The sequence below is a fragment of the Anser anser genome (assembly GCF_964211835.1).
Source record: "Anser anser genome assembly, chromosome: 5".
NCBI classification, from domain to species: Eukaryota; Metazoa; Chordata; class Aves; order Anseriformes; family Anatidae; genus Anser; species Anser anser.
Window position 1 is genome coordinate 58,420,726 of NC_139725.1, and position 141,735 is coordinate 58,562,460.

Genomic DNA, 141,735 nt, shown 5'->3' on the forward strand with positions numbered 1-141,735 from the left:
TGCTGCCAAACAACTGGCAACCCCACTGCCCCAGGGAGACTAAAGGTGGGCACGGATTAAGAAGAAAAGCATCCAGACTGGAGTCAGGCAATATAAAGAGATGAAAATAAAATCCAGGTCTAAATGCACAGTCCCTCTGGCATACTTGATCAAACTGCCTGTTCTCTTACGTTTGTAAGTGCTATAAGCCTGCCTGCCAGAAGGATCTTTATCTACCTCTTCTTCTCTTTGAAACTGATATAAAACCAAATACCAATGGACCCCTGCAAAGGATCTTGTGCCATCTCTGATGGCTTGGTAGCTTCTTCTGACATACCAACAAAAGCATCTCATGACTGATCTGCTTTGGTGCTAGCACTCGGTGTTGCCATGACTCTTCATTTTGCAAACCCTTTTCTTCTTTTCCCAGAGTCAAATATGGAAAAGCTGTGACAGCAGCATGAGCAAAAGGATATTGGAAATAATCCTCTTCATTCAGCCTGCATGCAAGATTTAGTGGTGCAGTAGCATTGCAAGGATGATTTCCATGCATCTGATAACACTGTGACACCCTATAATAAAACGTATACCTTCTGTTTCATTTTATCCATTTAAGCCCTTTGAGCAACCAGCAGTTGTTGAGTTCCCCGCTCCTACTATTAATAGTCGGGGCAGACCACGTCTGCCTACTTAGATTTATTACATTTTAACTAATCTTGATTGAAGTCTTCGTATGTATAGGCTCCAGAGCAGTCAGTCACCAGGGTTACACACAACACACACACAGAGACACACGCACACGTACACACAGAGATTTCCCTGAAATTAACTCAGTAGATCTGAAGTGAAAGTCATTTAACGTGGGAAAAAATATATATAAAAAAAATCCCCTTTTTCCTTATGAAACATGCATGGAGAACTAAATACAAGTTTCACCTCTTTCACCACGATGGATGAATCCTGTACTTTTACCCATGTGAAAGTCCCACTGACGTCTATGGGGAGGTTCCCTTGAATAGGGAAACTTGTGCAAACCCACGTCTTGCCTTTGCTGAGCAGCCATGATAGTGAAGAGTTCACATGCAGGAAGGCGGAGAATTTTTCCCTGATACAGGTATATTTTAGCTGAACATTTTCAATAATAGGCTTTGTGTTGAGGGACTTGTCAGCGATGTAAAAATCCACTCAGGGGAAAATTCATGACAGAGTTTCTTACGAGTCCCATGTATGCATCACACAGGGACAGACGATGTAAGGGGCACTGCTGTCCCCATGGCTGAGAGAAGCGGGTTTGGAGTTTGCCATGTCCCTGTGCCCCTGCTTCCTCTCACAGGACAACACTGAAGAAGGGGGCCCCGCTGAAAAAGGCACAGAGCACTTTGCTTTGAATGCAACACTGAAATGCCTGTAAGCCAAAATATTTCATTTAATTTTAGTTAGTTAGGATTGTTTAATTTAGGAAATGCTCCTAGTCTGGAGAAGAGGAGGCTCAGGGGAGACCCTATTGCTCTCTGCAGCTACCTGAAAGGAAAGTGTGGGGAGCTGGGGGTCGGCCTCTCCTCACAGGTAACTAGTGATAGGACTAGAGGGAATGGCCTCAAGTTGTGCCAGGGGAGGTTCAGGATGGAAATTAGGAAACATTTCTTCTCAGAAAGAGCAGTCAGGTGTTGGGATGGGTTGTCCAGGGAGGTGGTGGAGTCACCATCCCTGGGGGTTTTCAAGGAGAGGTTGGACGTGGTGCTCAGGGACATGGTTTAGTGGGTGACATTGGTGGTAGGGTGGTGGTTGCACCAGGTGATCTTGGAGGGCTTTTCCAACCTTAATGATCCTATGATTCCATTGCAAGAACAGGATAAATCTCCTGGGATTTTAAAGGTTCACTTCAGAGGTCCTTTTGCTGGGGCTACTCAAAGCCTGCAGCTCCAGCGGGGCAGTGGGTTTGCCCCGGCTGAGGACACGTGGCAGTGGGCATGACACGGTGTGTACCGCAGGCAGGGTACGGCCATGGTGTTGGCTGCCCCAGGAGCCAGCACCGTGCAGGAGCTCTGAGGCCTCCAGCACACACTGGGCTTCCTGATCAGGTGTAGATATCCTGCACCGTGTGTGCATGGCAGCTCCCAGGCGTCCACGGTGCACTGAACACATTCAGCACACATTGCATATGCAGCTTGATGGTGGCTGAAGCCAGCCTGTGGGATCTGGGGATGCTGTCAGCATGCTGCGTGTCCCTGTGTGAGAGTGCACGTGAGCTGCAGAGCCCTTATTTCTGGAGACCTTGGGAAGAAAGCTGGCTATCTCCATAACCCTGCATTCGAGGAGGGGCGGAGAGAGACTGATAAGAAACTGCTTTCTTGATAATCCAGCCAATATCCCAGGGGGAACGATAGCTATGGAGGGGCAGTCTGAGGCTAATGGGATATGGCTCAGCAGGGACATTTCCACCTATTAAAACCCCTCCAACTCTCTGTGCCCAGGACAGAGGTGAGAATTGTTTCCTTCTTTCCTCTTAAGAATGGAATAAAAGGGAGGTGATGAAGTCAGTGCTAGGTGTGGAAAGATGATGTGGGTACTGCTCAGACCCTTGCATGGATGTTTTCGAGAGTGACCGGGTGATTCAGCAGTTTTGGTCAGGAGCAGGCATGGTGTGATTGGCTTGTGACAATAGCATACACCACACGTGGCTAAAGGGACATCGCGAGCCCAACTGAATCATAAACACATCAGCTGTGGGGGATTTGCATCTAATGTCTTTCTTGGCACAAACAGGACCCCTCGTCCCCAGCAACTGAACCGGCGGTTCCCTGTCTGCTTTCGCCATGAGATGTAAACTAGGATGATGAACAAATCTCCATCAAAGAAATCTAAAAACTTCTGTAAGCAATTTAATGAGAAGATGCTCTCTGAGCCCACACGTGGCAGAAACTGAAACAGGAGATACAACACAGGAGCGTGATGAACCCATCCATCACCAGCAATATAACTGGGAAATTTCAGGTCTTTTTCTGCCTCACACACCAATTGCAAAACTTCCTATCTTATCAGTTCTTCTAAACAGTATCCAGATTTTCTCCGTAAATCATTTTTAATTTGCAGCCATCACTCTGTAACTGTTAACGAAGTTATTCACAAGGTACTGTTATAGTTACCGGCAGTTTGATATAGATGTATATAAACCAGTGAAAAAATAATTGTGAGGCAGACCAAAGCGCAGAGATTAAATGCAGTTTTAAGAATACTGAGGCACAGTGTGGTCAGAAAGGAGAAAGCCTTGCTGGGAGAAAGAGAGAAAACCTCAGCGGTTGCTTTGGAGCGTGCCGCGGCTGTATTCCCTGCTGGAGATGCCGGGCTGGGAAGGGGCTGTGCTGATTTTGGCCACCCAGAAAACCTCCCCCATTTCCCCAGGTGTGGATTTTCCTGAAACAAGCTTTCATGCCTACAATGTGTCCCCAGAGCATCCCCCAGGAGGCTGCAGGGAAGATGCAAGTCCAGGAGCGATTTTGGCCAGGTCACCATGGGCTGCCTGGGCTTGGCACCCCCAGTCCCAGCCTGCTGGGACTCGCCGTCAGCTCCGAGCCCTCTGGTGAGGGCAAAAATCCTCCCTGGAGGCACATTCCCGGGCTGACCTTGGTGCGGAGGCAGGGCCAGATTCTGCAAACGCGGGAGGCTGTTGCAATCCGGGAGAAAGCCAGTCAACACCTAGCGGGAGGGTTTGCTCAAGCCATGCTTCTTTTATGCTGTGACAGCCAAAAAAGTCTAATTGAAAATAAATCTAATCCCATTTCAAAGAAAATAGGGGGTTTAGCAGAGCATATCAATTTGGTAATAACAGCGCTCGTAAAGCTCGCCGCTCTCTGCTGGCCTCCAAAGCCTCGTGTAGCTACGGGCGATTATTTAGTGCATTTTGCTTTCCCCTGCAGGAAGCCAACTGGGAGCTGCTCCTCGGAAGAAGCTGATCTGAATCAAAGAGCAGCCCTCTTGCTAAAACCTCACTGTGAGCCATCCCAGGAGGAAGGGGAGTGCCTCAATCATCCGCCCCGCTTCTCCTCCCGGGAACCATTTTGGAGGAAGCCTCCATCACGAAGCCACAGAGCTCAGCCAGCCTGGGCCCTCTCCTTTTAAACGTCACTCTTTTCCCCAGGCTCTGCAGAGGGACCGGGTGGGCTCAGCTGAGCCTGGCATGACAGGAATTTCTTTAAAAAATGATCTGCATGCCTGCCTTGAGCCTCCTTGTGCTCGTGCTCCCCCCGCCCCGGGGAGGCAAGAGGGCTTTGCGAGGCTGCCGTGGTCCAGGCGGACAAGAAGCAGCTCCACAGGCGTGATTGATGGGTGCTCTGGTGGTGGGAGCGCCGAAAATAATCCCAACAAATGTTTCCCAGTAGCACCTGGCAGCCAACCAGAAGAGAGCACTAGCATTTCCTAAATACTGAAAAAATGACTGTCACCGCAGATGCCTCGCTAAATATAACCCCGGTGAGGTGGCAGCCTGTGAGAGGCTGAAAAGGGGCAGCTAGCCACGACGTATGCACCATGCTGGTCCCATCTGAGCCCTGGGCTGTCATCCCGGGGCTGCAAGATCCCCAAGACTTTACTGCACAGGCTTCGAAGCCTCAGACCTGATGGAGAAGTCTCTCGAGGAGTAGGTGCCAATAAAATACTGCAAATTGAAAACACGGAGCTATCTGAGCAGAGCGGATTCTTTCTGTCTATAGGCAGGAAGCACGATTTTGGGTGTCCTTTCATCTCTTGGGCTCCCTGGGAGGGACCTTATCCAGACAGCTGGGGCTATGGGGTGCATGGTCCTCTGGGGTGCCTTCTCAGCGCCTCTGCAGAGGGACCCAGGCAAGCAGCTTTGAGTGCTACCCACCTAAGAGCTGGGGCAACTTGGAATCACAGAAGGGTTTGGGTTGGAAGGGACTTAAAGATCATCTAATCCCACCCCCCTGCCATGGGCAGGGACACCTCCCACCAGACCAGGTAGCTCAAAGCCCCATCCAGCCTGGCCCTGGACACTTCCAGGGATGGGGCATCCACAACTTGCACACCTAAAATATCACAGCTTTCACGGGTGGTTCACACAGCAAAGTGCAGCCCAGCGGCAGGGCAGTGCAACACAGCATTACATTTTTAATGGAGATGGGGGTTGTTCCTTGTAGCCCTCTGCCCTTTGGCCCCTGGGTAATTCCCTCCAGAATTAATTTGCAAGCAGACCCCAGTGGTTCCTTGGGTGATGGCACTGCAAAGTATCAGTCCTAAGAGCATTTGCTTTAGCAGCTTGCTGGGCCAGCATTTGCATCCAGACGTGATTTTGATTCTTACACGTGAGTATCATTTCCCTGAGGTGGCTTTTATAGGGCAGTAGGGCTGAAGGGAAGTCTTGTGTCACTCTTGAATCTGGCTGGTCTCCATGGTGCAGTCCATGGGCGTCTGTCTGCTGGCCAAAGATGTTACACCAGCATTAGATCCCACTGTTGGAGCAAGTGCTGCTGCAGCAATCTTTCATTGCCTTTATAATGTCTGCCAAAATTTGAACTTCATATAGGACACCAACTTAATTTCAGCATTGCAGAAGGAGAAGCATCTGAGTGGGAGATTTATTTTCCTGCATTTGGCCTTGCCCTTCGATTCTGAGTTGCAAGAAGCTGCAAGCAACCTTTCCCCAGCTCTTATCCATGAACAGCCAACAAAATATAAAATAAAAAGCCCAGCCTGTGATGTTACTGTAAATTCTGGGCTGTCTCCTGTCTGTATGTTTGCATAGTGCCTGCTACAGCAAGCCCAGGGGTCCCAGAGACGTATCATCAGACAGGTAGCTAACAAAGGAAAGCAACTGTATGCTTCCATTTCAAATCCATCATACAACGTGCTGGCAGGCAGGGGAATTTTGTAAATCGTTATCCAAAGCTGCCATCTTCTTCAGGCAGCCCCCCATATGCTCTCTGGAAGCACTTGCTTGTGCCTTTTTTAAAACAATTCAGGCTTTAGCCCATCAAGATGAATGATTAACTTCCGAACCAAGGAGCGCGGGGTTTCAGCCTTGCAGGTCCTCTCTCTAGCAGGAGCTGTCGTAGGAACGGTTCCTACAGCAGAGTAGGTAAACAAACGGATATAGAACAGAGTCCTCCATAGGACAGCTGGTGAGAAAAGCTGTAAGGGCAGTAGTGTCATTTAAACAAAAATATCTAATTTGGGATCTCCTGTACAGGACGCAGGCCCTTACGCATGGCCAGTGTTTGTCCACACCAGAATCTGTGGTTATAGGTGATCCATTTTTTGCCTCCAGCCTTATCTATAGAAAACATGGAGCATGTGAACTTTTTCATGCAATGCTTCAAAAGAAATGGGCAAAACCAATCCCAGCAAAAGGGTTGGGCAGTTCCATCTGCACTGCATGCATTTCTTGGTTTCCTTTTTTGCCATGTGCTTCCCTCCAGCCTGGCCGTCTGTGTCCACCTGTTGCCCCTGCTCTTATGTTTCGATTGCAAGCGCCGTGGGATAGGAAGTGTTATCTTCACTTGTGCAGGGCCTGAGCTGCTGGCCTTAATGCTCTGACGTGATACCAATGGTGTCCTACAGCACTGGTTATCTGGCAGCCAGAGCAGAATTCTGCAAGCGGGTCTGCCTCCTTGTACCATCTGAGTGTGTGACTCTTTGAGACTTCGTTGCAACAAATCTCACAACCCTCAGGTTTACCCGGGAGCCCCCTCACACCACACACTTGAGGATGCTCTCAGGTGGTTTTGGAAGAGGAACCCACCAGCAGGATGATGGCTTCTGAGAGGCATTTGAGAGCGTGAAGGGAAGTCAGCTTATCAGAGGCTCGCTAATTCCTCCTACTCATCTCCTCTAGGGAGGCCCATTGCGTATCTTCCATTCCGTTCAGGTATCAGCAGAACAGGCACCTTAGGAGCCATTAGGATTTTAATATTCATACCATTTCCTAATTGTTCACTTCCCAGAGCCTTCTCTTCTTGCCAGGAGATGAAAATGTTCCTTGCCCAGAGCCAGATTCCTCCAGCTCCCTGACTAATTTTCCTACAAATTTTGCAGCAAAAGCAGTTGGCTGGTAAACTTGTTCCACACTTAAATGGCACCTAGGGTTTCATCTCCCTAGCTCCAGACACCTCCCCCTAGCTGGTTACCATTTAGTCTGCTGTTGTCTCTTTAGAATCAATGGCTTCAAACAGGATTCATCTCATCCTGAAATTAATGCCTAAAATCAATTAGATGCATCCTTCTCTAAAATGGATTACATGACTGTGAGGGAGCAATGTTAAGACAGCAGCCATATGAAGGTCTAAAGCATGGTGAGATGAATCCTACTCTTGTGCCTAGAACATAGTTTTCCAGTATTTAAAACTGGTTAAAAGGAAGTACGGAATTATGAAAAATCTGCACTGAAAAAAGTCATCAAAACACCCGATTGCTTCCTAACTGCTCCAAATGAACAATTCCTATTACCTCTTAATCCCAACCATCCACTTGTAGCACCAAATCCTAATGACAGATCCCAATAAATGTATTTGAAGCTTCTGTATCACCTTCCTGGGTGTATGTGCACAGCTTGTTATCTTATCTGCAGTGAAGTGTCCCTTTCTGCAACCGAATGGCAGGTGCAGGTGCTGGAAACATCGTCTTTCCTGTCTTGTAGCTGTGACATCCCTTTTCATGTCCTCTGCACACCGAGACAAACACAGCCAAAGCGAGCCCTAAGTTCTCCTGAGCCTCCAGCTGGGGAGGGCAGAAAGGCCTTGGTCTTGAATTTTGCATTTTCACTGTTCTCCCTGTCTGTAAAAGCTTCACTTCTATGCTCGGTCGTTCATTTAGCTGGACTTTGGCACATGCCAAGAGGCAGCCACCTAGTGAACTTCCTGGCTGAACAAGGGGATGCTAAACACCACTTATTTCTGCAAGGAGCATTGCCACTCATTTTAGGTCTCCAAGCAGAAGTTACACCCCTGCCGTGTGGTTGTTCAATGAACTGAAGGCTGTGAGCCTGCAGATACACACACACAGAGGCATGCAGCTGGTTTGCAAACTATCAATTACTGCAGGAAAAAAAAACAAAAAAAAAAAAGATATCTCTGAGACACCCAGCTGAAGAGGAAAAAAAGAGTAATAACAGCACAGAACTGGCAAGACAACTGTCCAGAGGTAATAAGTGAAGTTTTTAAGCTCGGTTTGAAGACTAGCTGCAACTTGCCGCACAGGAAAAAACAGAAGACAAAAGCACTATTATGCTTTCTTAAAAATGTAAGAGCACAGCACACACATTCCCTGACAAGGTCATTAAACACCGGTTCAGAGACCCATGGCAGCAGATGCCCGGGCTCTGGTACAATGGGTGTTTACTCTTTGATTCAGTCAGGTGCTGGTATGCACAGGGGTTGCTGTCGCCTGCAGAGCACCACTTTTGGCCCGGCGCGGATCGTAACCGCTTGGTATTGTTGGTGCACAGAAATGCGGCTAAACCCACCTCTTCAGATATCTAATTTGTTTGGAATGACAGGCATGTCCTGACCTAAAATTAATTCTGCCAGGTGATATAACTTGTTTGAATTTGCAGGAATTTGCCATTTGGAAAAAGGAAAAAAGAGAAACTTTTAATTAGAGAAGGAGCTAAAGCAGCTAATTTGATCTTTCATTGGGAAAAAAAAATTTACAGGTTAAAAATGAAGGTTATACACTCTGGGTGAAGAATGCTCCCTCCTTTCAGGTATGCTTTGATGAGGCTTCTTCCCCTGCAAAGAAATGCAGTGCACGTTTCTCTCAAACCCCCTGTTCGTTGTCCTTTGGGACCTGCCCACGGTGACCCAGTCACGGTGGGGATGTGTCAGGGGAGCTCTGCTCCTCCGGTTGCCTCTCTGTTGTCCATCGGGTGGGGAATCCAAAGCTGGCCGCTGTGGCCAAGGTGCAGAGAGCAACCCCACCTCTCCAGGGCTTTGCGCCCCATGCCTCTCCCCTCTCCTTGCCAGGAAGGAGAGCACAGACCCCCTGTCCTCTTCCCTGGGGCTGAGCAATCCCTTTCACCCTTGGTGTGCTGTCCCACCAGGACAGCATGGCACAACCCGGACAGCAGCAATGGTGCGGCAGGGAACTGGGTGGGCACGGTGCCACCATGCTCCGGGCTGTCCTCAGCGTGGCCATGAGCACTGCCCACGGCTCTGCTGTGCCCCAGGGCAGCCCTGGAGGAACATCAAGCTTTGCCATGTCCCCAGAGCCCCCTTGACCCCTGCAGAAACCCAGGAACAATTCCCACCACCTCCAGCACTGCAGGATCTTCAGCAGCACCGGGGCTGTGTCCTGGCAGTGAAGGCTTCCAGGCTTCCTCCTCCTGGGGGAGGCTGGGGGCTCCATCCTTCCCCAAACCTCCCTGGGGACATGCAGGATGCCGTTCGGGAGAGGTGCAGCGCTGACATCGGAGTAGTTCAAATGCAGACGGGTTCAGACCTCCCCTTCCCAAAGCTACGAGCAGATGGTCTCAACCACCAAAACCGCGCTTTCTGGAAGCAGGCTCCTCAGACGGAGTCACTTCCTGATGGAGCTCTTTGTCTTTTATCAGCAGGAGCATAATCTGAAAAAGGCTAATTATTTACTGGAGGGTTATTATTTTTTTTTTAATCTTTTTTCTTGTTAGTGTCCTTCCAGTTTATTACTCATCTGTGGCTTTTTTTTTCTCCCAGTTGTCTTTCAAGTGAGGCGCAGTGAAGTGGTGTTACATTCCATGCATGTAGGGGCTTAGCTGCAGTTTCATTGTGTATTCAACCCTATAATTAAGACTCAGATGGAAGACTTTATGCCTTTAAAGCAAAGAAATTCTAGGTTTCTTGGCAAAACATTTGGCTGAGTACATAGAGAACACCTTAAGTACTTAAATGGTCTCTACGTGAGGAAACCTGATGCCAGAAATGATGTACCTTAAAGGCAGGCTGTTGGGAAAAAGCAAACAAACCAAAGCTAAAACGCTTGATGTCTCAAGGTGCATTCTTCCTGCGCATTATTTTTTTTCTTGGAAGATGCTCTGTGAGAGGGATTGTATTCTCAAAAACGTCTCGTTGCTGGCACTCGATTGCTGTTAATGTGAGCTGCATAAGGAGTGGGAGTCAGCAAAAACCACCCTGCTGGTTTTCAATAAATGATGAGGGACTGAGCCGTTGCCTTTAAGCAAATCAATACAGCGCTGCTGCAGCCAGGGGAGTGCGATGGAAGAAAGCCAGCGTCTTTCTGAGGGAAAACCTCTGCGGGGAGGAGGAGCAGAGCGATGGCTGTGCCCCTACCCAGGAAGGGTCAGGGCAGCCCAGGGAGGGTTGGGGCAGGAGGAGATGCTCTGCCCTTGCCAGTGGTGCTTTCCCATCCAGCCGTGTGCATGAAAGGCATCGCCCTTCATCCTCTCCTCTCCTCTCCTCTCCTCTCCTCTCCTCTCCTCTCCTCTCCTCTCCTCTCCTCTCCTCTCCTCTCCTCTCCTCTCCTCTCCTCTCCTCTCCTCTCCTCTCCTCTCCTCTCCTCTCCTCTCCTCTCCTCTCCTCTCCTCTCCTCTCCTCTCCTCTCCTCTCCTCTCCTCTCCTCTCCTCTCCTCTCCTCTCCTCTCCTCTCCTCTCCTCTCCTCTCCTCTCCTCTCGCCACTGCTGGAAGAACATCAGGGAGCAGGTCAGCAGAGCATCCCCATGACCCACAAGGAGCACAGACCTGCCAGTCTCTTACTTCCCATCTCACACTGAAGCTGGAAATGGTAGGGAAGGAGGACAGACACAGTTGCTGAGCTCAGGACAAGCAACACAGGTCCCAGCTCCCCACTTTTGCAGCAGGGTACATTTGTGTTCAAATATCAGCATGGCACAACATGGGCCAGCAATGTCAATGACCACCATGTCAATCATATAAGGCAAAAAGAGTATTAATGCTCACAATAATGATATATAGTTCAGGCAGCAATCTTTCCACCGGTCAATCTCAAAATACTCCAAAGAGGGATCAATAACGTTTTTTATAGATGAAGAAACCACGTCACAGAGCCGTGACCTTGTCACCATCATCCAGCTGGCTGGCGGCGGAGCCAGCAGCAGAATTAAATTCACAACCTGTGTTTTAATCAGCCTAAAACAAACTCAGCTTTGGCATTTTGGCTCTTCATAATGCCATTCTAAAATCTGGCAGAGAAAGGCGCATGTATCCTCTACTCACCTCCCCTGGGTTTGGGGCCTATCGAATGTAAATGCAACGGCAGAGCGAGAGCAATAAAGATTTCTATCAATGGGGGACCTCCCACTGCACAAGGAATGTATTTAGTTTGACCTTCAAAAGTAAGCAATTTGCCAAATGTCAGCCCGAGCCTTTTAGGGGTATCTGTGTTTCTTTCAAGGAGATGGTCTGCATATGAGAGCCAGAATCTTTTGGGATGTGAAAATTACAACAGTCTCTTGTTCTTTTTTTTTTTTTTTTTTTTTTTTTTGTTATTAGGCATCAGAGTAAATAAGCATAAGCCCTACATGGAGCATCTTGTTGGGGCATACATTGTATATGCTCCAGGGCGCAAATATTTTACACACCCTCCCCTTTGATTTTTTTTTAATGGAATATGCAAATCGTGCATGTTTCAGCTGGGATCGTCTGCCTTTGATCTGACTGCTTTCCATCCTGGAATTTCTCGCAGCGGGGAGACCGAACCCAGGCATGCAGTGAAAGGGAATTTCACCCCGCACTTTCCCTAAACCCGTCAGGGGCCCGGCAACCTCCCTGCGAGGACTTTGGCTGATGGCAGCAGTTCTGGAATAAAGTCCCTAGAAAGGAAGAGCTGGAGAGCGCCTGCCTGGGGCATGTGAAGGATAGGCAGAACAGGTTGGGTGCCTCCCTGCGAGGATTCGCCTCTGAAGGGGATGGTTAGGTGAAAGAAAGTCAAAATCTCCTTTGAAGCACGGTGCCCATCCTCAGCGTGAGAGGGTGGAGGCACCGATAGCCGTGATGGATGTATCCTGTGCAGCAGCATGCCTGGGAGCATCTCCTACATCACCCAGCACGCCTTGGCCACGCAGGGACTCAAAAATAACCCTGAGTGCAAACTGGGAGGACCTTTGTGGGCACCTCAGATGTCCTGGTAAGGCCAGGAGATGCTCCATCCCCAAGGAAGTCACAGGAAAATGGCTTTCAATAAATGCGGCAGGGGGGAAGTGGCAACAAGAGCCACCTGCAGCCAGCGAGGCTGGGGCAGGCATGGAGGAAGAGGTCAGCTGAAACAACAAGCGGTGCCTAGGCTACGCTGCCAAAACAGCTCACGCCGGGGCTTGAATTACCTCTGCCTTTGTGCAAACAGCCCGCATGGCTGCCGTGATCCACTCCCTGTCTGCGATGAAGCAGATAGGGACGGGAGGAAAGCCGGACGGGGAGAGAAGGCAGCATATGGTGACACGCTTGGGCTTGTGGCATGAAATGGGCTCCTGCTCCCGCTGGAGCCTCTGGCTCCAGGGACAGCAAAAGCCGAGTTTGGGGGACCTGGGGAGGGTTTTTTTGGCACACGGGGAAATGAGCTGTCTATCACGCATGTATTGATGGGCAGGAACACAGCCTGTGTGCCAGGCTGTGCTGCAGCAAACCAAGCACGAGCGGGAGTTTGCATATTCAGAGAGAAAAATTTGAGCTGCCTGGAGAAAATCGTACTAATGCTAGGGAAACGAGGCAGGCAGGGAGGGTGTCCTGGCGGAATCTGGAAAGTATTCCTGTTTATTTCTGCTTGCCTCTGGGGGAGAGGGAGGCACAATGAATCATTCCAGCCACACAAAGAGCAGAACTCAGACTTTACCTGAGCGAGAAGAAAGCTTCTCCGAGGCTCATAAACGCCTATTGATTTGTCCTCTTCCATTTGTGTGCCTCTGCATTTCCAGGAGCACAAGCAGAAAGAAAGCAACCCTGAAAGAAGACCTTCTGCAGGGCCTTTGTTTTCTACCTGCGTTCTACTCTGTTTTTTCCTACCAGCCCCTTGCCCAGTGATGAAGCCGCTTGCCTCCAGCCGTGGACTTGGTCCATCCACCGCCGATGGAAGCCGGTGTACGTGGAGCCCCAGCAGAGCCCGTTGTGCTCCCGGGTGCCTCTCCCCTGCACGTTGCCCTTTGGGGCGAGCTCAGGACACTGCCAGGGGTCAGCTGGGGGGGAGCCAAGAGTTTGGCCGGCAGTGTTGTGGGGCTTATCAATGGGCTCTTGTTCGGCTCAGGATTCCTGAGCTCCTGAGTCACGTCTTTGCAGGTAACTATAAATCACCCTGCAAAGCCTTCTGCACAGCCTGGGGTTTTGCAATACTTGGCCCTTCGCAATTTTGCCTCCTCTGCAAATAACAGGAGTGGCCATTTTTGCTCTGCCCAAGCCAGGATGTCTGGTTACGGGCCCTGGGTTCACAAGGGATTTGTTGGTCCCACTGGGCTGGTTCTGCTAAAATTATTATATTTTATTAAATAGAAACATAGAAATACATTAAATGCTAGAAATGCTAGAAATACATTAAGATCCTCTGTGCTCCTGTTTCTCCATATAAGGAATTGTTGCTCCTGGGCTGGAAAGTTGGCCAAAACATCCATAAAAGCGTCTGCAAACAGGCTCAGGAAAAGCATAGGGGTTGCGTGCCCGGTCAGGTTGGCAGCTCCAGGCCAGGACCCCACTGCTGGGTGGCATTTCCCCACAGGTGAGCTCAGGGTCATTTCCCAGTGTTGCTGTGACAGTCAGCAGCTGGGCAGAGGCAGGAGACCTCGAATCATAGAATGGCTTGGGTTGGAAGGGACATTAAAGATCACCTAATTCCACACCCCCCCACCATGGACACATCTGGTGACCACCTTCCTTCCCCACCCCAAATCCCATACACCTCCACGGGTGACGGAGCCCCAGAGGACAGACCATGCACCCATTTCAGCCACCTCTGAAGCATTTCACCCCTTGCAGTTTCACAGTGCAGCAGTTTGGCTGGGTGCAGGATGCACCTGCGTGGCCAGATGTGGGGCACAGGGTGGCCTTAGCTGATGGCTTAGGCTCTCTGTTCCCATGGTGGCTCATTCCACAGGCTCTTCGCCTTTCTAGGAAATTGCTAAAATCTTGGGGTGAAAAAAAAAAAATAGAAAAAAGCACATTATTGCACCAAGCCATCAGCATGGCTATCACATCTTCGTCTCATGTCCAGTCAGCTCTGCCCACGAAAGCAGCTGCTGAGGCTGTTCAGGGTTGGATTTTTGACTTTTCCACTTTTCGGGCTCACTCGCCCTCTCGCTGGTGCCTTTCCCTCTCTCGGAGCTCACTTAATAATGCATGACCAGGAGCACGGTAGGGCAGCGCGTCTCCCTGGCCGGGCTCGGGTTACTGCCGCCCGGGAATTCGACAGATGGGAGCGCTGGGATTCTTTCCATGGCCCCCGGCCTCCCCGGGCTCTCAGGATAGCAGAAGATTATCGGGGGCACATCCCAGCACAGTCGCCAGCCTGGGAGAGGAGGACCTGCGGTGAGGGCTGGGGGGTGGTAGGAGTCATTATTTTAATGAAACTATTGACGATGAGATGATGGGAAGGCAGGACATTCATAACCGTGTGGCTAAGAGGATTGGTTTGGCTTCTTTAAACTGATTTCACTTTCATCATCATGGCCCGACTAATTACAGAGAAACAGAGTGGCTTCTCGTGAAGTATACTCTGTTTTCTGTAGTGCTATTGAGGGAAATGCAGCAAGAACTGCTAGGAACGTGGTCCCCTTGCCCCCGTGTGATGCTCGTGTGTCCTCTCCCTCATTTCTTTCTGCTCCAAGGGAGTCAGAATAAGATGCCAAAACAGATGCTTCCTCTGACCCACCGCTGGGTCCAGCCAATGTGCAAATACACTGGATCGTTTTGCACAGCCTGAATGATGCTCACACAGGGGGGCTGGGGCAGATTATGGTGCTCAGTGTCCTGTCCCATCCTACCAAGATTTCTGTCCTCCTTTCTGGAAGGGACCAGGCGACCTGGTCCTTCCCTGCTCATCAGGGGGACTTTGCTTGCAGATCGCCCCATTTGTGTCAGGTGCCCTGTGGATGCTCACCATGGGGCAGCAGACAAGGAAACGGAGTTCTGGAAGCTGGTCTGGTAAACGGAAAGCAAGCCAGTTGTGTTAGGTATGTATCTGATTTCCCTTCTCTCTGTTATTTGTGGGGGCTGAGATCTTCAGGTGATAGAAGATGTGATGGAAAAGCTGGATTAGGAAGAACAAAAAAAGCAGGTAAAGTCTCTGGAAAGAGGAGCTGAGACAACTGAGAGGGTGTCGCATCCAAAGCTATAAAACATCTAAAAAAAGACATCTCTTTTGAACAGGTCTGTGTTCAGAAAACAAAGTGCCCATGGCCGCTTTCTCCTTCTTTGGGCTCTTTATCTTCTCTACGTTGAGAAGTGTGGATGAGAGCAACAGGGTCAGGGGTTTCGGGGATTTCAGGCTCAGGTGTCGGCCCTTGCTGGTGTGCACGCAGGTGAGGCAGTCCTGAACAGCGGGCTGAGAGCCACGCTCACAGCTGCTTGTTTCAGCAAGAGCTGTCTGTGCTGTAGCAAAAACGTTCGCTCATTTTAGAGCGTGAAATCTTGCCAAAGTCGAAGCTGGCTATACATAACAGGTACGGCAGAGCAAGTTGGAGGAGTCTCACAAAAAAAAATGGCATTGTTGTCAGAAATGATTGCCTAGAATATGAAAACATAGGTCTGGCCAATACTGTGGAGTTTGGGGGACCACTCTCATGCCTCTACAGCTGCTTAGCATGGAGAATACATCGAATAGGAACCTAATAGCGAATACCAGCAAACATCAGCGTGCACACAGAAACCCATAGCAGTGCCCCACACGTCTGCACCCAGAGTTGAGGTGGCTCAGAAAGGGATGTGGATACATCGTGGAGCATCAGGCAGGTGACTTTATCCCTCAGTGAGGTCACTCTGCAGGCTCTGTCAATCCCAGGTGACAAGATGCATAGATGGAAGCCAGCATTTGCTCCCTGTCTCAGTTTGCCCGCTCCAGCCAGGCATGGAGGCTTAAAGCACCATGAGACAGCTCCCGCTCCAAAGTATGTCCCCACTTGGCTGACGCAATCCAGACCAGAGACAAGGGGACTTAAGACAGCTCATGAAAAAAATGCCATTAGGCTCACTTTTAAACCTTGCCTTCAGGCTTTCAGGCTTAAAAATAACACCCACCGTTGGCCATGTATGTTTAGCTCACTGGGGGCTTTCTTTCCTGCAGGAATGCAAGGATTAGATGGTCTTCTCCGTTTGTGCGGTGACTCCACCAGCGCCCTGCAAAGTGATCATGTTCTCCTCTCCTAAAGCCCGGGCTGGATTGGCAGCAGCGGTGCAACAGCAGATGCATGAATGAGATTCCAGTGTGCCGCGTCTTGTCCGGGCGGGAAGGAGGGGACAGCTCTGCAGGACGGGCTGTGTATGAGCAGGAACAGGACCTTCGAGCTAAGTGGGGACTCCAAGAAAAACGTGGGTGGCATCCTGCTTGGCATCGCGGGCAACCAAACCCTCTGACCACAGTGCCATGATTTCTGAGGGTCAGATCCAGCTGCCAGGCTGAAAGCAGTGACAAGCTGCCCGCGGGTTTCAGTGGAGAAAAGTGGCAGTGAGTGGCAGCAGGGAGCGGCTGCAGAGGGATGCTAATCAAGCCAGCAAGTTGCACAAGTGGCAGAACGAGGTCTTAGACCCCCCCGCCAAGTTCCTTGGCTGCTGTTAGCACCTTCTGGTCTCTCTGGTGTGCACCTTGGGGTCTGGAGAGCTGTTGTTACCCAGGACTTTTAAAAGAAAGGGCAGTGTTTCCTGATCTCACTGTTTTTTTTTTTTTTTTTGGTGTTTTTTTTTTTTTTTTTTTTAGTTAAGCAGCTTTTTGGCCAAGCAACAATTCAGGGGCAGTGGGTACAGTAGGAACGAAAAAGAAGGTTTACTAAATAAAACCTAGAATTAGCATCTGCAGTCAATAAACCTGGGAGAAGGCTTACTCCTGAGAATAAACCTGAGATGTAGGCTCTGCATCACTGCAGAAGACAAATATGGCACAGGCAGAAAGCCTCATGGTTTCATCCTTCAGGGGAAGGATGAGGGATGGAGCAGTGCCCCAGAGCAAGTCTGCTACACACAGAGACTCTCTTGCAGATACAGGGAGACAAATCTTGTTCAGAAGAAATTTCCTTAGCAGGATTAGTGATGTTGGACGGGGTATTTCTGAGTGTTGGCTTGGCATTACAAGCCCTCTGCCCTGCTGCAGGAGCAGCCTGGCTGGCCAGACGGAGGGATGCGGCAGCAGACAGCGCTGGGCTCCGGTCTGTGTGCCTCAGGATATGATTCACAGAGGCACTGGGCTTCCCCAGAGCTGGGGAAGTGGTTTCAGCCCAGATAATGCAACACCTCCTCATCCGTCACAGCACCTCGGGATGTCTGAGAGCTGTGGTGCCTGCCAGAGGCTGCAGGGATTGCCATGACTTTCCCCTTCAGACAGCCTCCAGCTTTCCAGATGCCTCCTTCTCAGGCTATTTCACCTGTTTGGGGGTGCATTGAGATAGGTGGTCTACCTCCAAAGCTGCTGCAGCCTTCTATGATCTTTACAGAGCGATTTGTTAAGTGTAGGACGTAGTACAGGACATCAGAGGTAGTGGTCCTTAAAATATTACTGTTAGAGAAGGAACATTTGCGAAGGTGAACTTAAAGTAGGATGAACATTTAGCTCAGATGCCAAATGTCAGACTGAAAAAGTGCTTGGTGGTGAAATAAAAGTGGGCAAACATTTTTGTGATGGCGGGTTTAAGAGAGTGAATATTGCCTTTGGTCTAGCTGTAAAAATGTGGAGCAGCCAGAGATACATTGTGCTGCTGGGAGAGAAAAGTGGTGGGTGATCATTCACATCAATCTAGTAATGCTGGAAATACTTTGAACCAAGGTAGCAGAGGAAAACAGAGTCCAAAAAATAAAGGTAGGGATGAACCTGTAGATATCACTGATATTTATTGTCCTGTATGAGCAGAAATATTTCCTTGTGAAAATTAGGCCCTCCAGCCAAGTGAGAATGTGTAAAAGTTGGGGAAGAAACTGTTGTCTGTCATCATTAGAGATAATAATTAGCACAGGATGTCCTGATGAGGGCCCTCTGTGGTCAAGTAAGCATGCCTGCAAGGCTTAGCTACAGACCCTTCCTTTCAGAGAGCACCTAATTACACCTAGAGACCCACTGCACCTTCAGTCGTGGCATGGCCTCCTTGCTGCTCTTCTGGCACCGGAGCTGCCTGCCTGAGCAGCGGTGGGGATCAGGAGACGAGGGAGCAGATTCCTTAGGGAAATAGAAATCGGTACCAGTGCCTGAGTGTATCGTTAATGGGTTTTATTTCCACGCACCTCTCATCTCCTGGGTCTGAGATGGCCAAATGACACATCATTTTCTTTCCTGCTGAGCTGCAGCACTGATGTCCAACCGTTGCAGCTCAGGTGCAAATGCCCGAGGTGCTCACCAGAGCAGTTTCTCTCCAGGTGAGGCACTCTCTCCGCCTTGTGGGTTTGAAACTAGCCTGAAGAAGTTACAGCAAAGCCTCCCGGTGATCCCCTTTATTTTAAGCAAATTAACTCTTAATTGAAAAAAAAAAAAAGTGCTATTTTTTTCAGATGAACTCTCTGATTTGCACTAGAGTTCTAGCCAGTGGTACGTATTGAAATGTCTCTGGGGAGATGCTGGGGTGGCACTGAGAAGCTGTTGGAGAAGCAAACTGGCTCTCTCAATGCAAATGAACCCTCAGAGATAGCTGGGAAGTCCTTTCTTGTGGCCATTGCTACATACCATAGTCGAACAGGCCGTTATTTGCCCCTTTGTGCTGGCTGTACAAGCTGCATCCACGCCCCAGGGTGATGTTATGCCCTTTGTCCAGGCTGCAGGTTAGTCACTAAAAATTAAATGAGCACAGAAGCACTGAGCTTGCAAAAACAAGAGGGTCAGCTGCTGGCCAGGGACGTCAGGTGAGGGGGCTGCAGGAACCCCTCCTGCTGTGGTGGTCCTGGGCATCCATGGTGGAATGGGGACGAGCTGGTGGAGCAGAGGACGTCCCCCTTGCCAGAAGCATCCACTCCCCTGTAGCATCCAACTGCAAATTGCAGCTGGGCAAAGAGACGCTCTTCCTCCGTGCCCTTTTTGTCATATTTCCAGCACTGGTTCACATCCTGCTCCCTTTTCACTCCACCTTTACACTCCCCTCTGCCCATCCCTCCAAGCTTGATGCAGTCAAGATTCTCTGCCCCACCAGGGCAGATTTTCTGGGGAAATCTCCCAGCCCAAGTCCCTGAGCCAGCCCCTGGCAGGGAACAAGGGTGCACAGGGATGTTTATTTCCCCGGGGCAGCCTTGCTTGCCGCTCTGGTTTGCTCCTGCTTGTCCGCGCATTCCCGCCAGGGATAACAGTATTGTCTCAAGGAGCGGCAGGCATAGGTACGGGATCAGGAAACTTGTTTGGTCATGCCATGATCGCAGCAGGAGCTCTCTTATCTGCCCTTATCGCACAGTGCTGCAGCACAGCTTCCATACCGTGGCCCTACACAAGACCCCACCAGCGCGGGGCCAGAGGCTCAGGTGCAGCTGCGCTACCCTGGCCACTCTCTCTGCAGTGCTGCCAGCCACAGGAGGCTTCCTCAAGGACCCCAAAAAGGTGTGGAGGGAGGGGAAAGAGTGCAAAGAGAAACCTGCCCATCGGTGCATTTGTTCTGACTTTCTCCCTGGTTGACCCCAGCCGGGGCCAGCGTCTCCCTCTCCAGCAGCATTGGTGCAAATGCTGCACCCAACCATGTCACAAACCCCAGTAAAAGGGATTTTGGCTACCCATGAGCCTGTAAAGGGAGCATGGAGAACAGCCTATTTTAGGCAATGGCATCCAGGAGAAGCTAGTTAGCCCTAGACTTAATTGAATTAATTGCTGTGCAAGACAGAAGCATGCTGGGTTGGTTAATGCACGCCCTGCTCGGTGGTCACTCACCTACCGGTGGTCCTGGATGGCCGGGGCTCGGATGCAGCTCCTGCTCCAGAGGGGTGTCTTCAATACGAGGGAGCTGTGAAAATGCATGCACTGTGATGTGCCCCGTGCCACCCCGCTTGTCCAAGTCTGTTAAGTGTTAAAAAAAAATATTTGGAGAGCCCAAAAATACAGCAGTCACAGACCTTGGAAAGCTTTGGGCCAGGTCCCATTCTGGGCATGCAGACCCTGGGCTGTTGCTGCCACAGCACCAGTGCTCTCTTCCTCACTTTTTTGTCCTGGGGGCTGCTCTGGCCAACAGCATTTTTATCAACTCTCCCAAATCCAAGAACAAACAGAGCTTTTCCATCATACGGAGACTGCTGTGATTTATTGCAGAATAACGTACTGACAGGGGTGGAGGAATGGAATGGTGGGGGGGGGGGTCACTGTGTGCTGGGACAAGAGGCGTCAGCGCAGAGCCAGGGCATCGACATGGCACAGATGCAAGGTGTAAGCTTCAGCACTGCAGGCTGTTGACTTTAGGGAATTATTCGTGCTGTAGGATTTAACCCCATGCAATCAAAATATTGCAGAGAAAGGGGCAAAGACAATCATGGAAAGGCAAGCACTGCTTGCTTGGTTTTCCCCAGTGCAGGGCAAGGAGCTTTATTAGCCAAGCAGCATCTCACAGGCTTCACCCGCATGCAGGGCAGCACCAGCACCTACAGACACTTCTTGTATATGATTTCATAATAAATCACAACAGATCTCACCCCGATGGAAACGCTCTGTTTGTTCTTGGATTTAGGGGGGAGGCACGCCAGAGGCTGGAGGGGCTGGGACAGAATGTGTTTGCACATTCCCTGCCCGTGTGGGATTGAACCCCTGTCAGCCCAGTGATGGATGCACTGCTGAGCCAGTGTATCTGATCACCACAATCATTAACCAAATTGTTCAAGGGTCAGGGGTCGGGGGGCCAAACACCGCTTCTGCTCCCAGTTTTACAAGGTCCCTTTGTCGCATTGTGCACGAGCGTAAGCCCGGGGCCCACAGAGCCTGGCCAGCACGACCACGCCACTGGGGGACGTGGCGAGCAAATGACAAGAACAAGGATGGGGAAAGAAAAGGAAAACAAAACACAGACGTGGACATTTTTCCCATGCAGATGTCTCAACGTGTTAAAAAAATAATCAGCTGCATGCTGGGATGCTCCTGGTCATCTTGAAGGGCAAACCACAGCAGAAAGAAAAGGATGTGCCCATCCCCTGGCTCTCACCGAGGCTCTTCTGCTTGCCATGCTGCTGAACCATGTTTGATGCATCACTGATGCATCTAAGAGGGGATTTAGGGACTTAAAATTTTCCTGGGGGCATCAACACATGTTTTGTGGACTGCGATCCCTGAGGAGGTATCAGGCTGCTAAAAAGAGGGAAGGAGAAATCAGCTCACTTTGGGTCAGATGGGAGGGATCAGGCTGCAACTGCAGCAGGAGGTTTGGATGGGGAGCAAAAGCTCCGGGATGAAGTTCCCAAGCAGAGATGTGCACTGCCCAGTGGCTTTGGGAAAGGCAATGGAGGAAATACAGGGGGAAAACGTGTGATATGAAGTACGTTTGCTTCAGTGACCGAAAATATTTCTGGTCATTCTTCAGTGTCACAAGAAGACATTTTTGACATAGCTTATTTAGACAGCTGCTTGCAAATATTCAGGTTGAGTCCTTTCCTGTCAGAAAAGGAACGTGAAAAAGAAAAAGAAAGTGCTGTTGTTTCAAAAAAATTGAGACTTTCTGTGGGAACATATAGCTTTCAGCCAAAAGTCACTTTGCAAGAGGCTACACTGGCGCTCTCCTGCCAAGGGCAAGATATTCTTTTGGCCTTTTCTAAGAGCCTGTATGACATTTTCGTTTTTTTCCAAAACAACTTGTCATTAATTTTTAATGCATATTCTATTACAAAGAGCACTGCAGTTTAGAAGACACCAAGACTAGAATGAGGAGCATTGATTTTACTGATGAAAAATGTTCTTCTGACTTCTAACATCCCAAGTGTTCCTTTGGAAAGAGATTTCAATTTTTTTTATTTTTTTTTCTTTTCAGTTTGGAACCAGTATCTCAAACTCAGAGAAGTTTCAAAATCACATAAATCCCCCCCAAACGAAATTCTCATCCCATGCAGCTTTACTCATTTCCCCTGCAGATCTGAGTAATGAACGAGGGAGGAGGCTCTCTGCAGAGGGGACAGCAGCCCGGGAGCCGTGCAGGCCCTGCATGAAGAGCAGATCAGATTAGAGGGGACCCAAATTCCTGGGCTGTGGAGCACTTGCTGAACAGGTTCTTTCAACCTGCATGACCAAAATTTGAGGGCTGTGGACACAGTGGTCTCTCTCCACGTCTGTCTACAGCCCCAAATGTGAGCCCAGACCCTAGGAGCAAGCCTGGGGGCACCCAAGCAGGTGCTCTCAGAAGGTCTCATTGACTCTCCAGCAGGTATCTCAGCTGGACACAGGCAGAAGGAAGAAGATTTACTAAAGAATGGCCTCATGCAGTACATTATTTTGTAAGTTTTCCATCTTCTCAGGTGAGAGCCTGCACAAAGAACCCTTTGGTTTGGTTTACTCGATGGAGGATTTACAGCTGGAGGGTGTCCCAGTCCCATTGCAGATGTGTGGGCTCCAGACACTCTGCACCTGACTCCCCATTTGGGAAAACACCTTGAGGTCACTTGGGAAATTTGGCTTCTCAGGGTTTCCAAACAGTAGCTGACTCAGAAGTCTGCAGAAGCTGCTGCCATAAACTCGGTTTGCAAGACGACCGCACACATCATCTCCGACACAAGAGCTGATTAATGCCATCTAGGCCATTGCTGGAGTGTTTGCTGAATCACTGTGCTCCTCTGCCTGAGATGGCCCTCTTTTATTATTTATCAGTCATAAGGAAGACAAGTGTCTCGTGTTTGCAAGCCATGGGCTGCACTGTGGTATTCAATTAGCATTGCAGGAGACGGCTGCATCACTTGGTCTCCTGCCCAGACCAAAAGCAACAAGTACCAAGTATTCCTTCTCTGAGGACTGAATGATTTATAGCAGGGTAGCAGAAAGGTGGGAGTAGTCCTGTGGTATGTGAGGGCTTCACGTTTTGAAGGGGAATTGAGTTGAGAACCAAACAGACCCCATGCTGGGGCCCCTTTTAGTGATATTATTGTGTAGAAAGGTGGATGAAACAGTAAATTGCTCATCTCTGGAGTCAGCCAGCTGTGGGCAAATGATTCTTAAATTGTCATCTGAGATGCACCACTGCACAGAGGGCAAGAAAACACTTACTTCCAGCAGAGCTAATAATTCCCAGCAAGGAATTTTTGTCTGGTGAACTTGAGCGAGGTCTTCGTGAGTGGCTTGTGAATTCCTTGAAATTATTGATGGCTTGGGTTTTTCTCTGCAGGTTGTGGGTGGGGAGGTTTTTTTTGGGGGTGGATTCTGCTCATGGTAGGAACTTCAGATGAATTTTGATGGGAAATGCAAAGAAGTGGCATATGTTTCTGCCAATGTGAGATTCTGGTCCTGCTTTGCCCTGGGAGGGAAGGAGGATGGTGACCATCTGCGTTGCATGCTGCATGGAGAGGGAAGGGCGCAAACGAGGCTCTCTTTGGGTGCTGAGCTAAAGAAAGTGCTGTGGAAAGGAAACCCCTTTCTCCAGTGAGCTGCTCTGGCAAAGTCCTACCTCCTGAGCTTCTTCACTCCAGATTCAGCCCTTGGGGACAGTTCCGGAGCAGTTGTTTTGCTGTGGTTTGGGCCCTCCTAGTCAGCAAAGCACTGCAAAAAGCTCATTTTCAGCCATAGCTCTCCCCTGTGCTCGCAGCTGGGCATGGGCTCAAGGGCACTGCTGAGTGAGGGCGGGTTGAGCACTTCCCCACATGCTTTGGGGCCTAAAAAACAAGCCTGTCATGAATTGTTCAGATTTCAGATGGTGCCCCATTCTTCCATGTGGGCTTTGTGGTTGTTTTTCTCCTTTTCCTTTTTAAGGGCATTTAAAAAGCCGCTGTGCTAATGACTGGAGCCTGCATTTGAGTCAGTGTGCTCCTCCAGCACATGGCACACCCCATGTCCCCGACTGCTCCTCGTAGTGCTACCACCAGCCGTGTCCCAGCTGGCCAGGGATGCAGGTCAGGAGGAATGCCAGCCCCCATCCCCATGGTGGACCAGGCCCTGAGCTCTTTCTCTGCCCCCATGCTGTGTTTTCATCACCTTTATCAAGATGTGCCATCTCTGAACACAATTTGGATATTTTGTCAGGCTTCACATCAATAGGAGGCTGTTTTTCCATCTTCTAAACGTTTTCTGATGTTGAGTACTGGGGATATACGCTACCCAGCATGGATGTAAGAGGCACAGCAGCAATACAAGGAGAGGGAGGAGGGGTCACCTCAGAGGCAGTTTGTTAAGAAGCTGAGTCTCTTTAATTTCAGTAAGGAGGATTGAGAGATAACTTGATTATGCCATACACATTAGTGCTAATAGGATCTTTAACATTATCAAAGGCATAAGAGGTCCAAGACTTAGGGTCAAGCCTATTTGAACCAGAAGGAAAGCACAAACCTGAGGAATGGTGGCAACCAGTTATCGTGGCAAAGAGACGCAGGTACTCCATCTCCTTGTCTGCCAAGCAATTTGAGCCGTAGTGAAACAACCTCTGGAACTCAAGTTATTGAGCTGAGTGATCAAATATCTGGGCTAATCCAGATTTAGCAATTCCTTCTGGCCATTAAAGTTATGACCCTCCTGGTTCTCACAGTCTGCCGGTGGGAAAGGGCTGAATTTGGTAAACTCGGACAAGAATGCGGTGTGCTATATTTATACAAATCAGCACAGCGTTCGCCTTGTAGGGAGCAGCCCTGTCCTGCGGGGCAGCAGTCACTCATCGAAGGGCAGCAGCAGGTCTGAGTTGGGCTGGAAGCCATCCACAGCCATCCCAGGGCAGCACCCACATTGCTGTGACCAGCTCTAATGATGGTCTGCTTCATCCTACATTAATGTAAAAGTGGCTTTCTGAACATCCAGAGACTTGTGAGCTTTATCAGCCAACCACTATAATAAAAATAAATAAATAAATAAATAAATAAAAGAGGTTAAAATGTTATGAGAAATGTCAGCTTCGTAACTCCCCAAACTTTCCTTCCAGAGTTTGGTTAGTGCAGGAGAGAGCACAATTTCCAGCTTTTGCCTTGGAGACAGTTCCACAGAAACCCCTGCCACCAGCCCTCTGTTCCCTCATGCAGTGCTGTCAGGGAAGCAGAACCCCAAAGCTGACTTGGGCACTTGTTTCTTGCAGGGCTTGTGGTCTTAACCAGGACTCCTATGAAAGGATTTTGAGCACGGACCCTTAGGTGGGGAGCAGCATGAAGCCCATCAGGAACAGCCAGAGCAGCAGCATCACTATGGCAATGGAGATAAGGAGCAAACCTCACGCCACAGCTGATGAGTGAAATGTTTTCTGGCCCTTTCAATACCTTGAAGTGTTTTCCTTCTTGACTCAAATTAGAAGTAGCACAACTTAAAAACAATTAATGTCCCCTTGGAGAAACAACAACAAAAAAAGAACCACAGTGATTTTTCCTTCTATTTTTAAGCCTTGCTTCACCACAATGGCTCCAATATTTCACTCCTGACTCAAAGGCGAAGGCAGAGTGAGCAGGATATGCTGTAGGGTATCTCTCTTGCCACACCATTCGTGTTATTCCTCAGTTCCTCTCTGCCGGGTTGATCTTGGCAGCAGATCACAGCGCTGGTGCAGCACAATGTAAACTGCAGCCATTGTTGCTCCGTCCCGCGCTCCTCATCGCTGCGACAACATTTCCCCAAACGCCTCCTGGTGAATTGTTGCCGTGCCCCGTCCCGTTTCCCACCCCCCCAAACCCATTAGGCTGTCGCAGCCCAGCTATTCATCGAGCCCCCCTCGGAGGCACCGCAATTCGGCGGTTTCCCTTTGTGGGCCGACGTTTGGCAGGGCTTTGACAAATAGCCTCGGCGACAGCGGTGAGTGACCGTGCTGCAGGGCCACCCGAATGCTTCGTGTCTCGTGCACCAAGCGGGCAGAAAAGGCTGGTGGGGAAACAGGGAGTGACCAAAATGGCTTCAAGCTGCCTTGTGCCCTCCTGTCACACCGTGAGGGCCTGGCGGCAGGCCCGGCCGAGGCACCCAGGGAGGTGATCTCCATACATATAATGTATGTACGCGTGTGTGGGCTCACTCCTTCGACAACACAGAGCCAAAGGATGTGCCAGCCGTGCTGAACCTGAGCTAAGCCACCTGGCTTCCCGTGTGTGGCTGCCGCCATGGATCAGCAGAAGGATACCCCAGCAGGCCCCGGCACACTGAGCCAGCCCTGTCCACACAGAAGTCCCCTGGCCATGCTCAGCCAGGCCGGGCCCTGGTGGCGGTGGAGGACGCTGCCCAAGATGGGCTGGGAGCGGTGATAAAAGTGACGTCCGTGGGAGTTCGCCGCTGACTTCAGTGAAAGGGGATCAAGCCTTCTGTCACTTGGCAACCCGCTTTATCGATGTGAACTTGTATCTCTCTCTGGTGCTGTTTTTCCAAGGGCTATTCATGGTTCAAAGCTGTAGACAATGCCGCTCCTTTCTTCACTCACCGCCACCTAGTTATCTCTGGCAGAGTGTGACTCTGGAGAGAGGCAATTTGAGAGAGGAAATACACTGGTGATGGAAATAGTACGGAAGATACAGCAAGGACTTGACTTTCTTGTTTATATCTTACTTGAGATTATGTTTCCTGACTGCATCCCCAAATTCATTTGAATTGTTCTAAAAATTATGAAAGGCACAACAACAAAAAATTACACACATTGCAGAAAATCATGAATGATGCTGGTGACTTCCAAGGTGTGGAAGTAGGAAAGGGGGTCAGCGTTTGGCCCTTGGCTAAAGTACGAAATACAGGGAAAGTCCAGGAGTATGGGAGAAAGAGACACCTACGTGGTAAAACTTCTATCAGCATCCCAGCTCATAGCCATTGGAAAAACCATTTTCATCTCTGCAAACTCTGAATGTCATAAAAATGCAGTGGATGGACGGACAAATATTAACATGGGAAATACTACAGATAAGATTGTGGTAGGATGCACTTAGTAAGGAGAAGTGCAGGTGTGGGTGTGCTCTTCCTCCCTGGAAGTCTGCTGGGTCAGTTCACCTTTATGGCAAGGAAGTTTGGTCATCCTGGGCTTACCTGAAGTTTCCTAAATTCATGCTGGAAATTGGCTAAGAAGTTCCCAACAATTCCATCCATGGAAAAGTGAAATGAAACAAGTGCACAAAAACACGTGACTTTTTTAATGGAAAGGGCTTTGCAATCCCAGGAAAATTTCTCTTGAAAGGCTGAATTTATCCTTCCATACATAAATCTGATTGTCCAATTGACCCAATTTTCTGAAAAGTGTGCACAAAGAGAGTTGCAGTCCTGCAACTGTTCAGGACACTGACCACAAAGTGGCACTGGGATGCCAGCTTCTCCCCTCTGCAGGTCTGGGTCTGCCTGCACGGTAGAGATAGCACCTCTGAAGAGACCCGGGCTGCCAGAATACCCAAACTGAAACTTTCTATCAACTTCAATACACCCCAGCTTGATCGCAAAGCATTTTCCTGTGTGATTTATGAGAAATAAACAGCTGCAGTTTAAATAAACGCTTGCAGGCCTCTGGCTATCCTAGCAGAAAAAAAAAAAAAAAAAAGAAACCTCACAGCAAATATTAGCAACAGATTTTTAACAGGTGGGGGGAATTATCCTATGTATCTCAGAAAAAAACAAAGCAGGCACTCCTAAATCACCAGCACTAACTTAAACACAAACTTTTAAATACAGTGTGTGAGCAGCAAATGGTTTCTAATTGATGAAAGCTTGTAAACAAGCAGCAGCTTTCATCTGCAGCATCATGCACAGTACACACTCTGTGCTGGGGGCTGGACCCTGCTGCCAAAGCCCAGGCCTGGGAATGGAGACATCTCCTTAACGAATCTCAGGGCAGAAGCATCCTGGAGCAAGGAAGAAAAGCAAACACGGATGCACACTTTGGAGGGTCTGAATGAGATATGGGAGCAGTGCCAAACCAAGGAGCCAGGCACGTGAGGACCCTGGGGTTTCCCACCAAGAGAACTAGAGCCATGTGGTCCAGAGGCAGCTTTGGAGCAGTCAACCTACAGGGAGAGAGTGGCTTTGTAAAACCATCTTCGAGAGACGTCGTTTGCCCTGAAGCAAGAAAGTTGATGGCCCTTTCCAGCTCCTGCGTGTGGGCATCTCATCATCCTTGTCTCCCTTCATCTCCTGCTTCGGGAGAAGTCTTGCCTCAACATCCAGCCTCTATCGAGCACCGTGAAGAAGTATCTGAGGAGCAATCTGGGCAAGTGGGAGTAGCAGAAAGGAGGGAATGTGGCTGGAAACAAGCCTCTGAAAGATAGGCAGGGCCATGGTCAGGACAGAAAGGTCTGTTGCAGCAAAGCATGTAAAGTTACTGCTCAACTTGTGATGCAAGAGCAGAGGGGATAGAGCATGTCCGGAAATGTCTAAGTAGTGCAGATACAATCAGGGCTGAAACACACAGACCGTGCCAAGGAAGTAACCTTGAATGTCTGCTGGTATTTTCCTCTGGAAAGCAACAACAGGATATTACAGGGGGACAGAATTGTGGACATGCTTACCAGTGCTTACCTAGATTCACAAGTTACCTGCCCTGGAATGGAGCACAAGAGGCAGAAATGTTTATGCCCTGTTCCAGACCAGGGATCCTGAAGAGGTGGTGTCCCGTGGGGCTGTCATAGCTGGCTGGGCACCTGGACATCGGGATGGTGGCTCTCAGAGCATGAGCTCAGCGTTTGCACTGCTCCCCTTGCACCCGGGTCTGCGGTGGCTGAGCGTGAAGAGCATCTCCCTGCTCAAGAGAGTGGCTGCAGTGGCAGAGCTGTGCACACACTGAGCACCTGCCACTGGGGAAAAGCAGCCTGTCCTCATTCAGTTTTTATTTCCAGAAGTTTTCATTGCTCTCTGCTCCAATACGTAATTAATCACTCAGATAAGCTGAACCAAAAGCCAGGAAATCAAAGCAGCCCAAGTTTTGAAAACACTTTGCCCACAAACCCCCGTTTAGCACCATACCCTACAGCAGGAGAAACACAAACCCCAGCAGAATATAGCACCCGCAGCTCCCAACCCAAGTACCCAAATTTAGGCATGTAGATGGAGCAGCTTAGCTCTGAGGATTGCTGGGACCCATATAGACCACCAGAGAGTCAATGGGAGCAGCAGGTGCTTGGAAACACTGCAAATCAAAGCCCTCATTTAGGGGACTAAATATAGAGGAAAATTTAAACACCCGGGCTGGAAAATGTCGGCCATGTCGTCCCTCCGCTGCATTTCACCGCGGGACCCGCGCACGCAGGCTGCTCCCATGCGATGCCCCTAGAAGGTGCTGGGTCTCCGCTCCCACCACGGCTGCTCATTAGCAGGTTTTTATCCATGGTGACACAGTGCAAAGTAGGTTCTCCTCCCGGCTTTTCTAGAGGATATGGCTGCACTTGAGATAACCTCGCGGGTTGATCGGTACTGAAAGCGATGTCAGCGGGCTGTCAGAGCACCTCCCAGCCAAGCGTCCCTGGCGCCTCGGGGCTGCATGCAAACATTGTCCCTGTGCCACCGCGTTTGCAGCCAGGAACTCTGCAGCTGCCCTCTGGGGTGCAGGAAGACCAGGCCCTCACTGTTCAACTCGCCCAAACATTTATTTCCAGCAAGGCCTTATTCTGCCTCCCATCGAAACGCCACTCTGCCTCCCCGTTTGCTTTTTGGGAAGTGGGGATTTGATGGTGCTGCAGTGGCTGAGCTCTTCGTGTCCTACAGAGGGTTCAGCTCTTCCCCGGGGGTCTTTCAGCCAGGATATCACCTTGGCCAGAGCAAAGGCTGGCCGGCACATCTCCTGTGTAGTCTGGCTTGGTGTTTCTGCACCAAATGGCCCTTCCTCATGCCCCTTATACCTCCTCCTAAGTAATGTATGGAGGATTTGGGACTGTAGCCCAGCCACATAGACATATATCAATAAAGGGACCACCAAAGAGGGAAGAGCTAGATAAACCACAGAGCAAAAGGAGAAATGGATGCAAACTGGACCTCAATTTTCTAATCCATAGCGAGGTCAGTTCTGGGACTGCTTCTAACGAGGGCACAAAAGGATGGACGATCCCCCCTCTCTCCAACAGCTATCATATAATACTCAAAACGATATATAGCATTGCGTTTCTGCCCAGGGCGGGGCATGGGGCAACAGCCACCCACCCCTTCTTCCTTCTCACCAAAATCGTGCATTTTGCATCTCCTACAACAGCAAACCACAAATGCAGTTGGTGCAGCCCAGCGCCACATGAATGGCGCCATTTTGGGCAGGCCTTGGTGAACGTGGGGCTGTGGACACCCCACTTTTGAGGAGTGCCTTATTGGCTGTTTAAACATTGAATGGATAAAACATTGCCATGCTGCCTTTCCAGCATGGAGATTTTCCTCTACCTCCACTGTCTCGTTTCTGTGCTAATTCTACAAGTGCAAAGGACTGTAGTGACTGGCCTTGCACAAGTACCGCATCTTTGTTCAGCTGCTGGGGGCCTTTTTTGCTTTCCCACTCCATCACACGCAAGGAAGCTGGGGAAAGCTGTCTAGGTGCAAGAAGCAGAGTGAAGACAAGGAAACGCAGATTGCTTAGTAAGGGAAGTCAACAAATCGCTGAGCTCTGAAAGCATCATCTGCATTGCCAGTGGGGGCCAAAAAGTAAATAGCCCACTTGTGATTTTTAAGAAAAGATTTGCATAGAGTGGAGAACAGTGCTATCTGCTATGTCTGTTGCTGTTCAGTTTGGTCATCCCAACTCAAGTGGCAGAGCACAACTTAGAACAGCGCAGGGCTTTCACAGGACAGATGGTTGGAGATGTGGGACAGTGTCTCTTGAAGTGGAGACCAAAAGGGTTGGGACTCTGAATCCCAAGAGGTAGGGAGAGATGGGTGTCTGCACTGTAAATCCCAAATGTTGTGGAGACTGTGGGGAAGGGAAAAACTGCTTGCTATATTCACAGCACCTTACTGGGGAACAAGTCCACAATAAGCAGAATTTGCTCCTAATTCACACTGCCATTGTGGAACTCACTGTTGCCACAGGATATTGTAGAGGCCTCAAGCATAGAAGGGATGAGATGATGCCATGGAGAAGAAATGACTATCAAACACCTCTGGCCCAGGAAGCTTCTAAACCACGTATTTCCAGAAGCTGGGTGGGTATGAGAAGGACTCACATTGTATTTGCTGCTTTTTTTTTTGCTTTCTCTAATCATCTTCTGCTGGCCACTGCAGGAAACGGGACACTAGACTAGGTGGACCTTTGATCTGAGCCTGTACAGCTGTTCATTGACTCTACTTCCACCCACAGATAGCGTTTTGTTAATTAGTAGGTGGGGTTACACCCATCGTTATACTTCCAGCCAGGTGGCCTAGCCTTCAAAGGGTCTTACGCATGCCGCTGCCACAGCAGTTTCCAAACCTGCTCCACAGCTCCCTGCTCAACCTTCTTTAATGCACAGCCTATCGGCACAGCAAATCTGCCACAGGGAGAAGTCCCCTCCAACCCGAGACTCCTTCAGATGGGTGGGAGAACAGATAGGGTAGCAGCTGAGACAGATCTACAAGTTAACGAGTCTCTCCCCACCCAACAGAGCAAAAGGATTTGCATTTGGTTGGTTTTGTGGGTTTATTTTTTTTGACACAACGTTTGAAAGCAATATTCTCTCCTGGGAGCCCATAGCCAGAAAGCAGAGCATGACTCCCTGGCTGTGGTCTTGCATCCTTACAGGATTGTCACATTTACACCAGTCACCCTCCTGCCTTGTCCAGCGCTGAAGGAAAGCTTAGTTTGGATTTCAGAAACGCTGATATTCTTTGCATCTATTTGCGGTTATAAAGAGCAATATACATGGAATATCATTAAGATGAACAAAAATATAAACCCTCCTTAACACTATTTAAGATTTCCATAACTTTTTTCCCCCCACAAAGAAAATTTCAAAAGTTTTGTTGTTGTTGTTCAGATCACACTAGGGGAAAAAAACAGTTCCTCACTCGAATTTCTAGAGACCTGATCATTTTTCCCTCTGACTAGTCGACATACATACTTCTTCCATAAAGATATTGCAAAGTATCTGTTGAGAAGGATGTGTTACACTCCGCATAGTTATAAGACCAGGTTGTTGGTATGAACCATGGGGACTTATTACTGGCTACAGGAGTCATCAAATAGCATTGTTCAGTCTTTGGAAAATTACATGCCCTGTGCAAAGCATGCTGATTCTCTGCAAATAACTTTGAGTCCTTCCCCCTCACCCCCAGATATTACTGAAAACTGCAAGTGAAAAACTTACCCATTGGACCATGAAGCTTAGCGATGCTTGTAGAAACAGACATCCTATTTAAGGATATTACTTATGTCATTTACAAGCATTTGACTGTAGGCAGATGCTTACAATCAAGTGTTTAGAGAGATTTTTTGCACTTAGTTTAAGTCCCTGTCGTGATGAAAACAATCACTTGTAAATGTACATATATGTACAGAAATGCTGTGCGCATAAGAATGGGTGCTAGAAAAGGCATGAGCATGGAAAGTATTTAGTCTTAACTCATTCTGAAGAGAACCTTTTGTTCTTTTACTGTTTTACATGTCTGTTCTTTATTCTAAGGCATGATAAATGAAATACAAGAGGCTATGTAGGAAGAGAGTGCTTTAAAGCACTAAACAGAATGAGTGCAAGATTCACAGAATTTTTCCAAACCAATATTCCTACCAGGAATGACCCCAATGCGAACTTTACCATTGGCTTTACTATTTCTCCTTTCTCAACCACCATTCTCCTCCCTCATAATAAATCCAAAGGTCACAGCTAGCATCCCCACATCAGGCAGCCTGGCTATCCAGGAGGGTTCACAGGTTACTGCCAAGCTACTACATGTCTGAGAACCCTTCTTCAGGCTCATCCTGTCTCTGCTGCATCCCAAGGACAATAGCCCATCAGCACCCAAAACCAATGAGACAGACTGCACCTGTAACCTCAGTGAACCAAACCCAATTCCTACACAAGTTAACTCCATACTACCCCTAGCCCCCTATCGCTAAACTACCTCACAACCGGCATTGCGACTAACACTCTCTGCAGCTTTCAAGGAAACGACTAAAATGCCTTTCAGCTTCTAGGTTGTTCCTGAAAAGAGTATGGGGGAAGCACTGAGGTATTTTGCTATATAAGCTAACTTTCCATCCAAGCAGTTTGATCCCAAGAGGACTAATTACGTGGTCCAGTGGAGAACAAAAAATAGCCAAATGGATCAAACTCACCAAGTGTTTCAGATTAGTACCAGAGAGCATTGAAAAAGCAAAGTTAGCCTGGAAATACTCATTTATAAGCTGTTTAGAAAAATCTCAAAAGTGCCCATTTACAAATTTTCCTCATTACTTAGTTCTTGCAACAAATCTTTCAGGAGTAATGCAATGCTTAGCGCACCTGAGAATACCTGTACCAGCAGGAAGTTGAGATGCACAAGTTCAACACGTCATATAAAAAGTCAAAAAGAAACAAAGCTACAGAGTAAGGGTGTATAAAGCATGGGGGGGAAGGCATGCAATTAATGTAAGAGCCTCGCAAAAATAAAATCTGTAAAAAATCTTGGTAAACTTTACAAGTCAGTTTACTTTTTGTTTATCCTCTTCATCATCTTATTTTATTCACTCCAGGCTACATAGCTTGTGCTGGTCACCACATGAGGGTAGCATGAAATAACTCTTGGTTTTTGGCAGGTAAACAAGCATTACTGATATTCATGCTGGTTTCACAAAGCCATATGAGAGCAAGGGTCAGGAACCTTCGTGAGGGCTGATACCATCCATCAGGGGACACATGGAGCCTTTGGTTAGAATGGTTGATGAGCCAACTGCAGGTACTGACATCAAACTGTCACCCAGTTACTTTATTTACCATTTCAATAATATACTAAAAAACAGAGCTAGCATCTTCAGGATCAGTGAGCCAGCTCGCTCCTGCACAACAGCAGCAGCCTTACTATACATATTTTGATCTATTATTTCTCCTTTTCCCTACGGCAGTAACACCCACTACATTTATCCGCATTCATGTAAAAACCTCCCGACAAGAAGCATTCTCTCAGCTATCTTAAGTACATGGTATCAAAGACTCCTCTCTGCAGGAGGTACTCACAAATACTGCAGCCTCAGTTAATCTTACAGAATGACGAGTTTCATCGCTCCCACTATTGCTAGGGAGCTAACAGCAGTCACTAGGTTTTTCCAAGTTGATTTTAGAAAGTCATAGCTGAGAAAGTGTTGGCTCCTTGTCTCATCTTTGGATTTCCACAGCCCCCTGAGCCTTTCTTCAAGGACAGGAGACATATTTGAATATTTGGAGCTTGGAAATCAAAAGGTAATTCGAAAGGTAATGAAAGAATTTGGGTTTAAGAACTGACTTTGTAGCCAGGAACTTAAAAACAGCTCTCAGAACTCAGCTCTCAGAGCTTAGAAACAGCTCTCACTCATCAAGATAAAGACAAGCCAATGCCCTAAGGAAAACAAAATAGCTATGAGGACTGGGAATAAAAACTGTCTGCTAGGCTCTAGGATGCTGCTTCAGAGGTTGGTAGCTAATAGAAAAAGAAATATCAATATTTATATTCCATATCTCTTTATGTTCTTCCCAAAAGTTCACCTTTCATGTAGATTTCTGCTAAGAATCATTTAAGTCACCATAAGAAACAGGCATAGACCTACTTAATTAAAACTGGAGTATGACAAGACTAGAGCTTGAGTGGTTGCAGAATATAGAAAGGAGTTAGTTAAAAAAAATCCGAATCACTTTGGCAAGAGTGCTTCAAGCTGTTTCATGCTTGACAGCCCTCTTATCACCCAAGGAAGCAAACTGATACCACTAGACAAGCCTCTGCTCAGCAGCTGGGAGGAGAGCCATTTCTAGAAAGGCACATGGGCAATAGCTGCCAGCAAAACCAGCAGCCGTACTTTGCAAGGGGCAGCACAGACAGTCCCAGTTTAAGTAGTAAAGGTGTTTATGCCTCTAGACCACCTCCTACACAAAGGGCTACTTGTGTAGTAGTGGGCAAAGGACAACGCTGCCAAGTTGGCTCAGGAAATACCAACACGAACAAAGGCCACGAGCAAAGGTTAGAGGAAGTACCAGGTATTAAATCAGGACTTTCACTCCTCGTTCATTTTGCCTCATCAGATCAGAGCTTCAAGTAACCAAAGCAAACACAATGTGAAGTATCTTACACACAATGAGGGAATCATTTTATTAGATTATGGAAGACAGCAGCATTACAGTACAAAAAGATACAAGAGTAGCAGAAAAAAAGTGTTTTTGGTTTAAATACTTAGGATTATACTGGGGAACATGAGAAGGATAGTACCCTTTTCTAAACTAACTCCTAAACCAGGTTATCAAAATAAGTTTTGAATATTCAGCACAAGTAAAAAAGTTACAACAAACATCATTATAAAATGCTTTAATAAATAGTTTTTCTGAAAGTTTTTTTTAAGAACATGTCAAACAAAAATGTACTAAAACAGAAGATCCTGCAAAGCAAATCGTGTGTTCCTGTATAAAATAACTGATTTCAAAACATTCATGTTTACATTGTTCATGGGCCAGAGTTTACACTCTCAAACATCCGCTCCTCTCACTGGTAGGGTAACTAGGTGTATGTAGTGTTATGCTTCTTCAGTAATTAAAATAAATGTACAGCTTGCCCAGTTAATAGCAATAATAAAGCCTAAAAAAATGCACAAATAACCATTTCTAATGAGGTACTCCCACCTTCTTCTGAGCTTGCCAGCCTTTTTTTTTTTTTTTTTTTTCCATTTAGAGCAAAAGATGAATAAAGCACAACAGAAACAAGATTGAGGAAAATATTGTTCCCTTCATTAGGCCTGTATTTAAACGCAAAAAAGTAATACCACATGTAATTAACATATTCACAAAAGAAAAAACAATGCCTCACTATGTTGGTACTGTACAGTAGATGCACCCGTTAGTGTTCTTGAGATGGGCTGAACATGGGGATAAACAAACATTTCTGGATCTATTTACATGTAAGTGGTTATGTTCCTATGTAAATACAAATGACCAACAGATTCCTAACATTGATTGTATTAACATCATTTTCTAATCTGGACATAATACCAAAAAAATGTCTTATAAACTGCCATAAAACCTCCTTTTCTGCAACATAAATTAAAAGGAATGACATGTAAAAAAAGACCAAAATATTTAAGTTATTAAATCAAATATACAGAGTGATTCATTTAATATGTACATATTTACAAAAAAAGCACTTTCACTATTAGAAAATAAACTGTGTCAGTTGGGGAACCTAGAGTTCTCACAATTTTACTATATTGATATGGCAGTCTTTGACAGTTGCTATAGAAAAAGTTTAATCTCAAGGCACTTGTCACATGCTTCAATACTGCAATTCTAAATGAATTCAACAGAAATAAAAAGGCCACTTTTAAACCACAGTTGAAAGATCTCTATAATTTTTTTTTGTTCCTATTACAAAGTGTGTAAGGCAAATTTGGAAAAAATCTTACAGAAGCTACTAACGTAACAAGTGCAGTGAGCTGCCATTAATAGAGATTCAAAGTCAAGAAAGCAGTTTAAAGTTCACAATTTCCTCAACCAGGAGGTTTTAAAGCCACCATTAAATTAGAGCAAGTAATAAAAAGAAATACATTCTGTAAACAGTGTACAGTCTTTTGTAATAAACTTTACACATATTGAAAATACAACCTCTCCTCTGCCACACAGCGAGTGTATTATAAGTAAACTTTACAAAAATAGCAACTATCAAAGATTACTCATTTTTTCATCTGACAGTCATTGAATAATTTATACAAGGCTAAAGAAACAAAATAAATTTTATTTATTATTATTTTTATTTATTTTTTTTTACGCAAAATAAAGAAACTATGAACATTTGACTCCAGATATTTTTAGTCCTTGATGCAAAGTGGAGATGTCAATTTTTCCCCTCCCCAGTAAGTGTAGGCGCAGTCTGCCTACATTCCAAATACAGATTAGTCTCTACTGCCTTCAAAGTTTGATGCATTCACATTTTTTACAGATCTGTTGTCCATTTTGCCTATTTGATGGGATTTCTTTACTGGACTGCTCTCTGATGTATCAGATGCCTTTGTTGGCAAAGGCTTTGCGAGTTTGTGAGAGAGGAATTTGTCCATTTCCTCATCTCTTTCCTCCTCTTCATCCTCCTCTTCCTCATACTCTACATACTCCTCTACTGCATCACAAGTTCTTTTTTGAGGAGATATGAAGTTTTTGCATTCATAACGAATGTCTTTGTTACTGTAAGATCTGTCTATAGGATTTCTAATGGGATTCAAAGGCGCCCACTGGTTATTGGCACCCTCTTCTCTGGGAGGACGACTTCTTTCTCTCTCTTTTCTTCTCTTCCGAGTCCACCACACACAGATGATTATACAAGTCAGCCATACAATGCTAAATACCGCACAAAGAATTGGAACCAAATAATCTAGAGGGCAAATAAAAAAACAAAAGTCTTGAGTTAATGGAACTAGTTGTACAGCACTGAGCAGCTGCAAGAGAAATATCCACACAACTCTAGGTTAGTCCTGGAAAGATTGTTTTTTAGAAGGAAGATGTCATTGCTGCACAATGGTACATGTATGAATACACTAGTTGATCTAGAAAGGCTCTTTACAAAAAGAGTAAAGTTAGACTTTGCCCTGCTTAATGATGGGGAGAAAAAAACACTTCACATGAGATGTTTCTTTCCTGTCTAATGGACAAACTAGCTATACAAACAGCATCGTCTTTCTCAAGTACCCAAGCCAATTTGGCCCAGAAAACTTCAGTAATGATTCTGAAAAGAAAAAAAAATGTTCGTGTAGGAAGGAAGCAGACTGAAGAGTATTATCCCTCTAATTTGCCCCAGAAATTGCATTGACATTTGCATCAAGAATACACACTGTGTATCCTATCAGACAGAAGAGTGTCTTACCATCAAGTCCACCAGTATTTATGTATTACCTAGCTCTTACCTGAATGTTTTTTTAAAATATGTAATATGTAAAGAGTCAGGCACTTTTTACGATGGTCTACCAGTTTTACTTCAGAGTAAAATCCTTACTTTAATTTCTCCTGATAAATATGGTATACCAGAATGTTGTCATTAGATACGAGAGCATTCACTGCTCAATGAATAAGCAAAAGGAGTTGATGCAACCGCTTTTCTCCCGGTTCCCCTATTACAAATCCCATTAGTGTTGTCCAAGCCACACAGACGGATTATTTCTCCAGGAAACAATTTCCAAAGATCTACATCTGCTGGACATTTGTCTTTTTCAAGGGCTTTATTACTAGAACAGAATACCTTTTTTGCTAAGCAAAAATTCCTGCATTGTAAGTAGTAAGACATCAAGTGCTTTGCTTTTTGTAGAGACAGACAGGATGGCTCAACAACTCTGCAGACACACGCAGTCCAAACTACAAATTTCAACCTCTAATCCAAATGTAAATTGTCTGCAGTTTTGAGACAATTGCTTACAGAATAACCTGCAAGTTGCTGTACAAAAACAGGTGACTGCTTCAATGCCATGGTCATTCATTCCAACTTTAAAATGTCTTCTGAACATATTCTAGTATGAAGGTGATGGTATGCAGGATCTGACATGCTCAAACATTTCCTTCTTGTAAAGGAAGATGAATAACCAGGAAAGTGGTTTGCCTCATGAGATTTAAAGTCATAGTTTAGCATGCTAGGGAAAGATTGTGCTCTTAGCAGTAACTGCTAGTCTCTCTCCATTTTCCATAAGCAGTCTAAACCATGAATGTGGTGGTGGGTGGGGGGAATAACTTAAGAAAAGGAGCTCTTCATATCAGCTTCAAGTAAAAAAAGATTCTCATGCAAAGAATAGTCTCCATAAGTTCAAAATGAAGATTTTATTTTTTTTTTTAAGCCAGAGGAAATCGATGAAGTATTTAAATAATCATCTCCATCTGGACACTCTAGCATCCCACAGAAATCAGTCTTAAAGACACGGTGCTTTGCACCAATGTTTTGTGGTAGGTTTACACCTGCCACACCTAATTAAAAGGTAAAAATAAAACAAACCAAAGACCATGAGAGAGCAGGCTATAGTTTACTTCTTCATGAGTCCAGTTAAAGAACTGGGGGCCACTGGTCAATACTGAGCATCCACAGTGAAATGAGTCTAGAAACATCTTACAGCTAGTGCTTGAGAATAAAGTCAAAGGCTTCCCACTTTCTCAGAGAATCTTTGGATTTCATTGATGCAGGAGTAAAAAGTAATCCCATCCCTCTTTCCCCAGAATTTAACGCACAATCAGAACAGAGAAGCTGAAGTATGTCAGAATCACAGCTCAATTCTTTATCATCCTATGCCGTTTCTGTTCATGACAAGAACAAAGCTAGTAGCCTCCTTCAGAGGAGCTGAGGAAATAGTACATTTGCCAAGGCTGTAACAGATGAAAGGCATTCCCCTAAAGGGAAAACACAAAGGAAATGGAACCAGGCCATTTACTCTTTGTTTTGACTATGGTTGGAAGATCTTCCAAAAGATTATGTTGGGGAGGTCTAAGAAAGTTGGGAGGGTCTCCAACATTTGTAATTTTTCCACTCTGAAGCCCTTTAGTGGAACTGCAGCCCACCAGGGGTCCTCCACAAAACCTTTTCCTGCCTCCCCCAGGCAGGAAAAGGACAAGGAACACAGGCACGCAACACTTCAACTGTTCATTTTGACACATCTCTTAGACAGACAACACAGAGATATAGGTATCTCCAGTCACACCATACCCTCGTTAAGGGGAATGTACATTACAGTTTAAGCCAGCTGTGCACTATTGAGAAACATGATGGAGAGCAAAGTTTTGTATTATCATTGCCAAGTACTGAAAGATCCTAGACATCTAACTCCTATTAAGCTAATACATAAGCACTTCAGAAAAGACTTGGTACCACACTATATCTACCCCTGTTCCCATGATGTTTTCAGTACCTCACATCTCCAGTTTCTATAGTGCAGCAGCACGAAGGTCTGAGATTTGGTTAAGGTTAATGTAATAAAGTCAGAAAGGATATGAAAACAAGAACTCCTGAATCAGGTGAAAGGTATGCTTAGGATAAAAAATGGGGTTAGAAAGAGTGGCAATAGCAGGTAGGGACATAATCCATAACATGGTACCAAGTTTAACCTAGCACACAAGCACAGACTCTTGATCTTAAAGCCATTTTTCTCTTCAGTTAGCAATAGTAATTGAAGAAACAACCTGGTCTACCATTTTCCCACAGAGAAACAAGATACTGACAGCAGGGAATAGAAAATACTTGAACACACACAGGATGAGTGCATTGGGAACCTTACCTGATGATGAATTCCCAACAACTATGGTCTCTACTTTGACTTCAGTTACTGCCAACATAACAGTGCTGTTTTGCCGCTTGGTGATGGCATTTACTATTGTATTAGCAGCATTCTGTATGAGACTATTATCTTGTTCATCTCGATGTGGGACAAAAGACTAAAAGGCAGTGGAGGAAAGGTGAAAAAACAATTATTGCAGTCACCTAGGCAAAACATTGCAATTTTTAAATTCAACTCTATCTTATGAGAGTTCTGTGGCTTGAGTTTACCTGACAGAAGTTAGAAACCTTCAAATATTCTGTAGCAACAGCATGGATGTCTTTATTTGAACTGCAGATGCAGTGTCAGGCTTGGCTGATAACATGCCCACTTGCTAATCTAGTATATCTCAAAATGCAGTTGACTTCCACGTCACTTACACCACTGAGCTAAACTTAGTTATAGTTTGAAGCACTTCAAGACGTGTGGATTATCTAGATAGAAGCCTGGACTAATAACAGTCTGCTCTATTTATACCATACAGTTTACTTCTTGCATCATGGCTCAGCATGTTCTTTACAATACTGGCAGAGACAGTCCAGCTTCTGCCTTGACAAACACTTTAATATGAAAATTCTTTATTTGGAAATTACACAACAGAGAAACATTGAGTGACTGAGCTATAAATGCCTCTAAAGCACTACTTTAGCTCAGTATGGCAACAATCACTCTCACCTACTTAACTTGCATCTTCTTCAACTTAACATTTACATGCTTATTGAACATCCTGAAGCAGCCATACTAGACGGCAAGTACCAATTTCTTTACACTGCAAAGATCAAATCCAACCACCTGCAACTATCTCCACACTGCAAAGGTCAAGAGCCCAAGATTTGATAGAGCAGGTAGGCACCTGTTCACTAATTTAGGCTGAATTAGTCCTCAGAATGACTTATCAGCAAATTGCAGTCACCTTCTGTCATTAATGAAGCTTGTAGTCCAGATATCTAGCAGTATAGGAAATTCCATGAGATCTGAAAATCATGGTACAGTCAGCCTAGGCCACAGATTGCAACATCTATATTGAAGTGAAACAACCTTAAGCAACCTCTTCTCCCCTGCTCGAACTAATGACAACATATATACACATCTCATACTTACAATAGCAACTTCCACTGCATTCTCTGTGGAGTATGACAGATCACATAATATTATCAAAGTTCTGTCCCTAGAAACAGTCCTAGTAGCTGGTAAATATCGTATTTCAGAACAGATATTTTCAGTTGTAGTGCCCTGTTAGAAGCAATGGAGATCGCATGACTTCAGTTCAAGTCAAAATTAGCACAAAAGTAAGTTTCACAGTTTTTGCAGTTACTGAGACCTGATGAAGGGGACAAATAAGGCAGGCAAGAAATGGCAGAAAAGTGAGGAACAGTTTTTCAATGAAGGTAAGAAGTTGAGCTTGTATGACTATCCTAGTACAGTCTAAGCCCATCTTGTACTGTAAGAAGTAAATCATTTCTTTGAAATTAAAAAAATATATATTCAGTAGAAACCCTAACTTTACCTTGCCCTTTAGGCAAAGCAAAATTTATAACAGAAGTCTAATAATAAAATTTGCAAGTTGATGACAGCAAGGAGTTGTGTTATAAATATTAATCTTCTATTCCCCAACATAGAAAAATCCCTACATATATTCACATACTTGATTAATAATTGTTCTCACCTGGGGGACTTTGTTTCCATTAAAAATTAAAGTAATCCTAGCACAGTCATTGTCCAAGTATCCAGAATTAGGCAGACACTTGATATTGGCAGGCAGAGGTTCAGAGGCACTGCATTCTCCCCAGTCAGTGCACGGTGGCTGAAAACATTTCATATACTTCTCCTGGCATTCTTGACCCATGGGACACTGGTTATTTGAATTATCCCAGTGTTTGTGTAACAGACAAGGTTTTTTCCCACACCACACCTAGAAATTCAGAACAAAAAAGTACTGTTACAGTTAATTGCTCTTATGCATCAAAAAAAGCTATTCGCTAAGATGGTCATGATCTACTACTAATTGCAAAAAGTACCTATTTCTATATTGCTAGTCTTAGTAGAAGATGGAGTCGCTCTTTCAGAAAGTGGACATTTTGTATTGACTAAAGAGTAAACTGAGCAAAGATTACCCAAGATACTGGTGACACTGAGGGGATTCCAGATTAATCCCACATAACTTCAAACTACACAGAAGTTCAGACTTCTTTAAGCTAGTCATCGAGGCTTTTTATATTCTAGAAATAAAAACCTCCAACAAGGTCTTGTTTCGCTTCAGTATTTATACTGAGATCTTTGCTACAGAACACTGAAGACATTAAGGAATGACAGATCATTAGAACCACTGACATTTCGACCACTCTTCCAAGAAAACAGTATGCCGGCACCCCCAAGTTACTGAGGGATAGTAAGCCTCCAAAACACCACTCCACTTCATGGTGTGCCTTCACAAAGTCTATAAAATGCTATACAGCTATTCCTTTATTAACGTATGGCTTTGTTAAAGCATCATTAACAGCAAGAAAATATTCATTCCACTACACATGAAGGAACCAAACAATATGAGTAAGTTGTAATCACTGCACCACTTCTGTTTGCCTCAAAGCTGTGTGCTGCCACCCTATACACATCCTTAGCCTCCCTCCACAACAGGAAGCATATTTCTGCAGTTGTAGTTACCATCACGTCCTGTTCCCTTTTGAAGGCATCTCAAACTTCAAACTCACAACACCATAAAGAGACTAAAAATAGTATTTTTAAATTATTAAGTGCAAGATATAGTTATTTCCTAGCCTACAGGGCATACCTACCTAATAAAGAAACATGAAGGCTGAACGGATCAACAATATCCAGGCTTTTAAACTGATGCTTCCAATGAAACATTTGGGAGACTGCCAGGTGAGGCAGTGTCATGAGTACTATTAGCCCTCACCTCGAGCCACCCACCTAGCCTTACAACTTGTAAGCAGCACCGATCTTATTTTTCTCCAACTGTGATGTAAAGCTGCACAGGCACCACAAATCCACTAAGATATGCTATCACAGCATGGCAGAAAGGTCTGGAGCACATACACTAACGTGTTCTATCTGCATTTAGCCTAGTCATATTGCTTCTAAGTCACAACCACAAACATAGTCCATAATAAATATACAAAGATTAGAATTAGTCAATTCATAAGTCTACTAAATCTACTGAAGGACAACACAAAGGCAAAGATTGCCCGCTGAAGAAACTTTTTTTCCTCCACTTCCTTTACTCTGGAATTAAGGTTTCTCAGAATTAGGTCTAACACCATGTTTGCAAAGCTTTGGCAGAGATTTTTTTTCTAAAATCATTTCAAGGATCATTATTTCATTCCCATTCATATTTACTTTTCTGCAAAAAAAAAAAAAGAGTGCCTGTCTGCTTCTAGAGAGCTTGTTCTAGCAGGTAGAGGGTAGGACAATAGCTTATCATTATAAAGCCAATCCCGTAAGTGTTTTTACAGGAAGTCATTGCACACAAAAAAGGACAGTTTGTGGGTGTGCTGTGCAAGACTTTAGACAAAAAAGACTAATTTGTGCATGAAGACACACTAACTTGTGCATGAAGTACGTTCCAGCCAGAAGGATTTAAGAGAAGTCAAAATACCTACCTTGGTGCAGTCAATATGGCCATCCAAACAGTGACAGTTGTTGCATTCTTGATCCCACCTGCTGCCATGAGGAAATGTCATTCCTTTAAGCCAGCAAGGCTTTCCAATTCCAATCACTACAAAAAGAAACAGACACTTAACTCAGAGTTACTGAAGCTATACATATTTCAAACAAAAAAACTTGCTGCTGTTCCTTATTCAGACTATTGCATATAAACTCTTTACCAACTACAATTGTAAATTGTACCCAATTTTTTTTGGGGGGGGGGGGGGGGGGGGGGCGGTAGAGGTTGATAGTAGATATAGAAATACCTTCTTGGCACCTAGGACCAACTCTTCCAGGGGGACAAGTGCATCGGTATCCATTGATTTCATCTATACAAGTGGCACCATATCCACAAGGGGAAGACTGGCATTCATCAATATCTAGAGAGAAAATAGGTAAAACTCAACAGCAAGAACATAAAGCATTGTAATTAAACATTTACTGAGATGTAATCTGACTATACCTGCTTTTCTAATATGCAAAAGAGTTTGGCTTCAGAATTAATCATCTTAATTGGAATTATTCTTATAGTTCCATCCTAACTGAAGCTCTGGTAATCAAAGCAGCAATCTTAGGCTGACTCATTTTACAGAGCAGAAGTGTTGGACAGCTGTAGGTGCTAATGTCTTCTCCACGCTCAGCTAATGTCAGAACAGGATGTGGGACTGTAGTCCTAGTGTCTGCCATTTAGACTTCACAGAAAAGCACATGCTTTCAGGAAGTTATTGTAGTGCACGAACAATAAATTGGCTCAACAGTGTCCCCCCAAAAAATTAAAAAGGAGTTTCTTACAGCAGTACAATCTACCATGAAGAGGAAAAATAGCGTTTAGTTTGTTACAGACATTTGTTACAACTCTTCAGTAACTATGAAATAGCAAGTAGATTCATTTAGTACACACGTACTTAGCACAACAGCATCTCAAACAACCTTCAAAGGTTCACAGGCTTAGTTACAGAAATCTAGTGAAAAAAGGCAGAATCAGAGTCATGCAGGTTGGAAAAGACCTCTAAGGTCATCTAGCCCAACTTTTAATCTGGTACTGAAGTCCACTACATGCTGTTAAGTCCTAAGCCTACAGGTTTCTTGAAGATCTCCAGGGATAGTGACTCAACCATTTACCTGGGCAGCTTGTTCCAACAACGCACAACCCTTTCAGTAAAGGAATTTCTCCTGACATCCAAACCAAACCTCCCCTGACACAACTTGAGGCCATTTCCCCTTGTCTCATCACTTGATGCTTGGGAGAAGAGCCCAACCCTCACCTTGCTATTGCCTCCTTTAAGGTAACTGTACAGCACAAGTAGCATCCCCCCCCCTTCAGTCTACTTTTCTCTAGGAGAAATAACCTCAGATCCCTCAGCCACTTCTCCTAAGACTTGCGAAACAAGAAGCACTGTCCATTCAGATGCACAAAGTATTTGTTATTCTGGGTAAGTGAACAACACTAATTTATGCAAAAGCCTACCAACAAAAGTAACAAACCAACCTGCCAATTTGCAAGCTACAGACACCTGCTTTATTTTTGACCTTAACTGTTCTCTCCCAAGGCATATATCAAAGGTTTAATAGATTCATTTAGGTTGGAAAATACCCAACCATCAAGTCCAACCATCAACTAACACTACAAGTCCACCACTAAACCACATCTCTAAGCACCATGCTCACATGTCTCAAGTATCTCCATGGAAGGTAACTTCACCACTTCCCTGGACAGCTTGTTCCAATGCCTAACCCCCTATTGAAAGCAAATGCCCACTCCAATCCCACAGAAAAACTATTTAAACACTAATTCTTAGCTGATACAGACTATCAGCTCATCTTCTGTGTTTACAGGACTAGAGTTAGAAAGCGATTGTAGCGTTGATAATGAGACTGTTACCTGTACAGGCAACAGAAAACAACAACAAATGAACATGAGCCAAAGAGCTTTTGGTTCTATTTTAGCTCCCTTCAGAACCATTCTATGGCAAAGTACCAGCGAAATTCAGAAGTATCTAAACTACAGGGTTTGACTACTCCTTCCTCCCCTATTCAAGCTATGTTAAAAACTATCTAAACAGCTGTTAATTCTTACTGTTATCAGCATCCCATAACAGGTGTTTGTTAGAACTACTTCCTTTGTTTACAACATTCTAAACAAGGAAAAAATAGTCAGCAACCTGATTACAAATACACAGCATTTGTCTTTGACTACAAGTAGTCCTCTCTGCATTTCATGCCTGGAGAAGGACAGTTCAACATCCCTGAGTGTCTGCATGTAGATACACATACATAATTATCTGCCATCTCTGGTTCTACATCCAGAGATCACCAGCTCAAATCTACTGCCATAAGTGCTATGATCACCTTCTGACTAGAGGTGCAGCTCATTTACTACCCGCGAGAATAAGAATGGAACCTCTACCTAAAAGAACAATCTACTACTGGAGTGGCAGAACAAAGCCTAATATAGCCTCAAAGTCTGATCTACCCAAGGTAAAACTATGTAAAAATAAATATATTTAGATCAAAATAGTAGTATTCAGAAGTATTTAATTAAAAACACAAAGACACATACAGTCCTCCACAACATTTAAATGCAGTCTTCACGTCTTGTTTCCTCCTTTTTTTCAGCCTCTAGTAAAAATTGCCACGTAACAGGTTAATTTTATAGCTTTGAAAGAGCCTTTATCATGTTTCTTGCAAAGTGTTGTGCTCTACCACCTGTATTCACGTGCCAGCACTATGCTCCTCATATTTTGCTTTCATTTGAGATATCCCAGTGGATTTGTTTCTAATTTTTAGTTTCTAATGTTAAATGGTACACTTAATGTGTCATCTTTAATGATGAATTGCTTATCAAGAAAAACACTAAATCATAATAAACTCCTATAAAACCAACACTCCAGACCCTTCAGAAATGCCTGACAAAAAGCAGCAACTTTAAGTACAATTTAAGCCAAGTCACTTCAGTTGCATTTAATGAAATAAAGAAAGGGACAGGAACTGCCATTGTTTTCAAGGTGAGTACCAGTGCCTGACTGACCCAGTTGGCTTCTTCTTTATTTGGAATTCAGCTTACCTAATGCAAAAAGGATTTAAGGGTTCGTTCTGATTTGTGTGCTGGAATGGTACAACCTTTCAGGTCATTACTCATATAGCTACTTTACTTACTAATTCTGCAGTCAGGACCAGCAAATCCAGGTGCACATTCACATCGAAACCAATTCACACCATCAACACAGATACCTCCGTTATAACTGTAAAAAATAATAGGCATATCATTACACCAATTGTTCTCAGGCTACGTTCACAAGTCTAAAGATGAACAAAAACACAGGTTCCTCACACTGCCTGTTCAAATACAAATTCCTATCATCTCTATTCATGGAACTTTCTCACTACTCAAAGAATTAAAGTCCCTCCTAATTCATAATACTAGCCTATACTTAAACTATTGTTTCAGTGGTCTCTAATTAAAGCTTTGTTAATTAAATCTGCTGCTGCTGTTCAGGAGAAGAACCTATTTCCGTCATTTGAAAAAGCATACTGTTAGATAAAACTGCTTCGTAAGTTACCTGTTAAACCAACAACATCTACAAAAGCATGCATGGGGAAGTACATCAACATATCTCAAGGACATAAAGCAGCCCTAAAAAGCTAATACAGAGAGCCAGAACTTCTACAATTTATTTGAAATACATTCAGTTGGGGTTATTGCAGAGGTTGACAACAGGGAAAGATAAGGTAGACGGTTTGCTTAATCCACATGTCAGTATTTTTCCTCTTAAGCTACAAACTTTTATGTTTAACACTAATATATCTATCTCCCCCCAAAATTACTATTTTAAAAACTCATTTATACAGAGTATTTGATCTGTTTTTGTATTTGTCTAAAACTATTTACTGTAAACTAACAAGTTTTGATTATTTTTCAATTCTTATTCTAAAACTCAGTTGTAGATACTTGAGATGTTATCAAGTCTGACTCATTTCACATTATAGTAAGTCACCAGTCAGTTCTGGCATGAGAACTGCACTCTGAAATACTTTGTTCATATATGAATCAACTCAAGATCATTCTGTGGTCTTTGCTGCTGTGAAGAAATAGATAAGGCACAACTGAAAACTGTTTTAAGACTTACAAAGGCTGGCTTCAATTATTTTAGGGCAGAATTGGTTCTAATCTAGAATAGAAATCCATATTACTGTGCTGTCTTATTTTCACAATAGGTATAGAACTGTAATTCTCATACTTACCATGGATGAGGGTTGCAGTCATTGGTATCTTTAAAAAAGAAAATAGACTAACATCAGACTAACATAACTCTTTTGACATTTATTTCCTAGCATACAAAATTATAATTTAAAAGACGAAAAGCAAAAAGTTTCCCTCTACACACACGCTTGCAAAAAAAGTTCAAATAGACCTAAGAAATACCTTACATTTTCTGAAAAAAAGTCAAAGTCTTACAATTTCTGTGTATTCTGATATATCAACAGCATGGACTGGTAAGTAGAATGATGGCAACGTAACAGGAATAAAACATGGTATTTGTTGCATTAGTAGTTCCTATAACTCAAACAGCCTCTAAAAGCTTTTTAGATGATTCCTATTACTTTAGCAATTCATACATATACATGCAACAGTCAGATTTCTTAAGCAAATCTTTCACATTATAAATAATTCTAAATTATTTGTTAGCATTTACACTGGTACTGTAACCTTTAAAACAGGTTATTAGGGCATACATCAGTACAACAGTAATCTCAGAGTAAACAAAGTACAAACACATCTCAGATGTGGACTTCCTTCTGTTATGCCTTGAAACAAAAAGGATGAGCTGCAAGCTTTGTTCCACCTAATTAATTCATTGTGTTGGCATATCAAAGTAATTAACAGCTATCCTCAAAGAAACTAGCCGTATATGATGGAATATGCACTATCATCTTACTTTCAACATACTTTTCATTATTAAACTTACAGAGCAAAACAATCCCCAGAGATACTTGTTCCCAAAGATTATTTTTCTCTAAGAGGCCGGATGTCACATTTTGGCAGAGTAGTGGCAAAAAGAAACATGACAAGTTCTTCATTCATTAGTCAAGCATATTTACCATGAATGATTCAGATATTTTTGGCAACTAAACACAATAAACTTGCTTTGTTTCAGTTAACAACTCTGTGCTAGACACTCCTAGTATCACAGAGCAACGAAGAAGAAAAAGCCTTACTCTGTGTGCATGTACGTCCTTCCCATCCTTCTTTGCAGATGCAAGAAAAGGAGTCTCCACTGCCAACACATGTTCCACCATTCATGCAAGGGTTTGGAATACAACTGCTGTTTTTAGCTTTGAAAACAGAAAAGGTATCTACTTAACACAACAATATATCCATCATCTGGATATATCAAGATCACCAACCTGAATAGCACTTAGGTCAGCATTACAAGACTTACAAGAAGGTCAAAAGATTCTAAGAGCAGCCATATGCACAGTAATCTCTCACCTACCTTCATGATCACAAATCAACTGCTTAACTGAATCAAGATAAATTATCTATTTTTTCCCCCCCATCTAAGGTAAGCATCCCTCAAACACTGCTAAATTCCTGCTTCGGTAGTATCCCACATCAGCTGGGATACACAGCCTGCACAGGATGTGAACACTGATGGTTGCTTATGACTAGACATTTTTCTGGACGAGGGAAGAAACTACTCTGAACTCGGTCACGATCCAACTGGAAAGGCATTGACAGTCAACTAGAATATAGCTTTGCCCATTTACTAATGGATTAAGTATTATTTACTAATGGATTAAGTATTATTTAATTTCTTCTCTGCTTCTGCCTTTGTCCACAGACAATTTAGAACTTACCAATGTTGCAAGTGCTTCCAATCCATTCTGGAGGACATGAACAGCGGAATGTATCTCCATCATCATAGCACGTTCCACCATTGCTACAAGTATTTGCATCACATTGGTACTCACCTACATGTTTACAATAAAAACAATTAAAAATAATTAAGTCCAGCCTAATGGAAGTTAGAAGGCCAGCTATTTTTTAATCACAAGCTTACTTTTTTTTTTAAGAGGTACTTTATATTTAAATGCATCAGTACTGGAAACGCATAGTTCTACTTGCTGTATTAGAGTAAGCAAACCAAAAATAGTGGAATCTAAGGGCATCTCTTAAGACTATTCCACTATAGTTTGTGAAAGAGTAAGTTCTTTAAAAGTTCCATTTTGTTGCTGGGAAACTGGAAGAGGTAATGAAAATGACTATTATTCCACTGAGATTGTTTTAAGTTTCAGGAACTCTAGTCTCATGCAAAGAAAGAAAACTGAAGATCAAAGTAAAGAACACTTACGTGAATGGCAAGTTTTGCCTTTCCAGTCATTCTTACATTCACAATAGAAGTCATTTACCAAATCAATGCATCGGCCACCGTTATGACATGGGTTAGGAGAACAGTCATTGAAATCTAGAAAGAGTTATTCAAATTAGCTGATCTAGCCTAGCAACGGCCATGAGAAAGAACACAAAATGTTTCTTTTTATAAAGGAAATAAGCTGCATAGTATTTAGAAAAACAGCATTCCTAATTGTTAAGCAGTTATCTTTATATAAGCAAGGAAAATCTATTTTTAATAATAAACAACATGAATTACAAAACACTTTGATAACTTAAGACAAAAGTATCTTTCAGAAATCAGTAGTATGACTAAGTAGAGAGCCACCGCAGTTTCCTTTTTCCAGCAAATGTCTGTATTTTGAACTTTAGCGAACTTTCTACTATGCAAGTCAGAAGTAGAAACCACAATATCCTGAAAAGAAGCCCTAGCTCAGGCCATCCACAAGACAATGCTCCCTTCTGTGTGTGTATGTACACACACAAACATACACAAGTTTTAGAGATAGTGCTTTCTACTCAAGACAGAAGCTTCAATACTTAAAACAATTATTCCAAAACAATCTTCATCTAAATCACACAAACTCTTGAAAATGATAGCTGTCAAAAGCTTCTCAGCCTTTATTTCACATCTGAATTGACGTACATCCTGTAATAAGCCTCAACGAATCCTTGTCCTCATGTTTTAGGAGGAACCTCATTCAGAGTAGATACCACATTTAGTAAAGAACCAGCTGCAGTTTCCTCTGAGTTAACCACCATGAACTTGATCTAGTACACTTCATTAACCAAAGCCCAAGAAGTCTCAGCCAAGGTAACAAGAGTAAAGGCCTGCTCCCACTTAGCCCAGAATACAAAACACTAAGTTGCTATAATATTCATTGAGTAAAACTTCAAACTTCGGCAGTTCTTTTCATACCAAAGGACTAGAATGTTAAATTTGTGATTCCTCCAGTAAGGTGGAAGCGCATTATAACTTGCACAGGTTTAAAGCTAAAAAGCCTTCCAAGTTTGGAAACTGATGCATATTAATTGATTGGATAAAGGACAGACTTATGTACAGTAAGTATACTAAGAGGCAAATATACTCATAGCAATAAAAGGAATGAGTCTAACAGGTTCTCTATTCAGTTTTGCTTCTCCTCAGGAGAAGCAAAGTTCTCCTCCCGAGGTACGTACCATGCCATAACCAAAGCATCAGATTATAGTTACATCAAAAGAACAGAATCTTTTGGAGCTGCTGCCATAGAATCTTGAAAATGCTTCAGCAAACAATGCTGAGTAGGTTGCCTGTTACCATAGAACTGAGAAACTACTGCAGCATTAACCATATACTAAATATCACTAATCATTACAACAAAGCTGTGATATTAAACAGGGGAATGTGTAGCAGTACTCACTTGTGTCACACAACTCTCCTTCCCAGCCACTAGAGCAGAAACACCTAAATGAATCAACTTCATCGATGCACGTCCCACCATTCTTGCAAGGTTTCCCAAGACAATCATTGATATCTATGACAAAGAGTCAACAATTATTGCTCAAGATTGTCCTCATATACAAAAGTGAATTAGGTGAGTGATTTCTAGGTATCTAGGAAAAAAAAACTATTCTCCATTTTTACATGCACAAGAACAGCTGCTCATAGCATCTGTTTCTGGTAAAAATTCCTAATGTGCTTTCTCTCATGTATCAAGACAAACCAGAGCGCTAAGTTCACCTGGCAAAAATAGCAAAATGTTCAATAAATACCTAGGTCATAGGTACAAACACATTTGCATTGAAATTGGACCAATATCAGTTTTCATTCACAGCAGAAAGCATGAACCACTGCAGAAGACAACTTTTACCAGAAGAAATTGAACTTGAAGCAGTACACTGGAAACAGTGCTCTGTGCAACTCTTAAAATCCTCATGTTTTACTTCATGTTGTAGAGCTTCAAAGCAGAAAAACTTTAAGGAGGTTTAGATCAAAAATTCTCTTAAAAGAAACTCCCACTTACTTTCATGACAGTATATTCCAGTAAAGCCTCTTTCACAGGCACAGGTAAAATTCCCTCCTGGCTGACTAATACACCGTCCATGAGGCCCACAAACATTAGATGAAATGAAACGGATTCCTTCTTGGGTAGTATTAGTGAAGACTTCTATTGTGCAGCTGTCTATTACTAAGAAAGAGAAGTAAACCATCAGATCATAAGAATCCATATCACTTTTTTTTTTTAAAAAAAGTTATCCAATGATTAAGACCAGTCAACTTTTAAAAACATAATTATGTTACTTCTCTACCCCTTTATAAGTAAGGACTGTTACAAGCACTTTCTTCTCACTCTATTTCATCAGGTCCAGGTACAATAAAAATGATTTTGTGTTATGCTATTCTCACAAATACTACTTTTTTCTGTATCACCAATACATTAAGACAGGTTTCTGGACAAGAGCAGGTACCTTTACAAGAATTGTTCTTGCAGTGGTCCTTGAGATGAGAACAATTCTTTCCATCATAGTCATCAGGGCAGGCACAATAATAATCTCCTCCCAGATCATAGCATTTAGCCCCATTCTGGCAAGGGTTAGGTTCACAGAAGTCAATATCCATCTGTAAGAGAGACCAGTTAGCAGCAGCAGCAGCTTCATTTCCCAGAAATAAGCAGCTTTATCTGTGTTGCTAGAGACAGACGAAGCTAATTTATAAGGAACCTCAAGTTTTAACATTTATGGATTTTCTACACTGCATTCCATCCTGCAATACAGAGGGAAACTTCAGTGTTTGTTTTTTTTTTTAAACTTTAATGAATCCTATTACAAAGGGTTTCTGATTCTCCAATTAAAGATATTCCTTTGAAGGAGGCTGAATAAGCATATTCACAATAACTTAACACAGAATAAGACATTAAGAGATTGCAGTGTGACTACTCTAGATCATTATCCGTCATTTCTCTGCCCTTTACACCCACGTGCTATGTGCTATAACTCAAGTTATATACCAGTGCACTTAACTTGCCTCTACAAGACTCTTAAAATGCACACAACCTTCTAAAAATGTATTCTCTAGAGCAATTCAATTCTCCTCCCACCTTAACTAACACGATTTGTTATCGAACCACGCAACTTTGAAGAAACCTCTGGAGATCATCTACTCCCACCTCCTGCTCAAAGAAACTCTCATTAGACTAAGTTGGCCAGGGCCTTACCCTTACAAATAATATCTATCATGCTGATTTGCATACAGAAATGCAAAGCGCATTCTGAACACTTCTGAGAATTTGCTTTTTGAATTTAACACTAAACCTAGCTTTCACAACATAACCTTTAACAGAAGCATCCTTTTAGGAAAAAAATTCTGCTTCTACATCTTAGATTGCCACAGAAGACCACCACTGGCCACACCCTGAATTAGCTTTTCAGGCTGCATTGATGATTTTGAGCCTATATTGTTATAGCAGTTTCTTTCCCCCAAACTGTTATTCTTACAGACCGTATTCCTGCCCTCAAGTCAGTCTTTTCCTCTTCACATCTCATGAGAAAGGAAAACTTTCTCAATCTTACAGAAGTCTAAACCAAGTCCAATAGCGTATTTGATCACTTTTTTTAAAACAACTCTGCAGTTGAAAAGAAAAAAATCAAGCCTAAATAAAACAGAAGGAACCCCAGTCGTCTAAGCATTAATTCAGCACAGCATGTACAATTCCAACTCCCATGGAAATTTTCAGCCAGCTATTAGCACTCTAATATAAAACATTTAAAGCAGACTATAGAAAACAAGAGATCTGAGAATCCTTCTCAGACCTAACTATCATACTATCTTAACTATCATTTGTTTCCTTCCATTAATATAAATTTCCCCTTCCCAATGCAAGTCAGTGGCTGGTACTTTAGCATCTGGAATCAATGGTAGATATTTCCTGCAACACACATAGCAAGCAGCCAATTCTTCCTCTATTATTTGAGCAGATCTACTAAAACTTTAATTACATATTATGGTATGAACCAGCAAGGAGTAGAGATACACTTGAGATACGACCCTTACGTAGAAAATTAGCTATTTAGGTACTACATTAGGAGCTATTAGGTACTACACCAATTTTATTAAACTTGTCAGTATCTATAACCCTTTTTAATTTTCAATAAAAGGAAGACAATACAAATACTTTACAATAAACATTCTTCAGCATGTACCAGAAAACACTCCAATGTCCTCCATGAAAAATTCTGGAAGAAATCCAGCAAACTTCTAATACAATGCCTTGAGTAGATGCTGTCTTCCAACTGTAATGCTTAATTGGTTATTTAGGAAAGCCAGAATATACACACTTGGGCAATATAATTTTACATTGAGAAAAAAACTAGCATCCTCCCTAGGAAGAAGTAGATCTTCATTATCATTAAGTATTTTAATTAGGAGTTATCAACAGCACTTTAGTATTTAAGATCTGAATACTTAATCAGTAATAGCACTACACCTTTCCACAACGATGTAGACCTGGAAGTTCTGAGAGCCAATACTTATGTATCTACCTGCCTGTGCCTATTCCTGCCAACAGTAATAGGATCACTTGAAAGGTGTATCAGTTATATGCTTCAGAGTTCGTAAGACAAAGGCCTAAAACATTTAGTGTAACAAGAGGACAGCTCCTGAAGATTTGAAAATTTCAAAAAGTCTTTCAAGGTTAAGGAATACTTACAGCTTTAAAACATTTAGGAGATTCAACACCTATATGCATCAATTTAAAGTTTATCAAGCTGCACCTTCAAGTTTCGTAGGTACTGTGATAGCAATGAACAACGGGCTTGCTTATTGAGAGTGTCAAGTATCACCTACATCACTCAGTAATGCCTTAGGCCTTGCATTACTCTAATTTAAACCTGGAGTTACATTTCTTTCAAGAATTCAATCCATGAAGACTACTGCAGTAGTGTCACCACTGGCCTCACCTCACAGAAGACTCCTGAGAAGCCCTGTGCACACAGGCAAGTGAACCCATTCACTAGGTCTTTGCAGCGGCCTCCATTTTGGCACGGACTGCTTTCACACTCATTTGTTTCTATCTCACAGTTTTTTCCTGTGAAACCACGAGGGCATAAGCAATGGTAACCATTCACTTCATCCTACAAGGAGGAGAAAAGAACAAAAGTGGGTAGACTTGTTTATCGATAAAACGTGCACAGAAGAATTCAAGTTGTTTCTATATTCTGAATTTGTGAACAGCAGTAGCACCACAAAATCATTTTGTTAAAATTTTGTCAGCAGAGTCCGCAAGTGAAACACTAAGCTTCTGACATATCTTACCTTTCAGCCTTGTTTAGCCCATCTATAGGTGAAACTACAGAATTCATAACTAGTCAGAACAAAATTTATTTTCAACATGGTATGTAATCAAGAGTTACCTTACAAGTCCCTCCATGTTGACATTGTCCATGACAGTCATTAATATCTAAGGATAAAATAAGCAAGGTATTAGAATTTATAAGACTAAGCCCTAAAATACAAGTCTAGAATAAAAAAGCAGAACAAGTGATTTTCAAAAAAGATGTTTCAATGTAAAGCAAGGACGCTTGACATCTTAAGACAGTCTTATTTTAAAGAATTTAGAACTCTGTAATAGAAGTTAAATCAACTGGTATTAGCTAATTTCATATCTAAAGTTTCAGCTAAAAAGTATTCAAAAGTGAACATGATATTCAGAATCAGGGGTGAGTAGTCTTGCTCTAGGAAGACAATTAGAGTTACATAAATTCAGTTTCATTTAAAAAACACCTATTACATTTCTAAATCTAATGGTACTTTCAATTTACTTCACTAGAAGTTAAGAAAATCCTGACAACTATTTTCCTCTTGTATAAGTATCTATACTACCATTGATTATTAGGCCTCTTTTAAGAAGAGAATAAAACATCCTACATACAACATAAATACTAAAGAAATACTAACTGATATGACAATTTACTCCTGTCCATCCTGGAATGCAGTCACAGTAATATCCACCAATGAGATTTTTGCAAGAGTAAGCATTAACACAGGGTTTTCCCTCACACTCATTAGCATCTGTGAAAGAAGATAAAAGAAAGAAGAGAATAAAGAACAAACCCAGAAACAGATTACCACAGCACCAAGCAGTTTCCATGCAATCCAAGCATCAGAAGCTCATCTTAAATACACTGGTAGGGCACTAAAGCTATTTACATACCCTAGGTTTTTTATGCACACTCATCTATAATAGCACATGCATGTTATCTTACTTTTCCCTTTGCCAAAACTCAAAAAGGTAATAAGTTAGTCAGGGCAAATCCCATCCTTGCCTCCATAAGCTGACAGTCACTTTCTGCCACCATTAAGTAGGAGCTACCATCACCAATGCTGTATTTTGAGACAGAGGAGTTATTGGGCACTCTAGAAGAGCTATTATAAACAAGCTTAATCTGGGATTTTTATAGTTACAGGTTCACTTGAAATTTTTTTTTTTTTTAAGACCTAAAGAGGATCTAAGATATCAATAACAGCACACATCTTCAGTGCCTACTTCAATAACAATCATATCAAATAGAGCTGCTCATTATTTAATACTCTTCAGTGGCCTTCACTACAGAAGGTAGTTACTTACCTAGCTGACATGTTGCTCCAATCCACTGTTGTGGACATATACACTCAAATGCATTAACACCGTCAATACAGGTCCCTCCTTGAGCACAAGGGTTAGATGCGCATTCATCAATATCTGTGAAGTCAGAGCATGCCTTCCATTACATGGTTTAAAATTTGGCTTAACTTGGGTTTAAGTTATTTTGCAAGGGGAATGGGGATGGTGTACAAAAGCTTGGGAAGAGACTAACAGCTCTGACCTAATTTTTTACTTGGAAGATTCTCATCTTCTTAAAGTAAGATGAGAAAAGTCTATGTCCATGTTTATATATTGTAAAATGAACCCATTTTATTTTGCTTTAGTCTAGCTAAATAATTAGAAATTGTCCTAGAACCTTTGGCAACAGAGCGTTTCTTCATATGCATCTAAAAAAATTTAGAAGTAGGTAATATGATCTGGCAATACTTTTGATAACTTGCACTTCTAAACTGCATCAAATACATATTGATTTTCATACTGCAGGTCACACAGTACCTTTAATCTTTTCAGAGTCTCCCAATGCACAGCTGTTAAACGCCAGGGAAGGCAAAAGGCTACCGCCAAATTCCATACCCGCGGAGCACGATTACTAAGCAAGCTTTATCAGCCCTTCCAACCCAAGGGGTCAGCCACCAGTAAATGCATACCCACCAATAGCACATGTTGGTCCACTCCACCCCGATGGGCAGTGACACTTGAAGCCTGATGAAATTTCATGACAAATTCCACCATTAGCGCAGGGATTAGATACACAAGCATGCTCCGCTGGGAAGAAAGAGGGAAAAAAAATATTGCTATATACTCTTCCAATATCAAATAGGGAACTTACATGTTTCAAAAGTAAAGTTTGGAGCCTTCGTCTCCCACATACAGAGAGACTAATAGATTCACAGAATGAGACTGTAACAAGATTTTACTGAAGGTGTGTCATATTTTAAGTCTTAGGAAGCCTGAGGGTAGACAGGTTACCCGTACCTCTGTATCTAGCAGCTGGAGAATTCCCCATTAATCTACTGCTTCCAGCCACATGCTTCTTTCTACCTCCAGAGTGCTTCAGCACCTTTTTTTTTTAAGCTTCAGTGAGACAAAACAGATATGTTGCATGCAAGTCTGAACAGTAGTAACAGTTTAAGTATCAAAGGTCTGTTTAGCTTCATTCTAATATCCTTCCTTGGAAACAGCAAAGAGAGCTACTTGCTCTCTATAGGCCATGCTGCCTGCTGTTACTCCATGCAGGGCTGCCTAACACTTGCAGAAGCTGCAGCAAGTATCAATAGAGTTGTGAAAGGACAAGTATGCCATCACTTGATACTACTTCCTCTCAGAAGCCAAAGAAAAGCTTTTGGAAAGTGAAAAGCAATCCCTTTTTAGGTGAGACTTTCTAATTTTGATAGTAGTTCTGTTTTAAAGAGGCCCTTTTTTTTTTTTTTAGGTGTGTTATCTAACTCAAAATGAATTTATTTTGTCTTGGCTGTTACGTACTAGTGCCTAAAACAGCTCATAATCCAATCTACTGCTAATAATTAGTCTAGAACTTGTGAAACTTATCCCACTTTATCACCACCCCCTCATCCAGAGAGCCAAGTTTCTTCTCTACAGCTTTCAGGGCAAGCTAAGACAGTATTTCATCTATCTTAGCCAAAAATTTGCAATGTGTTCCACCAGCTGAATCAAAATTCAAGTCTTGATAGCATCATAAATATCACACAGCAGTTTATAGAAGTTCAAATAAGATCTATATCCTGAGAAATGTGAAAACCTGATGATGATAATAAAATTTAGTGAACTTAAAGCCCAAACAGGTTAAGTGGAAGAAAAATTGTGTTGTTTCCATCTACACTTGTAATTAACAATAAAATTCACATGAGAAGACTAATACCACATTTTAAAAATAAAAAATAAAGGATTTAACAATCCATTGCAGCAAAAAAAAAAGTAACTGTAGAACATCCAACTGAATACTGCAAGTGGAAAAAAAGACTACCCAAAATTTTTCATTCTTTTCCAAACATGAAGTCTTTGAGTAAAATTAGAAAGATAAAGTTATGGTATTGCACACTTGTCCCTTTACCCAATCAAATACAGAGAAGTCAAAGAAAAGTCTTCAAATATCAGAACAGCCTACAGCACATAAAAATGTTGGGTTTTGCATGGAACACACACAGGTGTGCATGAAAGACAATGAGCTATCTCTGTAGCATCATGAGACAGGATGCAGTTTCGCACTGGCAAAATATCTGTTGGATTGTAGTCAAAAAGGCACACTTCATCAGAATTACAGTTTAAATGTGTTCTTCCATTTTGGCAGTGGGAGCAGGGAAGACACTTATCCATTCATTTAGGCTATGCTCAAGGTGACTCTATAGAAGGGCTCAAGCACATTTCCATAGTGGTTAACATCTGCATTGTTAATCAAAATGTTAGAATTCTTTTAACATGGGATTTATAATGAGGTTTCAGTTAATCAAAAATGACAGTCAACACATTCAGACAGCTAAAAATTTGGCCAAAAACCCCACCACGCCACACCATAGTTAAAACTGAAATGCGCATCACTACTACTTTCCTCAGTCTGCAACTTGCATAAGATGCAGGTTTGCAAGCAAGTCAAAAGACAGGAAAAACATAGCAGGAAGGCAAGTGACAGAGAAAAGTACACCTCTAACCCATGTTCAGAAGACCACAGATCAATTTCATGTTTGGATTAAGTGAAGAAGCCAAGGGGAAGGAAACATTCTGAGTCTTTTCTAAATCCAACGGAGACCATGGCAGAATTTGTCATTTCTAGTGGGCTTTTTTATTTTTGAATAGCCAGACTAAGACAAGATAGAGTTGGCATACAAGTTGCATGCCCTCATATTTCACATTTCCCCCCTTGGAAATAAAGCTAATTTTTGGAAGAGACAACAGTCCCTCCACTCCACAAAAAGCACAACAATGAACATATAAGAGTACCATCAGGCTAACTAGAGTATAGCTCTGAATAAAAACTGTTTCAGAACACGTGCAATATCCGGAATTACCAATTTCGCAGTTCTTTCCAGAGTAACCATCTGGGCAAGCACAGCGATATTCATCTGGTTCAGTATTCATACAGGTTCCACCGTTCAGGCAGGGATGGTGATTTCCACAATAATTCAGATCTGGACAGAGAAAAGCATCAATTAATAGGGTGACATCGATCTCAATATTATCATTTTAGTCCCTAGTCAGGTGTACAGATGCCCTTCTAGCTTGAACATCATTCACCCATATCATCCCCATACTCTATTAGCTAGGCTATCAATTCATCACTAACAGGGAAGGATGAGCAGAAGAGAACTGCATAAGTTAGAGGAGTCCAGATCATTCTAAGACTTTTGTCTTGAGCTTCCTATACTTACAACACTTAGGTAACATCTGTCATAAAAGAATTAGGGACAGAAACACTCAGGTTGTGGCACACCAGCAGGAAAGAAATGGTTAATGAGTTATCAGTTAATCATGCAACTTTACTTTTTTTTTTTTTGTAAATTAATGTTAAGTACCTTTGTTACAGAGCAGGCCACCCCAGTTGGTTTCACAATTACACTGCCATGGTTCATTACAGCTCCCATGAGCACAGCCTGGGTAGCGGACACACTCATCACAGAACTGTCCTTGCCAACCATAATGACACCTAAGATGTAAGTTCACATGTTAAAAGTTAGCAACATGATGCTTAATTATCAGCATTACAGGTATTTAGAACACTACACTTACCACTTACACTTACTCCTCAAGAACAAAGTCAGCTGTTCAATGTGCAACAGATCTTTTAATTTCTGCCATTTAGTAGGTACGTACTAGTCCTGTTGAAAACCTTTACTGGAACTCACCTTGCTCAACCACATTACACACCATGGCAACAAACCACACCAAGCACTACGCGTGCTGAGAACCATACGTAAATCTGTGTCCTTTCACAAGGAATCCCATGTTCTGAGTCATCTCACACTGAGACAGAACTGGTGATCAGCGTATAAAGAAGGATACAACTACTTTTCAAAAGAAGACTGTAGGCTTACGGAACCACATTAGATTATGTTGTCTGTAACAGTGCCCAGAATTATGCTAACAAAGCAACTGTTTATACTACAGGGAAAGTATTAAAGGCCTAGGTCTTTAGAAAACAGAAAAAAAAATCAGGCTTTTTTTTTTCCAAGTATGTTTCACACACATTCTAACCAAACAGAAATAGTAAGATTACTCTGTTGGGCTAAAAAAGTATTTCTGCCTGTTCTTATGAAAGTGTTTCTTATAAACAGTTTGAAAGCCATATTAGCAACAAAAAGATGCATAAAAACACGTTGAATGGGAGCTGGGCACAGGCATGCCAGTGGAGATATGCCTGGCAGGGAAAAAGCATTAGAAACCTTTTTTCTTAAGAATACCTCACCTTCGTAATACCACCATGCTTCAAGAACCCTTCAAGAACCATAAAAAAAATAGACAAGCTCTTAAGTCTTTTGGGTATAGGAAAAGAAAAGAGAAAAAACTAAGTCTTGGTTCCCTGTGAATCGTTCCACCATTTCAGTAAGCAGTATCAATCCCCAGAGGAATAGACCGGACTATGCTGGCAGCATATTAAATTTCTACTATTTACATAGGCAGAAGGAATCCCACTGCAGATCTTTGCAAGACAATTATTTTATTGCATAAAGCTCTAGAACTACTTTGAATTCTCAGTCCTGCCATCTCCTCCTCATTCACAACCCCAGAGTTGCAGGATCCATACGGGACAGCCTCAATCGTCCATGCAGCCCAGAGGCAGCCGACTGCCTCTTTACATTAAGCTTTCAGGAGAACATGCCTGGGAAACACACATACTTTAGAAGCAGTTTTCTTCTGCTGTATTAGCAGTAAGAGGAAACAAATACTGCTCCTGCTAAATTTGATCTCTTCCTTCCTTCTCAGGGACAGAAACGTCTTTTCAGGGGCTGGTAATAAACAATTAAAAAAAGCTCTAACTCACTTTACTGGCCCCAGCCCAAATCTGCATCCATGCCAAACCTGGCACTACTGCCAGTGATTCACCATGACTATCCCAGCCTAAGCCAACTCCCCACCCACACGTAACAAGCATTTTCAAGGGCTGAAAGACTGCATCACAAAGCAGATAATCATAACAACTCCATTTGTTTTCTATATCCAATAGATAAAATTTCTTTGTTTAACACTGCACTGAAGATTAGGAGTGCAAAGAAAAATACAGCCACCTTCTTCAAACTTGAGAGCATTTTAAACACCTCCTTGAATTTGCAGGTATGTTTGACTCGACATTAGAATTGGTTCAGCAGTAAAGGATTGCTGCTTTTTCACGATATTCAGCACGAAGAATATGAAGGTTACTGTTAAAGTTACCACCAAGCCCAAGGGAAATCATTTCTACAAGCTAAAGGCAGTCCAATCAAAGGAACACAATGTTTACAAGTCAAAAGGTTACTATGTGGTAAGCTGATCAGCCTTCAGTTTACAAGGAAGAATAAATTAGGATTTCCTCTTGAACAGGAAGTCTGGTCGCATCCTACATTAGCAGGTGCTAGAACAGCTTTAATTTCACTTCCTTCTAATAAGATAACATTTAATAGATCTCAGCTCACTCAAAGCAAGATGGGATCAATAAAACGAAACCAATACAAAAGTAGGCACATTGCAATATGAGGTAAAGATCAAAGTCAAAACATGGCAGAAAAAATAGAAGCAAAAAAAGGCACAGATATAGAAGTAACAATACCTATTAAAAAAACAGAATTCCTTTTCAAGTAATGACCACTTTTATAAAAAAAACAAAGGAAACTGCTAGCACAGCTAATGGCAGGGTGAAGTTACTTCTTCCCCATCCATTCGCCTGTCCCTCTCCCATCCCCTAACCCATATTGAGAACAACTTGTTGGAAGCTTCTGCAATCCTAACTTTTACACATCTGAATAGATAATAAAGCCAAATTTAGAGAACTTAAAGATTCCCATTGTACAATGGACAAAGAAAATCCTTACTGGCATCAAGATTCTACTTCCTTCGTCCTTCCCCTCTGCTGACTTCATCTGCTCCAACTCCTCTCCACAACCAAACGCAAAACAAAATCAGAAATTGCTTACTTAATCTTAGCCTTTGCTGGCTATTAGCAGTACAAAGCAGCTACCATAAATAGACTGTTACAGTTCAGTAACTTCCTGATGGAAGGCTGAAGCACAGGCATCTGCTCCCAGACCAAAGCCTCCCTTCAGGTCAGGATTAACACGGAGTGCAGTAGGAATAAGAGAAGAGTTGCTAGTCATCTTGAAGCTGAGAACTTGCAGAAAAGATCCTGACAGTTCTACAAATGTACTTCACAGCTTCCATTTTCCTTAGGTGAACGTCTGGTGGCAACAGAAAACAAGAATTTAAGTACAAGGCTGGGGACAGGGGAGGTGACAGGAGCTAACATTAGCAAGGCTTTGAGATAACAATTCAGTCTTCAGATTAGAGAAGCTGCAACCGCACAGGAAAAAGCGGTTTTTGTTGACAATTAGATAAAGCCACAGTAATTCAACTCATAGTATATATGCTTAGTTAAAAATAAGCAAGTGGGGCTTCAAACAGCTGAATTCCAGGATAAAGAAGGATCTTCTACAGTGCTTTTAAAGCAGTAAATTTCATTATCAAGAAATCCCACAGAAGCATGTGTCACTATGCACAGTTCAATGATGCATAAGTACTTATAGGCTAAGAAAAAGAAAAATATATTTTTTCCCTTTTTTCTGGGGCTATTAAAAAGCTAAACTGGTAAAATAGGAATCCCATAAAATAGGAATTGTCCTTACAGAATTATGCTTTTTATTTGTTCTTCTGAAACAGTTATAATTAAGAAAAGAACTGATACTGGTCCTTCTTTTCCTCTGAGCACATTTGTGTTAATTATATAGTAAGAGCTAGATTAAAATTGAGCATCTCTGAATCAGATGCCACAAGGTGTTCAGAAGATTCCATACTGCTGTATGCAAACCAGCATTAACAGTATTTATGAGCAATCTGGTTTACTGGTCTAATCAGACCTACTTTTGGCAGAAGGTGGGACTAGGGGACTCCAGAGTTTTTCTGCTCTCCACAATTTCATGATAATCCTCCCGTGGCAGTTACAGCAGCGATATGGAAAGGTGAAGTGATGTACCCAGCCCCTGATAGTCCAAAAAACAGTCCCTCAGCACCTTGTATGATTCACTCTTTATCCAAAAAGAAGTCTGTTAAGTACCAAGAAGCCACAGTGCTCTCAACAGCCAACTTTATTCGTTCAGCTGTTTTATACCACCTTCATGCATGGTCTGTTCTCCCGGTTCGATCACTTCTATTATTTATTTGAGAGTCCTGGACTTTCTGCATGATGTTCACTTGAAAACATGCGTATCACAGGCTTCCTCCAATCACTAATCTACTCCAGCTAGCCTTATGAAAAAGCTTGTGATACATAAGAGGATATCTAAATTCTGTTCTACACCTGGCTACAGAGCTTTGCTGGCAACTAATATGTAAGTAGACCTACACCATCAACAGCACGAAAAGAAATCAAAACTACTTCTGAAGTCTAGGTCAAAGTACATAGCCCAAAAATAATAAATCCTCAGGAGGATATCCACAAAGTGGTACAAGCCTTTAATTACCACCTTACTGGTATCTTGCATATCCTATAAACATAGGAGGAAAAATCATTGTGACGTGATTTACACGTGTGTTTTTTTTTTTTAAACAGGCTTTTTGCAGGGAGCTTCTCCCACACATTTTAGAATCTGTGGCCAAAAACTGAACACAGGAAAATGAAGCAAAACAGTGACATTAAGAACAGAAGCAAAACGCATCATTTGGGGTGGGGGAAAAATAACCCTCTTAAATGGAAAACCACTGAATCTTCTGATGACGTGAACAGGATGATGTTGCATAGGCCAGAACAATAGCTTTATATTAGTTATTTACTTAAAATAACTATAAGAAAGTCTGTTTAATGCTTCAATAGATAGTTGCATAGCATGGAGCAAGGCGGTCTGTTAGATGATCCTATAATTCTGAGCATCCAGATTCAGTATTATAGCCAGTATGGTACTCACTAGGATTTGGTAAAGCCACAGAAATGCATTCTCCCCTTTCCTGCCTTTGAAATAGACATGATAGTCAGTTCTGTGAACAGGAAAAGATGCTCATTAGTATACTCAAATCCTTCAGTTACCTGAAAGCTCAACTACTTTTACTCTCATTCCCAGAGCTCTTATTGGACCAAAAAATGCAAGCCTTTCTCTACAAATTTGTTTCTCCTATAATAAAGCCATTGAAAGCTAACATTCTTGCTCCAATACCTTACTTAGTTTTGTGAAGATGATGGAGGGGATGGTTCAACATTGTTTACCCAGAACACATGGGGAAGGCTGCTCAGTCAACTTGCAGTTAAGTGGATCTAAGGGTGTGTCTACATTTGTGCTAGTTCCTATCACGAACATGCTTTTTCAGTGAACCACCCGATCATTCCTGTTGATGGTGTGTTGGTTCACATCACAGAGCTGTTTCGGAACAAAGGAACTGGATTCCTTTCAGGTTAAGCTAAGGTAACATAAGACAGTATGCCAGGAGCAAACCTCATGTCTTCCAGCTGCAAACACGTATTCAGTCCACTGGAACAGACTAGAGCTAGTCTGAAAGCAAAACTGAAGTGGTTTTAGCATGAATATCAGGTTCTCAACAATAAAGCTTTTGATCTACTGTTCTAGTTTGTCTGCACTACCTGCTACCAGATAGGTTAAGATTGTACATGTTCATATTCCCTGAGCTCACTTGCTTTCTACTGGGAAGTAGTACTCATTGGAATATATTCTGTGCCTTTCTATCCACTACCTATTTAATGCACAGTGCAGAATGTGCCTCAGGTCCTTGACCAATTAAGACAAAAATGAATCCCATACTTTGTTCCTAACTTAATATGCTTATTTTTGAAATATTTGCCAGCACCCCCAGGAAGCTTAGAGAGAGGCGTAGTACAATCATACTGGCTATGGTAACAGGCACTTACTTATATGATGAGAGCAGCAATAGTAATAATTTTACAAATCCTTTGAAACTGGAAACCAAGATAAAGTATCTTGTGTGAAAGAGGAGATGGGAGCAGATGTTCAGGTACCAAGCCGACTCCTGCAGGAATAACAGCTACCAGCTCTTTAAGGATCATAGTCAGTCCAACACTGCAGGAACTGAAAAGGTCAGATGGTGTAGCAGCTAGCACACAGCTCAAACAAGACTTCTAGTTCACTGTTGAGATTGGCTTAGGAGATTTCTCACCAATGGATATTACATTGTGGAGCCACTGTGGAAGGAAGCCACATGGTTTCAGATCTGCTCTTGACAAGTCCTGGTTAGCCAGTAACTCATCTGTGAGCATTTTCTAGGTGTTTAGATTTTGAATCTGAGCTAACTAGCGTAGAAGTTCACGCTCTTAACTTCCTCCCCACCTTTAGAAGCAGTTTTTTTCCCAGTCCTCTAAGATCTCTTGCTAACTCTCTACAGAGTCCTTCAATAATGACCTGCTTCAAAATCCCCCACCAGACCTCTGTAACCAAGTACAAATTTACTAGAATCCATTTTTTTCTGTAGTTTAAGCAGAGCTCCTCAATATCACTGCTAACAGCATTATCCATCCAACTGTTATGAAAACACAAACAAGAGATTAGTGATATCAGTTGGCCTCCTACTCAAAAGGAAGGGAAGACTGAAAGCCTCTAACAATTAACAAAGGATCTCCAGAACACTATTACTCCAACACCTCAGGTAGTAGTAGCAGCTCATTTCGCAACTCAGGATTTTGTCCCTGCATGTCTTGAAGGAAAACACCGAAAGATAGTTGAGCCTGTTCTGGCTCTTACAGCAACAGATTAAGTGCACACAAACACTTGGGATGAGGTCCACAGCACCTGCAGAAACCTCTGGACACAGTAACCCAACCTCACAAGCAGGGCTAAAGTTGAATACAAGGACTACAGAAGGCATGGCGTGGGTTAGGACAGCAAGCTTGAGAAATCTTACATTCGCCCTACCGAAACAAGTACCCGATTCCATATAAACTAATAAATCACCAGCATTGTAAAGCCAAAATTTTACCACAAGTAGTTCAAAAGCAATTCTACAGTAAGACAGCCTGAAGTACAGAAGTTAAACAATTAATTTGCATCAGAAGTTTTAAAAGTTGTCTGCTTGCTTTGCCCAGCTTGCACAAATTCATTTTAGAGGACTGTCAACGATCTCAGCTCTCATTCATTCCAGTTAGCCTACATGTTCTGAAGAAGCTTTTGTATCACAGTTGCATGGAAAAAGATCTGCATTTCCCAGGACATAACCTAGGGCCTACCACAGTTCCAGAGATGCAGCTGAGCACAAGCAGAGCAGTTTTTGAGATCTGACCCCTTTTTGCTTCGAAGAGACATTTGAGTATTCAAAGACAAAAAGGAAAAGGAGAGAGGCTTCAGAAAATACACCATCCCAGCAGGAATATGACAATGTAGAACAGACATGAGGCATAACTGAACGTCTGCCAAGCCCATACCACTCTGGATCACAAGGAAGTAAAAGATTAAGCTGTTAAGCAGCCTACTGACAGTTTAAGAGTGGTACCAGTCAGCAGTTTTAATCAAGGAAGGAGATTGTCAATTTGTGGTTTCTCTATGTTCACTTTGATAATTTCCTAACATGATTGAGCCTAACCCAGTTATAAGTCATTAGATAACTTCGTTCTTCTTTAGATAGTTTAATACAGCACCCAAAATGATGCAAAAACATACATAAAGCATCAATTCTTTTAGCTTGGCAGTGCTGCTTCTTAAACAGTCTTTCCTAGTACTTTGGTCTGGTGAAGTCAACCAACCAACAAGACCATTTGGTCTCCCACTGCAGGCCAAAAAGTTCACAGCTGTCAAACACTGAACCTGGAAATGGACAGAGTTCATGGCTGTTTTTTTTGTTTTAAAATGACTGCATTTTCCCATGTTTGCAAGATTCACCTAAGTTGCTTTCCTCAAGGATGTCATTTTGTTCGCTTTTCATCAAGTTACTTCTGAGCTGTCTTCAGAATAACCAAAAGCCTATCACCTAGACTCAGTGATACCACAAAATTTCCTACATCACGTTGTCTTAAAATCTACTATTTTTAATTTATTTGATGAAAATGCAAATAAATAGCCAACTTCACCATAACCTCTTCAAAACAATGGGTACCTGAACTTGTTCAACTGATGAGATCCAGTTTTAGCTAATTGCCTATCAGCTATTAGCAGTCTGCAGTCATTTAGCTATATTTAATATTTGTTTTTGCTAGAACATTTAATCCAAGAACAGCTCTAAATTACTTTGGAAAAAATCAAAGCATGGAGGGTAGAGCGTGGCTATGAGAGTTAGGCTGATGCCTCAGAGCCACCGCTTAAGTTATTTGCATGTTCATACAAGATGAAGATGGAAATCGTTTTCCATCTCTATTTATAAATGCCATTGCACACTTTGGCAACAAAGGAGCTATTGGCACCAGTAGATTTCCATACATCTCACACCCATGTTTTTCTCACATTTTCATTTTCCTTCTGAATTAAAAAAAGGACATTGTTTTCACCTGTTAAATGACAGTGGCAACTGTCCAAAAACCAGGAAGGAGGAATCTAGATTATAATTCAATAGCACCAAACAGTTTTTTTTAAATAACAGCTTCCTTTGTACTGCTGGAGATAAAGGTCACATCTCTGAGCCTTGTTTATTTTTAGTTCAGAATCATTTTTCTATAGAAAGTATTATCCATTTGGGTTAGAAGTTCCGCTTTTTACATAGCCTAGTAACCACTACAAAATACAAACTAGAGATATCTGTGGGACAGAGCTCCAGCAAACAAATCACTTTTAAAGAGAGCTGAGTCTTCTGCAATAGTGGAAATACAGTGGCCATACATAGAAAAGTCAGTATTTTCCTTCAACATGCTGACCACCAGTCTATTGCTTAAGCAGACCTGTGTTAAGAAGCAAGGAAAATAAACGGTATACAAACCATCTGGACCAGTAAGTCCCTTATTCTTTCCCCCAGTACTTTTTTCAGATAATAAAATCCATCCAACAAAGTAGTGAGATTTTTGGTCAAAGTCCTTCTATAGAAGCTTCTATAAGCTTTGTTTAGCTGGACCGATTAGAAGGAGCACCTAGACCTTACACTACTAGATGCTTTTCCATGTATGTCAGTGAGACTCTGTAAGGGAAGGCTTTGCTCCTGAGACTCCTTATTCAAAGACACCTTAAAAAAAGGTATCACAAGAACCCAGATCATCTTCAAGGGCTCTGTATTCCACTCCTGAAGCCTTCCTCCTCCTCTCCAACTTCTATCCTTCCTGACACAGGTGGTATCACTGAGAGAAATGAAAGTTCACAACGAAACTGCACCCCCACACCCACAACTTTTTACATTTGCTTAAGCTTGTTTGTCTTTATTCAAAGGCTCTTTGCATTTCAGAAGCAAATATTCACAGGCTCCTAAGACACTCAGTTAGGCACAGGGCCCCGAAAACCCCTACATAAAGCAGAGTTCAGCAAAGATTCAGGGTTCCTGGAAACCTCAAAAAAAGGAGTACTTCTTACTAAGTAAAGATCACCAAGAGCAAGAAGAACCCATAATACTTAAAACCACACGCAAAATATTTAATAGGAAGAGATCCTAAATACCATTAAAAATAGTCTTACAAAAACAGAACCATGGTTTAGATAAATATCTGCCTTGAATAATATCTGCCTTGAATAATCATTTTAAGGGAGATTTATCTTTAAGGGAGATTTTTTAGCTCTTCAGAAGTAAAACACCATATGCACAACACCAATGTACTCCGCATACTGGTATTAACACAGAATTTGCAGTCAGGTTCAAGAGCTACAACACAATCTTGCACAAATCAGCAGCATCTGACAAATTTCAGGTGTATATCATTTAGTATAAAGTCATTCCAATGCAATGATTTAGGATTATGTTATATTTGGGATTCTGTTATCTGCCATACCCCACTACCAGAAACTGTCAGTTCTCCAGCAGAATGGGACTTGTTCACATCAGCTGTCACAGCTCACACACCAGCACTGCAAACAAAACTAGGCTACCTGCATCCAACTTCTGCCACTTCCCTGATGGTCAGTGTTTGCTAGTAGGAGAACGAATCAGAATTGCCTTAAACTATCAGAGCTTGACTCAATGATATTTGTCAGCTCTCAGGCGTTCTCACAGCCATTAAGTCTTACATCAACCCAAGCAAAGATTCAATATAGCTTAAAACTGACCAGAGGTAAAGTTAAGAACTTACAAAGAATCACCAATTTGCAAGCAGACCAGTCTCATTTCTTCAATACCCAGCATAAATGTAGCACCTGTTTCCCCATGACCTACTGCATTAGATGCATCTTCAACAAGGAAACAATCAACTCTTCTCTGCTATCAGAGTCTACTTAATCACAAAGTTGCACAAACATTTCAGACACCGTTCTCTCATATTCAGGGACCAAGAACATTCAATTGGGGTATAAAGTTTAGGTTGAAGCTTAGTTTGCTGCTATAACATTACTACCCAGCAAAGCTTCTTTGAGAAAAAGTCTATTATATTTTGGTGATGATACACACATTGAGTGTTCTAGTACTATGAGCATTTCCTAGTCATAACAGCCATTCTTAAAGAGCAAGTTACCCTTTTAAAAGGCAAAGAAACAGTATATCAAGATCCAAGTTCCTAAGGATTTTGGAAAAAGAAAAGGATGGTTCTCATATAATAAATGCAAGAAGCATATCTGTTCAAGTCCTATAAGCATAAAAATATAACAGCGTTGCAAAACAGTATCTTACATGTGATGTCTACTTCATATCTAGTTGCATCCATGCTTTTGTACAGACTTTTTCAATTTTAAAGTAAGCCCTTTAAGAGTAGCAGCATACGTGGAAAACACTAGAAATATCAGTACTTAGAAGTAAAATATTCAAGCATGCAGACTTACTTGCATTCCCCAGGTGTACTGCAACCCCCATGGAGCAAATTACATCCTTGTTTACAGACAGCTGCAAATACAAAAAGTTTTAGTCTTCAGTTAGTCTGGGCAGCTAGATATCCCTTGGTATAGCGGCAATCCAGAACTGTTCAGCTAGGGCTTTTGTGGTGTAACTTACTTGTTGCTTATGCAAAGCAGATCGTCTCTGGGCATGTTCCAATACACCTAGCTTCTAGCTAGCTATTTCGTAAGACACCAACACTGCAGCTTTGTGAAAAATAACTCAAGGTATCTCACTGAAAACGTTGCTACCAAACTAAATAGGTTTGCAACAAGAGCATCTGAATTGGCATATTTATCAAATAGTTTTTTTTTTTTTTAATCAATTTGATATTATGTTAGAAATCCCAAGCTTCAGAAGACATACACATTTCTTGACCTAAAGATGGTCTCCCCCTCATTAACAGCTTTTTACTAGAGAGGAAAAGAAACAAAACAAAAACAAGAAGCCCTCAACAGAAAGATGAGTATGACAAGTATTTAGCACTAATTACTCACTGAGAGACTAAATGCAAAACAAAGATTTGATAGAAGATTAGTGGTCCATTAAGAAAGATTATTATACTTGAATTTCTGTTCACGTTAAGAGCTATCAAAAAGCTTTCAGCTGTGCATATATTAAATTTTAAACTTTTTCATTTGTGAAAACATTACGGGAATTTTTACAAGATTAAAAGTCTACAGTATTACTGTTACCATCATTGTTCAAAAAGCCTCATGTTTACAAACATAGTACATTTTGCTTTGTTACAAGCATGGTACATTTTGCTTTGAAGAAACATCACCTCTGAAAAGAGTTAGTTAGCATAAAGTTGTTTCAGTGTTTTTGAATTCTAAGTATGTTGTGTACCCCCAACAGCACACACTGTACCCTGCCCTGGGCTTCACTCTTCACAAAAGGATGAGTTTTTCCTGTGTTATTTTAACAACATCATCTTTCAAACTTATTTCAAGAGGAAGTAACAAGAAAAAGTTTTGCTTTGACAAAGACTTGTATTCAAAGGACAACATCTATATGAGTTAAAATATGCAACAGCACTGATACTACATGTATCAACCACTGCAAGGGTTTCTATTATATTAACAATAGAACTAAACTAAAATGAAGTAAAAAAATACTACCTTGTTTACATTCTTCTCCCATCCAACCATCCATGCAGGCTTTGTTTCCATTTTGATCACATGTGTAGTGACCGACAAAATCATCTCTAGGGCCACAAAATTTATTGCACAGAGCACTGTAGTAATTTTCATCACACTTCACTCTTATTTGTACTTCAAAATGGGCAACAGGACCATTAAACTGTAGTGTCTTCCATCGATCTTCTGGGTTGATCATGCCAGCATGCGCCACTCGTTCTATTAACAAGTCTTCACCTATTTTTTTTTTAAAAAGGTAAATTCAACAGGTGATGATTTTGATAGCATACCAACATGTAAATTCAAATCCAAAGTATTCAACTGGTTAAGAGAAAGCCTAGTAAAGAAAATGTTAAGTGATAAAGATCTACTGTGTAACTGAATTTTCCTTTGCCTTGCAAAGTTCATTACAGGAAGGCCAATTTAAAAAAAAGTGTCCCAAAGGAAATATTAAAAAAAACTGGAACATAATCCGTAGGAAATAGCTTATTTTTCAAGGCAGCCAAACATACCACACCCACATACTGACAACCAACAGCTTTATCTTGATCTGAGACTCTTTTTGCCTCCTTTTTGTTCCTATTAAGTCACAAGATCTGCATAATCTAGTAGCTGAGATATTAGTATAAACGTTCTCTGGTGCCAGTGTCATTTTAAAAATAAAACAGTATACTGTTAATTTACTGTAAAATTGCTAAACGATATAAGCCTACCAGAGCATTGACTATTACATACATCAACCAGCTTATTCCCGTTTCATCATTTTCTATAATGAAAGCAAGACATCTTTAACAAGCATTTCATAGAATACTTTGTCTAGCTAGTATGCTGCTTTTTTGAAGAAACATACACGTGAACCAAGGACTATCAAGGGACCGTTCTCTTTGTATCCTGCTTATCCTTATCCCCTGTGGAGCTACAGATAATTATGACCACTGCTGCAATACACTCTCACAAGCATCCTGCCTTGCCCACACAGACAGCAGCAGCACTGCTACCGCCAGCCTCAGTTAGCTGAGACCACACATGCACAAAGTATTTTAGCAGTTGCATGGGACAAATGGATTCTAAAATGCAAGATTACGGAACTACCAAGCCCAAATATTGACATCTTTATGAATGTCAACTTTGTATTTATGTATTTTAATCTTGATACAAAGGCCTCAGTACTAGGAGATGAGGCAGTTATAGCACAACAAATTATACACTTGTTTGAGTAAATATTGAGAGTAAGCAACCGCAGTAAGGGTAAGCATGGACAATGAGTGACTTCAGTGATAAGAGCTTCCAAATGAAATCTCTCAAGCTACTATTTAAATCTGGCAACACCCTACTGTAAGAGTTTTTCCTAGGTGATACAAACTGCAGATGGAACTCCAAGCACTATTCAGGGCAAGAAAAGGGCACAGAAAGTCCACTTGTGTACATGAATTTCATACACATTTATGACGTTACTATAATATTGCTAGCTCAGCAGTTCAGTGTCCATTTTCTTTAATGAAGATTCTTTAAAAAGCACGCTAAAAAATGGAGAACCAAAAACTGTGCACAAAGACTAATAGTGAGATAGGGTCTCAACTTCAGATTATTAATGATAATAAAACAGGCCAGGCTGATAGCAAGCACTCTCATATTGAACTCTCATATTCATCAAGTGCATTTTACACACTTACTGCTCAGAAACATATCAGGCTTAGAAAATAAAGCCAAGAAAGTGACTATTTCTCACCTGGGAAGCTAGCAAGAGCACAGAAGTATCCTGTACATCTGCCACCAAAGCTGCACTACCCCCTCAGAACTCAACTAACAGTTTTTCAGTCATTCTACCGTTAAACAAAAGGTAATGAAGTAGTGGGCTCTGCTTTTGTTACGTTGACATCTTTTTTCAAGCATGCTTCTACCATAAAAATCTTTCCTCTTAAAAATAAAGAACACTGAAGTAAAAGGTAAAAGCTATGTTTTAATTAAGCACTGAAAGGTTCTCCAATTAAGTCAAAGCATCTCTCTGCTTTAATATTACAAGTGGTAAAAGCCATGTATAGGCTATAATTCATGCTTGCCTGGACTAGTCTGCATAAAACATTTTATGGCTGGACAAACACATTGAAGTCTGTCTTTAACTCTCAAATTCCTATATGCAAAGTCCTCTGTCATCCAGCAGCACAAAGTCAGTAGCAGACTGAACAAGCCTGCAAGCCAGAGAAAGCTGCCTGCATGCTGTTTGCAACTCAGCAGGGTATCTAACATACCACCAGCCACCTTTAAAAGCTTCATGATTAGATTCGACATCCTTTCGTAATATGATTCTTCTATAATGATTATTGATCTAAAAGCCTTGACTAAAAGTGCCGAGTCACTGGATGGTCAAGGAATTTGACCAAAGAGCAAGTATGCATTATAAACCTATTTTCCAGCTATCAGCAACACAGGCTCATTGAAATGGCTGCAACAGCCACAGCCATACTCCCCAAAGGGTTTCATCAAAGTGCATCAGATGGACTGAAAAACATACCCTGCGATTAAAGGAGTGACTAATAAAAATCTTATCAAACATCTTTAAGTTAATGCAGATTCATCAAACCCAGTTAAACTGGAATAAGCATTACAGCTATTGGCAAATATACCTATACAGAACATTCCTCTTGATACGTGGGGTCAAGAAATGGGGAAATAAAAAAGGCAAAATTATTTTAATTAAAAAAATTAAACTTCATCTTCACAAACTCCTCTGAAGAGAACAGTTTCGATAGCTTTTCCTTTGGTTTGTATCAGTAGAAGGGCACAACAGCCTAAATAAGCAAGCAAAATAATTCACCCCAACCATAAAAGGCACCAGGGAAAAACAGCTCCAAGCCATCTAGTTTTAATACTACATTCATAAGTACCATAGTAAATTTTGAGAATAAAGAGATTCTGCTTTACTTCAGACTTCATAGCGAAACCAAGTAGTGGGAAACATGTTTATCAGGGTTTCTCCTTCCTCCTCCACAATGCTAAAGTGATTCTGAAGATATTCTCTCCTACATTTCACTACTGCGATGAGGCAGGTTTGCTCCCTGCATCTGGTTTACCATTAAAATTCACCTTACAACCCAACCCCACAGTACTTTTAGCCCTCACTAAGGCAATAAGCCACGTAACTGAATCCAGTTATCGGTCAAAGAACAGATACAGTACTCTAGCCTCCCCTTCATACTCCTCAGAAGCAAGAGGCTTCTTTTCCTTGATGAAAGAAACCTACAAGCTTCTCTAGAAAAATCAGACATTGGTACAAGGACTTGCACAAAAGGAGGTGATGGCTCAAAGTTTCTACTTTAATTAACATTCACAAAGCATCTGATTTTTGGAAGAGGAACTCTTATCTTAAGAGCATTTAATTGCAACCTTGCTATCAGGAGCCATGAGTACACTTAATTAAGAACTTCACTCATCAACATGCTGACTTTTAGCAGCGGTCAGACATTCCCAACAAGGCACTTATAGGGCAATACAAGAGGCAATGTTGGTAGCTGTATGCAAAGAGACGAACACAGTAGCATATGTACTTTGTGCCTAAATAAACAGGAGGTACCACCTCCAGAAGTACAGTCTTCAGCATCTTTCAAGCAAAGGTTTTAAAGCTGTAAGGACAGATCAGTCTCCTACAGACTAAGATGAAAGAGGAAGGCAATCTGCATCCCAGCAGCAGACAAGTACTCAAATGGAAAGTTACTTCACGTGTGAAGATGCCAGCTTGCTTCAGAACAGCAGCACTGGGTTAAGCATTGCCCAGACCTCTGCTGTACAAGACAGCTGCCAAGTCAAGTGACTTACCTGGAAAATAGCGAGAACTGCTGTGACAGAGGACAGAAAACAGGCCCTTTACAGTGATTCAGTATCTAAGCCAGTTTCCTCTCCCCCTCCTTCACCCTCACAAAGCAAACAAGTGGTAACGCTACACTGCCACGAGCTTCACTCCCAGTCCGTAGCTTGGTGGTGTCCTGCCAATACTGCTGCACAGAGGAGGAAGGAAACACAGGAAAAGTTTGGGAATCTGTGTTTTCAAAAGCCCCTTTTAAGGTAAGTACCAGGGGATAAATATACCCTAACAGACTTGTTCTTGTGATGGGTGCTTCACAGATCTACTATAAGCACTCTTATCTTGCATTTAATGCTTGCAAGGAAGAATACAGGATACTAGTACATATACAGAGGGAAACAGAACTGTTCTAAAATCTTTTTTTGTAATAACACCTTATCAGAAGTCCAAATGGGAACATAGGATTTGCAATCAACTTTCAGCCTTACTCATCCCCTTAAAGGGAAGTAAAACCTGACTTTGGAACCATTAATCAGTTCATAGAGAGACTGGAACTTTAAGCTTTCTCACACTGGCAACAGAAGACACAAAACCTGAGCCAGAGATTGACTCAGTGCTCAGTACATGGCAGGGAGTTCAGCTTTCCACAGATATTCCTCCCCTCTCCCCCCAGGATGCAGACATTGTCCCTTTTTTCTCTGGAAGCGATGTTGTGTCCCTTTTCTAAACCCTTAGATGTGCATTCTTACTGATCTGTCCCGTTTGGCAGTATACAGAAATACAAGGAGCAGTCCCTGCGTCTTGTCAGACTCACAGGGGAAAACCTACTGGAGCATCGCCTGCCAAGACTGCTCTTGGAGAGAGAAAGAAAAAGCCAACAGATCTCTTTCATGAGATTGGTAAACAGACTACTGAAACATTTAACCTCAAGACATGTGTTTAGCTAGTCCCCTGTCAAATTATAGGCTAAAAAAGCATAACAAAACTCACATGACAAGCCTCTCTGTTTCAGATGCAATACAAGTTAAGAGCACCTCTCTGGCAGCCTACATTAAAAGGGAACTTCACCTTTCATTGGCAGTTTCTCAGGAGACCTAGACTGTAATTTGAGGCACTTGGACTGCTGTAGTTCATTGAAACCATTCTTTAAAGGAGATGGCCCACTGGAACTCCAAAAGACATTATACATTAGGTCATTTTGGGGTTCAGGGAAAAAACTGACATCAGTGGAAGTACACAGGTTTGTTAAAGCATGGTGAAGAGATCTGAACGGCATAAAAAGGAAAAACACAAGCCTAAAGTAAATATCCCCTTATCAAGAATATTTTAAAAGTTTTAAAAGAAACCGGGCTTTGAAAGCTACAGATTTGCAAGAGGATTCGGCAGATTCAAGGACCAACATAATAAAGAACGGTCTTTTAACTTTTTAAGTTTATTGAAAAGAAATCAGCTTTTAAATGCACACATCTCATGCTTTGCAGGATAGGGTCTTCGTGCTCACTCCTTTCTACACAATCTCCTGAGCTGATAAGCTACCTAGAACAAGGGGGGGAAGGAATATCCAATATTCACTGTACTAGCTGCCCCTAGGTAAATTATTCCCAAGCTGGAAGCTATTTGAACAAAGGAACTTCACGTAGTACTTTTTCAAAAAGACATTCAAATAAGATGACTCTAATCTGTTGCTGTGTAGGATATCTAAACTTATTCAAGATTCAGGCTTACTCTGCTCAGCACACAAGATCTCATTTGAATACCATATCCAGCTTGGGAAACCGCCATTCAAGTAGGCTGTGGACCAACGGAAGGGTTGCAGCAACATGAATTACCAAAGATCTAAAGAAAACATGCCTATTAGAAAAGATTGAAGCTGTTGGACAAGACAAAAATTGCTTAATTTTAACAGAGGGAGGACTGAGGAACAAATTACAAACTCAATTACTTTATCACTGGACACAGACTATGTTAGGAAAAACTAAGTTAAGAAAGTCTGCCAGGAAAATCCAAGTGGGACTGGTCCCATCTTCAAGAGGACCTTCAAACTCTAACATAGCCTCAATATTATTTTAGCTTTGCCTTTTTTTGGTGAACTTGATGCATCTTGCTTTATAAGGATGGTCAGTGAAGCAGCAGAGAATAGAATGAATAGTTAGAAAATGACGATTATCTGGGGCACAAATCTTCACTATCTCAATGTCTGAACACTTATCTTTCTCTGTAACAGTCCCAGCCAAGATTAAATAGTCCATTATCAGCAACAAGTTTGATGTTCACTTAGCACTTGCAGCTACGCATTTTTTATTTTGAGAGAAGTTCATAAAACATTACCAAGGATCAGAGAGAGCTCTACTTCAGCAACAACATGGCAACCAACACCTTCAAATTATTTTAAAGTATTTAAACACTAAGCTTGCTTTTCCTTCAGATCAATAGCCATGCTCTGATAATAAGGATTAGTATTTGCAGACCAGAAACAAGGTAACTTTCAGTACTAATAAAGAAACAACTGGAGAATGAATCATACCAAGGCATCCAACTTTAATTTACAGGCAGCAGGAGTGCTTTGTTTGCCTGATCATGGAAGTTACCACAAAAGGCAGTGAAGGGTGAACAAAAGAGTATTTAAAGTGAAAATCTACAGCACAGATCACTTCCTTTAGGGGGGAAAAAAGGGTTTACCATAATTTTTAAACTTTCTTAAAGAAATTACGTATTAAGATCTTCACTTGCTATGGTCCATTCTATTTCTTACCACTACTAATTTTTTGCCGTTCCTAATACAATCCCCCTCCCTACTGGGATTTGTACATACCCTTCACTTCGATTGCATCCTCCCATTACTTTGTAAAGATGGCTAATTGCACCAGCACACCATGTCCCCTTCTCCCCCTGAGATCTGTGCACATACAGCACAAAATAAGTGAAACCTGACAGTTTTACATAAATACTCACCACCTTTTGTATCATTATCCCAATCCCATGCTTCTAATACTAACGTGAACGATCTCTGAAAAGAAAAAAAAGACACCAGTTAGATAAAAAGCACTGTTATAGGCCAGACAAACAGTGATTTGGAATAAGCAGATATTGCTGCTACACGAAAGCCAACTGAAAGCAGTTTAAATTTTCACCACTTTACTGTCATGTGAAAGCCCTTGAAGGCATCTTCTCAAAAGCATGAAATATAACAGCATTAAAAACTGTGGGGCAAAGCAGGCTAACAGCAAAACAACAACATCTTCCCCCACACACCAAGGACTGAATTATTATTTTTCTCCTCCCACTGTATTTATTTCTCAGCTTTCTTAGCCACAGAAATCCTTCTCAGAAGCAGCTCTAAAAGGTTTGAACAAAGTGAAGGGTCCTGAACTTTGGGAAATAGATACAATATTTAAGACAAGCAAATGAAGACAAAATAAAATCAGGGTCATCTTTTTAGAAAGTGCCCAAAACACAAGTCTATAGAACAAGCCAGTTTAGATATGTTTTTTCTAGAAAAAAATCCACCCTCCACCCATTAAAAATTTAGACTTCTTTCTCATGAAAGGGGAGCTGTGAAGAATGGACCTGAAAAAGACACAGCAGAAACATGATTTTTAGAGAAAGCATGGTTGGTAGTAGATTTTCCACAGAGGAAAAATGAAAAGCATCATTTCAGACAATTTGATAACTGTTTCAAAAGAACACAAGCTTTACTTCACTAAAGCAAGGCTTCAGTAGTTTCCTTTGGTTTTATGACCAAATATGTAGGACAGATGTTGACATTTAAATATTAAGGTTACTTAGGGGAAAAATGCAAATGCAACTTTATGCATAGATGTGATGTTTACCTGTTTTAAGTTTAACAAAAGCAGCTGTCAAACACCTTGACTTTGAAAGTTTCCAACTCATCCAAGTTAAAATAAAGTTTCTCACATACATTCAAAACCAGTAACAAAAACAGTTATTGCACCACTATCCTAAAACCCTCTTATATACATCTTTGTGCTTAGAGGCAAGCCACACCAAAAAACTGAAACTCATTAAATACAGCAGAGCCAAAACTTCATGCGTGCTGAATTCACGGGCTAACAACCACCTATGAATTCACATGAACCTGGGGATTTTCAGTTGAGGCATGAAGAACACCCTCTTAGGAAGAGGATAATGTAAGAATTCATCTATATTTCATAGCTATTTCAGCCTCCTATATCAAGAGACGAACATTTTTACTGCGATAGTTCATTAAGTGCTTTGCACACCCATGCTTCCCACCAAGGAAGGTTGATTATAACACTGAAATCTCCCTATTTTACAACCAAAAAAAAAAAATCCATGCAGCACCATTATTAGAGCTCTTTGCTAGACATCCCTCATGACTACAGCAAAGGACCAGTCTACTCAGTAAAACCATTAATAGGGTGCCTATTCTATCACTGAGTTGCATTAACATATAAACCACAAACTATGCCTTTGGAAAAAAGTTTCTTCTGAACCTTTCAGCCTCAGACATTAGGAAAAAGTGATTTACCGTGACTGGAATGCAAGGAAAATAAAACTTTAGTGGTAAATAGTCATATTACACTCAAGGAAGCTCAGCAGTGACTATACTGGACAGAGGCATACTTGTCTTCTTCCAAAGGCAGTTCCAGCTCAAAGCATAAAGATCAGTTGATAAGAAGCCACTACTTTTGAGGGATGACAACATAGCACAATTCCCTATTATATTTAAAAAAAACAAAACAGTAGTGCAGCATTTCCTCCAACTCTCCACTTCATACCCCCACCTGAACATTCAAGGAAGCAGGATCCTACCGTAGTCTAAAAATACTACTTGGCACCCTTCTAAACTGTTACCTGAGAAATAAATGTAACATGAATGGTATCAGAAAGTACCATACAGTAGTGGCCCTAATGTCTTCTGGCAGTTACAAGTCTGCTTATTTTAGGGACGAAATGAGAAGTGTAACCTATGCAGAATTCTGCAAATTGGTGCACGATACCAAGTTCTTTACCCACCTCCCCTGCTTTTAACAACTGATCTTGTAACCTACCCCTCAGTTTTCCTGTGCTTCACTGATTTCTATTAGAAGTACAGAACAGTGCTCAAGTGCTTCCAGATGTCCACTTACTCATTTTATATAAGGGTTGGTCTTTCCTACTGCAAATCAGCCATTGCATCTAACTGCCCACACAGGCTAAGGCAGTAACACACTATGCTGGTCAGCTATGCCTTCCCATCATTCCACTTGAAAGCAGATCTGGATCTTCACCTAGGATGCTAGGAAGTTTTTGTGGGAAAGGGAGCTGCACGCAGCACACTGTTTCGACATGCACACACTGGAAGGTGTGAATAAAGGGGCATTCTCCTGATTTTAAGGTGCTTAAAATAAGGAGCCCTATAGCTCTGGTGACAAATCTGACCAAACAAGCTAGCATACACTCTAGAGCTGAAAGCATTCCTGTAACATCTTATAGAAACGTAGTACATTACAGAGAGTTATGACTAGCACACAACTCTTCTTCCAACATGTGGAAGACTGGGGTTTCTGGCCACACAGCCAGCCCCAGAGCCCATGCTACTGCCTGGCAGGACACGGACAGCACTCTGCAAGCCACAGGTCCAACAGGCCAGATTCAGTCATTTGCTTTTCCCCTCCCAACTAAGGACAATCAAGAGCTATACAGCCATCTATAAGAAGCCTAAAGGGAACATATGCAATAGAGACCCAGAGTATTAAACCCTTTCACTTACTGGCACCCCATATCCCCGGTTTCACCATGTCTACCTCTGGGCTAACCAGCTCAAAATGGCAGCAGGTGGCCATTTACACATGGACAAGCACACGGAGTGCAACATTTTAAGAGGTCTTACAAGGGTGCCTACAAGCCACAGATGTCGTTAAGTCACAGTAAATGGAACCAACAGACAAATGTACGTTTACTTGAAAAAGCCACGTCAGCTCCAACAGTTCAGCTGTGCAACCTCCTGCTTTCTGTGATGCTTGCACAGCCACCCTCCAAAAGCACCTCACAGACTTGAGAACACATCCAGAAAAGAAGCTGATTAAAGGGCTGCTCTCCCTCTAACAGATAGTAAGATTACCAGCCCAACTTGTGATTCCTTCCTCACATCCTGCTAGGCAGCAGCTTTAAAGAACTCCTCTGCAGTAGGGTGATGGGTGGTCGTGTTCCAGTTATGGCTCCTCAACACAGGAAACAGATCCTTAACCTTCCAGTTCAAAAAACCTCTTCCCCACTAGAGTATCCGGTCTCACACTAGATCTGCTTTAATTCTTTTGAGTTTTCCACTTCATTTTAAAACACTGAAAGCATACAAAGATGCATCCATGCTACTATGTTCATTATGTGCTGCACTGAACGCTTTCCAATTACAGCTCAACTATCAAAACCATTACTGAAAACTAATACTCACATACTCATCCATGCCGTAACACTACCTTACAGCCAGAGTAAGAGCTACAGGCTGAATACGACTAATAAGTGCCAAATAGTACTTTCGGCTTAAATAGGCATACTCAGTTTATAAAAGCTCTACCATTGGCTTGCATTAGGCATATCTCTACACAGCGGATGGTCAGTCAACACAAGCTGCAAAAAACTTCCCTGTAGTACAAGATACTTGTACAAGCCAACATTTTTTTAAAATTGTGTTTCCAGAAACCAGTTAAAGAATTTGCATTAATTAGCTCTTCTCCAGAGTCTAAGGTCTACCCAAACTTAATCTAAATTCCTGACATCATCCAGCTCTTTAGAGTACCCTTAGGAACATGCTAGCTTAAAAGTTAAGTAGGCTCTCTAGAGAACTTACCTAATTATAAAAGTGTTTGAGTTGAATTCCTGCATAAATTTAGCAAAAAAACTGTTGTTTCCTACTGAGTATCCTAATAATGCCCCAAACTCATGAGTATTTTATAGTATTTCATGGGTGTATTATAATATACACACACCACCACACCATCTTCTTTTCTAACTTGCATGCTACTCAGACTTGAAGCTTATGACTAACACCTCACTAATAGGACATGCACATTCCAGTCTGTTCTTACACATGAAAAAAGCTTTATGAAGTAGCATTTGTTCATTTCAACTAGTATTAGCAAAATATTTAGAAGAGGCCATGGCACAGATTGGAGAGGTGTGGGTAAGGCAAGGGGTGAGCACATACTGCAATGAAAGCAGTTCACCTCCTTGAATTAAAGGCAGTGTAGTATCTGTGCTTACCAAAAACCACAACACGCTGAGGCTACCGCTCAGAGAAGAACATCAGCACAGTTCTGCAGAAAAGCCGCCCAGCTTTACAGAATAACCGTTTCACAGGAGGTAACTAAATAGATATGCTAACCTGTTGGGAAAGATACAACTTAAGTCTGTTTAACTATCTTGGCAATGTTGCTTCAGTTGTGTTTTTCCTAGGACCAGTGTTGACAAAAAACAACTTCAAAGCATTATTCCACTGCTTACACTAAACAAAACACTCCCGTTACTATCCCAACGACCTCCTCTCTGGGAGGGGGGGGGACAAGACCTGTAATATTGGTTTGGCAGTGCCTTTTCATGAACCATTACTACTACCTTGACTTCTGCAAATCAACATTCAAAAGGTGTGTTTGGAAAAACAGACTTGTCAGATTTTTAATCCCAGGAAGGATGACCAGCCTTCTGACTGCACTTTCAGTCAGGTACAGAATTTATATTCTCCAACTCAAAACCTCCCCAAAACACATAAAATGTTAAGAAAATGTTAAGGTTGAGCTGAAAATGAGTATTTGACATTTTCTGCAATTTCCACAACAAGCTGTCGTATATTAAAATATTTATTCTAAGAAAGATTCCTCAATTTCACCCAAAATTTTCTAATAGAAGCATGTTGACTGGAGTTTCTACAGATAGGCAAAAACCCCAGAAGAAACTAGAAATCTGCTGCAGATTAGAAAAAAGCATGGCTCTTAAACACAGAGCCCACATTACCACACTGTTCCACCAAGTGCTACACTGTAAACACAGGATCTCACCAACAGTCAGGGCCTTTTCCTTTCAAACCTCTCTCAAGAATAAGCAACTTAATGATAATGATGTAAGAATAGGTCAAGCAACAGCCTCCTATCACTACTCACTCCAGAAGTTAAAAAAGTTAGACCATTAATAAATCATCACCAGTATTTCTTGCAACCAAGTCCCTAACGCCAATCAGCACAGCCAACTCCCAGATTCTTTTCTTAAAGAACTCCTAGAAAAGTGAGGCAAAGACAGGTCCAGGGCTTTTTTTTTTTTTCCTCCTCACCCTTTCAAGTGCCTGTCCCCCTCCTCCAAGCAGCCTGCTTGCCTGGAAAAAGATGACTTAAAGGCACGCATATTCCATTTCCTTCCCCAGGAGCTCTGCAAGTCTTTACAACTTCCTCATGCACAAGCCAGAACTGCAGAGGAAGGAAGAAGTGAAGGAAGCTTCAGTGAAGGTCCAAGGCCGGTATCTCTGCCACAGATTTAAGGGCAGACAGACAGAACAAGCATGCAGGTTGATCTTGACATTATGAAGACGTAATGGAGACCTCTACACAGAAGGAGCAGGTGTTCCTCACTCACCCAGGTTGTGTTTCTCAGTGGAGGGAGGGGGAATGCAGAAGGGGGCTGCTTTTTGAAACTTCAAGGAAATTTCAGCCCCGCTTGCATGCAAGAACTTGTCTGCTGCAAGCAAAGGCTATTCCAATGCACAAAATTATAAGAGCACCCCTCCTATAAACCCTCATTTTTCATTTGAGAAGTACCATTGGCATGGTGAGTCCTAAACAAAAGCCTTCCCTTTGGAAACCAGGGCCAAACAATCCCATTTTGTCAGGAGCGTTGCGGAAGGCTGGGTTGGAGTACTGCAAACACTGGCAGCACAGAACAGAAAGCAGTTGAGCAACTTTAAGCCTTCTATTTGAGAGCAATTACTGAAGTTATACTCCTCTTGGCCAAGTCACAAAAGCAGGATGATGTTTACAAGCTTTGGAGCCTTACTGCTCTTTGAGGGGAGCAGTTTATGGGTTGCCCCACCTCACAGTCTTTAGGAAGTCTGCAAAACGTGGGGAGGTGGGGAAGGGCAAGAGGGGGTGTATTTTCTGCCATGGTTAACAGCCTGACACCTCCACCTACACGTGCTTGAACACCTCATTCCTCTCCTCCTCCAAACCAAGCAAAGTCAAAACTGGAGGGGTGTGTACATGTGTGTGTGCATATGGGGGTGGCAGGGAGAAATCAAGATGTCTAGACTATTAAGACATTTCATTGGAAAAGGAGCACAAATAAAAACAACAGGTGACTAAGTTAGAAATGGTCTCAGAGTTAATACTTAACACCCAGGTAGGGACTCACCACCTTCAGCTGAAGAAAATTACCCAGCAACTGGGTGGAAGAATCCTACCACCAACCAGCTGCAAGCATTTATATAAATGCAAAGATATAAACAACTTCAAGGAGGAATTCAAAGGGATATTATAACATCTATTTGGCAGCATGCAGAGCTTTGTGAAACAGAAGAATATTGTGCTTCTCTCCCAAGTATATCAAAATACCAGATCGTGACGTATGTTACCAGATGATACATCTATAGGAAGATCTTCAAGTGAAGGTTTGAAGGTACTTGGATCCTGCTGCAGTGGCAGAACACAACCTCAGAGGCAGCCTTGATATATCCCAGGACAGCAAACTGTTCATCTGTGCAGAAAAACTACCAGAAAAACCTATAACGTTCTGGTAACTTAGTACCTTAGACAGAAACTCAAAGCATATCTCAGCTGATTTAACTTTGTGACAAATCTCAGACACAGTATTTCTTCCCATCACCTTAGTACTGAACTTAAACCCTGAACTTCCGTAGCACCCTCCACCAGAGAACTGCTGCAGACAGAGCATCCTTCTCCTCCACTAAGTAGGAAGCATGCACCTCACTAACAATTTTCACAGTGCCAGAAGCAAGTCATTAGCTTCTTATTTAGAAAAGCTGCAGGAGATCTGTCCAGCCAGTAGTCCTGCAAAGATTTGTATGAAGAAAAGCTGCTAGCTACTCGTATGTTCACAGGACACTGTAGAGGTTCTAGAAGAGCCCATTCCTATTCTAAACCAGCGCCTTTAACATTACTGCTATGCATGCAATGGTGAGTCTTGCAGAATAGAAGCTATAAAAACCAGAGACAGGAGTTGTTATCTGTTATTCATCTCTACCCTAGTCCATCCTTCATTCCCTGAATCCACCATACACAAATCTCCTGGAGTACAGCAGAGATTAAAGTTCCACCTCTGAAATCTAAGCAGTCATTTGCGGTCACTTAAATTTGAACAAATGCCACATGATTAGCTTCCAAACCATTTATTTCCCTTATAGTTCCAGAATTAAGCAAAAATAAATCAGCGAATACTTAACTACTCAAACACAAGTGGTCCTGCAATACCTTGCTATTGCCAAGGTTTTCCAGAAAAAAATGCACATTAATTTTTAATGCCAATTCAACCCCACTGATTAGTTTTGCTGAAACACCTCTATCTCACTGCAAGTGCCTTCTGCCTATGTCACCTCTAGATACCTCCTGTATATAAGCCTTAACATTTGTTTATAAAAACTAAATGCATCAAGAGTAACATAAAAGAAGCATAGAAAAAAACAATTTAATCTTAGGTGAATGATCAGTAACTCCCATACAAGCAATGACAGTGTTAGTCAGAACTCCTCAGCCTGGAAGAAAAGAGGACTTAAGTATGTAGCTCTGCAGACTTCTGCTACAAAAGGCCCAGGATTTGGTTAGGAATAGACTGTCCGTTTTCTTGTCAATGACAAAAAAACAAGAACTGCAGGTCAAATTAAGCTAACATGAGCCAAGCTCAGAAACACAGAAATGAGACAAGATGGCACTTCATGCAAAGCCTGGCAAACTGTTACACAGGTTGCCTAGGGATGCAGCAGGTGTAAGCTTTGTGGGTCCAAGGAGAGATTGCCACAAGCACTTAGGAGAGACCAGTCACAACTAGTTGAAGATTCTTGTTTGGAAAAAAAAAAGCTTAGTAGAATTTAAAGAATTTTTTATGTATCTTTGCCCTGTCCTTATCTCCCACACGTATTTGCTTATATTCCCTGAAATCTAGTTTCAACCAGTACAGGTGTTGTTCCAAAGCAAGTATTCCACTTTTTTTGATGGTTGACATTAAAGCAAAAGACTATTAAAGCAACATTTACACTGTAAAATCTTGCAGGCCTACCGAAGTCATCAGTATCTATTCTAAGGTAATCAAAATCATGACCAAGGAATAGTTGAGGAAAAAATGACAGGAAAAAAAAAAAACAGAAAACAGTTCTGAATTAGATTTACAATTACACCTCAAAACTTCTCTTTGAAAGCTATGACATCTGAGAGGTAGTAATTGAGAAATCTAATCAAGATTCTCCTTTCTGCAATACTCAAATGCCACATCGTATTAGGATTATTCCAAAAGTCAAACCATGTACACAACACATCCATAACAAGCCATGTGACATGTTGCAACGCATACACCAAAATGTTATTCAGAAAAAATGATGAGCTGAGCTACAGCTACTAATAGGGAGATAGTAATATCTGGAATAAAGATTTAGAAGACTAATGGCTTCTGAAACTTCTCCTGGGGGGCGAAAAGTAATCTAGAGTGTCTTTTAAGAGTGATTAAGTCCAGCCTGGGTGGTACAAAGCAGAACATACTGTCACCCAAGGCAAGGTAAGAGAAATGCACAAACAAAACAAGCACCTATTTATTAACTAGCTGACAATTCACAAGTGAAATACTAAGCTTACTGATTTCATAGCAATTTTTGACATAAAACTGTCAACATATGGGATAAAAACCTTGTTTTAACTACGGAAGACCCAGTATTTTTCTGGGGGAAGGCCACAGTGAGAAACACAAAGACCTTCACGCAGAAGCATAACTTCAATAATTAGGCAATCAATCTTCAAAGTTCAAGTATTGTATTTGCCACAGTCAAAAACAATCCCTCCTGGTTTCCACATAACACAGACGAAGGCTTGTGCCATTTCTAGTTACTAACTCCACAGTAACTTCACAGCGACTGAAGAAGCAGCAAGTAGCACCTACCCCTTTACAAGCTGGGCCTACCAGTCACCCAACAACCACTCTAAGCAATAACGCTGCTTTCAAAACCACCACCTGTATTTGAGTTAAGGGCACAAAAGAAAGGGTGAAGATTAAGTTATTGTGACTGGCAACAGAGCTGTGAAGGCAAGAATATCTGTGACTGACTGGAAATACCAGCTAACTAGAGAAAAGCGTTAGAACTTTACATTTGGAAAGGAAAAAACAAGTCAGAGACCTGCTGCAGAAGTTTCCCTAACTTGAGGTGGTTCCCTCCAAGGCTCCACTACTACCGATAAAACCTACCTTCAAATAATTGAAGGAATCTGTCATTACTCAAGAACAAATTACAAGAAGATCAGTCTCTTCAGAGCAAGCCAGATTAATTGCCTAGATTTCTAAGAGTTTCCTAGATACTCTGCATGGCTGCCCTGTGTACTCCCCATAAGGGGAAACAGTACATGCATCTGTAGGCTAGGACTTTAGAGCCAGAATTTGAGCCAAAAATAAGAAAATCTTCAGTGACCTGAGGAAACACTTAAGTCAAGCGGAACAGGGGGGTGGGGAAGTAGGAATTAGGACATCACAGGCCTGTCGGAGCCTTGCCTTTAGAGAAAACTTATTTCACAATTTGATTTAAACTTTTGCATACTGCTCAGTAGTGAAAAAATACCTTGAACAACAACATTTTCATCAGTACCCACAGAAAGCCTCAAGAGACTTCCAGAACTCAACACCATTCAACAGCTCAGTAAAACTGCTTTTCTTCCACATGACGGAAGCCCACCCCACCACATGCTTTCCAACCTGCAACAAAAAGCCTAACAGATTTTCGCTTTCCTCTATTATCACCTCCAAGGTGATCCTAAGACCCACTGGGCAGAGGACTAGTGTCCCACAAAAAGCTTTGGGCATGGGGAAAAAAATAAGTCTCAAAAAAAAAAAAAAGACCATTTCTCCCAATTGCCATCTCTTCTATAGATGCCAGAGTACTGCAATGCTTTGCTTGTGAATAATAGCTGTGGAAGTACAATCTACACTACCAAGAAGCACATGTACAAAGTAAAATTCTCCTCAAAACAATGTATTATTGAAACCATCCTAGTTGTTTAGCTTTAATTCTGATCATCTATTGAAACAATGATGAGCACAGGGCACGAAGGAGCTGACGCAACCAGTAACTGCATACCAGGGCTCAGCAGAAGCATTAGCCATCCTCACTACTGCCACTCTGCTAGTTAATTTACTTAACACACTTACACATACTTAACCTTTGGGGAATCTGATTAAAAGTCAACCAATACAAGTGAACAATTTGCATTGGCACCTGCCACTCAAACAAGAGAGCCCAGTGTAAACTCCCCAGATTTCGTGTCTTTTTGATGCTTCTAGAGCAGAAAAAACACAAATGAAACGTGCTCCATTGGGAATCAACCCAGAAAGCCTGCTAGAACCTCAAGTCATAGCCTTCCCTTCCATCCTACTTAGGGAGGACACAAGGTATTGATTTTAAATTGAGATTAGAAACAGATTAAACCAGAAATTACACACCAAAGAGAATGTTTACAGCAAACGTTTCTCCACTAGTACCTGAATTTAATGGACAAAAAATAAGTCTTTGACCTGGCAGAAAAAAAAAAGTATTTTTTAAATACTTTCAAACTTCACAGCTATTAAGATATAGCCCTCTGTACCACAGCCAAAGCCAGCACTGGGAGTTTCCAGAAATTCACTGAGTTAATCCAATAGCAAAGAACAGAAGGAAGTATTGATGAAATTAGAGAATGGAGAAAAAAGCCTTTTAGAAAGAGACGTGCGCAAACACAACGCATTGCAGTCAGGTATCCTCTTAACAGCATTTTATTAGATTTAAGTTGAGGCTTTCAGCCTTGCTACCACCTTTGAAGGTGGCAAACTTGATATTAACCAAGTATCCATGACCTACTCCTTCCCTAAAGTTTTGGAAGAAGTCCAAGATAAATTAAGCCCCATTACATGTACACTTTCTTGTTGCATTAATGAAAACGTACCTAGATTGTCTCTTTTGAAGTGTATGCATCAACTATGAAGACCCATTAATGGTTGGTGCAAGCCTTGTTTTATGCTAATATTTAGAATTCAAAAGATGAACTAGTAATTAATACTGCTCTTCCCCTCCCCTCTGCACTCCATGTGGCATGGATATTAGTGTCCTCTGGGCACTTCAAGCCATACATCATTACAATTTCAACTTGAAGTCAAGAGGGAATTAAACTAACTATGTAATAACATACTTTAATTATTGTTCTAAACACAGAACACCTGCATGCACTCTTTTGTATTGCATATACACATACTAAGAAGGTAGACAAACACAGAAAAGATAGATATGCCCCCAAGTTCTATGTATGCAAAGTTCCTAGGAATAAAGAGCATTTTAAACTTAACCCTTTTAAATAACATTAGCTGCTGGTAGCACTGCAGTCTTCTTCATTTATGAAAAGGCAAGTGCCCACAAAACCAGTTCAAGCTAATGAGACAGGATGTCTTGCCCTAGGAAGAGGAGACGCCCATGCTCAACCTCTGTTTCATTCCTAAGGGAGCACAGAGATTAGGGCACCGTTTTTCTAAATTCTCTTCAACTCTTACCAATCCTACCCAACCAAATCCTACTAACTCTAGAGCTAGCTGTGCAGTACCAGCCACATTTGAAAGACGCACAGGCAAAGGCTTAGCTGGCCCACAGTGATGGCAACAAGTGACTGACCAAACATTCGTACAGTTCCAAACAAGATGCATGATTTTCCTCCAGCAGTACTTGCTCTGAGCTCAGATCTAGCCATAGACCTCTTCACTGAAAGGAAGAAATGTCTAGGTTTTATTGTGTAGCTGACATAGCAATACATCAGGTCACTTTAAACTTCTATTTGATTGTAGATTTCCTCACAGACAGTGATGGAAGTTTCAGGAATTCTGGAAGACGGCATAATATGCTTGTGCTGTCCTTCATTTCAGCACCAACTGAACACCAGCTCAAATTTCAATTTCTATGCATGCTAAAAAGGCTGGCTGAGAACATGAAACACCTTGCTTTCAACACCACAGGTAGCTGCTCACCTTGCCTTACATCCTTCTCAATTATTTGCACCAGGACACTGCAGACATAACCAAAGCTCTATCCATATCCCACTGTTCTCCATATGAAAGTAGTCTGACCGGACAAGGAAGAGTTCCCTCTACAAGAGAGGGCACAAATTCTTTCAGAGATCAACACACAGGATTTGAAGAAAGGATTAAACAGGGATTCTTCACGCAGACATGCACATGTAGTTACACATACATAGGAACACCAGCGTCTAATTTATAAACATGTTCCTGAAACAAATGCTTGGTTCACATTCCAGTAGCAGCACTGAATCTTCTGAGCACTATCTTGTAGCTACAGCAAATCTTAATCACACGCTCAGCACCAACCACTATGCTGTATTTAGTTACTATTAAAAACCATCTGCTTACAGCAGCAAGTAAATACAGCATACAACAGTATAGTAAGTCTACAATTCAAGGTACCTATTTCAATATACGGTATCCTGAAGTCCATCAATCCCACTGTAACAAAATAACACCAGAACTCCAATATCTTATCATATTTTTCAAGTTAATGTGTAGTGGAGTAGATCTGATACAGCTTTATGTTATTACAGATCAGAAAAAAAAACAAATTAGCAGGCCTTTGGAAGGAGAGCTTTGAGCACACAGAACTTGTGAAAGCAGGCACTTGTCAATTAAGAGTGCTTCTCCATTTTTTTCCTTCTCCCCTCACCAACACAGATCTGGAAGCTATGAAAGGGAGATCATCTCAAGTCCTCAAATTTATTTCATTGTTGACCCCTAATTACTTCTCTGGGGTAGCAATGTTACAGCTTTCTTCATAAGGATGAGTAACCACAGAAAAAAAGAATGAAGCAAAGAATGAAGCAATATAAAGACAATCAAAATTAAAAAACTATTTAAAGACAATATTATATTAACTATTTTAAGTTTATTTTGCTAGTTCAAACCAGGATTCATAACTCAAAAATGCATACCAGCAATTCTCGGTTTCTTTAGCAGTTTCATTTGCCACCAGTTCTTCTGCCGTTCTGTCCAGATCCCTTGGCAAGCTAAAGTTTTGCAGACTACCATGTCTTGAAAGTCCATCCCAAGGACTTGGGGACATACAAATTATCACTGACAGCAGGCTGCCACAAGTCAGACAATCTCCCGCCAGTTAAAGCTTATTTTATTTACCTTCCAGTTGCAGTGATCTGGGAGTAGATATGAACAGCTACTGATGTTCACCATGTTCTTCTCTTAAAGCCCGGTGACAGTTATGTTCCAACAGTCCACAGTTACGTAAGTCAGTGACATAGCACTTAGGAAAAAGACGTATTTGAATGCTGGGAATTAACCTCTTAAGAACTGCCACCAGCTACGTTTGAGCAACCGTTTTACCTTTTATCTCTTAGAAAGCAAGAGGAGATGTGAAGTAACTAAAAGCCACACAACCCTGAAGTTCGCCATTAAGCTGTGGTGACATCAGAACACACTCAAGGAACACTAAGTAACTGAAAGCCAACATTTAGCATGCAAGTCTGGACATTTCAGTTTCTCTACTTCTTTCGCTTCCCCACTTTCTAATAAGAGACATCGCTGGTCTCTGTGGATCAACCAGGGACACAACATTCAGTTCAAAGGTCTTAAATACAACGCTACAACACTTTGGGCCTATATGTAAATATACGGTTTAAGCAACAGGTTTATAAACACAGGAGGTGCTATCAACTTCTCGTTGTGTAGAACAAGAGTCATTAGCAGAGGCTTGTAGATGGCTGTACTTGGTCATAACAGTCCAAGTGAACACAGTCTGACTTCTAGGCTTGGCTGATTGCATGCAGCCAGTTACAGTAAGCTCCATGACATACTGTAAGGAAAATCACATTGTTTTTAAACATAAAAGAACTATCAAAACCACAACAAAAAAGACTTTGTACAAGGTGCAAGAGTAAGGAACAGCCACTGAAATCTATAAGCAGTAGCACAGGTTACCAAAACAGTACTGTTAAAATTGTCTTCAGCCAGTAGAAAGAACAGCAAATGGTACCCAAAATTGCACATCCTGTTGAACTTCTACTTCAGCCTTTATTGGAGTAGATCAATAATTAAGCTTCTTATGTATTTCTCAACTTACTGCCTGCCTAAAGCACATGTCAGTCAAGCCTTCCAAGCATCAACAAGCCATGTAATTAGAACTTAAGTTCTCCAGCTAGAAGCTTGGACTTTTAACTTTAAAAACGTAGGCTGTTTTAAGATAGACATCTCAACTTTACAGTATTATAAACAGAATTACATGTACTCAGAAAAAAAGACCAAAATGATTACACTTTGTGTTTTAAGTTAACAGCCAGCTCATCCAGTATTTCACTACAATTTGCACGTACTGCTTCAGGAGTACTGAAAGCTAACATTTTCTACTATTTGTAGGATACTGCATCAATATTAATACTGCCTACTCATCAAAAGCCTGGAAATGTTAAGTTTATCCAATTCCAACTTTAGATGCTTCTTTACTTAAGCTGGTATGTTCAGAGTACTAGAAAGCACAGAGTAGGCTAGAGAACTAGTGGGCTACCTGGAAATAGAAGCAGCACTGCAAGAAACATTTAAGTGTAGTAATAATCAAATAACGTACTGAACAAAAAACATCAGAAGACATCCTGCTGGGAACAAGATATATACAATCAGGACTTTCAAGCCCGAAGCAGGATGTAAACAGATTGCAGTTTATGTACTAATACTCCAGTCTTATCTCAGATTTAAAAAAACTTCAGAGAATGAGCACCTGTGCATCTGTCCAAGGGGCATTTAATTGGTTACTCAAGGACTATTAGGCTGTTCCTTAGCAACCTCTGCAAGCTCTAATCAAGTAAGACTAAGATTGTCATTTAGCCTTCAAATGCCATGCCCCTTCCACCTAATATAGCATTTTAACTGCTGCTGAGGAGCACACAGTGATTTCAACCACAGATAAAATCCACGCTATGTTTTTCAGCTGAGAGTTACCAGGAGATCTTCATTTAAAATATGCTTTTAAACTTAGTCAGTATCCAAAACAGCAATCAATAAAATAAATCGTTTTTCCTCCTCTTTATACACAGCAATAGCTAACTACAATTCTCAAAAATCACCTTGGAGATAAAGTTTAGTAAATGAGCACAAGCTATAGCTCAACTACCAAGCAACGTTTTATAATGGTAAACCATTCCCCGAATATAATTACAGGAGAAGAGTTTAATATCTAAAGCAGCAGTAGACACATTTAAGGTAAATAGTAAGCATTTATCTCTCAGAGAGGTGGTATTTAAGTCTTCGGAGATGCTGAAATGCATCTATTGTGCTGCACACAAAGGATTTCTCCAAACATCATTGAACAGAACTCTAGCTACCAGAGCCAAAGGAATCTGAATAATTAGGAAAATAAGAGTAACTTAACCGTTCAGTCCTGGACCACCTTCATTGCTCTTCCTCATCAATGCACATACTATAGTTTCCATTCAAGATTACTTGTAAAGTTTTACATACAGTTTTTCCTTAGATAGTAAGCAAAGGCACCCAGTATCCATGACTGAACCAGTAAGAGCCACTTCTCCCTGGCTCAAGGTGATCCACCAGAGAGCCACTGTAAACCCTACAGCCACACGTGCTCCTTCAGCTCTCCCTGGGTGTACAGCAGAGGAAGGCAGTGGCTCCACTACACCATACTGGTGGAAGTTCAGCAGGTGCCCAACACAACCTAGCACAGATGGACCCAGTCATACACACAGGTTCGCTCCCCAGCCTTGGGGACAGCAAGGGAAGGTGCTGGGGTGGTCAGATTACACGCCGACCTGCCACTCGTATGACAGCAAAACACACCGTACAAAAGCCACCAACATGACAGCACTGCTGATGATCACCTCTAGCCAAAGGCTGACCAAGTTTAGATACCTACTAACCCAGAGCCGGAGCAGCTTTCTGGCAAGAAGCCCAACAAAGGCGTATCAGAGTGCTGCAGAGGAAGAGAATGGCAGAGTTACTGCCAAGGAGCCACAGCAACCACCTTTGAATGTCTGGATAAACATGAAGAGGCCAGAAGCAATGTCAGTATACCCTTATTCTCCACTCCTTGGACTAGCTCCTCTCCTTTCAAACCACTTTTCACAAGCTACTCCCAGCTCAGGGGATTACTAGCAGCTGGAATCAGAGTGGCCCACGGGAAAGTAAATCCATGTGCTAGCAGGAGTGGGCCTCCCTTCTCAGCCTCTTCAGTAGGCCGAGCAGCTCTGAACCACAGCAAGCAACGCAAACAGGACCCACACAGAGTTGACAAAACATCAGCCTTGTTTTTAGAAGAGAAGGGAGGGAAGCTTTTGGGCACAGAGTAATCTAAAGCTTCTGCAGATGACTAAGTGCATGATGTGATTATAGCTGCTTTATGAACTTAATAGTTTCTAAAGTATGTTCGTTGCATGTATTTCAGAGCCCACACTTGCACAAACCAACACAGAGGAAAAACAAGTGAAGGAGTCAGACTACACAGAAAGGGTAAGTTCCATTCATCTCACCTCCACAGTGACTGTGGTGGTGCTCAAAAAAAGAGGGGCCAGAGAGCCACCAGCCTTCAGGGATACCAACAAGTGAGAAAACTCATCTACCTTACATCTGTCTTTAACACAATCCCTCCCATTCAAGAAAGACTTTGCGGCAAGTCATTAATAACAGATTAGAAATGCACTAAACCATTTTTGGCGCTTTTTACATCCAGAAAATGTAGGTGTTTCACATCATTTACAGTTTGACAGAAGCTTAATTTTTCACTGCTGCTGTGCTGGCAGCCACTGAACTCTAGCAGTATTAACTCAAATTGAGCTGGACTCGTGCAGGGAATACAGGCAGTAGCATCAGACCCAGAAGTTAGGTTTTACAATACAAGGCTTCTCGAAACCTAAACCAACAGATTTCCTTGAACTTCACTGGATCTCTCAGAAAGTCTACAACACGATGGGTCCTCAGCTCAAATAGGCCAAATATCACAAGTCCGATATAAACACATTCAACTACAGTTTCACCCCCAGCCACTTATGTTAAAGACAAACCAGATCACTTAAGATTAAAACTGCATATACTCACATCTATAGCAGACCTTTAATATAGTGTTTTTTTTTTTTTTTTTTGAGAAAACAGGAGTTGGAACATCTTCGAACAGCCCAAAGCCAGAGCTACAGAGCCCCCGTCATGTTGTGGGGGATGAAACATACACCATTTCTACCTCACCCTCTTCTCCACCTCACATCCTCTGGCAAAAGGTAATCCTGACTACTTTAACACCTATTCCATTTTCAGTTGGAGCTGTAATGCCCACACCAGCTGTATGCCTGGAAGAGCAGCGTTTCACCGAGAGGCTGGCCACAGCACCTTCTGGAATAAAGATCAGAGAGCTGACAAGAGGTGTCTAAGCACAGCTCTCAGCGTCTGGGAGGGAAGGTTATTTGTCTGCAAGTTTTGAATTCAGCCTCAGTGTTTCTTATAAATAAGCAAGTGTTTATCTAAGGAAGCTTTCAATGAGTATAAATAGAAGTGTTCTTTTTTCCGATCTGGCCATCTCCGTGACATTCAAGAAACCCCCAGAACTTTAAGGCATACAGGCTTAAGCAGTAACCAGAATATCATCCTCTAGGGTGCATTTATTTCAAAGACATAAGAAATTCTAGATTCAGTAACATCAACGTATGAAAGATTAAGAGTGCAAAGAACATTTCTGCTTAAAATTAGAAGACAGATTTTCTATAGTTACATGAAACTTAAGTCTTTAGGCTTTCTATTCTGGGCAAGCTGCAAATAGTTGCTGGCACACGCAGCATGCCAATAATAAATCCCTTTTTCAAAGAGTGGTTCTGAAGTGCTCACCATTAAGGCCTTGATTCGTTTTTAGAGGTGACACCTGCAGCTGCTACTGAAGTCAACTGGAGTTGTCACTACCCAGCATTGCTACAGCCAGTCTCTAAAACACCGCCCAATTATATCTTCATTTAAGACAGAGCACTGCAAAACCTGCAAGCTATTCTTTGCATTTGCATAACCCAAACCTGAAGGGATATTGTTATATAATAAATCATCCCCTCATCACACTTATTTCCAATCAAAAAAGCTTAAGTCAAATAGGATACTGAGCAGCTGAAAGCATATGATTCCCTGACCTGCTTCTCCAAGACTGAGGAAATAGGAAATATGGATTCAGAAAGTCTGCATTTTCTGATCCGCAGCATTATTTATCCCTAGATCACATGAAGCAGATAACGGCTTTATGCTCACAAGGACTGCAGGTGCTTCTGTTAGCACAAGGAACAGTTTGCCATGCCAGTTACCACAGCAGTCCCTGAGCCTATTGACAAGACAATCTGGCAGTGAGTAACCAAGCAGCAAGTTCAGGAGGGGGAAAAAAAAAAAGGATAGCACAAATCTTTTTTTTATATCTATCAGCACAGACTTCCATTTGGGAAAAGAGCTAGGCTACTGGCAAATAAGACATTAATAATTCATGTAATTCGTCAATACATACAGCTATCTACTACATTATTTTTCCATGCTGACTTCCTCTGTTAATGAGGGGTGATAATGCACTTGCATCCCACATCATTATACCAGATGGATTTTACATTTTGGCATAAGGTGATGCTCTCACTTCTTATTCCCTGCCCTCGATTCTTGCTTGGGACTGTGCTTGCGTATGCTTATTTAAAAACAAAGTTTCAACAGAGCAAAGAGCAATTATTTAGAGGCAAAGGTTGCTGAGTACCACTTTAGATACTTTACTTGTGAAATGCTGATCATTTTCATGAGAAGTGTTACATTTCTTTGGTAAACTGCATCCAAGTACCTTGAGTTGTAAATGGTCTAATTTTAGCCTGCCTAATTTAAGCACATCTGTCACGATGGGTCATCATTCAAGGCGACAGAGTGCACATCTACCCTACCAGGGAGCATGGAGTAACCTAATCCAGGATGTTTTCATTATGAAGCCTCGAGATCCTGATCTTGGGTAGTGATGTCTCTGTTAAGACAGAAGGTAGACCAAGCGTAACTCTACCAGCCAAACAAAAACATACAAGCACATTTCCTACAGTCAGACTACCTAGCTCCCTGCAGGCATCAAGGATCTAGATAACATGCTTCAAGGCTAAATGCCTCCCAGGGCCTCACTACTTCCAAAATATACACAAGTTTTCAAATTAGGATTGACAGTACTTGATCCAGAAGATCATACTCAAGTAGACACCATCTAAAAATGCCAAACAGAGCACTGGACCCATTAAGCAATAAAAGCTGCAAGGTCAAATATTCTTGCTTAGGTTTTGGCAGGGGAGGGGGAGCGGTTGCTTTCTAAGAAATCCGACATTTACTGCTGCAGCCAAGTTATCCTTTCAGCAGCTTTACATATTCAATGGTTCATACTCCAGTTTATGTTTTCGCTCAAGACTGAACACTTCCAGGCATTTGGATGAGACTCACATGCAGACTGCACGTGGATGAAATCCACGCAGGCTAGATATTAAATTTAGACACTTTCGTGTATTTTTAACTACCTGAAAGTTAACAGCGCTTTAGAAATTTACAGCTGTTATAATCACACTCTAAATAGGAAAAACTTAGTATCAGCACTTACAAAAACAACAAATGAACTGCCTAAACTCCAGTGGGGAAGGTAGCCTTACCAGAGCAAGTTGTGAGGACCCCCTGAACCTCCCGTACCCCTTCCTCAGATAGGTGAAGGGTCCTAACTAAGCACCTGTTGAGTGTCAAGGAGAAAGAAATGAAACTGCTTTTTTTTCCAGATACTTATCTCCAAGTCCCTGAACTCTGAAGCTCACCTGTGGAGTTCAGAGCACAGAGTACTCATGCATACACGGCACTGTCAGTCACACCAGACTAGCAAGAACAGGGGGGCTGAGGGGAGATAATTATGCATATTGTTGTACATGATTTCAACATCCATGACTAGTCAGAACAATTCTTCTATATGACTAATTAACTGAAGTAATGAATGCCATACCAATATTTATGGTGCAGGAAAAGCTGTGAATTCCCTGAGGGAACGAACAGGGTGGAGAAAAAAACCACACACACACACAACTCCATTTCATGCCGTCTTGAAAAGATGTATTAAAAATGGTTCCACATAATGCACCCAACAGAAAGCCTGCACCTTTAAAACATCATCTTCAGGAGCTGTCTAAGTAATCTCTCATTTATTTAACCAAAATTTAAATTTTGCTAATATCCTGTTATCGATAACTACTGCTGTTAGGTGTTTCTAACTTGGTAAAAAGGAGGCACTTGAAGGTTCGGTGTCTGAATAAATGGTGTCTGAATTTCTTGCCATAAAAAATGCTTAATAATGCATCTAAGCTGTGTAAGCGATCAGAATTTATTCTTCAAAGCTATTTGAACCCTTCTGTCTTCTTTCTTTTAAAATTACACACACTTTAATTGCATCATCTGTTTGTTCACAATCTCAAAAGAGCATTAAGCTGCAAGTTTTACAGCAGGAGGCAAAGAAAAAAATGTGAGGTAGGTGGGTGAAGACGACAGCTGTATTGTTCTAGCTGTTCCTCAACCTCTCCCACTGCCAGATTTCTGTGGATGATGTATCCCAAGGTAGCAATTTTAAGAACTTTTTGGCAATATCCCAAGCTCCTCTTGCAAATCAGAGATCAGACTAATGATATTAAAAAAAGACAGGAAATAGGAATAAGCTGGATAACCTCTGTATCAAACAGGAGAAGTCACTGAAGTCCAGCACTGCAGCTTTACAGAAGAAACACTTGTCTTTTTGAGTAAAATGCCTTACATTTTTTCCATGTATAACTAAAAAAATAAAAAAGGCAAAAAACAGATATCTAAGACAGCAGATGCATTACAGCTACTGTTAGTTTAGGACGATGTCCTATCAAATAGACATCAAGAAAACCTCCCTCAAGTGACGTGCACATTACTATATGAGCATCCTTAAGTGAAGGAGCTATCACCCAGGCGAGTTTCGTAAGAAGTTCACATATACTAATGCTGCTTTTCATCAGGGCAGGATTCTTCAGTCTTAGAAAAAAATACTTTAAGTCCTTTGGCTACTGTGCACCAAAGCTAATTTGTTTCATAAGCGAAGAACACACTTTTATGAAAAGACTACATCCATACTGCTGTCTCATTTGGGTACAAAGATCTAAGAATAATTTTGAAATTGCCCCAGAAGTTGAAACATAACCCAGGAACCCCATTTACTTTCAAAAAGTTGTTAAACTAGCATTATTGTTAAGCCTCTTCTTGCAGAGTCTATATGGCTTATGTACAATTGTGACAAAGATGCTGCATTCCCCATCAGACTGAACATCCACAATTCGAGAAAATACAACCTATAGGAGGGACTTCTTTCTTTAAGTGCCTCTGCAGAGCGCAATACGCGGACTGCTTTTAAAAGTACAACTACTCCACAGCTTATTTTTAGAATCAAGGGTGGGCAGGGAGAGTATTCAGTAAACCTTCCACAAATCAGCCAGCCACCCACTAGACTGCAGTGGCACTGTTTAAATAAATTACAGGCTGGTTTGCAACAGCTGCAAACAGCAGAACGACAGTCAAAGACTTCAACTCCTGTAAAACGCTAGGGGCAATAATACCAGAAACAACGGCAGACATGGTATTGTAAGATAGAGACACTGGGGTAATCTACCTGCAAGAGGGAGGTCAAACGGGCCTTTCTTAGGACCCAATGAGCACAGAACAACAATATCCGGCAGCTGCAAGGTAGGAATGTGCTTATTCCAACAGCGTAAAAAAACAAAGACGGCTGGGCTTAGGGACCTGCACTGTAAGGATTATCAAACTCTCCTCTTGTTTCAAGTAGCAATACTAGAAACCAGCAAATTAGAAGTGTGACTTCAGCTGCCACTACTTCCTCGTGCAGATAACATATAAAGTTTGAGGTGCTAATGTTACTGAAATCTCCTACTTAAAAGAGGAGTTTATGATTTCACCAAGCCCGTATTACACGGTCAACAAAGGAGAAAGAATTTTAATTTTCCCTTTGATCTTATAACTTAAGAGCAGAGTTCCAAACACCCTGTTTTCTTTATGGTATTGACTATACCTGTTAACAGCAACCTTTCTTATTCCAACAGGCCTCTGGACAAACAAAGGCAATGAAAACACTCCAACTTGGCAATGAGAACACAGAACATCTGTGCAGAGCAATTAATAGTTTGTACAGATTTATTCACCATCTAATTTGAGCAAAACCCCAACCTCTGCATAGGGGTGGTTAGTGTGAGGTGCGTGAGCATCAGGGCAGAGGGTCCCTGGTAGCGCAGCAAGTTTTAAATGTCTGTAGTGGAACGGTTTCCTTTCCGGAATGAAACACAAATGAGCAGTTTCCCCACCCGGACGGTTCCTAGCAGTAATTTTCAAGATAACAAAGATCCTGCAGGCTGCTCACCTTGACAAACCGCTGCAGGCCATCCCATTTACTGGCCACCAGGTGCCCAACACGATCTGTGGGTACCGGGGCCAGGATAACTCACCAGAATAACCCCGATATCACTGTGATAACTTATCTCCCTGCCCAGCTGGGGCACCTCACCATCAATCCCCACACCTCAGCACTCCACCACCTGCCCCACTCAGAATGGCTACAGGCAGCAGCTGTGCTGCCCCAGGGGCCACCTACGTGTCCCGGAGGGCCCTACCTACCCCGGGGGGGTGTCCCTATCCACCTCTGAGGCAGGGGGCACACAGCCCGGACCCCCCCAGCCCTCCCACGCCGTGCCCCTCGCCCGCTCCACGCCCACGCGTGGGGCGCAAGGGGCTGAGCCCCGTGAGGAAATGGCGGGCGGGGAGAGCACCGGGACCCCACTCAGCGCCGGGGGGGCGGCTTTCACCCTCCCCTCCTTCCCCAGCCCTCTGTACGGCGGCTGCCAGCCCCCCTCAGGGGACAGCCGCCGTGTGTCCCCCACACACACAGGTGCCCCCCCCACCACCCCGGGGCGGCGGCGTCTCCCGCCCCTCCCATCCCCGCTCCAACGGCGGCCACGGGGGCGGGCGCGGCTCCACCACCACGAGCAGCGGCAGCAGCACCAGCAGTAGGAGCAGTACCAGCAGCAGTACCAGCAGTAGGAGCAGTACCAGCAGCACCAGCAGTAACAGCAGCGCCCCGGGAGGGGCGGCCGCTCGCGCGCCCTTCGCGAGCCGCGGCACGCGCCCCGCGCCCCCACCTGCGCCGCCCTCCGGCGCCCCCTGCCGGGGGCAGCGCCGCGCTCCGACCCGCCTGTATTATTGCCATTATTATATTTATTTTTTAATTAATTTTTCGTGCTGTCCGCCCCCACCACCACCACCACACTTGCTCGGGGATCCCGTCAAGCGGTACCCGGTGCCCCCGTCCCCGCCCACTCCCCCCGGGTACGGAGCGCGTCCCGCAACCTGCTGTCCCCGAGCCTCGCTGCGATAGCAATAAAAAAATAATTAGGATTAATTATAACGGGGGGGGAGAGGCGGCGACCTACCGGCCACGCGAACTGGAAGGGGATAACGATCCTGCCCGTCTCGGGGGTCCTGCCTTGATGGGAGTACTTGTTGCCGTTCAAATAAAAAATATTTCCACCGAGCACGGGGGTAGATCCGAATCCGTAGTTGCAGGGTCCGACGGGGGTGATCTTGGCCTGGTATTCCTTGAGGCAGACCTTCACGTAAGTGTCGCACTCGTCCCGGGTGCAGCCCTGGTTCTGGGGGCTCTTCACGCCGTCGCAGCACTCCCCGTTGAGCAACTCTCCGTTTACATTCCGCACCGAGTTAAGCTGCAGCTCGAAATAGCCCGTGGAGCGGGACACCTAAAAATAAAAATTAAAAAAAAAAAAAAATCAAAGGGAGGGGAGACGGGCACCCGGAGGGAAGGAAGGGGGGGGGGGGGGGGGGGAACCCTCCGAGCAGCACCGCGGTGCTGGTGCACGAGGAGGAGGAGGAGGACAAGAAGGGGGCACGGAGCCCCGGGGCGCCCCCCCCGCGCCCCCCTACCTGCACGCAGGCGGCGAGGAGCAGCGCCAGGCCGAGCGCGGGGGCCGGGGGCCGGCGGCCGGCGCCCCCCATGCCTGCAGCTCCGCGGGGCCGCCTCACAGGAGCCCGCCGAGCCCACCGGCCACGGACCGGCGGCCGCTCGCGGCATGGGCGGCGGGGGAGCCGCCCGCAGCGCGCCGGGGGGCGCAGGGCATGGGCTGCCGGCGGGGCCGCCCGGAGCGCTCCGCTGCCTCTGCCTCTGCCTCCGCCGCCGCCGCTCCGCTCGCCCTCTGTGCGCCTCGGCTCCGCGGACACCCAACAAGTAGGTGCCGGAGTGACAGCTTCATTACCCATTCGCCGCCGCGGCCGCCGCCTTCATATTAATGAGGGGGACGGGCCCGGCCCCGCGGCCGAGCGGGTGGGGCCAGCGCCGCTCCCGGGGCGGCTCTGAAAGGGCGGTGGGGGGCAGCCGCCCCGCCCCGCCCCGCCGTACCCTGCGGCGCCGTGCCGCGCCGTGCCCTGCTCTGCCCCGCCGCCAGCGGGGGCTCCGCGCGTGTGTGCGCACCCACGGGGGGCGTGCGTGCCCGGGGAGCGGCGTGCGCAGTCGTGGGGGGGGCACTTGTGTGATATATGCAGCCATAGGGGGGCACGCGTGTGGGAGCGTGCACACGCGGGCGGCAAGGAGGTGTGTGCGCGCTGGAGGAGCAGCGATCAGGGTGGGAGCGCGATGTAGGGGTACGCACAAGGCGGGGGTCGCCCGTGGGATGCTGCGTGCACGCTCGTGGGTGCAGCAGCTGGGAGAGCCTACAGCCACGAGGAGCGCGGGTAGGGGCACTTGGTGCGTGGAAGTGTCGTGGTGGAGGAGCTCACAGGGTGGGATCGTCTACAGCTGTGGGGGAGCGCGTGGGGTGGGAGCACCTGTGGCTGCACGGAGGAGTGGGAGCAGGCACAGCCACGGAGGAGCACACGTGGCGCGTGCACCCACACTCGTGTAGAAGCCCAAAGGGCGTGCACGGCCACGCAGGAGCGCTTGTAGAGCCCCCTGTGACATGTGCGGTACGCAGAGCAGATGGCCAAGTGGTGGGATCTTGTCCTCCTCCTCCAGTGGTGGCTCAAGCAGCTAGGAGAGTAAGCGAGCAGAGATTTCTCCTTTAGTTTAAGCACCCTGTGATTTTGATCCCTGCTGACAACTATGAAAGCTATACATCCAGACAACTGCATGCTATGGATACGCTATCAAAGCCCAGATCCGCATTTAGGACCTCGCTTTTCCTTCTGTTCCTCTCCCTCCCCCCTCTCCCCATTTTAACTCCTTAGCACCGATCATCCACCGGGGCGGACAATCGGAGAACAAACAGCTCAGAAATCAAAGGGCTGTCATGTTCCCCTGCGCGGAAAACCTTTCACGGAGCCTCCCCCTGCCTTTTCAGCGCCCCGGCTGCCCCCCGTCCCTCCAGCAGCCAGCCGGCACGCTGCTCCTCTGCTATTCATGGCCAGCGTGCAGCTGCAGCTACTCTCCTAGGCTGACACAGCAGCAGCTGCTACGTGTGTGCCAGCTGGCTAGCCGCTCGCCGAAATCCTCTTGTCCGCCCCGCTCCCCTTGCTTTCCTGCTTCCCCACCTACGGACCTGCGTCTCCTTTCCCACCCACGTCTCCGCTCGCCACAAGCTGCTGCAGTTTCCTATCACCCCCCTGTCCTGAGCCTACCCCCCGGCCGTCCTTACTCACCTCGCTTGCTCTCCGGGAAGCATCCTCTACTTTCCCTCTTATCCCGCCTGAACTCAAACAGGAGCTCTCTGAAGTGGAGCAGCAAATATTGCTTCTAATTATTTTGTGTGTCCCCGCTTTGAAACTGTGCCTCCCAACACAACTGTGTTCAAGCATTTTTCTGGTTAAGATCACCTCTTGGATAACCACCTTTGGAAGAAGGTGAGGGGAGCTGAGGGAGGACCAGTGCGCTGGTTTGATGGGATATTTTAAAGTTGCTTCGTTTTGCTAATCAGAAACTCTGCTGGGCCCTTACCATGCCCAGCTGCACCGTTTACTGGCTTGCAAATGGACAGGCAAAGTCTATTTAGTTTTAATTACTTTTTATGGTGGCTGAAGGGAAGGAGTTTCTTAGACTCGCTTTCTGCCTAATGATTATTTTGCAATGGATGGCAGCCAAAATATTTTGCAAGACAGGTATTTTGTTTGCATGTATCATCATAAACAAACATAAAACCTCATAATCTGCGTTCAGCGTTATGCGGTCAATATGCCTCTGGAGGAAGACATATTTTTATCACCAAGCTAAGCAAATGTAATACAGAAGAAAGATGATCCAGGAGTTACAGCATATGCTCAGGCTCTACAGAGCAAAGCTCGGTTACCTGCTGTATCACAGAATTTCTTTGTTACCTTGAGCACGCTGCATGGTCTTTTTGTCCGTTGGTTGTGCCTTTGTAAGTATGCCACAGTTCTCAAAAACTATGGTGCCATTTTATTTTATTTTATTTTCTTGCAAGAACCTGACTTCAGGGGAGCAAAGAGGAGGGTGCAGCTATTTCCAGGCACTTTCTCTTTCTGCTTAGGGAAACGTTCATTTCATCCTCCTCGCTGCTGCAGCCCCATTTTCAGCCTGAACTCCTCAGCTCTCTGCTGGGGTTATTGTTATTTCTCAAGTGCCATGCGCTTCGGCAGGTATGCGAAGCTGCTTCATTATAGTTATGCACAGATAGTGATGGTTTTAAGGAAATGCAGCAAAAACATTTCTTAATATGAGAACTTTGAGCTCGTAGGTGAGGCCAGCTGCCAGATGAGAAGGTGAGCTCTGAGCCGGGCTGGGAGCCTTCCCCTGTAGCAGGACATCCCCTGTAGCAGGGCATCCCCTGCAGCCTGGCTCCTGCCCGCTGCTCCACGCAGGTCAACACATTTCGAGGCACTTTTCTTTCTCTCCCTCCCCACCAAAATGAGGGTTACCAAGATCCATCTCAAAAACTATCCATATTCTCCCACTGCTGTTCCCTCGCTTCCTTCTTCTGCCGCTCCTTCTCCTTTCTCCTGCTGATGGTCACCACCGGGAATTAGGGGCTGTGCACAGGGGAGGAGTGGAGAAAGGGCCGAGGAAACTGGTGCCTGACTTTAACCGGGGCTCGAGGCTGCCGTCAGCCCTTACTCATCCTGCACAGGGGACGCAACTGGAGAACATCAGTCCCTCTGGCAGGGGAGGGACGCGCTCGCCGCCGGTCTCGGGCAGGGTGGGGTTCCTGCATCCCGCACCTCCTTGTTCCCAGCCCTCTGGGCCAGCATTTTTGCTTTTGCACTCTGCCTGCACGCCTGCGTTAAGTTTATGCCTGTATGCAAATCCTTTGCAAGTATGCTCATTAAATCATTTGCATAAAATATCCCTGGAGTATCACAGCAGCTAGGAAGAGGCAGGGTTTATCCACTTGCCTTAGAGACTTTCAGAGGTGTGGGGACGTAGTTTGTCAGCACACATGTGGATATGGATATAGACATATATATCGCATTTATCCAGGCCAGAATGTGTCTGTTTGGGAAAGTTAAAGGCAAGAAGATCGTTTTGGATGTTCTCCATCTGAAACTTGGCAGGGTAGGAGTTAATCCTCCCTTTCTGGCCAGAAAGGCTACAGCTGCCTGTCCTGAGAGCAAGGCATTGCAGGACAGAACCAGCTGTGAAGAATTAATTTCTCTTCCTTCTTCCTCTATGAGAAGCCGGTGTGGGCTGGGGCTAATAACACAAATGGAGAAGACTCCTCTGGAAGAGAGCTAGAGGGTAACCAGAGGAGAAGGATTTTTCTCTCTCTCTTCTTTGTAGAACTTGGCTGGAGTAAGGTATTTTGAGCTTTGCTGTGGACTTGGCAGGGCAAAGACATGTCTTCTTCTTTGACCAAAGAGAGTCCTGATGGATTTGGATGGTTCAAGTGATGTGTTTAACAAGTGTGTACATGCATATGCGTGCTCTTCATGGAAGCAAGCAGATGAACTGCAAGGATGTTGTTTTAAGATGTCTTCCAACATAGACCTGGGGGCGGTTTCCCTTCGTGAGGATTGAGCTGTTAGTACAGTCCAAGAGAAGATGAGGTGGAGAAGGTATAAGGTGCTGCTTGCATCTGTCTTCCTTCCGGCCTCCTGCTAGGAAAGTAAAGCTACGCCTGATGGAACTTGCTCCAGGAAAGGAGCGGAGATCTTGGCGCTACCTCCTTCTGTGTCAGTGGTTGCCCGGCTCTGAGCTGGCACTGCTCTTTGGGGGCTCCAGAGCGGGAAGAAGGTGGCTTCCTAACATTTCAGCTCTGCTGCCTGGCTTGTTTACTGCTTTCGGGGCCTGGTCTTCTGCTAGCAGAAGCACGTGCTGCGTCTAGCTGGAGGAGCCAATTGGTTTTGGTTTGTAGAGCTTGGTACTAAAGGCTGACAATATTAATAAAATGAGGGAAATGTGGCAAACACAGAGTTTTTCTGAGTTCCTCCCATGTGCCAAAGCTCTGCCTTTCCCCCTTTAAGATTTGCATGGTTGTGGGGGTGTTAATGGGTCATTGGGAGAAAAAAAAAAAAAAAAAGCAGAAAGCCACCTCAGCTGATCTGCCTTCTGAGGCTTGATGCACCCCATTAGAAGTGAAGTTCTTGTTGTCCTAGTGGCTTATCATCTGTGTGGATTTTCAGGAAAGCCATTAGTTTTGAGAAGGCTTCTCAAGTGGACTGAACGGTGCTGTATCCACTCTCCACAGGCTAGCCTTCACTCTTAAAGTTCATTGTAGTCATCCTCAGAAAAAAAAAGCAAGAAATCTCTACCTGTGACTTTCCTGGTGCATGAATCACAGAAAATAAGGTCAGAAGGGATATCCAGAGATTATCTAGTTTATCCCATTCCACAGGGCAGAACAAACGGTGCCTGCTTCTTGCATAACAGATGGGTATCCGACCTCTTCTTAAAAACATCCCCAGATAGAAATTCTCAGCTGAGATAACCTGTTCTAGTAGCTAACCAGCAGAAAATGTATGGTGCTGTATTGCTGCTCTTTCAACCTATTTCTTGACCTATTTGCAAGGGATGTGGAGCACAGCATAGTCCCTTCCTATCTACCACTACCCTTTATGTACTTAAAGACCACTACCATGCCTCTGTCTGTTGCATCTTCTTTGTAATGAAAAAATAATATTTTGGTCTTATGAAGGTAGATCTTTTTTTTTTTTTTTATACTCCTGATTGTTCCAGTGGACCTCCCGTGGTCTCTCTGCAATTGTTCCTCAATTTTCTTACGCCCAGTGTGCAGAACTGGACACAGAGTTCCAGTGAGATTGTAGCAGTGCTGGGTGAGGTGAGACATCACAGACCAGACAGGAGCCACTCCTAGCTATACATGCAAGCATGATGCTTGCTTTAATGTACCTTTTTTTTTTTTTTTTTTAGGAGGAGGCAGAGCTTGGGGTTTTGTCTGTCTCGTTTTTGCAATGATATTGTTGACTTCAATTCAGTTTGCTATCCACTGAGCACTTTTGTTTTTTTTTCTTTCCCCTGGGACTTTTGAGCGTGTCTTGTAGTTATGAGAATGTCCTATGAGAGTCAAAATGCCTAATAAAGGATGGGTTTATTGCATCTACTGGTTCTTGCATACCCTGCTGCCCCAGAGAAAGGAAAAATAACATCTGGGTGAGTTAACAAATCCATGTTAGCTGTTACTCACCTCCTTGTTGCTTTCCAGATGTTTATAGAGTATTTCTTTATTTGTTCCACCTCTCTCTGGGAATTCAAACCAAGTCGGCTTGAGTGTTATTCTTCAGCTTCTCCCCTTTCCAAAAAGGATTTACATCTCCCTTTTCCAGTCTTCTGACACCTTGCTGGTTCTTTGAGGTCTCAGAGTTGCTGACCACTGTGAGACTGCTTCAACAAGCAGTCTAAGCATATCGTAATATGTAATCCAACTAAGTACTCTTCACTTAGTCTTTCTAGACTGAGCTCTTTCTTTGTCATCATTCAGCACTAATTGTGGTAATCATTTGGGAGTGAGTGGTCTTTTTACTAAAAGCTGAAGTAAAGCAGGTAAATACTTCCAGGGTCACATCATTCATTCCTTACCTTTTGGGTAGTTCTTCCCATGGCCTTTGTGTCACTGCTAATGTGCTTTAAGTTTTCTTGAGGTCTTGTTGCATTGATTCTCTGTTTATATCTTGACTTTTCTGATTTAGTCCCTGCATCTTCAGGCTATGCCTTTACATTCATATGCAAGTGAATCTAGTTTCCATTTTCTGAATGCACTATTTCTTGTGTTAGAGGTCAATGGAGTGGTCATGATTTAAGCGTCTTGCAAAAGTTGCTTTCCCTCCTCTGCTGGGATTGTTTGAATCGATGTCCTTACCATTGTTTCTTTAAGCTGCTGCTAACTTTCCTGAACTCCCTTTTCTCCAAAACTTGTTTCTCATGATTATCAGTTCTATGAGGTTTTTGAAATATGCTTTCTGGAAGTCCATTGTATTTATTTTGCTGTTCTCCTTCCTTCCTTTCTGACGACTTGTGAACTCTGTTGTTTCATGGTCATTCTCACCCAAGCTGCATTCCTCTTGCATGTTATAAGCGGTTCATTCTCTTTGGTTAGAGTCAAATTCAATTCTCATTCTGATTTTGTATCAAGATTTTAATCTCTTCTTATTTATTCCTTATCCTCTTGTGCATTATTTCATCAGGTGATCTACTGTCCTCTTCAGCATCCCTCCAATGATTTTCGTATGAGTAATGGTATTTCCCCTAGTTTATATGCCTCTGCCCAAGTACTTGATGCTTGTATTTACCTGTTTGCTTTTGAAACCAGTCCTTGCAGATCCTAGCTGCATTAATTCAGCAGGTCAGGGCACAGAGATGCTCTTCATGCTTTGTGCATTGAATGCTAGCTCTGATCACCAGTCCTTTTTCTTGGAATATCCACCCAAGTTCAAGCAAGTCAGAACCTCCCTGGTGATACCACCTGCACAGCCATTCATTCATTTCTAAGAAAAGAGTTCTAAGTAACCGATGCCACTCATGACTGAAATAGCCAGTGCCTTATTCATGGAAGGAATTTTCCCTTCCTCCTTTCATACATGAGCTGGTCTGACCAATGCTAAGAAAACCCATCCTGGGTATCTCTGTTCTAACCAACTGCCAATGCATTGCTAATTCCCAAGGAAAATTCGTAGGGAAATTATCCAGGATGCAGTTAGAAGTTTGTCTAATTGAAACCCAATCTGAGCTCAGACTAAGACACTGACATTAATGGTATCTTGGATAATCTGTTGACAGAGGATGGAGCCCTGACATCCCTCTCCTGCACCTGGACCACTCAGCAGAACAGGCACTGGTATTGACCTGGAGATGCTGTTGTCCTGATATGGGGAGGTGGCAGAACTCAGGAAAATGCAATGAAATATCCATGCCTGTAGAAGGAACATATCTGATGAGTCAGGAGGAGAGTAGGCATGCATCTATTTGATGAGCTGATTTAAAAAAAAAAAAAAAAAAAAAGGATTGCAGTACATCAGACATATATACTTAAATAGAATTATGTTTCTCTTCATACATAGACGCTCCTTTCAACACATTAGCCACATGGTTGGCCTTGACCAGCTCACAGCTTGTTAAAGTTAAATGATGGAAAGGTGGAGAGTATGGTAGCTGACAGAGGAAAAAAAATATGAGGTGTACAAAGCTACCATCCCATCTTGTTGGCTGAAAGTATCCTACCAATGCCACTGTTAATGGAGTAGTGTTCATGTGTTCCTCACCTACAGGGTCCTACACAGTAATATCCTCACCCAACGTCGCCTGCTGTTTCTGACCTGAAGGACATCCCAAGGCTGGGGGAAGAGGGATTGATCTTTGTGCTCCTCTGCCTCTCAGGGACCATTGTAAAGCAACGTGCTTGAAAGTAAAGAAGTCCTAGGGGACACACAGATTTGTATGTAGTACACTGGCAATGTCCGAGGGCAAGCACCATGCCAGTTGAGGCGCACAAAAGAAACTCTTCCGGCACAAGGGCCCAGTAATATCTTTACACAGTGACAGTGATTAAAATTAAATAATAATTTAAAAAGACCAGTAGCCATGACACTCCTACAGATGTTTTCCGGTTACTAAAATGCATTTATTTGAATTTGTTTGCATAATTTGATCTGATGCGTGTTTATGCAATCTTTCTTCTGCTTCACCGATACCTCCGGCCTCTTACACTTGGATAAATAAAACTGGATTTCTTTCTAAAAAAAACTTTTTCTTCGGAATTTTGTGTGGTTGAGGTTGTCAGAGAAGTGATCATTCGCTGCAGAGCTCTTGAACCAAAATACTTCTGCCCCCTGTCACCTGGATCTCAGCCAGTCTTTGGCCTTCCTTTCAACTGGTGCCTTCCAGTGCTTTCTGTAAGGAGGTGATGCGCAGGAACAGACCTCTCGCTTGCAGAAGACAGCTCAATTCATTTGAGAGAAGTGACTCAGAGCCAGGACCATGCTATCCATTGTGCTGGATCACAGTCACATTCACAATTCATGTTTATGCCCTGATTAACCATTCAAATAAAATTTTTATCACTCCTAGTTAAAAGCAGGCATAAATGAGAGCTTCCTCTTCAGAACAAGGGACTGTGCTCCAAAACAGAAGTCTTTCTTCCTGGAGCCAGGCAAAATAACCAAGAGGGGCGACAGATGATTCATCTGCCAGTGCTCTCCCATCAAAAACTGTAGATAAAACAAGATTACCAAGAAGAAGAGTGCTATTAAAGGAGGAAACTGCTTCTGTAATTTTGTTAAGGAACAAGAGATTATTTAAAAGCCTTTTAAAAAGTGTGTTTGTTCCGGGAGAGGAGGGGCGAGGGAGGATTTTAGAGGAAGGGAGAAGGGAGAGAGATTATTAGTCTTTCTTTCGTATAAAGATTCATGCTGCTTTCTTTGCCCTAGCCAGCAAGGGTAGCTATTTCAGGAGCTGTTGTAAGTCATTACTCCAGCCCTAATGAATAGGACACAACCTGCACCTTAGCTTTGCAGGGATGGAATGCATGAAACAACCATTGAGGGGTGTAGAGGATTTGGTGCACCATACTGCATGTAATTGCAGGTTCAGATTTTTCCAGCTCGTGTTTTTGTTCCTGGCCGTGATGATCCCTCACGCATTCACACAGCAGCACTCTCACATTGTACAGTGGTGCTTTATAAACTCCCAAAGCCACCAACGAACAAGCCTCAAAGCGTGCACCTTGCTTCACTTGCTGATAGCTAGCTTTGCACTGAGCTGCTTGGTGCATGAAACAGGCAGTGAAAGAGGCTAGCAGCGCTTTCAGCAGGCTCCCCTGTATCCTAATCACCGCGAGTTATGCAGCAAAAAGGTGTTAGTGCAGTGACCCCATAGGAAGTGGTGCAGGGACCCAAATAGATATTAGTGCAGTGACCCCACAGGAAGAGGTTCAGAGACCTACAGTGCCGAATCCCAGATCTGGGAGGACCAGGGATTTGGGTAAGCCTGCCAGGACGGATCCAGCACTGGCTGCAGACATCAGCAGGGGGCTGCTGCTGGATTTCGTCTGCCCCAGCGCGACGGGGTCCCCCGCAGAGCCCAGCTTGCACAGCTGCTCGCCAGGATCAAGGGCAGAGCGTTCGCCTGGAAAGCTGGAGATCCTATTCTGCTGCTGAAAGTGGCTTCTTCACATACCAGCTGGACGCATTGTATGGATACTGAGGGAGACATAAAGGGGATTTGCGCCCTGCAGATGCAGACCACTGGCCAGGAGTTACATGTAGCTGCTCCAAATGTGATTCTGTACAGCAAAGGCTGGGGAACCGAAGGGATCCATTAAACCAGATGCTTTAGGCATTCAGAAAGCATTTTGTGTACAGTGTCAACTCTCAGCTAGAGCTGTGCATTTTGATCAGATTTTCAAGGTCAGACAGAAACCTGACAATGATCCAGTCTGACCCCAGCTGGTTCTCCGGCTCTCGCTCAGTTTGCTGTTTGCTCTGGATCAAGGCTCCCCGGGTTTGTGCAGGAAGGGCCATGCTGGGGAGGATTTGGCCTGGGGGCCACATATCAGAGAGGAGGATATGCTGCTGAGCAGCAGAGAAGAAGCATCAGGAATGGGTATGGGTTTGTCTGTGCCTTTCCCCTGGACAAAGAGTGCTCTGGCATGGTGCAGATACCTTTTTGTTATCAGGGTGTTGAAGCTGCACTGTTATCCCAAATAAGGGGTGTGTTTTAAATGCAGAGATCTGCTGAACTGAATATTATAAAAATTTGGCTTTGTATTGGGGTGGAATGGGGAATTCAGTCGAACTTCTGCAGTTCTGGACTTAAAAGAAAAACTTATATTAAGGAGCCTGGAAGTTGAAAAAGGTTCAAATAATGAATGAATGATTCTGAATAAAAAGAGTGAATTCAAGCTCGAAAAAAAAGCTCAGGATGTGGCTTGTTTTCTGTAGTTAATCCCTTCTAAATATTTAAGGGAAAAAGAAGAGAGGGGATGGAAATGGTGCTTTGTTTAAAAATGGGATCTAGGTTCTACTAAACATTGTAGAATGTACTGTACATTTGAGTCTCAAACAGGCGCATACCACTTGATGCAACCTATAAGGAGCCAAAAAATGAGTATGAATTCAAAAAATGCACACCTAGGATTTGGTAGCCTCCAAATACACTTCACTTTTAGTCCTCAAAGCATGTGTTCAAAGTGTAGGTTGCACACAAGGCCTTACCTACGTGTGCATGGGTGCAGGAGACAGGACCCGCTCTTGCTTTTGAGTACAGACTGACCCCCTCTGCAGAAATACCCTGGCACATGCAGCCCCCTCACTGCTGCCCATACACAATCTCCCTCTGCAGGTGAGCAGCGTGCCCGGGGCCCCCCAAACCCTGGCTCCATCCTACATGGACCAAGACCCAAGGAGCTGGCTGTGCGCCCACCTGCAGGGCTCCGTGGGTGTATTGTGTACTTGCATTTATTTCCAGGCAAAGCATATTACACCTAGCTTCCAATGCCAAAGTTTTCCAATTATGAAAGAGCGGTAATTCACAAAGGAGCAAGTATTCCTTCAATTTCCTTTGCTTGGAAATGATACCGAGAATCTGTTCTGAATGGAGGCAGACGAAAAATGCTACATGTTAATGCACTCTCTGGGTTAGCTGTCTTTGTTAAATGAGAATGAATGCTGCTCATTTCCCATCTGGTCCTCTTTGACATTACTTCCAGAATATATTCACAGCTCTTATTTGTACAGTACAAATGGCTGGCTGTAGTACCAACTTTACCTTTTATAGGCTGCTAAAATGTGGGTGCCAGATCGCAAAATAACATTCTACTTCTAGGAAGCATCTGTGGACTTTACTTGCTCCAACAGCTTTCTTTTTTCCCTCCTCTTATTTTCTTTAAATGTAACCATATATGTGAAGTGAGTTTGTTGTCAAACCGAGTGCAAGTTGACGGTTTGACAGCCCTGGAGCCTGCAGTCCTCCTCACGCGGCGAGGATGCAGCAGGCAGATCAAGCGATGTGCTATCAGCCTTCTCATCTTTTCTGCACAGCCTCCCCCGAGGGCCGAAAGAGCAGATAGGTCCCCATCTGCAGCTGCTGCTCAGCGCCTTCGCTGCCTGCTGTGCCGTGGGATTTTGCACTCTGGATCCTCTGGGTTGCCCTGAAAATACCAATGCAGCAGAAAGCGAGCAGCGCTCAGCCAGCACCCAGTCCGGTGCTGCCCACCCGAGCTGGCTTGCTAAATCCCAAATTCCTCCTGTTCGCAAGTGTTTGTTTCTGGCGGTTTCCTTAGCAGGCTCTCGGCAGCCTCCGCCCCTGCCCTCCGATGCGTTTCAGACCTACCTGGGTAAACACAGGCTCGTGAGCCAAAACACCCGCGTTCGCCGGTGTGCAGTGACCGAGCTTTGCAGCGCCGCACGGGAATTCTCACCATAGCAACTGCCCGCGTTGTCAGAATTTGGGGCTTATTAAATAGGCTGTTTGTTTACCTCTCGGGCTGAGCGAGCGGAATAAAACCTGCGAGCTGAACAATGCCGGGCTGCCGCTGGTGTCTTCCCATGTAAAACATACAATTATTGCGTTCTGTAAGTGAAACAGATATGGAAAGTCTGCGTGGGGTAGGAGTAGAAGGAGAAGAAGATGTAGCGTGACACGCTGTTATTAATGGAAGATCAGCAAGCACATTCATCAGAAGCTGCTAGGCGGTGTTGGGGGATCATGCAGGTCACATCTCCTCAACAGACAATCTAAATGATCACTTTCACAGAGGTCAGTTCATGGGCTTAGCAAGCAGCAAATGCATGGGGAAAAGAGAATAAAATATTGTTACCCTAGCAGGAAACAAGCAGGCATGCATGTAGATGCTTCCAACCTCCCAGTGATCAGACATATGGAAGTGGTTTTTATATCTGTCAATGCCCAAAATGCAGAGTCCTGTAACAGTGAAGAAGTGATTGCCACGAAGCTCCTCCTGTCGGCTGAGAAGCTGTCCCAGCTCCTGCCAGCCTCTGCGAAGCTGTTCTGCAAGGGGCACAGGTGACAAAGATGGGTGAGAGCAGGAAGTACGCAAGGTCAGATTTGCGATGCAAAGACCCCTTCTGCACCATACAAACTTATTGAGGCCCTAGCATAGCCCCAGAAAAGGGGCACATAGCCAGAGCACACCACAAACCAGGAGAATTGAGCACCCTGAAACATGCAGCTGCACTTTCTGTCCAGCACCCAAACACACTGCCTGCTCCTGCACGTCCCCTGCAAGCCCGCAGTCCCAGTGGGGATTTTGTCCTGCTTTAGCACTGCGGGCTGCCTGTCTGCCTGCTGCCAGAGCCCCAGTGAGGTTTAGGGTTATCAGCAATGAGCAGCCCAATCCAGACAGCAGCCTGAAAAAGGAGCAAGAAGCCACAATGCACAGCCCATGCCTGGCATCCCACTGAAAGGGGCTGGGGCTTTGTTTGCCAGCACTGAGGGGATGCCTAGGATTTCATGCAGGCAGGTGCATGTAGGAAGGCAGGGTGAAGGACAGAAATGCCTCCGTGATGAACATAAACCTGGAAACTAGAGTTCTTAGCACTGCTGATTGCAAAAAGCCAAGGACTCAACAGGCTTTTATTAACATTTTACCTTGAGCTACCCTCTCTCCCTTCCTTAGGCAGTAATTCTTTCTTTTTTTTTTTTTCTTCCCAACCTTATCACTTGCTCATTATTCTCTTTTTTGTGCAGGTGCTAACCCTTCTTTTCACTTACCTTGTTGAAGTAATTAACAAAATTAAACTCAAGGAATTGTGCTCAAATACCCTTAGAATGGAACTGCTACTCTCTTCTGCCTGGAAACCTGCCTGTTTTCTTCAGCCATGTGAGCTTGTCTGATGAGAGGCATTACTTCTCCATACAAACCTGTCCTTGCCATTAGGAAGGGCCTGTGCTCTTGTCCCTGCTGCCCCAACACTTTCTGCATCTGTTTAATTTTAAATGCAGAATTCTCTCCTTGGGAGTGCCCTGAGCAGGAGGAGATGTTTCTGCTCCTTCTCTCTTGGCAAATGAGAGCCTCCATTATTTTTGATTCAGCATCAGTGGGAGGAGGGATGGAGAACATCTTTGTAGCCCAGCCAAGTACAGGTGCCCTCCTGGGGGATTTCCACTAGTTTGTCTCCTTGTCTTGATGCACCTGTGGTGGCACCTAGGGGGTCTGGTCTCCTCACAGCAGTGAGGAGATGCTCCAGACTGCAGCAGAGTAATGGTTTCAGCTATCAGGATCTTGGGAGGGCTAGGGAGGGCCACCACAGCTTTGTTGCCATCTCACCAGTCATGGGGCACAGCTGGGTCTCACCCAGACCCACACCTGGATGTGTGGGGCAGCATTTTGGTCCACTCAGATACCACAGCTCCTCACAACATTGGTATCCTCCAGTTCTGGGTGCTTGACTTCAAATGGCAAGGATTTCATTTTCCAAGGTGTTGGACTCGCCTTGTTCTTGCTGAAATCAGGACAAAACACAACAGCAGCTCCAAATCGGAGCCTCCAGTTTGGTCAGAGTGGGGGTATCAGCATACCTGGAGGGAAGAGGTGATTGCTTTCCCTTTGAAAGGACAAGGATGGAGTATCATGAAGGAATGAGGATTAAGCAAATGCTCATGGTGAGCATGTAAAGGTGATCAGATTAGAGTGAGAGCTGCAGGCCGTTACATGTGGGGACAAGCAGAATTATCTGGGGCAGCTACAGGCCATGGGGCTCTTGCTTTGAGCTGCTTGTGCCTCTCAGAGAGGTGCTGCTGTGCTTTGTTTCCAGCTGGGTTGTGGCACATTAGTTCTTCTCACTCCACCCTTCCCAGTTGTTATAACCAGGCACATTCCACCTTTCAAGGTATTTTTTGCTGACTGTTATATGATCAAGAGTATGACTCAAAATGCAGCCTTGACTACTTCAGAGTGACCATACGAAAGATCTTCAAAGCTAAAACTTCTGCAGTGTCGGACATTTGGTGGTGCTAGAAGATATGGAGATGTTAAAAGATGGTTTCCTGCCATTCGATTACACAAGGAGAGTGGCAATGGCATCTTTTGTGCCCCTCAGCCTCCTGGTGGAGACGTAATTCCACATGTACCTGAAGGACCTTTTGGTCAGCCTTGTATGGGACTTGCTAAGTCCAGGATAAAATCACGTACCTTGGAAAGTCACCACGAGTTCCCATGGACAAAAGGATGCTTAGAAAGCCTGTCTTTGCTGAAAAAGTAAGCAATGTGCGGAATCAATTACATGTGACAGGAAAAATATATATTTGTATGCGAATTTTGATGAATTAGCTAGGTAATTGGAAATGTGTTTTCTCACTGGGTTATTTATTTCTACTTTCCTCTGCCTGTGATTTCTGATGAAAGTAGAGCAGTCACAGAAAGCATGGACTTGACTGCAGAACAACAAGAAAACCGGCCCATTTTTCTCAGTTCATGTGGAGGCCCCAACCTGAGTCTCTCACTGATCTCACACCCTCCCTGGACACCAGCAGATATTTCTGGTCACTGCTTTGGAGGAACACCAGGGAGCTGCTCATGGGGACTTCTGTGCCTTTGTAGATGCAGGATTTACCCGTGGGGAGGGAAGGGCCCAGCCGGTGCGCGCAGGCCCCGGTCTCTCCCAGCCATTCCCCTCCTTCCTGCCCCTGCCCAGCCCTCCCTGACAGGGCCGGGCCGACATCTCCCGCCCTGCTACAAAGGTGCTCCTGCCCACTGTGAGGCCGTGCACCCAACATTAGGGGCTGAACTGAAGCCGGATTTCAGGCACGGCTGAGCCTCACCCAGACCTGAACCCCCAAATTTACCCTGGTTCAAATACCTGGGTGCCGATTGCTACGAGTCAGACAATAATCCCTTTGTTTCCTGTTTCTGACTAGCCCCCTTTCACTGCCTCACGTTTCCAGCAAGGAACGAGACCAACTGCCAGTTCGGAGAATTATTTTTGTGGCAGAGCGTGCCTGATGGGAGAGACACCCATTGCTACCCATTTCCATTAGCAGCCTGTCAATAGAAATTAAATTACATGAATAAGGCACTATCAGTGCCAAAATCACTGCAGGAAAACATTAATTAATCCTCATTTACATTAGTCAGTGCTACCATCAAATAGACTCTTCTGTTGCTACAAAAGACATTTCCACAAATGATTGTTGCTGTCTGATAAACAGATTCACAGAGCCTCACTGACTCACTTGTTGGTAGCTCGCCATCACATTCGGGGTCTGAACGAAGCAAATGCTTTGTGGGATACTGTTCAAAGCCCAGGTTGAACGCTGGGCCTCTGCGTCCTATTCAAGCCAACCCGGACGTCGGAGAGGTGGGGCTTCGGGCTACAAAGAAAATAAATCAGCTCCCCAATTAACTTAAAACAGTGAAAGCGAATTTATTTTTCTAAGGACTTTGTGATGTGCCTGTCACCATTATATCTAAACATCATGAAAGGTCTAATGATCTTTCAGAGGGTGCTCTACAATCGGAGGAAAACAGAGAGGGCAGATCCTTCCCTTCTTGCTCAAGAAGGAATAATTAAGAGCTAAACTCTCTCCAGAACGAACATTTAAGACATGCTCTATTTAAGTCACGTCTTTGCTTTGTGACTTTTGAGTCCTGCTGAGGTCCAGGTTTGCAAATTGCAGACCAAATTGAGCTCCTATATCTAAACATGGTGCAGTGTTTGGACTACATCCAGTGCAGTGGGAGTGACAGCAGTGTCACCACAGTGTCCTTACATCCTCAGAGGCTTCCCTGATGCTCCTTCATCACCCCGTCCATCCATTGGGTTGACACAACTGACTGCGCCACCAAACAGCATGCAGATCCATCTGTAGTTTAAGGAATGCAACCCAGGTGCCAGCAGGCCTCAGTTTCCCTCCAGGCCACCTGTAGGAAGGCAGGGGCTGCAAACTGGGGCAGGTCAGAAAGCAATCTGGAGGGGCAGGTTCCTGATTTGGGATTGTAGCCCTGCTCCTGGAGCCAGGGACATGAATATTGGATGCAACGACATTAATGCTGCCTCCAAGTCCTTCTGTTCTGTGGAGGGAGCACCATGACCACCCAGCTACCACCAGTCACAGGTGGTGCACGCTGTGGCAGGAGCAGTGGCAGGAGCAGTGGCAGGAGCAGTGCAGGTATCTGGAAAGCACCAGAATGTCTCTAAATCTGATCAACAGCTGTCTAGTCTCTCCTTTGCCTTTCAACCCGATAAGTTGCCGTGCGCAGCTTTACTTCACCGGGCCACCAAGGTGACCTTATGTACCAGACTGCAAATATTTTATTCTTCTACTTTGCTGCAGATTGGTCTAATGGGAGGTGGGAATGGGTGGAAATGGAGATGGTGATCACCAGCAGCTTCTGCCAGGAGATAACAGAGGCCATTAGCGGCTCTCCTTCACAGCAGACTGCTGTGTCACTGGTGCTGCTCTTCCTCCATGAACATGCATTTTGCCTGGCCCTTGCTCAGCCCGGTGCTGGAGCTGCTTGGATGCACAGAGCCACAAGCCCTTATCTCAGCTGGGGACCTGCTCACTTGTGCTTGGGATCTCATTTACCCAGGTGGAAGAGTAGTACTGCTAGGGGTCTCTGCACTGAAAAGCATGATTTTGAGTGTAAGAGGGGAGAGAGAAACAACAGAAAAATCAGCCACAAATCTCTGGGTTTGGGTAGTTTTGAAATTCTATCTATGGCTTGGCTGAATAGGGCTGGCATGAATTGCTGGTTACTGTAATACATCTCTAGGTCTACTGGAAGCACCCTTCCATTTTGTTCCTTCCTTTCACAGGCCGCGTGTTCAGCCACCAGATGACTATGTGGGGATGTATTAAGCAATAAACAGCACAGTCCAGATAACAAAGCTTAGCTGGGATAAAGATAAGGCAGTATCCACTCAATCGGTGCATGCATGGGCAAAGCCAAGAGCAGGAAGAGTGAGATGCACCTCACGAACACTGTGCACAGAAGTAAAATAGACTCCAAAGCCTCCTGACATTTAAAGTGAGGAAATGGAGACATAAACAGCATTTATTTACTGATGGGTCCTGCCACAGCATGAAGTGTCATGGGAGCGCAGGGTTTGGCAGCAGGAGGAGATGCTGCCACAGGGCTTCGAAGCTCTGCTGGTCCTTCTGCAGCATGCGGACCATCGACCTCCTCCTCCATCTCTCTCTACACCTATCAATCTGTAGGGAGAGACCATTTCAGCGCATGCTCCCCTGAGGCTGACGCGTGAAACGATCTCTGCAGGAGATAATGGTGAGCAGCCCTCAATGAAAGCATGAGCTAAATCTGATTCACAGCAATTGCTTGAAATGTGTTACCCAGTCATCTGCTACCTTGTACTGCGTGCCAACACTGATATAATGAACCGCTGATCGTTCACTTAATAGCTACACTGTGGCTGAAAAGCTGGGGACTCCTACATCATGTAAATTTGCCTAGATTTCATACGCCTACTGGTGACCTCCAATCCCTTTTTAAATGGTTTAGTTCCCCGGAATAGAATGGATTTATTCTTTTTATAATTTTATTTATTTATTTGGTGAGGTAAATGAAACAAGTTATATCCATAACATTATGATAAATTGCCTGGAAGTACCTGTGGCAGAAAATCTCAATTAAGTAAAATAGTAGGTATTTAAGATTTTTAAATATTCGTCACTAGCTTTCCTTGCATGAACTGCCTTTTTTCCCCCCAGTAAGTCAGTCTTTACCCATTTTCCAGATGATGAACCTTTTGCTTCAGAGCCAAGGGTGAGCATGCTAGCACTATTACTCCAAGGCATTCTCACTAAGCAGGACAAATAAAATTAGCAGTAATTAGATAAAAATAATATGGCACCATGAAAGACTGATAGTGCTGAAAGCAGAGAAGAAACTGTGGATAGTCTTACCTCAGGGTTTTTAAAAAGTGGTGATTTAACAAAGCCAACTGCAATATGCGCTAAGTCATCAAAGCCAAAAATAACCTGCAAATTGCACATCACCTTAAAAAAGCTCATTTAATCAAAAACAATCTCCTTAACTAAACTTGGAGACTGGTTTCAGTCAAGACCCCATGCCATCCATCCAAGGCTTTGTTTGGCAGTCCACCAGGATGTCCCTCGCACAGTACCTGTGCCGTGGTGAATGACCAGATGTCCATGGCCCTTCTGCTCCCTGGTTTCTCCCACAGCCCAGGGCTGGGCAAACACTTCCCAGTGGCAATAGCAAAGAGAATGGCAAAAGAATTCTTCTTTTTCCATCTCTCAAAAAGAGGTAGTGCCTCCAGGTCTCTCAGAGAGTCATGCTTGGCGGACTCCTCGATGTCAGCAAACAGTTCACCTACTGCAAAGAGCAACTGTTAGAAACGGGGCAAGAAAATTGAGGTGATGAAGTAATTAAAGACATCCTTAATCCTGCTTTCTTACCTGTGTAGGACTTGGTTTTCTGACTTCAGTGTTCTTCCATCATAGCTCAACACATTAAAAGGTCCTATTTACAGTTTCAAAGATAGGAACAGGCTTACTAGCCCACAAGAAATAAGAGAAAAAAAAGCTCATCCTCGGAGGCTGCAGTTTCATGGCTTGATCCTGGGATGTTTGTTCACTGACTCAGGAAAGGTAGCTTGAAAGATTTCCGAGCTTTAATGTGAGTCACACCTCCAGTTAGACACAGCAACATGGTGGGGTGAAAAGCTGGTGTAGAAAGGAGATGGAGGATTGCCAGGACGGTGAGATATCGCGTAAGTTTGGCTACACACACTTCTTATTTGTGTTGCTGTAGTCCTTGGAGGCCTAGATGTAGTTCAGCACACCATTTTACAAAGTTCTTGTTGGTTCTCCTCCTTTGTTTTACATTTGCTTTGAGATAACAGGTAATTGCATGGGAAATAGAAGCTGGGCAAGAGACCAGCCCCGAGGTTTTGCTCTCAAAGGCTACCCAGAAAAAGCAATGCATTTCCATGGATAAGTACATGCCAGGCATCCCATCAGGATTGTGTTTAATCAGTCAACAGTGATGACCCCCCTAAAAATTGCCCTTTGCCTTAGATAAGACATATCTGCTCTGATAACCTCAGTATTTGCCTTATTCAAGATATTTCCTATAACAAGTACAATGAACTACATTCTGTTTGTTTAAGCAAAATTATTTTTTGTAGGGAATGGCCAGCGCTGTAACTCAGATGCTCATGGGTGCTCTTGGATATCGGACGGTCACAGTGATGTCCTGCTTCAAACAGGACATTCCTTGAAGGGCTGTGGTGATCTGTCCCCCTCCCCTGCCTATGGGCAGCACTGCCAGCCTGGGGCAGCGAGTGCAGAGATTCAAGGATCTTCCCACCCATGGCCCCCGCGAAGCCCACCCAGATGTCTGCTACAGTCCAGCTTACCACAGAGAGGCTGAGCAAGGCTTCAGTGTTCTCAGCATCTTCTTTCAGTTTTCAAGCAAGCTTTTCCCTGGTTTTATGGTTCTTCAGTGGCTCTGCCCTAGGAGAAGGTAGTAGGAAGGGAAAGGCAGTGGGTGAGGATGCATCTGAGTCCTTGGTCTGATGGACATGGAGGTGGGCTGAAACACGCATGGCTGGGAAGAACGAGGTCATGGCCCCAGCCAGGAAGCTGGTGCTCCACTTGGTCTTTCCTAACAAGTAAAACAAGAGGTTGAATGTGGGAGACATTTCTCTGCAAGCCAAGAGATGGAGAAAATGTTACGGAAGGAAAGTGGAGGAGGTAATCTTCCAAAAGCAAGGCATGCTTTCACCCTCAAGAAAATTTCTGCAAAAGAATAGGCAGAGACTGTAACTTTTTCACTGTAGTTTATAACTATATCTATCTATCTACATGTGTGTATGTGTGTGTCTATGTCAAATCCCCCAGCCCAGGCATGGTATGCTGACCACTCAATTGAATCTGTGAAGAACATTATACAGACCTACAGACCCAGGAATGACAAGGATTTTACAAGGGGCATATACACACACAGGACCCTGAAGCCTAATAAGGAAACTCTTTACCATTTGTTTAAAGACTACATAATTTATGTTTTTCATCATCTCACAGAAGAGAGGAGGTTGTTTACTTTGATTTGTTGATGCAGCAATTTTAAACATACTGTATGGTATGTGGAGTCTATCTGGAAAAAAACACACCTTATTGATTGTGGTGTAACCAGGCCAAAAGCCATGGCACGTAAGGAAGAAAACCGCCTGTGCATGATAAAGAGCGTACAACTCCTGCTCCTGTTATGCACCAGCACCATTTACACAATGTTTGTGATCAATGCCACCTTGCAGGAAGAATTATGGGAGAAGCAAGAGGAAAGGTTCAGAACACCAGGTTCAAAGTGTGTCACGGAGGCAGGAGGAGGGAGAGGCACCCGCTGAGTCACCAGGGGATGCAGGGCTCCCAAAAGCAGCGGGTGAGGCTCGAGCCCTCAGAGGCAGGTAGCTGCAAGACCAGAGGAACAACAGCAAGGCGATTCCACGGAAAATCTGCAGTGATAAATTGTTTGCTCTTAATATAAGCAGGTTCATAAACCAATCTGATCCCTGAAGCTTGAGAGAGACCAGATACCAGCAAGCACATTTCCAGCTGCAGAGCTGGCAGGACTCGTACCTGGGATCCTGACCCAGGTACAGTGTCACGTCGCGCTTCGACCAGGTTGGATTCATCGCGATGTCCTCATTAGGTTACCTGGCACTGTCACGCACAGCGAGGCTCCTGCGGCTAAAACGAGCTTTGGTTTTGTAATCACAGGTAGTGTTGTGCCTTGGGTGCGCACCCCATCCACCTCTCAGTCCTACAGTGAGGAGTCCAAAGCCCCTCCTTTTCCTCCAGTGTCCTTGCATCATCTGTTGTTTTCATTTGCAATACACAAGTGCGATGACGATTGTGAGTGGGGACAGCAGACCTTCAATTCTTCAAACTTTTTACAAGAAAAGAGTGCACTTTGCCTAATATGGGCTGCTCCCTGGGCTCTTTGCTTACATCTATAGTTTTAAACAGAAGGAGTGGGTTTTTGCTGGTGGCTTTTATTCCCTCCTTGCTCTCATTTGTTTTACTGTAAGAAAAATGTAGCCACATAGTCTTACTTCTTTGTGCAAAGGGTTTGCCTCCAGGTAACGGGCAAGAAGTAAAAATGTAAGTTTGATAGTGCATTTTCATAGACCTGATAAGAAAATGGCAGATATACACTGAAAAAACAGATTCTGCCTTGAGTTCCTGAGTCAAATTGAAGTAGGTGGACTAAGAAAAAAAAAAAAAAAAGGAAAAAAAAAAAAAGATCTAATTCAAATGTCTTTCTTTGTTTATAGAAACTGCTTTTTCCATCCTGAATGCTCTTAACATAAATTGTTACTTTGTTTGGTTGGTTTTTTTTTTTGCTCGTCTTTTATGTTTATATTTTAATGCAGCTGGGAATTTATTGGCAATACCTCTTATCAGAACTTCTTGTGTTGTGTCGAAATGTTTATAGAGGCATTCTGTAGGGACAGAAAAAATAACTTCATAGTGTAGGGACGATTTGCTGTCCCAAAGCTTAACTTTTTATTAGAGGTCATGAAATCAAGATATCAGACAACAAAGTGGCTAATGGCCAGAATGGACCAGGAAAATCCTTTCCTTATCTCTTCCTCTCCTTTTCCTGCTGAGATATTTTTTTGTCAAAATGAAGTTTTAGTTCCATTGAAGCATTTTGGCATTCCTCAGGAAAACCTGAATTTCTTTTACGGAATATAGAAAGGCTTTTATATGTGAAAATTACTGTTTCTGCTAGCAAAAATGTCTAAGCAGAAATGTTTCAACCGAATTTACTAATGGTAGTGTGCTCTCTGTTCCTATCTATTAATAGGATATATTCCAGTCAGTACTTGAAATTAAATAGACAGCTATTAATACAAGGTAGTTTCAGCCTCTGAATTTTTATGTTCAGATCATTCCCTTTGAATTCTCTTTGTTCATGCAATGATCTTTATTTTCTCATTTGAGGGAGGCACTGGGTTTACCTCCAATGTCCATTTTGCACTAGAGACCTAATCAAATGCAAACAGCATCAACATGCAAACACCTTTCGGCATCTCACCTTGGTTTGGATTGTAGCAATACCCAGGTCATCATTATAAATACAGATATGACCTGCTGTGACTCCACAGTGCATTAGGTTAAACAGCAGCAGCTCAAGCAGCACCAGGCAGCGTGAGGGAGGAGAGGCAAGTCCTCTCTTCTGGAGACTGAGAAGCCTGAAGGTGACAGCTGTGTGGCTCGGAATGGTGGCCTGGGTGCCAAAGCAGTAGGGGGTGGTGTGACACCCTGCCTGCATGCATCAGCCCAGGCCAGCAACCCATCTCGAGGCTCCTTAACTCCATCCGTGCTGAGTTTCACCCAAACTGACCCTTCCCACCCCTCCCTGCCAGCGACTCGCTCCTGCCCTGCTCCACCAACGTGGCTATCAGGGCCTGGTGAGGACAAGTGTTGGAGATCAGGTTCAGCTGTGGAGAAAGAGCACTTTTTCTTGTCTCCCTCCCTGTGCTGTTTTGAGCCTCCTGGGCTGGCTCACGGCGATGCCACGCAGGCAGGTAGGTGGCAGGAGGGATGAGGTGAGGAGAGGTGCAGGGATGCCAAGGGCCTGCAGCGCTCCTGGGCAGGGCACTTCGCCCACTGCATCTCGGCACAGGTGGCTGGAGCAGCTTCTGGTAAAGCAGAGCTCAACTGCCTCCAGTGGGCTCTTGATTAAGCCATTATGCCTGTGACTAATTACTTAAATATCTGCTTTGCTTCTTATGTTCTCTTAAGAGGCTCCTGCTCTCAAGCTGACTCATGAGTGAGCAGATGTTGCTGGCACAGGCAACACGTGCTCAGTTTCCACCCCTGCCCAGGCCCACAGCCCCAGTGCACCTCCTCCAGCCGTGGTGTGCGAGCTCACCCACAGCATTGGCCTTTGGGTCCCCGTCAGGTCCTAGAGGCAAGTGTGACCCGCTCCTGTTTCACACCCGAGCCACATGTGGGGCCGCTTCTCCCTCACAAACTCCTTCGGACGGGCACTGTCCCACCTCCTCTTCCACAGCCACTGCATGTCCTCCGTGGTGCTCCAGGGCCTGACAGGAGACATGTTCGGGTCTGCCTGACGGGGTGGCACCAGCCTGCTGGGAGGCTCATGGACAATTCAGCACGGACCTGTCCTCCTGCTGGTGCAGCCAAGTGGAATGAGGCTCTGAAGGAGCTCACGACACCCAAAGACCAGCTCAGGTGAAAACCAGCAATTTGATTTCTTGTTATACCTCTCAATGAGGAAGAAAGGGTTTTGCAAAGTACAAGGGAGTCTGCCATCAGAAAACAAAGCATTTCCATCCAGAAACTGCTTCATCATTTCTGTGACGTGTCTAATTCTGAAGACATCTCCATTTTCAGTGTTGAGCACTGCATGGAAGGGGTTATGGTATTGGGGCTGGGGATAGGGTAGGCCTGTGAACAAATTGGTCAGCTGCAGGACAGGCAAAAGAACCAGGTTTCACTGCAGCTGTTACAGCACTGACAAATGAATCTGCCCTCTTAATCAAGTCAGCCTTTCTTAAGGAAATGACGGAAGGGGCCAAACTCACACAGTGCTGCAATGCAATAATCATTGGAGCACTTGTTTGAAAATTGCAGGTCTTGCATTATCGTAGAGCAGAATAATTTGGCAGCCTCAGCCCTGTGTATGCAGCTTGCTCCATGCACCAAGGCAAGGCAGGGGCTCCAGAGCCAAACCTCACTTTGTATTTAGGGAGAGGTCAAGGAGAAAACCGAGGAAGGAGGTTGCGTTTCCTTGAGTGAGGCATGGGTAAGGAGATCTTGGCTGCGGTGCTGTCACAGGGTGTATCCTCCACCTTCTGGCAAAGCCCTGCCGTGGGAGAAGAGGGCAGATGACCACTTGTCATGCATGCACTTTCTTTTCGTCGTCGTTCCCTTGGTGGCCCATGTGTCTCATCCCCATGTGGCAGCTCTGTCCATCTCTGGAGAAGACAAGGACAGGTTGTGGAAGTGACAAATGCTGCCCAAACAGATTCCTGATTGCTCCACCTGGGTGCTGGCCTTGACCTGCTAGGGCCGAAATGTGACAACCCAACTGCTTCCCATGCCGTGCTGCAGCTCAGGAGCTACAGCTGCTCCAGAGCCCCCGCCAGCAGCTTGCCAGCCTTGCTCTGCCCTCCCAGCTATCCCTGCAGCAGGGCAAAACGTCACCGCAGAGAGCTCTGCAGCTGGAAGAGCAATCGCCTGTCTGCAAGGACCTCACACCACGTTATTAACGTTTTGTGGCAAGAAAAACATCACTGGGAAAGACTTTGCTCCCCAGCGCAGGGGCACGGCTGCGCTCTGCATCGGGGCTGTGCTGAGCCAGCCAGCGGATCTATACAATTTCCAGACCCGTTCCTTGCTTGTCCTTAGCCTCAGAGAGCAGATGCAGCACCACTGAGCTCATTCCTGCTTTTCCTTCCATATTAGGCAGACCCCTAAGTGTCGTGCCCTTCGCAGAGCTAACATGATCTTCAGATAGCAGCAGATGGCACTCGACGGCTTGTGTTGTGTCCGCAACGCCTCGCGCACGTTTCACCCTTCTCTGGGGCTTCAATTCCCCCCCCCCCCCAGCATCACGCCCCACTGCGTCCTCCCTTGGGGTGCCACTGCTGGAGCATGTCTTGTCTCATGTTTGAAGATACCTGGCTGCTGAGTGTCGGTGAGAGGGTACCACTTGGATCAAGCTACTGATGTTGTGGAGAAATGGTCCCCCAACTTTCCCCTTCCAACCTTCCCTGTGACCAAACTGTAAGAAAGACAGCAGAGTGACTGAAAGATGACATCTATCCTTTGCTTGCCTTGGCCTCTGCTGGAGCCCCCTCCTCCTCCCTCCTGTGTCACCAGGCTGCGGTGGGGTGAGCTCATCCACTCGCAAAGGGTCAGCCCTCACCGACCCACCTGGTGGTCATGCTGCTAAATATACCGAGGGTGAGTGGCACCAGCAAGCACGTCTAATTGTTGTGCAGTAGATCTCTACAGTAGATGTCTCGTGCTGATTTACCACGGTAGTCATTTGAGAGAGGGAGCATGCACAGGGTAAAAGCTTTGGAGATGCCTTACAGGCACTTGTCTGTACCAAGTGAAACTCGTACAGAAACTCGTCCTGGGAGCAGTTGGATTTTGAGCCATTGCAAATGTTTGAAATATCTACACAACGTATTTATCTTAGCTTGTGGCTTTAGCACTTAGCGTGTTCTGCAGTCTGTAACCATGGCGCGGGGCTTCTGCCTCTGCCTGGCAGAAGAAATGGACTGGTGATCACTTTTGTGTGATTAATGTAACCAAACAAGTGTGCGCACAAAAGGGGGCAAGGCATTGCTCATGCGACCCCGCCAACCTGGCAGTCAGTCTGGATCAGGAGCGATGATTTATTTTGTGGTGGGCAGATAGATGAAATGTGCTTTAATGCACAGAGAAGTGGCTTAACCCCAGGTATGCAAAAACAAGGGGCTGATTTCACGTGGCTGATCCCTACAAATGAGTCCATCATTTTGGCACTTGGTATAAACCAGAAGATCGGAAACAATGGGCGTGCTTGATAACAAAGAGTAGATTACATGGGTCACCTTCTTGGGCTGAAATACACCCTCTGCCTATGTGGTTCACCTTTGTTCCCCAGCTGCTCAGGGACCTATCCTTTATGCAGGACCATGGCAAAGGCCAGCAGCATAGCTCCCCGTGCCTCCTTTGCAGGCCCTGCCAGCCCCCACCATCCTCTGACTTTGCACTCCCATCTCTGAGGGCTTCTGCCCTTTCACCCATTTCTTCAGAGCCTGGGCAGAGCATCACTGCTACCTGCTGAAACTCTGTCTTCCCCAAGTTTTGGGGAATGGTGGTGGCACCCCAAGGCCTTCCTGCCTGTTGGGGAGGTTGTTTCACATCTCTGACTACACCATACATAAAGCCAACAAGGCTAACTTCAACATGTGTGCTGCACAAGGAGGAATAAACTCAGATTTGGGACAGTGCTCAGACATTCGCGCTTTCCCCTCCCATCACAGAGCAGCCTTTGCAGCTAAGGGGAGAAGGTGTGCACTTAGCTCTTAAAAATAAACAGTGTTCTCTGCTGCATTCCTGGACGTAATGTTTGCAGATCTGATATTCACTTGTGCCGCTCCGGCAAGAATTAGTTGGCTCAAATACTAAATATTTACATAGCGTGTGTCACGTGCAAACTGCGAGGAGGGAAAGCATCATTGCTCCCACTTACAGGGGAGTTAAGTGACTTGTCCATGGCTGCTCTGGAAAGACCCTAGCAGGACCTACAAGTGAGCAGAGCCCTGGGCACAGGGCCACTCTCTTGCCCAGGGATCTTGGGAGCTGCTGTTTTGGGGGAAGGAGCAATAAGGAATTCAACACGGGCAGCTGGGTAAAGCTTCGAGTGCCCCATGGAAAACCAAACCCCTGCGGGCACCGTGGCATCACAGAGACACACGGCTTAATTTCACGCGGGACGTGGTGCCAGAGCTTTTGAAGAAGCAGCAGCTGCCCCCTAACTCCAGAAATGATATGGACTTCTGAGAAAACTCTTCTCTTCCAGGCGGCGTGGCAAACAAATTGTTGCTCTTTCTGTTGACAACAAGCCATAAATTATCCTGTTATATAAAAGGGACCGGGAGACCGAGGAGCTGTGCCCCAGCCAGATAGCAGGGGGCTTGTTTTAGCAGGGAGGGGCAAAATCCTCATGTTTAGGGGAGATGCCCCCAGTTTACCCAGGTTGCTGCCCAGCAGCCTGCTGGCTTGCTATAGGTTTCTACAGTAAAGGTCGCATAGATGACTTGAGGATAACTCACCCCCTTTGCTCCATGTCATGCGAATGGAGCTGAAAGTCTCTCAGGACTGCTCGTCTCCTGCATGTTTATTTTATTCAGTGGTATCATGTCAGTGTGTCTGCCTAAATATAGCTTCTGTGAAGAGCATTTCTAAGTTTCCTGTTACAGTTTCACTCGCAGTTACCTTACAGTAAATGGAGGAAAATCAATGTAATCTCTATTACACGCCACATCTAAATGTGCCTTGCTGGAAATTCTGCCCAGATTGATTCTCTTTCTCATGGAAACCGTGCGTCCTGTCTGCCCCCCCCCCCCCCTTTTTTTATTGGAATAAACCACAATTTTATCATTTAAAAACCTTCACTCTCCTTTGTCTGATGCACTGTGCAGATAAGTCTCTGGTAGGAACCGACAGCGCAGAAACCATGGAGTCCCTGGACAGAGTTGCAACTGCAAAGCCCGGATCAATTGACTCCGTGTGGCATTTGGACATGACCATTTCAGCAGCTTCTACTGAGTAAATTGAGCAGAAGGGTCAAATTCAAGGTAATCTCTGAATAGCAATCATTACCCCAGAGCTTGCTTTTGTCCTTTACAGACTAGATGATCCCACAAGTTGCAAGAAAATGAGTGCTTTAAGAATGTATTCCCTTCATCGTGGTGTTTAAACACAGCTCTTTTACCCGTCCCTTCCAGTGACATGGATCTACAGATACACAGAAAAAATACTATTATCATATCCCTGTGGTGTCAGTGTCAGTCAGTCTCCAGTAAACAATCAGGGCTATAAAATGATCCAACAGATGTTCTGCTGGAGAGGAGTAATCCGAAATAGAAAGTCTAAAAATACACCCGCAGGGCCAAATCACACCCTCGCTTTTCTGCCAGGCTCTGCCATTTCTGGCCCACAATTGGCTCCCGGGCTCCAAGCGTAGGCAGTGCCGCGGCCACCAGCACAAGCTGGGCAGGGGTAGGACGGGGGGACATGGCCACCTGGGGCCCAGCCGTGGCCACCACAGGGACCGTCATGGTCCTAAGCCTGTGCCTCTCAGGTTTAGTGCTCTTATTATTTGCCCCTCAAATACCTCAGTAATCCAACACCAGGGGCTCTGCCAGTGCTAACAGACTTTCAGAAATGGTGCGTGTTGGTATATATATTTTAAAGACTTGGACTTGAGGTAGAATTTAATACCCAGAGGGGTGCTGTTGGTCTGTGTGATAAGCAAAGTGTCAAAGTCTCAGCTGTTGTAGGTAGGGAAGTGAAGCGGGTTATGGCAGAGGAGGATCAAGGCACATGCAGCTGACACCTCTGTGTTGCTCATGGTAGTCTGGGGCCGGACCTGGGGCTCCTGCACTCCTGTTGTGGGTCCCCAGTCCCTGCATACAGCAGATATTTCATCAAGAGATTTTTTCTTTTTTCCTTGCTTCTACAGCCTGAGCCAAAAGGATAGCACAGAGCCCGCAGGGGGGTTAAGAAGCAGCTCTACATAATAATGTCTATCAAAACCTGGAGACAAGTGCAGGATTGTTTTGTATTTCTTTGAAAGAAGGTGGCTCAGGGATATCTACTCTGCAGAGAAGAGTGCTGCAGGCAGGAGGACCCCAAAGGGGACCCTACAGACCAGCGACCACCAGGTCCTCAGGGGTTTGTTGCAGCAAGTGAGGAGCAGGTGACACCAGCCCTTTTGGCCTCCGGTTGTGCTGTGATCCTATCAGACCTCGTGAGCCAAACAAGATGAGGCCACGGCAGCAGCTGGCTGGGAGATTTCCAGGAAAAAGCAGCAAGCAAGCAGTCTTTACAATCCTGCCCTCACAAACCCGACACTGCTCAGATCAGGGCCTGTGAAAGGAAATGAGGGCATGGGGCAGCACAGGGCATAAAAGCTTGAAATCTGGGGTCAACACAAAGACCCCCGACCCAGCCCAGCTCTGTGACATGTCCTGAGCTGCAGGTCGCATTTCCCAGTTCTGTCAGTAGCGTTTATTTGGTTGTTGAAAGGTTGTGTCTTCTGCTTGGCCTACCCCTGTGTCTTCTGCTCGGCCTACCATGGGACAGCACTGCATGGGCCTGACACAGTGCTTGAGCAGAAACAGAACCTGCACAGCCAGAAAGGAGGGACTGGATGAGAAGACGGGGGAGAAGCAGAAAAAGGTCCCGGGAGAGGGTAAAACATTCTGCTCTGATCGCCAAAGGCGAGCAGCCACCTTGATAAGGAGCGGCGATGGTTGGGGAAGCCCCAGCAGCTTCCCTCAGTGCTGGCCTGCGGGCAAGGGACGGTGTGGAGGACGCCTGCAGCTGGCACCAGAGATATCCCCGTGCCCTGGGCTGGGCCGCCTGTCCCTCCAGCCCACTCCTTGGGCAGCAGAAATACAGATTAAGGCCTGTGGACATTCGCCCACAGGAGGTTTTCACCCTTGATCCTACCCATCTGTAAGGGTGCAAAGACAACCCCATGTCCCTTAAGCTTGGGATGAGATGGGGGCCAGAGGCTCAGCAGCTCTCTGCAGGCCTTGCTCCAGCAAGTGCTGATTTCTTGTTCCACAACTTTAGCAGACAATTTGAGGTGTTCACAGAGTCCCCACTTCCCTACTGCCTTTGCCAGGTGGTGAACACACACGTGTCAGCTCAGAGGCTGAACCACAGGATGCCATCTCTGTGTGGCCATACAGGAGCTACCAAAGCCATGGAGGTGGCTTTGCAAGGGACCTCTTCTAGAAGGCGATGCCCAGAAGTGTCCCATGGCACGTCTCAACTGCCCGCACCCTCCGTCCAGCGCCTTCCTGAGGTGTACGCACACCGTGCTGATAGGGATGCTTGTCTTCCTCTGTGGAAGAAAATAATATAACCAGAGCAAGTTTCAGGGGTTGCCTGGCCTGTGTGCGTTGTTTTCTGAGATGACACACACATCTCTAATTTTTCATTGATTAATTCTTGCTCCCTGTACTGTTGGTTTTTTTTCCAGTTTTACAGAGACTTCAGGCAGAACTCATTTACTCTAGCAAGAATGCTTATTGCTTCAGCTTCCCGACATGGGTTAAAATCAGTAATGTTAAAGTTTATTTTAAACACTTTAGTTTATCAAAGCAATTTTCTCAGCATTCCAGCCTGCTGTCAGTTTTTTCAACGTTATTTGCAATGCATTAGGTGTAGTAAAAGAGTGTTTCACAATCCCATTTGCTTTCAAAGCCCTTTCTAGCAAACCCTGCAATGAGGATATAATTAATTTGATGACCTTGGTTGAAAACAAACACAGGCCCCAAGGTGCAGCATGTGCAGAGGAGCTGATACACTCGCAGGTTTTGTTAAAACAAAGTTTTTGTGTGTCGCTGTCTTGCTGAAGCTGGCTGGCCTTGCGTACACCCAGCAGCACAGCTGTTGCTAGCTGGGAAACCAGCTATTTCTTTGGCTCATTTTGAAACCATGAAATATATTTATGCTTTCAAATAAAGCCCTCACCTGGTAAATTGCTCTGCCCATGAGCTGATGTTTGCAAACGCATTATGCCATTATCAGCTGAATAAATGCACGTGCAAAGTTGCTCAAGTGCAGAACCTGAAAGGGATGACCAGACAGTTTTGCAGGTGGGAAGAATTTGGAGGAGGCAAGCTGGGTGAATAAATTTGATGCACAAGCTCTGCAGGTAAGTCCTGTAATGAGAGGGCAGTTGGGTTTTACATGCGTGGCATCCTCCTGTGCTGCAGACCAGCCCAAGAGGTGCAAAACAAGGTTTAGGAAGCTGATTCACAGCTGCTGCAGACTCACCGCTGCCATGGAAGTTGAAGCCGTACAGGGAGCAGGTTGTGAAATATCCCCCCACTTCTGAAAATCAGGTCAGCTCTCGGGTGCCGACTGTGGCATTAAAAGTCTAATTTTAGGCTCTTGGCTTCTGAAAGCATCCCTGTACATGCTCAGCTCCTCTGCCAAGCTTCTGCAGCCTGGAGGGGAAATTTGCATCAGGGAGGTTTTACTGTCTGCACAACGAGTTGGGAATAAGAAAATAAGATGCAGCAACACATGCAAAAGAGGCAGAATCGGTTATTTTGTTTCTCAGCAGTTTTGGGGCCAAACCCCTCCTCGCTGCAGGCTGCCGCCACGTCCTGGACCAGGGGTCCAAGTGCCAGGAGCTGCATGTGGAAACCAAACTGAAGCCCAGCCCACAGGCGGAGGGTCGGTGTGAGCAGCACGAGGTGCTGCTGGCCCTGATGTCCCATCCTCATCTGCTGCAGGCTGGGAGGGAGATGTGGGCCACAGAAAAAGAGAGGTGGGAGCAGGAAAGGATGGTGGTGGCTGCGGTGAAGGAGGGGCGGCTGCTTGCCACCCTGCATCCCGGCTTTCACATACAGAACTGATACTCTGAGCTGACCCCCAGGTTATCTGAGGATGCAGATTAGCTAAGTACTTGTTTGCAAAGGACAGTTCTTTTACAGTGGTGTGAGTTATCTGAGATGCAGGCTATATGCATGAAAATACAATACTTTGAGCTCCTCAATTCAAAGCACTGTGATGTGATAGTGAGATACATATTATAGGGTCTTAAATCATGTCTACAGCACTGATTACAAATCCCATAGTCCTGCCTCAGCATGCACCAGGATCAGGGCCAGACCTGGAAAAGATTCTTTGGAGATGGACAATTCAAGTGCTCCAAATTCCTGCTCAGACTCTGGGAGAGGCTTTTGCTTAGGTGCTACCTTCATTTTCCCTCTCCAAGCCTTCCAGCTTGGAGGAAAGCTGTGTCACTGGCAGAGGAGGATCTGCAGATGTCTGGGACACGGCGGTGATATCCAGCCACCACCACCCCTGCATTTGCCCTCGCCAAGGGACTTCTGCCTCTCCAGTGATTGTGGAGGCTCAGCCTGGAGCTCAGCTACCTCCTGGGATGATCTTCAGAGGACATGATTTTTAATATTATCATTATATATAGATGGCCGTATTACTTTGCCATAAACTCTGCTCTTTTGTGTTGCTTCTGGGGTGAAATCCATGGGGTGTTTGAGGCAACTGCTTCAAGAGGATCCAGAGAGAGGAGGTAAGGAAGGTGCTGTAGGCAACAGAACCGATCCATGGAGAGAAGTTAAGCAGCCCTGCTGAGCCCTCCCATGGGGACACCAACACAGACCCACACACGGGGATTGCTTTCAGCAGCTGTGTTTTCAGAGATACGTTTCTAATGGAGAGCAAAGCACTCAAATTTGAATATAGTTATTTTCCCCAAGCGTCTCTGAGAAAACCCAAAATGTCTGAGGCTCAATACTGCTAAAGACACTCTCTTTTTTAAACAAGCCTTTCTTGAAGAAGCCTCAGTTGGTGTGCTGAAGATGAATATAGACTGGGAAGCTAATTAGTTTGCAACCCACAGCTACGAATATCAAACACGGGGAGAAGGTGGTTGTTTCACCCAAATCTGCAGCTCTAAAGAGGAAATAATGGACATGCATTGCAACCAAGGATTACTAGGGTAGCCTCGAGCCAGGGTTGCTGATAAGCAGTGGGGTTTTAGGGCAGGAAGACAACATCTCGCTGCAGGCAGTCACTGACAGATGCTGGAGACGCTTTCCTGACCAGAAAAAGGTCCTGGGGGGAGCTCAGAGACAGGTGTGATCCTGGAGGGAGGAAAGAGCAATTTCTCTGCACGTTTCCCTCCCCGTACCCTTGTTCTGCTCTGCTCCATGGTCAGAAGTCCTGGAAATCCTGCGCGTGCTCCTTTTCCTCAACAGCAGATCTTGTGTTCAGTGTTGACAGTTCCTTGTAAGCCGGACACGTAGCTTCAGGATCCGTGCCAAAACAATCAAGTCCGAGAAAAATGATGCTATCTTCCCGTGTGGTGTACGTCAGCACAGCTCCTTTTCTGTCCACAACGCATCTGTATTTACTTCCATCCAAACCGGTTTGGCCCCAAGGCTACAGATAGAGCTGTAGCATTTCCAGCAGGACAGTGAGCAGCTGAAAAGTTCCCTGGAGCTCTCCTGCTTTCAGAGGAGGCCTCATGCTGGGGGGAGGCCTCAGATTTCAAAAAAAAAAAAAAACAACAACTCACAAAACCTAGAAGGATTAGGCCACCATCTTTCATCACTGCCATGTGGGACACCCAGACCTTTATTGGTGGTAGCTGGAGAAGGATCATCAGTCCAGATGGGCAGCAACGCGACCAACGTTCCTAAAGTCATCTCCTGATGATAACACCAGAGTCACAGAGCAACGGAACCGCTCCTGCCGGTGTTACTTGGTTGTTTTAGCACACCGACAGCTGAGACTTTTGTGCCGAAGGACCTGGAGAAGGTACTGCTGCCTGAAGGCCTCGTAACCTGCAGGCAGAGCAGCAGAGCAAGGCCAGGGGAGCCTCTGAGGGACAGCGATGGGCTGAGGGGGACCCAGAGCCCTGTGGCACCAAGCGCTCCCCTCACGGCCCTGCCCGCGAGGCCTGGTCTGCTGGCACCCGCAGCCCTCTCCTGTGGGGCTTTCCACCAGCACTGAAAATCAGCTGTATGATAGATTCAGCATAAAAAAACCATCAGCTTCACCGGGTACCCACACACAGCTTACTGAGGAAAGCTCCATCCTGAAAAAGAGCCTTTTAAACGCAGCTTGGTTTAACCCTGGCTCGTGTAGAGTGCAGCGGCAAAGCCCCCGCTGACGGCTGCGAGCAAAATGAGAGCTTTTGGCTCCTGCGTCTATAATTAGACTGAGCAGAAGGCAAAATATTCCATTATGACAACTTCGGAGTTGAAAGAAATAGGTCTTAGCAGATGTTATAAACAAATTAATTCGACTCAGTTTAGTCCCCTCTGCCGTTCGAGTCCTTTGTTCCTTGATTTAAAGTGTCAAATACAGCGCTCGTGCTGCACGCATGACAAAAGCCAGGACAGACACATAAATCTGCAAATAGAAAATACATCCAGTATCCCTGTAGGTCTGTTGGTTTTGTCTATCATCCTTTAGCCTTGAGGACCTTGGCTTTTACCCAGGGCTGCTGTTCTACAAAGAAAAACTCCATTTTCAAAGCTTTAACAGCTTGCAAGTGAAATGATTGCCTTTGATGCCGAGATCTCCCAGGATTACGGTGCTGTATTAGGTTGTACCGAATAAGCAGATTGAGCTTTGTCAATTTAAATTCCCAGTCTCCGAATTTTAGGGGGGGAGGGAGATGCTTCCTCTGCCCCATCGCGTGCAGGGCCTGCTCTTGAGCCTGCTGCCGAGCTGAGCTACACCTCCTGGCACCCCGGGGGCGAGTGACTGGGCTGGGTGGTCCCGTGCCATAAATCACAGCCGCTGCGGCCGCTCTCCAGCATCCCATCCCGCTTAAAATGATGTCCCTTGTAAAAGGCTCATTTGTGAGATGTTCTGGGGAGGGAATCAGGCCCACGCACCCAGAGCTGGGTGCTGAGTCCCTCCCTGTCCACATGGCAAAGTCCTCGAGGCTGGGGCTTTCCTTGGAGGACTGGAAAGCCCAAGCCCATAAAGTGTGTTAAATGCAAACGGCTTGGAAATGAGCTCAGCTGAAAAGCAACAAGCAAATAAATTAGTAAAGGATCTCTCCCGAGGCCACGTGCTCTTTCTGAAAAGTTGAGCTTAGGTTTAAAGGACTTTGGCTCCTTTAGAGGTCTTGCAGAGGTCTGTGGCTCCTCTGACTTCCAGGTTTAGACTGAGACATCATTCAGCCCTTTTAATAATTAAAAGGCATTTGAGTCTTCTTAGTCCAAAGGAGAAGATAAGCAGCTTTCTGAGTACTAAAACTCCGGCTGGCTTTATAAGGGGCATTAGTGCAATAGTCTTTCTGTGTTCAGTAACAGGAATATTAGTGTACAGACAGGCTTAGAGAAATAATCTAATATTTTATTGTTCAGCATTTACATTTCTTCAAACACCCAGCCACCCATGATTGGGGCAAAGGGAAGGGAATATTTTGTGGAGGGGGTCCTGAGCCCCCAGAGCATGCGGTGGGGCCCTGCCCAGCACCAGTCCCTGCTCCCAGACCTGCCTGCTTCTGGGGAACCACCCCCACCAAAGCCTCCTTCTGCATAAAATATCTAAATATATTACCTGAGGAATGAAGCGGCCCTCATTTTCGCATCCAGAACAATTGCTCCGTTTTAACTCTGTACTGCCATGTGCGTACCCTCAGCGTGCTTTGTGAAGCCAGTGAGGACAAGCCAGCTCCCGAAGCACCGGTCCTGCAACGAGCAGCAGCCAGACACAACCCCGGGCTGCAGGCAGGTCCGCAGCAACGCTCTCCAACCTCTTCCAGAAGCAGGACCTCCCAGAACAACATGTTTTACTACGAAACAATTTTACTATGTAAAAATGAGTCACTTTGTTTAGCGTTAAACCACTTGCATTGCATGTTTACGTCTTCTCCCTCCCTGCTGAGTTGCAGGCTGCAGGTGGCAGGAGAAGCGATGCGAGGAACAGATTGTCCTGAGCGTGGTGGAGCTCGGAGGCCGGGGCTGTGGGACGTGCTGGTGCCTCTGCCCCATGGGGCTGTGCTCCCAGTAACATCCTTAAACCCATCCCAGAGCTCCTGCTCCGTCCAGTCCCGACCTCTGCAGCCCAAGCTGGGACACTGTCAGTGGGCGAAGGCCGGAGCCCCCATGATGGGCAGCGGGTTGCATAAGCCCCGTTTCTCTGGAAAAGTGGCTAAAAATAGCCGGGGGAGATGTGCCACGGGCTGCACGCTCCCGGTGCCAGGCTTGTTTTATATTGCAGCAGCGCTGGGACTGCAGCCCAGGCTGGGCACAACACCAGCACCGAGGGCAGGCCTCGAGACGGGCACCTTCGTTAGGTCCGGAGAGGTAACGAGGAGGATCGGGGAGGTCTCAGTTTCTTTATCCCCTGTAAGAAGGTTTGTGCCATAAGACGATACTGTGCTGCAGAGCAGTCTGGTCAAGTGGAAATCAACACTGGCTAAGTAAATGCTGATCATCCTGCTTAGAGACTTGAATTAAAAAGCTTTGCCAATCAGCCTTGATTGATAGAAGAAGGACAGGGCATTAGGATCAGGCACAGGGCTTTGGAAGGCAGGACCGTCACCTCCATTTTTTTTGCTATAGCAGAGCTATATTGGTAACTGCAGAATATTTACACATCGCTTTTGCCAGAAAAAAAACATTAAAAAAAAAAAATTAAAAAAAAAAAAATCTAAACATTAGTGTCCATCCAGGAGCTAAATCCTCTGCTGGAGAGAGCTGTCACGGCTGTGATGAGTACAACAGCCAAGGTCGCTCAGTGCCTGGGCTGTGTAAGAGCCTCTCGATCCAAATCTTATTCTTTGGGTGCCTTGGCATTACTTTGTCTGTGATCATCTGGGATTGATGCGTGGAGGAGCAGTGGCAGCAGAAGCAAGGGCAGAGGAGCCTCCATGTCCTGGGGAGGTCACCAGGAAGCGTTGCGCCTGTTAAGTCCCCCACCTTCATACTGAATAGCAAAGAATAGCATAGCATGGACTTGCGATACCTCTGGCTTCATTTTCCTGATTCCCTTGCCACAGCAGCACCCCGAAACCCCAGGGCAGGAGCCCGAAGGAGGAGGTTACGAAAGGAGCCGCAGGTTATCGCTGCAAGTGCATTCCTGCGGGGCCGGGCAGCCAAGGCCGCTTTCGGAAAGCCCAGGAGCTGTTTGCACAGCGCCCGCCGCTTGTCCCAAGAACATTTCTTAAATTGTTTCTAGCGCTTTCGAGTGCTTGGTTGCACCTTGTCCAGTTATTTCACCGATTGCTGCACAAGCTAAAGTGCTCTGGAGTTGGCTGCCAGCATGATCACCGCAATGTTTTGCTCTTGTAAAACGATTAAATCATGTTAATGCTGCTGTTAAATGCTCCAGTCATCACACCTGCAGCCCCGCACCGAACCACAGTGGGCACAAGCAGAGCCGGGGCCTTTTATTTAAAGGAGGCTGGGGCACCAGGGAAGCCGTTCATTGATGATGGTTGATGGACATCTCCACATCGCCTGCTGCCAAGCCCGTTTTCATCCTGACCAAGTGCCCAAAAGGGTTTTTCGGAGCACTACTGCTTTTGAATGTTTTATGAGAGACCAAAGCTAGCACAGGATATTACATCCTCCACCAGCAAAGCAATACAGGGCAGGGTTTAATAAGTACGTGATCGTGTTTCCAATACTGAGGCAGGCCGGAGAGCTCTGAGCACTGCAAGTCTGGGCTGTTCTGCTATGGTCTGACTTCTGCCTCGTAATTTATCTGGAGAGCAATTAAAACCCTTGTAAAAATGTGTTCCCAATTACAGAGCGAGACTGGCTCTGAAGGATTATACAAATCGAGGGGTAACATTCGCAGCAGCGCAGAAGGATTTGTACAGACATCTTTTTGTCAAGCAAAGCTATGTGTAACCCAGCGGGAAGGGAAACTGGAAGGGCACCTGACCCACAGCTTTCCTTACTTCAAATGTGAATTTGGCTTGGGGCTGGGGCCTCTGGGGGCTCCATCTTGCTGCTGCACTGCCTCCGGAGAGTCTTTTGGAGAGGCTGAGCCCAAACAGGGGCTGTAAATCATGGTTAACGCCGGCTGGGCCGCTCGGCATCAGTCCTGGGACTGCAGAGACTGGGGCTGTTCCCCTGCCCGGGAGCTGCCAGCCCACCCTGTGTGCACGGGCCTTATCCTGACCCCCGTGAAGCCGCTCCACGCTTCAGGCGGTGGCTGCGAGCGGCTCCCAGCGAGGGCGTTAATCTGCCACAGCCTCCCTCGCCACGCGCAGGGGACCGGCGGCACGGGGGGCACAGCAGGGGCCGCGCAGCCAGACTTTTATGGCCACAAAGGCCAAGTCGCACCTGCTGACGGTTGTGAATAGACTTGCAGACAGCACCAGGTGTGCCATTTCAACAGATTTCACAACTGGGTGTGCCTTTCATCTATGTATAGAGCTCCGGTGAGGGGGACGAAGCCTGCTCGGCGATTGTCCTAATTTAGCAAAAATCCTATTTGGCCGGTGGGTCGCCCTGCTCTGGCCGCGCGTGTATTTCAGGAGCAATTATATCGGTTGCCCTTGGCCTGGCCCCGGCCCCGCGGGGAGTCGGGGCACGCCGCTTTTGTCCTTGGCGGGGAGGG

General features: G+C 44.3%; 1 protein-coding gene and 1 long non-coding RNA gene across 4 annotated transcripts; both read right to left on the minus strand.

Annotated features, from left to right (window-relative positions):
• Window positions 1–35,308: 35,308 nt before the first annotated feature.
• Window positions 35,309–103,787, minus strand: JAG2 (jagged canonical Notch ligand 2). Of its 3 annotated transcripts, none has more exons than XM_083838144.1 (26): window positions 103,416–103,787; window positions 102,908–103,231; window positions 79,155–79,206; window positions 72,383–72,637; window positions 71,210–71,270; window positions 60,707–60,837; window positions 60,203–60,322; window positions 57,831–57,944; window positions 57,162–57,275; window positions 56,492–56,605; window positions 55,948–55,994; window positions 55,495–55,668; window positions 53,008–53,158; window positions 52,563–52,727; window positions 51,960–52,073; window positions 50,519–50,632; window positions 50,025–50,138; window positions 49,383–49,499; window positions 48,408–48,435; window positions 47,322–47,407; window positions 44,432–44,545; window positions 44,120–44,235; window positions 42,169–42,414; window positions 41,604–41,735; window positions 40,464–40,620; window positions 35,309–37,591 (listed from the first exon to the last, which is right to left on the minus strand). In XM_083838144.1, the coding sequence occupies exons 1-26, from the start codon at window positions 103,746–103,748 to the stop codon at window positions 37,119–37,121; spliced, it is 3,966 nt and encodes a 1,321-aa protein (XP_083694270.1). In that variant the 5' UTR covers window positions 103,749–103,787; the 3' UTR covers window positions 35,309–37,118. The 3 variants fall into 3 exon arrangements, with proteins under 3 accessions (XP_083694270.1, XP_083694269.1, XP_083694271.1); XM_083838143.1 differs by having other exon boundaries at window positions 79,152–79,206; window positions 103,416–103,784; XM_083838145.1 differs by lacking the exon at window positions 56,492–56,605 and having other exon boundaries at window positions 79,152–79,206; window positions 103,416–103,786.
• Window positions 103,788–114,339: 10,552 nt separating this feature from the next.
• LOC310900331 lies at window positions 114,340–116,088 on the minus strand. The gene is made up of 3 exons (XR_014585025.1): window positions 115,703–116,088; window positions 115,362–115,455; window positions 114,340–115,033 (listed from the first exon to the last, which is right to left on the minus strand). It is a non-coding gene; the product is annotated as an uncharacterized lncRNA (long non-coding RNA).
• Between the last annotated feature and the right edge of the window lie 25,647 nt (window positions 116,089–141,735).

Bases quoted from the DNA above. Each gene is read 5' to 3' on its own strand.
- JAG2 (XM_083838143.1), bottom strand. From the start codon at position 103,748: ATGGGTAATGAAGCTGTCACTCCGGCACCTACTTGTTGGGTGTCCGCG. The intron at 103,232-103,415 runs GTAGGGGGGCGC...TTTTATTTTTAG, and splicing joins TCCTCGCCGCCTGCGTGCAG to GTGTCCCGCTCCACGGGCTA. The intron at 48,436-49,382 runs GTAAGGCTTTTT...TCTTTTTTAAAG, and splicing joins AGGACGTACATGCACACAGA to ATACCAATGACTGCAACCCT.